We start from the raw sequence: 144179 nt of genomic DNA, 5'->3' as shown, positions 1-144179 counted from the left end.
AGGCGACTCCTTTCTTTTCTGTGTCACCCACAAGGATAACAGCATACAGCGGCATGTCGAGCTCCCATGACAGGAGCCACGACTGAGCAATTTGGCATCAAGAGCACCATAGACCCCACACATTTCCACTGTCTTTCGTGTCATGGCGAGTATCGCCGTTCCTTGCTCTATGACATCTCTTTCTATATGGTCGATCCTATACCGTTTGTCCTGCTGCCCACAACCCGCTCCTTTTGCTGTTATGAGCTCGTTTTGTCCAAAATTTAAAGCTAATTTGCATATATTTCCCAGCATTCCAGCACCCCTCATCCATTATGGCCTCCATGGCTTCAATACCCAAAACCCGGCCATCCAATAGTCTCCTTGCCTCCGTACATGTGACCCCGAACAACCAACCCCCAGTCTAAATTTGCCCCTAAATGCCTCCCTTTCCTCTGTCAATCATCTGCAGTGGGAGGAGAAGCCCCAAATCCGAGCTGGAAAAAGCCCAATCTGTCATAAGCACGCAGGGAGGCCAGCCCCAAATCCTCAGAGCCCGACAGACAGAGGTTTTAAAAAGACAAAAAACTGAGAAACCTCCAGGTTCCCCCCCCCCCGCTCAGAAAATTTCCCCCCTTTTCCTTGTGCAGCCCTCGGTGTCGCTGCATCCGCGGACCCCAGATGTCCTTTAAACACCAGCCCCCGGATATCATGGTGTATTGTGCCTACACACAACAGAGATGGGTCACTTACACAACTCCAGAGATAAATATGTCTAGACACATTGCAATAGGCTGGCGACAGAAGTCACTCTGTGACAATTCCGGAGACACTTGTATCCTCTGCTTTTGCGACTCGGTAACAGTTTGCAAACATGCAACCTGTGATAGTTAGTGCTATGCATTATGTCTATGTAATGTCTCCATTTCTGCTTTTTTGTACCCGTGCACAGAAAAAAAACCTCACACACGTGTGTGTATGCAGAGAATAGGATAAAATCCTTTTGTCAAAGACGGGGGCACGTCATACATGGGAGAGCAAAGAAAAAATTAGTACGCTCTAGGACTTTGGAGGACTAAAAGGGAAGGGCATTCTTTCAGCCAATCAGGAGACGGAGGAATGCGAGAACGGATTTGAGAACACATAAGAATATCGCACACACTTCTGTTGGAACGTTCTCATCACGTTTCAGCTCTCTGGGAACACATTCATATCTGTACCCTCCTGGAACACATTTGGAACACATTTAAGCGTTCTGAGAACCCGATTGGAACACATACGTGCGGTATACTCAAATGCGTTCCGTTCTCATCACGTGATGAGAACGTTCTCAGAACGCAGTGCGATAATCTCCCAGGTAATACTGCATTAAGACTAAATGAGTGTACTCAATCCTTCCTTCCAACAAGTCCCTTGCATTTCCTCTTGCACCAAGAGACAAAGGAGTCTCATTGCACTAAAGTAACAAGCCAGTTCTCTTTGCCTACCCGCTACTATGCTTCCAGCTAACTTCCCTGCCCATCTACCCTGGGATTGTACTGATTCAACCACTGCTTTTGAAAAGCCACCAACCAGTCCAGAATTCCATTGTCGATTCCTGGGAAAGCCATCAAGTCTTTATTAGATTGCAAGATAGTCCACCACCCAAGGCTGGATTTAAGGTATAAATATTGGTCCCAAAAACCTAGCCTCTGCATGCACAGCATGTATACAGTTGTCCCAGGCTGTGTTCTGTGTATGAGCTGTGTCTCCCTCAGACCTCAATCTGAGCAACTCCCACTTTCTGTGGTGTGTTCTTTGGACAGATAAATATCACCGCCTTTAAACTTTTCAAACTCCGCTATCCATTTTCCATATTGCCATCTCAGTTACCTCTTAATGCTGTGTCTGTGTGAATTGCTATCAAGTGTGTGAGATTGCCCCCTGCATTTTTCTAAATAAAACCTTAATTCACCTGCAGTTATTTCCTGTATAAACAGGTGTCAATGGTCCTAAAGGTTACCCATCCTCTGGCAAAGCTAATAGCCCCAACAGGTAAAATAACACTGGCATATTGGGTGGGGACCCCCCCCCCAGTCCCTCCACTTTTCTTTGGATAACAAGACCCCAAAGAAAGGACTGTTTTTACTAGGTGAGTTTGGAAAGAGAGAAAGAGCAGTAGAGGATAAGAGTTGCAGTTGGCACAGATAAAGATTGGTTGCTTTTCACTTTAGGCCCCACATTCTGCTAATTAACACTTGCAGAATGTAAGCCCTGACAGATTCTATCAAGCTGTTAAGCTTTCAGATATTGTCCTAATATTTGATTCCAGATCTGTTGCCCAAGCATCAGCCTAAGTATGGTGACTATCACCACCAGGATTACTGGCCAACCTCTGAGTTTTGGTTTTTTTTTAAGATGAACTCTGTCTGTCTGTCTGTCTGTCTGTCTATCTAGCTTCTGTCATCTATCTATTCATTTTATAGACCAAATTTGCAGCCTATAGTTACCTAGAGTCTCAGCTAGAATCTCTCCTGAGTGAAGTCGAAGGCTTTCATGGCTGGCATCCATATTTTTTTGTGGGTTTTTCAGGCTATGTGGCCATGTTCCAGAAAAGTTTATTCCTGATGTTTCGCCAGCATCTGTGGCTGGCATCTTCAGAGAATGTTTCCCTGGAAAGGACTTGGGTATATATAATGTGTATAAACAATATACATGCAAATCACTCCTGCCTTTCCTGGTCACACATTACATATACCCAAGTCCTTTCCAGGCAAACATTCTCTGAAGATACCAGCCACAGATGCTGGCAAAACGTCAGGAAGAAACTTTTCTGGAACATGGCCACATAGCCCGAAAAATCCACAAAAAACAATCTCTCCTGCCTTTGATTTTTTCTTTACTGAGCTCTGAAATGCTGCCCCTGTTTAACAGCATGTTTCCTCTGCCTAGTAATGATTTGTACATAGTGGCCATTTTGTTGAAATCACAGTCTTGACATGGTTTTCAATCAATACCTTGTTAAAAACAACAACAAACAAATCAAAACACTATCCAGCCTCCCCAGCTGTTTCTTTTACCACAGTGTGTGTGTGCGCGTGTGCGCGCACACTTCTACCTGTTGGCAAAATGCGCTGTCAGTTGGTATCAGCTTTCATCTTTTTCCGCTTGCCTGTTATCACTTCCCACCTTTCATTTTATTATTTGTCTCAGTGTGTGTGTGTTTTGCTCTTGCTGGGAGTCCAGTTTGAGGAGTTTGATGTTCAGTAAAAAAAAAAAAAAAGTCAACAGAGGTAAAAGTGGCAGTAGCTGCCTGGAGCTGTTAGAGACTACCTTGTTTATATTCAGAGAATCTATCCTATCAAATAACATCTCCAACATGTACCTTCCATGAGTACTCAACCCATCCATCTGTTCTCACTTAAATCAATGGACAGATTTCTGAGAATGGAAAGATGGGTTCCAGATAAATCTTATCAGACAACTGGATCTACACGGAGCTCAATCACTTCCTTTCTCTCTTGGCTTTGGCAAGAATAGGAAAAGCATCTACTTAAAACACACATAGAGGAAAAAGTTGGATATGGCTCCCAGTAAAATGTAGTATGTTGCCATCAAAGCAGATCCCCCATTTTGTTTTCAAAAGCAAGCAAGCCTTGCTGGGAATCCTTTATAGCAATGATGAACTTTTTCAGTCAAGGGCCGCATTTTTTCAGGTGACCAAAATGGTGGCTTCCGTATCAGCTGAATGGTGAATCCACTCTGGGTTTTACTATGAATATTAAAGGAGTGATTTAAGATGCTGAACATTATCACCAATTTTTTCAGCAACGTAATTACTTCTTTTAAAATTCAGATTAAAAGCTTGATTCATCAATCCAGTAATTTTGGAAGCCACCAGGTACCATTGTCTTGAGTAATCAGCAGAACTTGAAACACAACATTTTTGGGGGAACTGCAACTCCCAAAATTCCAACTGAAAGAATCCATGACCTGTAATTAAAAAAAGGTTTTCCAGACTCTGGTAATCTATTGGGAGGAGCACATAGCTGCCTTCTATATCTGGTTGGCCAGGGATATGCTGGCCCACAGACAGTGATAGAGTGATCCATTTTGAAGCACAGCCGTCATCATGATAGTCCCTACAGCAACACTCCCAAGGATAGTCCAAAGCTCCAAGAAGGTCTATCTGTCTGTCTGTCTGTCTGTCAATACTCCCATCTGTCCATCCATCCATCCATCCAAGCAAATTTGATCCCTCACAGGACAGATATTACGTAAAGCTAACAGGTTTTGCTCACCAAAGATCAAACCACCCTGAAATACTTTGAATTTCAAAATGGATAATTCATAACAAAACATTGTTGCAGGGTCCTCCCCTCTAGCTGCTTTGAGGACTGAAGCTAAACTCAGTAGGAACAGGGGAATCTTCATGTGAGTGCAGGTGTGTGTGACAGATGATATCACTGTTGTTGTAGTTGATGTATGCCTCCAAGTCATTTTGGACTTATGGCAACTTTCATGTGAATCTATCATAGGGTTTTCTTCACAAGTTTCTTCAGAGGGTTTGCCATTGCTATCCTCTGAGGCTGAGAGAGTGTGACTTGCACAAGGTCATTGAGTGGGTTTTTCTGCTCAAGCGGGGATCATAGTCCCTGTTAATCAAAAAGTCCCAGGGCTTTGACTCAGTGAATTCTAATGCACTTCAGCACTTGTCACAGAGGATATACATTTGACTCTTAGGCAATGTGCTGATTTTGGGGGTGAGTTACTGCATGGTACAAGTGCATTAACCCCAAATGAGGAAGACACTGTTATTGCAAGGTCTGGCTCTCTGCATCTCTCATCTCTTCTGGTGTGTGTGTGTGTGTGTGTGTGTGTGTGTGTGTGTGGTTTAGGCAAATAGCCAAGATGGGCACCTCCAGTGCAGGAAACTAGTCATGCCACATAAAAATTTCCATGACCATATAGGCGATCCTGATGGTTCAGCATGGGGGAAGCCAGGCATTTAGGAAGGATATATCAATTAAGATTGGAATTTACATAATCCCTTTCCTGACATGAGGAACGGTGGGTGATAGACTTGGTGTCTACACATGAACAGAAGTCCAAGATTACCTCCCTCTGGGAGCGAGACTCCTTTGTCCAGGAACATTCATGGTGATTGTCCAGCCATTTAAAGTCTTCCAGTTCTATTCTTCCCTCCTGGAAACTTCACCTTAATCCCAAAGCTGCCCTGGGATATGTTTTGCCATATCTGCTCAGGCACTACCAATTTGGATTTGTTTTGAGGTCAGACAGACACTCTGTCGGTATCTCTCCTGATTCCTCAGCAGCTGCTGGCCAACTCAGGTCTGCGGGCAGTGTGCTGAGCCACTTTCTTCTCACAGAAGCCCTGAACAGAACCTCTGCTTCTGGAATCAGGTACAGTGTCACCCTTTGCAATCCTGAAAAATCACCTCTGCTACTACCTTTTATATCACTAGTTCTTGTATGTGTATGTTAGTGTGTCTTTTTGTGTGAAAGCTGATGTCCCTTTGCTCATTTATATGCTATAAATAAAACTACATTTGGACCTTACATTCTTGAGTTCTGCTTCTCAGAGCCAGTATACATAGGCTTGATCCCCACTTTTAGTTGCCCCCAACACTCTCAGTAGCTCCCAGCAGCTAATAATCTCTCTCCCCCCCCCCCCCCCAATTACATATTGGTTGTGGATGCCCTCTGGGACCCTGGCATTTCGGGTAACAATCAACAACACATTGGCAAATCATACAGAAGTTTTGGATCTGCTCCTTCACCAGTGCGGAAAAAAGTGCTGCAGAGATGTCTGTCGGGGCACAATATGTTCTTGTACTCTGTGCACAATACCAGACATATGATCAATACCATTGGCTTTGCAGCACTGGATCTAACTTGCCTTTCCTGTGCTTACTCAACTACATCAAAATATTGATCTAGAAGATTTATATTACCCTGTTGTGTGTTTAATAAAGGCCACAAATTTGCCATTTGCAGTAAAATGGGCGGGGTGTGTGTTGATCACAAGGATAGAATGGTATAAGAAACCATGGAAGTAATTAGTTTAATAAAGTTAAAAACATATCAGAGGCACAATGGTAATTAAAGGAACAGCAGAAAATGGAACCATCTGTAATTTGCATCAATAGCAAATTACTTTTTATTTAAATCTAAGCTAATTTAGGAGTTTTCTATAAAGATGGTTGATCTTGTTTGTGTATTTTCTTTTCTTTTCAGTTTTTTATATGAAATATTTTGACAGAAATGTGAAAAGGAGGAAGGAGGGGGAGGAAAGAGAAGTATTAGTAAGAATATAAGAAAAGCTATGTTGGATCAGACTAACGGCCTATCTGATCTACTAGTCTGCTCACATATAGGCAAGCCAGTTGCCTATGGAAAGTCTGCAAACAGAATATGACTGCAACTGCATCTCATGGGTGTGTCCACGCTGCAGAATTAAAGCAGTTTGACTCCACTTTAACTGCCGTGACTGTCCTACAGAATCCTGGGATGGTGTAGTGCAGGGGTAGGCAACCTGCGGCCCGCGGGCCAGATGCGGCCTGGCAAGGCCTTGGGACCGGCCCCAGCCCGGTCCTGCCGCCGATTGCCGCTGGGGCCTTTGGCCTCTCGTGCGAGGGCACAGGGCCTTTGGCCTATCAGGAGGAGGCGGGCAAGGGGGAGCAAGCGGGGGCAAGCGGTGGGCAAGGGGGGGCAATTGTTTATAGAAGCCTCAGAAACATGCATTTATATTACATTTTTTAAAAAATCAGCAAATTTTTTCGCGTGTTCTCCATTTTTTTTAAAAAAGTGTCTTCCATTTGAAAATTTTGTCCTACATTTGTCCTGGTTTATTTATATATTTATTTTTTTTAAAAAAAAAATTATTTAATTATTTATTTTTTGGCTTCGGCCCCCCAGTTGTCTGAGGGACAGCAACTCAGCCCCCGGCTCAAAAAGGTTGCCTACCCCTGGTGTAGTGGTTTGAGTGTTGGTCTATGACTCTGGAGCCCAGTGTTTGATTGCCTGCTTGGGCAGAAAAACCCACTGGGTGACCTTGGGAAGACACACTGTCTTAACCTTAGAGGATGGTAATGGCAACCCCCTCTGAAGAAACTTGTCAAGAAAACCCCATGATGGGTTTGCCTTAGGGTCACCATAAGTCAAAAATGACTTGGAGGCACACAACAACAACAACAAGAGACACTAGAGCTCCCTGATAGACCAGGCTGAACACCTCTCCAAACTACAAATCCCAGGATTATGTAGGATAAGGTCATGGCAGTTAAAGTGGTTAGATCCTATATCTCATGCTTAGAGTTGCCACATCAGAACTATCCCAGGCTCTGAAATTTTTAGATCATACTCTGAGATGTCAGAACAGCCTTTTGGGATGGCACAATAGTGATACTACAAGAGGCAGCCCTCGAGATGCCATTAAGTACCAGCCCCAGAGATGACATTCACCATCCATCTCAGTTACTCAGACTATATCATTCAAATTAAAAAACAAACACCAAATCTCATTATTTATTTATTTTTATTCCACCTCTCTTCCATGTTGGGACACACATGCACACACAAATCTTTGAAGGCAGTGCTCTTGCCCTGAGATTTTTCCCCTCACCCTGGGGATCAGACAAGAGGATCCAGTCCCTGAGATCAGGGAATCCTTCTCACACTCCCCAGCAACTGATATAGAGACATTCTACCTCTGACACCAGAGCTGATATACAGCTACCATCTTGACTAGCTGTCATTCATGCTCCCATCTTCCATGAATTTATTCATCCAAGCTGGAAGCAGGGACTATATCTTGTGTCGATGAGTTCCATTGTGTACTGTATGAAACTGTATACTGTAAAATTAAATACTTCCTTTAGTCTGTTCTGAATTTCCCACCATTGAGCTTCAGTGGATGACCATGTCATCACTTCAGGAGTTGTGCCAGGGTGACCAGATGTCCTAACCACAAAGGAGGACAAGGCATCACAAAATGTAGGACATTCAAGAAAAATGCAGGACATTCCAAAATAAAATATAATAACATATAAATATAAATTCATGCTTCTTAGTCATGCTCCAAAGGGAGGACATTATCCTCCTGGACAGAAGGTTGAAAGGTAGGACACGTCTTGGAAAAGGAGGATGTCTTGTCATCCTCAGTTGTGCCCACCTGAGAAGGATGTCTTACTTATGATTTTTCTCTTGTGTCAGTATCCAATCCCCCTATGATTTTTCTCTTGCGTCAGTATCCAACTACATACATGCAATCTCCTTATGGATACGCAGCACACTTACCCCACAGGCACCAGCATGTAGAAAGCAGTACAAACTGACAGAACTGAGCACTTAACAGACGGTAAATGATTTTATAAATCACATCTCTCTTTCTCTCTCTCTTTTAAAAATGAAATAGCCTGAAGTGGCACATTATGCAACTCTATAATTTTATAAATTTTCTCAGTGATAATCTTTTCCAGAGTGAGAAACTGATGCTGTTCACCAACTAATGAAGAAAGGATAGTGCTATATACAAAGAATTAGAATAGAGGTGGGTAACTTGAGGGTCTCCAAGTATTGCTGGACTGCAGCATCTATTGGCCGAGAACCTACAATGCAGAGAACAGTAGTTCAGCAGGCAGAACTCTACTATGTCTCTTCAAGGTGACATCACTGCTCCCTAAACATCTGCCTTTGGGCAGAAACGGGCTGTGATGTTCACCTGTGTCCCTTTAAAATGCTGAAAAGGTGGTGTGAGTGGGGCAAGACTCAGTGGGAGGGGAAAGGAGAGGCCTCAGGTTTTTTTTTAAATTAAAAAAATAAATTAAATTAAAAAATATTTTAAAATTTTCTTTAAAAACATCACATCATACCAAATTTTCCACTTTAACCAAATGGAACTATGTACATGTAAATACATTCAGGCTGTGAGTATGATATTGTAATTTAAAGGTATTATTTTAATTTTGCTAGTTTGTTTGTTTATATGCTGCCTTGCTGCCTGGGAGAACCCAAGGCGGCTCACAGACACAACAATTTATGTTTATGTTTATGTCACAACTACTGTCATTGCATTCAATGACATACAGGAATTACAATTTACAAGTAACATTAGTAAGAAAAACTTTACTAAGGATTCTGTATGATGTGGTATGGGATGAGGGCAATGGGGGGAGGCAGGGTGACACTAAGGGTTACCACATGGGGTGATGCCAACACTAGTGATGCCATTGTAGTCCTCACTCATTATGTCCAGGACTGTGAATTGATCCGCCTGCGAGTGGTGAAGAGCAGGGAGGGGAGGGATCAGAGAAGTATCTGGCTGTGCTCCATAGCCAGATGCAGACACTGGCACCTGCAATGATCTTCTGTGTCTCAGAAGGTCTCAGTGGATGAGGTAATCATTTTACACCTGGCCACAGGGACACAGCCAGATGCTCCTCTGATGTCCCATGCTCTCCATCAGTCATAGAATGGCCATTGTGGGGGCACTGCAGCAAAACCATGAAACTTACCATATATACATGTTGACTTCATGTATAAGTCAAGGGAAGGTTTCAGGGTCAAAATCATGGATTTTGATATGACCAGTGGATAAGACAAGGGTAAAACCTAGGGGTTATAATGACGGATAGAAAGGTGAAAATACCACTTCCATCCCTCCTCCTCCTTCTCTGGACCTCTCCCGACCACCTAACACCGATTCCTAGGTGCTGCAGAAGAGGTTTTAGCATCGGATTGAGAAGGGAAGCAAGTGGCATTAAATATGGAGTTTCTTCTATGGGAAGAGGAGGCTTGCAAATCAGACTGGGGAGGGAAGCAAATAGTGTTAAATGGGGAGTTTCTTCCATGGGAAAGGCTGGCAAATCGGACTGGGAACCTCTTACACACACACACACACACACACACACACACACACACACATGCCTCTAGCCACCAAGAGTGGGGCATAAGGCTTGCTTGTTTTTGCTTTAGAGCCTTTCTAAGCAGTACTAGTTATTGACCCATATATAAGCTGAACCAGGATTTTAGGGTCAATTTTGGGGCACAAATTTCTCAAGTTATGAGTATATATGGTAGGTGTGTGTTGTGGCTGTTCACTGTGAAAGATGGCAGCAAATACCAACCTTTTCAATTATAAAAGAAGAAAAATATAGTGGGCGCTTGGTATCTACTGGAGTTTGGTTCTGGGACACCCCATGGAGACCAAAAACCATGGATGTTCAAGTCTCATTAAATACAATGGATAATAGAAGGGTGTCTCTTACATAAAATGGCAAATTGCTCTATATATATATATATATATATATATATATATATATATATATATTTTCAAGCTGCAAATGCTTAAATCCGTGGATAAAAAAAAATGCATGGATATGGAGGGCTGACTGTATGCAGGCATACAATGGACATATGCCTACATATATCAGTAACAAAATAGTAGCCATTGTCTGTCACAATAGGATGGTCTGGTTAGATGAGAGTTGCAGTTCAGGAAAACCTAAAAGATGATGTATTCACCATCCCTGAATTAGAACACTATATTTCAAGGATCAAATCCCTACATTCATGCTGTAGTTTCTGACCTGAAACAAACTGGTAAGCTGCTGTGAATGCCTCAAGTCTTCACATGCCTATTTATTATCAGAAGATAGTCCCAGTTCTTGCAATGAAATCTTGATGTAGCTCCCAAGCTGGGATGATTCATAACACTTTCACCCATCATGAGGTCTCCCATGGCAGAGCAGCAACCTTATTAAAATCAAGTTTTTGCTGCATTCGCCGCCACCACTGAGCCTGGCCTGCTGATGTAGCGAATATTAGAAATATTGTCCTGGACTGGCTCCATTATTCATCTTTATAAGACAAGTGTAAAACGGAGCACTGCTTGAACAGATCGGGCTCTCTTGCTTCCAGATATTTATAGCCTTTTCTAAATGATTACGGAAAATGATTATCATGTGGCATTAAGTAACTCTGGGAAGCTAGACTGTTAATGTAATTCACATCCAGGCATTGCTATTATGGATAACAACAGATTCAGGGTTTTGAAAGGGGCATTGGTGAGGTCTTTAAATTTGCAAAAGTTATTTTTATTTTTTGGACTGTAGCTAACAATATTTCCACCATCATGGTCACAGCCGGCTAGTTGGGGGTTCCAGGGAACTGTAGTTGAAAAAGTAACTTTTCTGAACTCTTTTTGAAAGTAGGCGCAGTATCAACCTACCAGAAAAAGTGCTTTTCAGTGGTAGCACCCCAGCTGTGGAAGTTCCTAAGAAGGATTTCCTGGCAAAGTCTTTCTATTTATTCACTGGGTATTTTCACTAGTTTTTTAAAAAGGTGTGGTAGTAAAGCTGGTGAATGAGGGAAGGACTGTTCTGATATTGGAGACTTCAGCTAGAATGTTGTTGGCAATGGAGTCAGTCTGTATGGGACACAGAACTTGGAAAATTGTGGTTTTGCATTACAACTGGGATGTTCATCTGTCAGGTGGCTGTTGGCCCAAACATTAAAGGAGCTATCCAAAGTGCTACATCTATTTTGGAGATAGAGTTTACCACCTTGGATAGCTCCTTTACTGTTTGGACTACGACTCAGATGGGGTTAACTCCTCCATTGACATGAAAGTCTCCACTGATGTCTGTAACGCAAGGAGTAAAGCTGAATTCATGCTGATGTAGTTAATTATCTGAATTATTTATAAGGTGCCCTTTAGCAAAAAAGGCTCCCAGAACAGCTTCCAAATAATCAGTTCAACAGTCAATAGGACAGAGCTACAGTACATGACTAAAAGTGGTATTGAACTGCACTATTTCTGCAGTGTAGATGCACCTTTAGAATCCTCACTTAGAGAGCTTTAGTGTCATTGGCTTCTTCTGAGGATGAGAGAATATGACCTGACCACAGCCACCCAGTGGGTTTTCATGGCCAAGTGGGGATTTGAACTCCAGTCTCATGGACTCCACTACCCCATACTGGCTCCCAAGAATTTTAAGTGTTCTTCCTTAAACTGTGAATCCAAATATTCCATAGGATGGAAGCATGAAAAAAATAGAATCATAGTGCTATAACTGGGCAGTGTGAACGGGCCACAGGTGTTGGGCCCAGGCACAAAGATAGCACTGAGTCTCATGTTCTCCTGGAGTTTGTAATACAGTGGAAAGGAGAAGCCAGGCAGAGTCAGACACACATCCTAGACTTTAGGAGAGCGGATTTCAGTAAACTTAGAGAAGTATTGAGGGCGATTCCATGGTCAGAAATACTAAAAGATAAAGGAGTTCAGGACGGATGGGACTTTCTCAAAAGGGAGATACTGAAGGCACAATTTCAAACAGTTCCAGTGAGAAAGAAAAATGGGAGGTGTCTCAAGAAACCAGGCTGGATGACTAAGGAACTTTCAACCGAGCTAAGTTTGAAACGGAACATGTATAAGAAATGGAAAAAGGGGGAAATCACGAAAAAGGAATTCAAAGAAATAGCAGGCATGTGTAGGGGTAAAGTCAGAAAAGCTAAAGCGCAGAATGAACTCAGGCTTGCTAGAGAGGTTAAGAACAATAAAAAGGGCTTTTTTGGATATGTCCGCAGCAAGAGGAAGAAGAAGGAAACGGTAGGGCCACTGCGTGGAGAAGATGGCAAAATGCTAACAGGAGATAGAGAAAAGGCAGAATTACTCAACACCTTCTTTGCCTCAGTCTTCTCAGAAAAGGCAAAGGGTGCTCAACCTGAGGATAATGGAGCAGAGGACAGAATAGGGGAATTTCAGCACAGAATAAGTAAAGAGATAGTAGAGGAACACCTTGTTAATCTAAATGAATTTAAGTCTCCGGGACCAGATGAACTCCATCCAAGGGTATTAAAAGAACTGGCAAAAGTAATATCGGAGCCATTGGCAATCATATTTGAAAACTCCTGGAGAACAGGAGAGATCCCAGCAGACTGGCGAAGGGCAAACGTTGTCCCCATCTTCAAAAAGGGGAAAAAAGAGGATCCCAACAATTATCGTCCAGTTAGTCTGACATCAGTTCTAGGAAAGATTCTGGAGCAGATCATTAAACAGAGAGTCTGTGAACATCTAGAAGGCAATGCCATAATCACAAAAAGTCAACATGGGTTTCAGAGAAACAAGTCATGCCAGACAAATCTAATCTCTTTCTTTGATAAAATTACCAGCTTGGTAGATGAAGGGAATGCTGTGGATATAGTATATCTGGATTTCAGTAAGGCCTTTGACAAGGTTTCCCATGACATTCTTGCAAACAAGCTTGTAAAATGTGGGCTAGACAAAGGAACTGTTAAATGGATCTGTAATTGGTTGACCGGCCGAACCCAAAGGGTGCTCAACAATGGCTCCTTTTCATCCTGGAGAGAAGTGACCAGTGGGGTCCCACAGGGCTCTGTCCTGGGCCCAGTGTTATTCAACATCTTTATCAATGACCTGGATGACAGAATTGGGAGCATACTTATCAAATTTGCAGATGACACCAAATTAGGGGGAATAGCTAATACCCCAGAGGACAGGATCAAGATTCAAAATGACCTGAATAGACTAGAAAGCTGGGCCAAAGCTAACAAAATGAAATTCAACACAGAGAAATGTAAGGTATTGCACTTAGGGCGGAAAAATAAAATGCACAGATATAGGATGGGTGACACCTGGCTGAATGAAACTACGTGTGAAAGGGATCTAGGATTCCAAGTAGACCACAAGTTGAACATGAGTGAACAGTGTGATGCGGCAGCTAAAAAGGCCAATGCTATTTTAGGCTGCATCAATAGAAGTATAGTGTCTAGATCAAGAGAAGTAATAGTGCCACTGTATTCTGCTTTGGTCAGGCCCCACCTAGAATATTGTGTCCAGTTCTGGGCACCACAATTCAGAAAGGACATTGAGAAACTGGAGCGTGTCCAAAGGAGGGCGACAAAAATGGTGAAGGGTCTGGAAACCATGCCCTATGAGGAACGACTTAGGGAGCTGGGGATGTTTAGCCTGGAGAAAAGAAGGTTAAGAGGTGATATGATAGCCCTGTTTAAATATTTGAAAAGATGTCATATTGAGGAGGGAGCAAGCTTGTTTTCTGCTGCTCCAGAGAACAGGACCCGGAACAATGGATGCAAGCTACAGGAAAAGAGATTCCACCTGAACATTAGGAGGAACTTCCTGACAGCAAGGGCTGTTCGACAGTGGAATGCACTTCCTCGGAAGGTGATAGAGTCTGCTTCCTTGGAGGTCTTTAAACAGAGGCTGGATGGCCATCTGTCAGGGATGCTTTGATTTGGATTTCCTGCATGGCAGGGGGTTGGACTGGATGGCCCTAGTGGTCTCTTCCAACTCTACGATTCTATGATTCTATGATTCTATGATTCTATGTTGCACAAAAAATAGGAAGCATGATTCCTCTTAGAGAGATATTTCTGTCATTTTTAAATAATTAGAATTGGGTGACACAGAAAGAAAGCAACTGAGGACCAGGTTGGGAAAAGATGTTCTAAAAGTACAGCATACTGCCCTACATTCCGTCTATTCTTAATGTTGAGGGTAGGGGACTTAAATGATGGATGGTGACTATTTTCTATTTGGCTGAATCCTTCTGTTCCCTTTTAACACAAGTTTCCAGAGTGACCTTGGTTTAACCTCTTTGTTTTAGCAACATAGCACATAGGACAGCGTGTGCTCCTGAGAAAACCTGTCCTTTGTCAGTAAAAGCTGAAGAGAATGAACTGACATCAGCACTGTGTTTATTTTCGAGAACATTTCTGAGTGTGTATGTGTGTACTCAGAGCAGCGGATGTATGTTTTGTCAATATCATTCTGCCAGTGTTGGACTCAGTCAGGAAAAAGCATGGTATAAATATTCTGGCTTCCATAACGACACATTAAGATAAACTGGGCTTTTACTAATATTGCTATTTTTTTTCCAACAGGCTTCTCTGAAATTGTGCTTTCCAGATGTCTTGGACCACAACTTCCACCATCCTTTTTTACCCACTGCCCACATTCCAGCTGATAGTCTGACTCAAATGCAAAATCATCATCATCATCATCATCATCATCATCATCATCATCATCATCTAAATCAGGGGTAGGCAACCTATGGCCCACGGGCCAGATGCGGCCTGGCAAGGTCTTGGGACCGGCCCCAGCCCGGTCCTGGCGCTGATTGCCGCCGGAGCCTTTGGCCTCTCGTGTGAGGGCACAGGGCCTTTGGCCTATCAGGAGGAGGCGGGCAAGGGGGGCAAGCGGTGGGCAAGGGGGGAATTGTCTATAAAGGCCTCAGAAACATGCATTTATATTAACATTTTTAAAAAAATCAGCAAATTTTTTCGCGTGTCCTTCATTTTTTTTAAAAAAGTGTCCTCCATTCGAAAAATTTGTCCTACATTTGTCCCGGTTTATTTATTTATTTAATTTTAAAAAGAAATTATTTACTTATTTATTTTTTGGCTTCGGCCCCCCAATTGTCTGAGGGACAGCAACCCGGCCCCTGGCTCAAAAAGGTTGCCTAACCCTGATCTAAATTCTGCCTTTTCCAAGGTCTCTAGAATCAAAATTCCTAATCAGAGCACTGGAACACAAGTAAAAAGGCTCTGAAGTGGGACATAAAATCAGAAAGTAAAGTAGCAGGCCATGTGAGGCCTATCTAGGATGTTACTTAAACTGGGATGGGTTAAAAACTATCCTTTCTTCCTAAATGAAAGATGGAAACTGAAATACCAAATTGTGTATATGTACTGTATGTGCCTTCAAGAGCCAGCAGGGTGTAGCAGTTTGAGTGCTGGACTACATCGCTAAGAGACCAGGATTTAAATCCCTGCTTGGTCATGAAAACCCAGTGGGTGACCTTGGGTAAGTCACACTCTCTCAGTCCTAGATGAGGACAAAGGCAGACCCCTTCCAAACAAACCTTGACAAGAAGAACCCACAATAAGTTTGCCTTAGTTGAAAATGAGTTGAAGGCTCACAACAACAAAACAACAAAAATGTGTGGTCAATTCATCTGTCGACTTCTGGCAACCCCATGAATTTCATTGGGTTTTCTTAGGCAAGGAATACTCAAAGGTAGCTTTGCCAATTCCTTCCTCTGAAATATAGTCCTAAATACCCTAAAGATACCAGATCCCATCTGAACTTGGAAGCTACGCAGGCTCAGTTCTCGTTAGTACTGGATGGGAGACCATCAATGAATACCGGGGGCTGTAGGTTATATTTCAGAGGAAGGGACTGACAGAATCACCTCTGAGTATCCCTTGCCTAAGAAAACCTTATGAAGTCATGGGGCCATCATAGATCAACAAGCGACTTGAAGACACATACCACCACAGCCCCCCATTACAAATCCCATAGTTGTCTGGAGAAAGCCATCACAGTTAAATTGATGGAACAGTGGGAGAGGACCTTCTCAGTTGTGAAATGCCTTCCCCTTGGAAGGCATCAATAGTGGTTTCATTTAGGCATCAAGTAGAAACATGGTTATTTGACATTTGTTGATTACCTTCAAGTACTGTGAACATGGTTTTAAATTGTTTTATTATTTTAAATCTATTTTAACATGTTAGTATGTTTAATACGTTTTAACCTATTTACATAATTTTCATTGTTTAAATTGTTGTAACCTGTTTGTGAGAGCCACTGTGGTGCAGGGTTCAAATCCCTGCTTAGCCATGGAAACCTGCTGGGTGACCTTGGGCAGTTACTCTCTCAGATTCAGAGGAAGGAAATGGCAAAACCTCTCTGAATAAATCTTGCCAGGAAAACCCCGTGGAAGGGTCACCTTAGCATCCCCATAAATTGGAATTGACTTGAAGACACAACAGTAACAACAACATCAAACTTGTTTGTACAGTATATTTTAATTGTGTGTCACCCTAAGTGCTTTTGCTATATGGAAGAATAGAAATATTTTAATTGCTTAATAAATAAAACAGCCTTGTCTTGTAGATACTAGATCCGGAGCAGACAACATATGGTCCATGGGAATTATGCCACAAACATTTTTGCAAGCCCTTAAACCTGTCAAAGTTTGCTTTCCCCATCCCAAATAAATAGTACATTTCAAATCAAACAGAGTTTCACTTGCAGTGATTGGAAATAGCTATCATGCTATTTCCTGAAGTGTATCTTCAAGAAGAAATAGAACTGTGGTTCTGGTAATGGGCTTTGGCCATCAACCAAATGGCTCAAACATTTCCAGAGGGAATTGGTATCCTGCAAGCTAAGAACAGGAGAGGTAGCAGGAAGAACAGAGAAATCCTTGGATTTTTGAATGCTTAATTTCTTGTGAGAATCCTCACCAGTGAGCCATATTTTGAAAGACTGCTTCTTCTGCTGTGCTATGGACCCATTGTTTTTCACTTTCCTTTATCTTCATGTCTGTGGAGAAATGCCATAGTTTATAGATATGTTAATAATTTTTTTTTCATGCTCTTGACAAGTATGGGACACCCAAAATGTGTTTGTTAGTTTTTTGTGGGTTTTTCGGGCTATGAGTCTGTGTTCTAGAAGAGTTTATTCCTGATGTTTTGGCAGCAGCTGTGGCTGGCATCTTCAGAGAATGCTGGCATGGAAGAGAGTGGGATATATATACTGTTGGTTGACAGGAAATGATTTGCATGTACATCAGTGTATTATTTTGTTGCTGAATGACAAAGCCTACAGGGTGTCCATTTACTTAATGATCATTTGTCTGCTGGGAATCCCCCTCACCCTGGGTGGTTTTCATTTGCATTTTGCTGGGTCTTGATTCTGGTGTTTTTCAGGACTGGTAGCCAAACTGTTCACTTTAAGGATTTCTTCTTTCTTGTTGAAGTTGTCTAGGTGTTTGTGGATTGCAATGGCTTCCCTGTGCATTCTGGCCTGAGAGTTGTTGGCATGGTCCAGAATTTCAATTTTTTCAAACAGCATTTTATGCCCAACGTGGTTTATAACATGTTCTGCTACTGCTGATGTTTCTGTCTGACACAGTCTGCAGTGTCTCTCGTGTTCCTTGATTCATGTTTGAACATTGTTTTGTTTGTTGTTGTTAACTGCTGTCAAGTCAACTATGGTTGAGCTATGGTGCCCCATGAATGGGAGACCTCCAAGTCACCCTATCATCAATAGCCCTGTTCAAGTCTTGTAGACTGCAGGCTGTGACTTCCTTGATTGATCAGTCCATCTGGAATATGGCCGTCCTCTTTTCCTTCTCTCTTTCCCCTTTGTTGTTAACTGTCCTCAAGTTGACCTCAACTCACAGCAACCCTGTGGACGAGACATCTCCAAGACTCCCTTTCTTCCACAGCTCTGCTTAAGTTTTGCAGACTCGTGTCTGTGACCTCCCTGAGTCTAGCCATCTAGCATGTGGTCTTCTTCGCTTTCTGCTACCCTCAAACTTTACCAGCATTATTGTTTTTCCTAATGATTTATATCTTCTCATAATGTGGTGAAAGTATGACAGCCTGAATTTGACCATCTTGACTTCTAGGAGTATTGCAGGTTTGATCTGTTCAAGGACTTTCTGCCATACCAAACATTATGCAGATTGTCTTTTCTAGTGAATTATGTTTTCTTATGACATGACAGTCTCAGTTTAGTCACCTTGGCTTCTAGGAAGAGAGCAGGCTTGATTTGCTCTGGGACCCATTTGTCTTTTTAGCAGTCCATGGTATCTGCAGAATAATTCTCCAGCACCACATTTGAGTTGGTTTCCCCCCATCAGCTTTCTTCACTGTACAATTTTCACAATTTCATAGAAACTGGAAATATTACAATGACATGGACATCAACTTTAGTTTTAATTTTTAAAACTAAAGTTGATGTTTGACACTTCCAGATTTTGTCTAGTGTCTTTATAGCAGATGTTTCAAATGCTAGTCTTCCCATTTCTTGACTGCAGTCTCCATTTTGATTAATGACTGAGCCAAGGTATGGAGAATATTTTCAACTACTTGAAAGTTCTGTAAATTATCTGTGGTCGTTATTTTTGTTGTCTTAATGTTCAACTGTAAACCACCTTTTACATTTTTCCCTTGATTTTTTTCAGCAATCATTCCAAGACTTTGCTATTGTCTACAAGTAGTATAGTATGATCTGCATTTCTTAAACTGTTTATGCTCCTTCCTCCAACTTTCACATCTCACAAGTCTAACCCTGCTTTACGTATAATATATTCAGTGCACAGTTGAACAGACAGCAGCCTTGCCTGACTCCCTTGCCAACAAGAAACCATTCTGTTTTCCTGTATTCTCTTCTCATGGTAGCCTCTTATCCTGAGTACAGATCACACAACATGATAACCAAATGTTGTGACACACCCATTTCTTTAAGAGTCACCCATAGTTTTTCATTATCTACACAATTAAAGACTTTGCTATAAATGATAAAGCATAGGCTGATTTTCTTCTGAAATTCTTTGATGTTATCTAAAATACGTTTGCAATATGATCCCTAATGCCTTTTCCTTTCCTGAATGTATTACACTGACTTTTTTGCTTTCAGTGGTCAGCAACTCTGTTTAGTACCTTGCTGGGGCATGGCTAGAAGGCATCTGGAGAATTGAATAGGTTATTAGTAAGGAGCCCTGGTGGTGCAGTGGTTAAATGCCTGTACTGCAGCCATTCACTCAAAACCACAAGGTTGCGAGTTCAAGACCAGCAAAAGGGCCCAAGCTCGACTCAGGCTTGCATCCTTCCGAGGTCCCTAAAATGAGTACCCAGACTGTTGGGGGCAAATTAGCTTACTTGCTAATTAGCTTACTTGCTGTTCACCGCTATGATCTTTGGAATAGCGGTATATAAATAAAACAAATTAAATTATTATTATTATTACTATGGAATGGCTACAAGGAAAAGAAGAGGACTTATTCTTTCAAAATACAGTGTAGTGTAATGGTTAGACCAGTGTAGGGGCCGAACATATCTCTTTTATATAAAGAGAAAGGAGACGATAGAGGTGTATTTTATGTTGAAATATGAAATATTTTATGTTGCCAGGGAAAGAAAACAGTACTACAAGCTTATGATTGTACAGAATGAAATTGCTCATGGACTGGATTGTTTCAGGAGTGAATTATCATTGTCGTTGTTCAGAAATGGGGGTATCCATGACCTTCCTGAATGAGCAGTAGTGGTGCTAGCAATGAACAGTGATAAGTGGACAGGTCTAGCCACCCAGTGCTCTTGTATGCTGCCACCAGAGGAAGAGAGAGCCATTTAGGTATGTGCCTTCTAGCATAGGTAAGCTCTGTGAAGAAGGGCCTGGTTCTCTAATGCTTGGCCCTGCCTTGTCGTGAGAACAAAGACACCAGGGGAAGGATAGCTTGGAAAATCTCCTATTCAAAATGCATGGATGATTTCCCAAGCTACCCTCCTATAGTGCCTTGGCTCCATGGCTTGAACAGAGTGAAGCATTAAAGACTCAAGTGGACCTTGATAGTGCTGGACAATCTGCTTTAGGTGGAACTAGGCAAAAAAATATTGCCTGCTTTTTAATTTTTAAAAATATTTTAAAATTTTAATTTTTTAAAAAAATTAAATTGCTTTAAAGCATTGCTTGCTTTAGGTGGAACTAGGGAAGAGAAAGTTAAGGGGTGACATGATAGCCATGTTTAAACATTTGAAAGGATGCCATATTGAGGGTGGAGCAAGTTTATTTTTGGCTGACTAGGACAATGGAGCAATGGATACAAGCTACAGCAAACCTCAAAAGAAGAGCTTCCACCTAAGCATTAGGAATAACTTCCTGACAGTAAGAGCTGCTGAACAGTGGAAGACACTCCCTTGGAGAGTGGTGGAATCTGCATCTTTGGAGGTTTTTAAACAGAGGCTGGATGGTCATCTGTTTTGATTCTGTTTTCCTGCATGGCAGAGGGTTAACTGGATAGCCCTTGTGGTCTCTTCCAACTCTACAATCCTTTGATTCTATGATGCTGCTTTATGGACTAGAACAGTATGAGTGTCTTTTTGCACTGTTGGGCTCAAGATACAGATAAACTAATGGACATCACAATATACTACTCACATTCCACAATCCAAAGGGAAATGAAATCTCTTGGCACTGCTCCCAGAATTTCTCACCATAACATACAGCTAGATAGTCTCATTTTGTGAAATTATTATGTTGCCATCCAGAGTGAGAGCTACCGGTTGTGAGACTATAAGAAAATGTGTCAGATCATTAATGGTACTTTATTAGACCAGGGACGTAGCCAGGATTTTAGGAAGGGTGTGTGTGTCCAGACTAAGTGCCACCATTATAATGGGGCTTGGGAGCGGCGGTGCAGCAGCACACACCATTCATTTTTCTAATGGAGAGGGGGGGGGGTCCGGACCCCAAGATCCCCCCCTCCTTGGCTATGTCCCTGATTAGACTGTACCAGTGAAAAAAGGGAACAAACTGCATTCTTTATTAACTTGGAAAGATAATACTAAAAAGGAACTGTTTCTTGAAATAAGAAACAGGTAGCAAAATAGAATAGATCAGTTTTCATTCATGGAGCTTTACTGCCTTCTGGTCAATGGAAACAAGCATTTCAATTAATGTGTTTATTCCTCAGGAGCCCTAACTTCATTCTGTTGTGTGGCTTGACAATCAGACCTCATTATACACAGGCAATACTTGTAAGAAAAGAAATGTGGTCAATTAAACTACCTAAAAATGGCTAGGTGTTAAAGGAGGAAATGCACATTGGGCATAATTGAAGATGTAATATATGAACTGGGTATTTCAGGTGTCATTGATCCAAGTGCTCTTCATTCTGTTCGATAGGAATCATTATGAGGATAAGATTAATGGTTTCTAGAGGAGTCTGCAGTATGAAATATCTATTCTCTATGTATGTATCCATATTGGGATCAGAGCTTCAAAGGTTATTTTAAAAATAACAATTTACCATTATAGTCCCAAGCATGTACCAGGCTTTTAGTAGTGACTCACAATAAGGTGCTATTTTAGTTACAATATGTTAAAAGTAACTATTCATTTCCTTTGTTAAAAATAGAATAACATAGTAGTTACACTTTAATCTACTTTTAAAGCCATCTGAATGCTACAAGCTGCTATCCCATAGTACAAAATACATTCTCCTTCCCATTTACCTTGACATTATGCATAACAACTGTTGTGTAAAACTGTTACTTTTTGGGTTGCAATTCCCAGATTTCCCCAGCCAGAGGAGGCTGGAGTTGTAGTCCCAAAGTAACATCCTAAGCTCTGAAACAGAACAGAAGTATCTGCATGAGCTAGCATTTGCACCAAATGATGTACGTCTTCCACTTGAACCCATGCTCCTATAACTATCCTCCCAAAAGGTTACCCTGCCAAAGTAACCAGCCAAAGTTGTTAAATTACAATAGAGAGCCTGTGTGGTGTAGTAATTTGAGCATCAGACACTGGAGACCAGCTGAGCCATTGAAACCCACTGGGTTACCATGGGCAAGTCACACTCTCTCAGCCACAGAGGATGGCAATGGCAAATCCCCTCTGATGAAGAAAACCTCATGATAGGTTTGTCTTAGGGTTGCCATAAGTTGGAAATGACTTGAAGGCACACAACAACAACAACAACAACAAGAAGTTACATTAGAATTGTAATCTAATTGTGTCTTAGTTAGTGCAAAATCAATTAATTACAAGTAACTAAAAAAGAACTATCTCCTCCTCTGAGTAGAGTGGCAAAAGGTGAAAACACATCCCAGGAGAACTGAAAAGAAGCACTGACCCCCACTCCTTACTCTGAGGCGTTTCTGACCATTTTGAATGCGCAGTGACTGAAGGAAGTCAAGGCACCCCAAAATGTAGGGCATTGTAGGAAAAGGTGGGGCATTACAAAAGAAAAGCTAAAAACACTAATGTAAACACAAGTAAACTCATCGTTCTTAATCATGCTCAAAATGGAGGACATTTGAGAATGCCTCCTGGACAGAAGGTTGAAAATGTAGGACATGTTCTGGAAAAAGAAGACAGCCAGTCACCCTGCCTTCAAAGCAGTGATGAGAGGAATTGGGTTCTGAAGGATATGAATACGACATTTCTATATGTTTGTCTGCTTTTCTGGGTTAAAAGCAACAAAGGTATTACATTAAAGGTAAAGGCTAACAGAGCTGCCATTTTCTTTGCTTTGCTTTGTCTTTTTATCCTTTTTGACATGTATGTGTTTTATTAAGCCCTCCTGTGTCTGGTCGCCTTGTGACACATTACACAACCACCATTTACTGTACTTCCTCTTCATCCATCTAGCCTTTAGGGTGAACAGAAACAGTTATGCCTGCTTCTTTAACAATGTTTTCCTTTCTGTCATCCTGTTCTCTATATCCTTTGTTACTTGCTGTTAAGTTTTATCCTTGACTTATCCATGGGTCATATCAAAATCCATAATTTTGGCCCCCAAACCTGCTCTTGACTTGAGGTTAAGTCAAGGGGTCAACTTACATTTGAGTATATATGGATAACTGATTGCAAACTACTTGTGCAGTTTGAACTCAGTGTGCACCAACTGAAGTACACAGCTAAAAAAAAAGTGGATACGCAAAGGGATCTTGTAGTACCTTTGAAACTAAGGAACTTGTCACACCCACATTTAACCTGACTGCATCTTAACGGAATGCAACTGGGATCATAGGATGCAGGCGGGAATTATTGTGCATACTTCACTGTTGACTCCATCAGCCGAGTACAGCCTGGCTGCATCCTGGCTCCCAGGCGTGCTTCAGCAGCTGCTTTTCCAAGTTCATGTGATCCCATGAATTTCATAGAGTTTTTGTAGCCAAGGATTACTCAGATAGTTTTGCCAGTTCCTTCCTCTAAAATATAGCCTACTGCACCTGGCATTCATTGACGGTCTCCCATACAAGTACAATCCAGTACATTACATAAAAATTAAGGCTGCATCCACACTGGAGAAATAATCTGGTTTGTCTCTGCTTTAACTGCCACAGCTCAAGGCTATGGAATTCTGGGAATGGTAGTCTGTTGTGGCACCAGAGCAGAGCCTATTGATAAATGTCTTAAGATGGCTATCATGTTACCTCTCAGTCTTCTCTTCTCCAAGCTAAACCTACTCAGCTCCCTAAAACATACCCCTGTTGTTAATGCAAAGCGTTTACTGAACCTGGTGATAGAATGAAGCTTAGTGACAATTGAAGGAAGGCAACCCCCTCCCCTTATAAAATGGCTTTTTGAGAAAACTAAGGGTGGTTCTGCTTTCCTTTTCTTCCTCATCGATATACTGGTGGAATGGCAACTGAACAGCAGTTTGAGAGAGACAAAGGTGGTTTTCTAGGGTTACTTTGTTCAGAGTATATGTGGATCAATAGTAGAATAAAATGAATATGAAATAGCTGTGGAGTCTCATGTATATTTCTTACAAAAGTGAAGTGGTGAGCAACACTCTTCTTGCACTGACAGGGCAATTGAAGTTATTTCAGGACTAAATCTGCTCCAGTTGTTTCCAATTAGCCACTAGAAGTACTGAACTCTAGGGAAAATTCTGGGTTTTTAAATATGTCACTCTTCAACTTCATGTCCTTCATTCTTACCTGCAACCTGCGAGCATGTGATAGGTTAAGATGCTGTGACAAGTGTAATTCAGCAGTATGAACAATCTCAAGATCTCATTCCCTAGTGCTATTTATGCTTCCCTTCAGAAAGAATAAAATGTCATAGCCTAAAAAAGCAAGCTTTTTGACGCTTTCCTTTCTGATGGATCGCTTGCAAATTACAGATGAGTTCCGTTAATTTGATGAGGGGCCTGCTCTTTTGTCAGTTCTTCTTGACTATGAATGTCGCTTGGGACTATTCATGCACTTGCCATCCCAGGCTTTGTCTATAGAAAAGGTGGACCTCTCCTTGAATTAATGAAGTTTGTCTCTGTAATTTGCAAGTGTTGAAAGTGCAGTCTTGTGTCAATTCTTCTTCCTACAGAGGCTCATTTTGGACTGTTTGTGCACACTGCTTGTGGCGCAGTGGCTAAATGCCTATCTTGCAGCCACTCACTCACAAACCATAAGGTTGCGAGTTCAATACCAGCGAAAGGGCTCAAGCTCAACTTAGGCTTGCATCCTTTCGAGATCACTAAAATGAGTACCCAGCTTGTTGGGGGCAATTAGCTTACACTTGTAAACAGCTTAGAGCAGGCCTGCACAACATATGGCCCAGGGGCCACATGCGATCTACCAAAGGATTTGGGGTGGCCTGCAAGGATGTGGAATGACGTCAATGCTCCTCCACTGTTCAGTATCCTTTTGAGGAAATGGCCATGAGGAGGAGGAGGAGGAAAGGCAAACGCTTGCCCTGCAAGGCTTCTCCACTGCTTGGCTTTCTCTCAAGGAGAAGGACAGGTGAGGGAGGAGGAGGAAGAAGGGCCAAAGCTCACCCCTCAAGGCTTCTCCATCTCTTGGCCTTCTCCTAAGGAGAAGTCTGGGCAGAGGAGGAGGACAGGCAAGGCTCCTCTGCTACTCGGCTTTTTCCTGAGGAGAGGGACAGACAGAGGAAGAGGAGGATTTAATTAATGTTAATTAGTTCTAATTAACATTCATTAATAATATTAATTAATTAATATTTAATTGAAACCTATCTGTGACCCAAAGAAGCTTAGCCTATTTTAATTTTGCCCCCTACCTACTGCCAAGTTATACTTGTCTGGCATAGCGACTGCTTAGGTGGTATGAAGCGGTATATAAATGAAACTGTTGTTGTTGTTGTTGTTAGGTGAGAGAGGGGGAAAGTGCCAGTTATGGAGGCTTGGTGCTTTTTAGCACCTCTCATCTCATTTTGCAAGCAGCATGCATATGCAAGCAGTCCAAAGCAAGTGCTGCTTGGCACTTTTTTCTCTTGTGAAATTGTGGGCCATACAGTACAGTTCAGCAGTGATTCCCAAAGTGGGTGGTATGTCCCCCCCCCCCCCCCGAGGGCAGTAAGGGGTAGAGGGAGCAGCAGGTGGGTGATGAGGGGAAAGGGTGGGAGCCTTCAGTTAAAATATTTGTGCCCAAGAAAGACAAGGGGAACCAATGGCCTTTAGGACCATCGTTGGGGTGAAGGTTCCATGTAACTTCTTTTCAGGGACCCTTAAAACCACCACAAAGCTTTACTTTGTGTGGTGATGTCTCCCACTCTTCACCTACCTGCACTATCTCACTCTCTTAGGTGTTTCTTTCACTGGTGGTAGCAGGAAACTCTTGCAAGGCTTGGGCACAGGGCATAATTTCTGTGGTTTGGAGTGGCACCATTTTGGAACAGACTGACTGACTGGACCAAGGAATTAGAGCATGTGACAAAAGTTGCTTTCAAGTGCTTAAGCAAATGAAACCCTGGGACTTGGCTTTCTCTCATCTGACAGGCTGAGAGAAGTGGTAGAAGAAGAAGTGATGCTTGTGTGGGGGGAAGACATGTCTCTAGGGGAGTCATAGCCGGGGTTGATTCTTGGAAACTGTCCTTTGCCTTGGAGCAGCTCCTTTAGTTAAAATATCTCTCTTTTCCTTTCCAAACTAGTTTTCAGTCCAGAACATGTGGCCTCTATAAACCCACTATACACATACTGGCTCTGCCCCTCTCCACCCTGATGAAGAAAGATTGAGAGTCCTTGCTTTCTGGGAAAAAGTTTCTCTTTTTTCACCTGGTTGCCTTGTGAGCAGCAACCAAACAACTGGTTGAGTAGTGACCAAGAAGCCTTTTGCTTGCACTTTCCTTTGCCACAAGGCTGGAATGTGTGAGAGGTTTCTTGGTCACTGCTCAGTCACTGCTCAGCCAAGGTGATCAGCTGCAAAGGGAGCAGCAACCAAGAATGGTTGTTTGAAATTTGCAGTCGAACAGTAGACCTAATACAGTGTGCCTGTGTCATACACGAACACTGCTTACACAGCTTCCAGCATACACTGGAAGCCGTGCTGGAAAAAACCCTGGTACACCCTGGAAGAATTAATGGGGCATGCCCCCATGGAGCAAACCTGGCACCACACTACAGGCACGAGCCCCATTACTTCTAATGAGGCTCAAGCATACGCGTTATTCCCCTATGTTGGGGGGTGTGAGGTGTGGAACGGATCCCCGCATAAGGGTAGGGCCCACTGTATAAACAAATTGGCATGGGGGGGGGGGGCTAGGATTATATAAAGATTTATTTTTATAATAATAATAATAAAGATTTATTTATAGCCCGCCCAATCACGAAGAATCCGGGCAGGTTACAACAATAAAATACATCAATTACAATAGTGTTAAAAATCAAACTCTAGACCTCCCCCTCCCCCCCCATACCCAGTACTAAAACAGAATTAAACAATAATAGTATAAAAAACATTAAAAGCATTAAAAGCCTTTTTAAAAAAGGCAGAAACATAGGCTGGGAAGATTAGACAAATGAGGGGACAATATCTCTATATCTGGAGAGGGTAACTAAGTTGGAAAGGCCTGCTGGAAGAGATCTGTCTTGAGTGCTTTCTTAAAAGCTGTCAGAGTGGAAATGTGACGGATCTCCTCCAGCAGGTCATTCCATAGTTTAGGAGCAGTAGTAGAGAAGGCCCTCTGGGAAACTGATGTTAACCTAAATTTTTTTGGCTGTAGTAGATTTCTTCCAGAGGACCTTAGTGTGCGGGGCAGACAATAGGGAAGAAGGCGTTCCCACAAGTACTCTGGGCCCAAGCCATGTAGGGCTTTAAAGGTGATCACCAACACCTTGTACTTTGCCCGGAAACTAATAGGCAGCCAGTGCAGGGACTTCAAGACCAGTGTTATATGTTCATTCCTAGAAGTTCCCGTGATCAATCTGGCTGCCATATTTTGTACCAACTGAAGTTTCCGAACTTGGTACAAGGATAGTCCCAAGTAGAGCGCATTACAGAAGTCCAATCGAGAGGTTACCAGTGCATGTACTACTGTTTCCAGGTCCCTCGGCTCCAGGAAGGGGCGCAGTTGGTGTATCAGACGAAGCTGATAGCAAGTGCTCTTGACTGTCACATCCACCTGAGCTGTCAGTTGGAGCAACGAGTCAAGGAGCACCCCCAAGCTGCGAACAGAATCCTTCAGGGGAAGTGTGGCCTCATCCAGAACTGGCTGACACAACTCCATTCCTGGATTTGGGGTTGTTATAGCGAGTACCTCCGTCTTACCTGGATTCAGCTTGATTATCACCCAAGAGGAAAGGGGGAGTGGTCCAAAAATGTTTGGGGACCACTGCCGTACAGTGTTTGTGCTTATAATACAGCATACTGTATAATATACAGTGTGTGTGTGTGTGTGTGTGTATATATTATATTACAGTCATCTTTCCATATCCACAGATTTTTCACCTATGAATTCAACCATCCAAGGCTTGAAATAAATAAGTAAAAATCTCAAAAGCAAACCTTGATTTGTCCATTTTATATAAGGGACACCATTTTGCTATGCTATCATATATAATAGGATTTTGAGCATCAATGGATTTTGGTATGCAGAGTGGGTCCTGGAAGTGAACCTCAGTGGATACCAAGGGCGCACTGTATACAGTAATATACAGAGAGAAGGACATTAAAGGTAAGCTATTGTTCATTTTACTTTACGTGTGTGTGTGTGTGTGTGTGTGCGCGTGTGTTAAGGGTTTGCATGCATTCAAATGTGATACGCAGAGTGGGGGGGGGGGGCTGCCATATTGGTAGGCTAGTGATCTGCACATTTGAGCCTCTATGGATTGACATGCTGACATGGACATGGTAATGGATGCATGACCATCCACATTTTTCTCCTCTGTCAGGGGAGGAGGCTGGAGCTGAACCCCCATTGATGGGAAGGGTCCACTATACATTTGCAAGCTAAAAAATCCTGGGCTCCACTTTTGAACTGATTCCACTTTCTGACAATGTTCCATCCCTAACTCATCAGAGAAGCAAGTGCTTCCTGTGAAAGCATTCAACATACTTGGAGAAAAGGCTTAGATTAAATATTTTGAGAAATGGTTTGCATTCAGGCAAGCTGACACACATCACCTTCTGGATGCTAGCTCAGAGTTATAAGTAGATCCGCAGTTTTGATTAGAAAGATGCCAGAGCAGTTTTTCACCCAGAATCTGAACTTTATATTTTGGAGACCTTGTTTGCATCCAATTTGACTCCATCTATTTGCGCAAGAGTTTGTCTTTTCATCTGACCTTGGAAGAGAGTGTTTAAAAAAACAAACCAGTGTGATACATGCTGAGAAAACATAGGGGCATACTGTTCTATGAGACACCTGCAGCATGATCTCAATTTTTTCACAAAACAAAACTAGCTTAATGTAAAAACTGGTTTCTTGAAGCCAACCTCCCTTACTTTTGCAACATCAGGAGGGGATGTTATGGAAAGCAAGAGGAAGAAATATTTGTTGTTATTTCTTTCTCAGCTGTAAAGGTTTTTTTTTTTAATATTTGAAAAATCTGTGAGGAAGAAAGCAACAGCAAGAATCTCACGCAGCTCTCTCTTTGTATTTGCTTGTGTTCTGGAGAAATATTGTGTGCAAAAATACCTTTTTCTGTGCCAAATCCCATTTCTGGGGGCAGAGAACCTAATTACTATAAAGAAAAATCTTGTGTGTTATGCAGATCTCTGTTTCCTGCACAGAAACCCCAAGATCACATCATCTATTTTTGTGCAGAAATTTGTCATTGTAACTGTGCAAGTGTTTAAGATATTATGGCCTAAACACATAAAGCCACTAGATCCTGTTAGATCTTGGAAGCTAATCAGCTCTGGTTAGTACTTGGATGGAAGACTGCCAATGAATGCCAGGTGCCATAGGCAATATTTCAGAAGAAGGAACTGGTAAACCGCCTTTGCCTAAGAAAGCCCTATGAAATTCATGTGGTGACCATAAGCTGACAGGCAGCTTGAAGACACATACAAACACAGCCTTTAAAATACTACAAAACTCTGTTTTTGTTTAAAAAGGCCTCCTCTAGATGGGGCAGGAGGTTGCAGTATTTGGAACATTTTACCATATGCAGATAAGAGAATACAGAGCAAAAAGCCTTCTTTTTTTATGCAGCAAGAGGGCAACTATATAAATTAACAAGGGTAGGAATAAAAAGTTGCAGTTGGTGCTGAGAATTGCCAGAAAATAGTCCAAAACAACAGAAATGTTGGAGTTTATCACATGGGAGGAATTGCTCTTAATTTCGAATGAAAAGAAAGTGGGGCCAGAACGCATTCACATGAATTCGCTAGTTCAGCAAATTTACATGAATTCAAATTGCGTTCGAACTGACTTCCTATTGCCCGAAAATATCTTGCCATTGCCGGAAATTGCATTGGTAGTCTATCACACAATAACGTTAAACCCCATGATTGCGTTTGGATTGACATTGGATTGTACTTCCAATTTCCCTTGTCTGATAAACTCTGTTGTTTGGATGTTTTCAGAAACCCTGAGTACCACAGCAACAAATACAGCCTCTCGACACATCTATACAATTGGAAGAGCTCTTAGTCTTTTGAATAAAAACAGCAAACACATTTTATTATGGCATAAAAGTTTTAATTTCATGAACTACATAAGATTTGATGGGCTTCCTTAGGCCAGGAATTGGTTTTATCTACTTAAGTGGAGCACTGCTCACAATCTTCCACACAAAAATCCACTCTTCCTGGTGTCACACATCCACCTCCAGCTTGCTTTATTTTGGCAGAATAATTTGCAGTACAGGAGTCATTTTATCACTCCATTGTTAGGAGTCAGAAATCTATTGCAGATTACTTGGAGATGTCTCGGTATGTCCTAGACTTATTTCTGTCTACCTCTAGTCAAGATTACCACCATTTTAAAAATTATTTCCTGCTTCTTTCTTTGCCAGAGTTTCACAGGTAGAAATGTCACAGGTAGAGCTTTTCCTGGTATGGAGGGAAAGAGAAAAGGAAAAACTCCCCCTGATTCATTTCTTAAACTGCTGTTGAAGACTCCTAACCAGTGGAGAGGGTGCAGAGTAGACAACTCTGATGATCATATGCCTTAGCAAGACACAACGTGTGAATGGTTCTCTGTATTCAGTTTGACTGGCTACATGTTGTGCAGGACATCGGTCTATGAAAGAGGAGCAGAGGGGAGGTTGCAATCCACCAGAGGAAAGGCTATTATGTGAATGGAAGAAAATGGCGCTGGCAATGCAGAAAGAAACCAAAGAGGGTAACACCCCCAGGCCAGCCCCTTGAGCGCTGCTCCTCTCATCCTGTGGAACCCGAATCAGACGCCGAAACGTTCCCATTTAAATACAGCGAATCCTATCTCAGATCAAGGGATAATACTAGAGTAGACCCTAGTATTTTTTTACGCCGGTTTATAGGCTTCTAATCCGGGTTAAATGTTACGATTCAAATCAGATTCGAATCGCAGTGGGAACGATTGCAGGTTAATCTAGAACTGTTCTCGAGTTAATTCGGGATTGAGTGGGAACGATACACCTTGGATTCGATTTGTAAACCGGTGTATAAGCGAGTGGGAACACCCCCACAGAGTCTCATAACTACAGAACTAAGCAGGTGTAGAAATAGCATTGCCTTCAATTATCACAATTTGGCAGAGATAGTACTGATTAGTCATGTGTCGTCCCAGGTTTTTTAGAATTCAAAGACATGGCTGTGTTAGCTTAAAAAATCAGTATGCAAAAGGATCTTGCAGTACCTTTGAGATTAACTGAAAGTTAGAAGTTGGTAGCATGGCCTTTCATTGTCTTGAGCCTACTTCCACATGCACCTGAGGAAGTAGGCTCAAATTCATGGAATCATCATAGGTCAACAGGCCACATACACTCATTGGTCAATAAGTTCACCAACATGCATGCATTTTTTCAAAACCCTGAAAGCACAATACATTGAATTAAAATACGGGGAGACTGTAACTGAATGCAACTGTCTTCTCTAACATTGTGATTTAAAAATGAAAAGCTGTGGAGATATCTTAGCATCTACAGGTGACACCAACCCTAGGGATGCCACTGCTATAGGACTGCAGATGAACTGACCCCCAAAGAAAATGCAAAATTATCTGACAAGGGTGGTCAACTACCTAGGGCTAGGGGCCATAGGCCAAATTTCAGTCCTGTGGGCCACACCACCATATCCTAGGGCATTGGAGGTTGCCATTTCTGGCTGATATCAAGCTGAAGATGGTTTGTGTGATAGGGCTGAATGGCTGTGGGAATAGGCAAAAAACAATAATGATAGTAAAGGTAAAAATTAGTATAAAGAAAGGAAAGCCACATGTCAGGTGGATGAACTCAATCAGGGAGGTCACGGGAATGAATCTACTGGACTTGAACAGAGCAGGGGAGGACAGGGGTGCTTGGAGATGTCTCATCCAAAGGGTCACCATGAGTCGGAGTTGGCTTGAGGGCAGTTAACAACAACAACGAGTTGCCAGAACTCAGGGCCTGGCTCTGAGTTTCTGTTTTTCATGATTCATCTCCAGGCAGGAGACAATGTAAAAATTCTTCAGTTTGCTTGGCTCATCTTGGCTTGGAAGGTCCAGCTCAGCAGAGAGAGAGGTGGAGCCTGCCTTTCCCCTTAAAAAGGCACTGACTCAGCCTTTTCCTCCCTTGTGAACACCAGCCAGCCTGCCTCCTGAGAGGAACCTCTACTGAATGCTGACCTTCCCTCCCTCTTCCCACTGTTCTGGGACTCCTTGGAAGCAGCAGCAGCATCTCCAGCTCAGCAGAGAGAGAGGCGGGGCAGTAACCCCTCAGACATCCAGAGGCTCCCATAGCTACCCTTCTCCTCCGTCAACTCCCTCATCACCCCATCCCTTCCAGCACTGTTGGACTGTATCTTTATTTTTCTGCTTTTCTCTTTTCTACATTTTCTCCTGCCAACTGTTGGTCACCCAAACCTCTCTTCTCAATGGCTCCTCGCACCAATCCTTCTCCTTATCTCATACCTATCCACCCCCTCCCTATCTCCCAACTCCCATTCTCTTGCGCTCTCTGGAACTGCCGCTCCGCTGCCCCAAAAGCAGCGGCAATCCATGATCTTTTTCTATCACAATCATTTAATTTTCTTGCCCTCACTGAAACCTGGCTTCCGGCCCACGATACCGCTACCTCTGCTGCCCTTTCTCTTGGCGGTCTCTCTTTTACCCACACTGGCCGCCCTGAGGGTCGCGGAGGAGGGGTCGGCATCTTATTATCAAAGTCCTGCCAATTTCAGGTTCTCTCTCCTCCCCCCAGCTATTCCTTCTCCTCATTTGAATTACACTCCATTAGACTCTTTTTTTCCTCTGCAACTTCGGGTTGCCATCATCTATCGTCCTCCTGGTTCAGCGTCTCAGTTTTTCACAGATTTCGAATCTTGGCTGACATTTTTTCTTTCAGATACTGTCTCCTCCCTGATCTTAGGTGACTTTAACATCCACCTCGACGATCCCAAGAATTCCTCAACCTCTCGCTTCAGCTCTCTCTTAGCTTCCTTCGGTCTCCAACCACATTCCAACTCTCCAACCCCTTCCCTTGGTCACTGTCTTGACTTAGTTCTCCCCTCCAAGTGTGTCGTGTCTGACTACTTGGCTTCTGATTTCCCACTATTTGACCATCACCTACTTTCCTTTACTCTTACCTACATCCCTCCTCCCCGTCATACCGTCCTCCGCCAGTTCCGCGATCTTCATTCTCTTAACCTTAACCATCTCACTCAGTCCTTGGATTCATCCCTAGCTTTTCTCAATCTTGGGGACTCTGCTGACTCAGCTATATCTTTACTGAATTCTACTCTCTCTTCAACTCTTGACAGCTTTGCCCCAGTATCTACGCGCGTGTCCTCCTCTTCCTCTACGACTAGGCCTCAGCCCCGGATCACTCCCACTGTTAGATTTCTCCGGTCCTGCTCCCGAGCAGCCGAACGTCTCTGGAGAAAGTCCAGGGAGTGGGCCGACTTTATCCATTTTGAGTTCATTCTTTTATCCTTTTCATGCACCCTGTCGATGGCCAAACAAGACTACTTTAAATCATTGATTTGCGCCAACGAGAGGCGCCCGCAGCGCTTGTTCTCCTGTTTCAACACACTGTTAAAACCCTCTCCTCCCTCCGTCTCTCCATTATTTTCTCCCTCCGACTTCGCCAATTACTTCATTACAAAGATCACTACCATTCGTTCTGAGTTAACTCCTGATGATTTGGCTCCCACCATTAATCTCCTCGCCCCTCCTACTAATAAACTCTCTGTGTTTCCTCCTGTTTCTTTGGAAGAACTCTCTTCGCTGCTGAACTCATCAAAACCCACCACCTGCTCTCTTGACCTACTTCCTTCTCATCTCCTAATCTCTATAGCCCCCTCCTTGTTACCCTCCCTCCTCTATATCTTTAATCTCTCTCTCTCTTTGGGTTCCTTCCCCTCAGTCTTCAAACATGCCTTAGTTTCCCCTATCCTGAAAAAACCCTCTCTCGACCCCTCTTCCTTGGCTAGCTATCGTCCAATCTCTCTTCTTCCTTTTCTCTCTAAGGTGTTGGAACGAGTTGTCTATTCACGCTGTCTTGAGTTTCTTGAAACCAACTCCATTCTGGATCCCTTCCAGTCTGGTTTTCGCCCACGGCACTCCACAGAGACGGCCCTTACTAAGATCTCGAATGATCTTTTGCGGGCCAAGGCAAATGGCCTTTATTCTATCCTTGTCCTACTCGATCTGTCTGTGGCCTTCGACACCGTGGACCACTGTCTCCTAATAGATGTACTCTCTGACCTTGGTTTCTCGGGCCTTGTTCTCGATTGGTTCACATCTTATTTGTCAGATCGATCTTTTTCAGTGGTCTCGGGTGGTCAGACCTCGTCTTCTGTCCCCTTATCTGTTGGAGTTCCTCAGGGCTCTGTTTTGGGTCCCCTTCTGTTCTCTTTATACACACTCTCCCTTGGCAAACTTATCAGTTCTTTTGGTTTCTCCTACCATCTTTACGCCGATGATATCCAGCTGTACCTTTCCACCCCATATCTTTCACCAGAGCTAGAGCAGCAAGTGTCATCCTGTTTAACAGCTGTCTCCCACTGGATGCACCATCGGCGTCTGAAGCTCAATATGTCCAAGACCGAGCTTCTTGTTTTCCCTCCTAAGCCCACCCTTCACTATTCCTTTTCTATTTCCGTCAATAACATCTCGATCCAGCCGGTCCAGGAAGCCCATAGTCTTGGTTTCATCTTTGACTCCTCTTTGTCATTTATCCCTCAGATCCAGACTACAGCCAAAGTCTGTAGATTTTTTCTCTATAATATCGCCAAAATCCGTCCATATCTCTCAGCTTCTACCGCAAAGACACTGGTCCATGCCCTAGTGGTCTCACGATTAGACTACTGTAACCTCCTCCTGGCAGGGCTTCCTCTCTCTCACCTCCACCCATTAATTTCTGTTCAGCATTCAGCTGCACGCATTATTTCACTCGCTCGCCGTTATGATCATGTCTCCCCTCTGTTGTCTTCCCTTCACTGGCTCCCTTTTCCTTTCCGCATCAGGTACAAACTTCTGCTACTCACCTTTAAAGCCCTGCATGGGCTGGCCCCTCTTTATTTAACTGATCTTCTCTCTCCCTACATCCCTACTCGCACTCTCCGCTCTGGTAGCCAAAGTCTCCTCTCTCAACCCAGGATCTTCTCTGCCCCATCCCGGATCCATCCCTTCTCTCTTGCTGCCCCTCATTCCTGGAACCTTCTTCCTCTGCATGCACGGCTCATCACTTCCCTAACCAGCTTTAAGGCTGAGCTGAAAACCATATTGTTTAGGGAAGCGTTCTCAGGGAATTTGTGATTGTCATCTGGCTGTCTGACAATATTTGATGTGATGTGATTTGTTTGATATTTGATGTTTTTAATTTGTTTTTTCTTTTCTATATGGTAATTTTATCTATTCCTCTTTTAATTGTTATTATCTTAGAATGTACGCCTTGGGCAGGCTTTTATTTACTCCTAATTTTACCGACTTTGTACAGCGCTGTGTATAATTACAGCGCTATAGAAATAAAGTTTAATAATAATAATAATCTCCAGGCAACAGGAAATGATTGTATACAAATCATTAATTCAGCTGGTAAAGCAACAGCTTACTACAGTTTCGAAGGACTAATTAATTTGTTGCTGCAACTTGCAAAGACTCTGCAGGAAGGTTGTATATTTACTTAGCTTGCTCCTTCCTCTTCTTTAGTTAGCTCCCTGTCATTGTGGTACCAAGGCTTGCCCTCTGCTCTGTTTTGCATCCAGAAAAGGTACGGAAGCAAGCTATACGAAAGGTATAGAAGCAAGTGTATATCAGTTCATGAAGGAGATGTGTTCCTGAGCATGACCTCTTCAACACAAAATTTGGTACCAGAGGAAGAAATAACATGGAAGGGATAGGGATGAGTTCCTTTGTTGCTGTGTGCCTTCAAGTCATTTCTGACTAACGGTGACCCTAAGGTGAACCTATCATGGGGTCTTCTTGGCAGTTTCTTCAGAGGGGGTTTGCCTTTGCCATCCTCTGAGGCTGAGGTTGTGTGGTTGGTACTTAATGCATAAAGCCTTCAAAATTACTGAGCAGTGAGCATTACATAGAAGGGTTATACATTATCTCCGATATCACTATCTGTTACTTGTATATCAGTTACGGGGGAAGATGAGATGGAGGATGCAGTTGTGTTCATGTCCTGGTTGCAAGGAGCTGAGATCCTTTCAAAAAATACACAGTTATAGTGCTAAGATTCCACTTGAATCCATCTCTGGGATTTGCAGTCTGGAGGGTGCATTTAGAATTCTCAGCCAGAGAGCTCTAGTGCCTCAGAAGAAGACAAACTCAAGGATTCCATAGGATGCAGCCAAGAGGCCATTCACATATTGTTGTGCAAATAATCTCACTCATGAATTCTGGGTTTGTCATTCACACTATTGAACTGCATCTCTGTGCATCTCTGCGAGTTCTGTTGCTCATACATGTCAGCACTCAAATAAAGATGGAGTCGATGATGTAAATGTATTTGAAGCATGTTCAAGGCATGCAGTTTTATCCTGGTTTATCCTGGGTCTATTTGCATCAGTTATTCACACAACCTAGAATGCAAATCTTTTAGAAATACTTAGAAAAACCTCTGACATCACTTATCTTGGGTTAAGTGGTTTTTTGGCAGCCCCACCAAAAAAACTTAATCAAATGCATTCAAAATGAATGTGAACAACAAAGATTCAACCCAGATTCTACCTGAATTATTTTCACTGTCAGAATAAACTGGGCAGTTAAAGTGGAATGATAGTGCCACAATGGGTCTCTGTCATAAACACTCTCTAGAAAGAGTGATTCTGCTATGATGAGAGATATGGTGAAGGACAGAACACCTCCAGTACTCTAAAATAAAGACTTGAAGTATTAAATAAGAGAAAAATGGATGATTCCAGAAGCCTAATTCCAGCCCTGAATAATGGCCATGGATGTGGAGAGGCAATAGGGAGCCCTGGAGTCCTGCACAAAGAATTCTTGAGGCAGGTGAAGAGAAAAAAAAAATCACCAAAAATGTGAAAACACTTCCAAAAGTATCAAGGAATGCCTAGCCTCTTTGGAGTTTATTGCATTGTCTTTGCTCCCACAATAGATGTGGAATGTAACTTTAAGAAGGTGCATCTTATTGCATTTTCCAGTCACTGTGGCAGTAAGCAGCCTGTATGCAACCCAGGCTTCTGCTGCAGCTTTTCAAGAATGGGAAAATCCCATCCTTGAAAAGTCACAGAATAAGCCCAGGTTGCATGCGGGCTGCATACATCCAGCCACAGAAGAATGCAGTAAGACCCATCTTTGACAGTTAAACACGCATATGTCCAATCAGGGAATACAAGATTAGGTGTGTGCAATAATCTCCTAAATCATGCTCAAAATGGAGGATGTTTTGGAATTTCTCCTAGATGTAAGTGCCGCTCGGCACCATGCGGACACTGTGCGGCACTTACATAACAATGGCAGCACCCATGTATACTGGGCGCCACCATTGTTACACCTTTATGTGCGAGGGTTGCGGGGTGTGTGGGCGCTCCGCCCTCAGCCAACCCCTAGCACGTGACGAGGGCACCTAAAAGGCCCATATATACCGGGCCATTAATTGCCTTGAAATTTCTGCTGCTCCAGAGACTAGGACACGAAACAATGGATTCAAACTACAGTGGGCCCTTGATATCTGCTGGGGCTCGTCCCCCGTGGATACCAAAATCCATGGATGCTCAAGTCCCATTAAATAAAATGGTATAGTAAAATGGTGTTGCTTATATAAAATAGCAAAATTGAGGTTTGTTTTTGGGAATGTATGCATTTTTTGAATATTTTCAAGCTGTGGATGCTTGAATCCATAGATAAAAAAATCTGTGGCTACAGAGGGCTGACTGTATAGGAAAAAAAGATTTCATCTCAACATTAGGAAGAACCTCCTGACAGTATGAGCTGCTTGACAGTGGAACACACTCCCTTAGAGTGTGGTGGAGTCTCCTTTTCTGGAGGTTTTTTTAAATTATATATATATATATATATATATATATATATATATATAATCACAAAACATAAAATACACACACATCTTTATATGTCCATTACATTAAATGTATATATTATCTAACACCTATTTTCCTAATACGTTTCCACTCCTTAATATATTTAACAGAGAAATTCCTTTCTGTCGACGCTTCCTACTATCTCTCTTCTATCCTTTTAAATCTATACCATCCATTTCCTTATCTTTCTTTCTCCCCCATCCTCTTACCTAATCTCTACCTCCTTTTCTTTTCTTCTCTGGAGGTTTTTAAACAGAGGTTGGGTGGTCAGGGGTACTTTGATCCTGCATGGCCCTTTATGGTCTCAGCCAACTCTGAGATTCTTTTCTCCAATGTGCATCACAAGATCTCAGGTTTTGTCCCTGAAATCTCAAGGCCTGGGATAGTCTGACCTGGCATGAAGCTCATATAGTGACCATCAACCAGGCACTGTCTCTCAACATAATGTACCTCACAGGGGGCAGTTGGGAAATATATATATTGCCCTGAAATCCTTCGAAGTAAAAGGCAGAACTAAAAATAATGATTTTGGACTTCAGAACAAGGAGACCTATGAAAGTACAGGTATTTTTCACCTATAGCATGGCATAATGATTTGAATGTTGGACCTTGACTCTGGAGACTAAGAAGTGACTTAAAGATATACAACAACAGCAACATGTATATTGTCCTGAAATCCTTGAAAGAAAAAGGCAGAATAAAAAATAATGATGATTTTTGACTTTGGAACAGAGAGACCTCTGAAAGCACAGATATTTTCCACCTATATTTTAGAAACCTCAATACCATAATCTTGCACCTGTCTCTTCCATCATTTCACCTGTCTGGGGTCCAAAGACAGCTTAACCTAGCATACCAAACTGGGCATCCTGGCTGGAGGATTCTGGGTACTGTAGTCCAAAGAAGTAACTTTACTAAGATCCGGACCACCTTCATCCACTTGCAACCTGCAATGAGAGACAGTTACTTTTCAGTCAAGGCTGCCCTTGCCTGTATCTCAGCAGACATCAATATTAATGCTGCATGAGGAGACTGTCCAACTACAATTGTCCTTGAAAGGTTTGCATTAACTTCCTTATCTCCTTTAAGAGCTCTCTCCTCTGTGTGCAGAGCTTATAACCACTTGAACCAAGGGTCGCCCCGATTTTGAAGATCAAAAAGAAATTCATGCCATCTTCTTGCTCTATAGAAAACAGGGCTTAATTGGTTTCTTTTTAAAAATTGTGTCCCCCCCAGCTGCCTTAATTAATGTCCTCTGGGAAATAGAGCATTTGTACAATTGTTTATATAGATGAGGAAGATCCTTCTGGGCACAATCCAGGCAGCATTTAATACTGTGATTGGTTTACAGTTGTTGTTATGTGCCTTCCAATTGACTCCAATTTAGGGTGACCCTTTCATAGGGTTTTCTAGGCAAGAGTTGTTCAGAGGAGATTTTCCCTTCCCTTCCACTAAAGTTGAGTGTGAGTCACCTACGGTCTTCCAAAGGATTTCCATGGCTGAATGAGGAAGTGTGTCTGTTGTATGCCTTCAAGTCGTTTCCAACTTATGGCGACCCTAAGGCAAACCTATCACAGGGTTTTCCTGGCAAGATTTGTTCGGAGAGAGTTTGCCATTGCCTTACTCTGAGGCTGAGATCATGCAACTTGCCTAAGGTCATCTTGTGTGTTTCTATGGCTGATTGGGGATTTGAAGGTTGGTCTCCAGAATCATAGTCCTATGCTCAGACTACTCAAACCAAGCTGGTTACCTAGATACCAAATACAGAAACACTACTATGTGGGTCAGTGTGACATTCCTCACCCTGTATTTCCCATCCAGCCTTGGGAAGGACAAGGTGTGTGTGAAGCTGGTTCTCCAGGGAGAAATGAAGTTGGAGGAAGAACATACTATGATGTCCTCCAACCTTGGAAAGGCAGGAGGGGCATCTTGCAGCTCCTCATCCAAATACAGTTCACCATGTTGTTGTTGTGTGCCTTCACGTCATTTCCAACTTATGGCAACCCTAAGGAAACCCCTGTCATTGGGTTTTCTGGAGCTGAGAATGTGTGACTTGCCTAAGAGCATGCAGTGTGTTTCCATGGCTGAGCAGGATTTTGAACCCTAATCTCAAGTCTATAGGACTTGAGAAAAAAATGTTTTGGACAATAACTACCTGAATCTCATAGCCAGGTGACTGGGGGATTTTGGAAGCTATAGTTCAAAAGAGTGACTTATCCAGACGCTAGTTTCACACCCTCAGTTGTAGAACCAAATGGATGCCACACACACATACACACACGTTGAAAGAGCAGGGATAATGTTTACTTTTATTTATACTGTTGGGAATCTGAAGTATCTCAGCTGAAATCAAGAGCATACGCTAAATACTTACATATAATTGGTCTTGAGAGCTTGTTAGGAGCTGAAGGAGACTTGGGAATTGTTGAAAGCCCTAACAATTATACTTGCTGTATGAAAAGGATGGTAGAAAGACACCAATTATAAGAATCTGCTATCTTGGGATCAATTACAGGTGCAGGAATTGCCATCATCCAGTTGTTCTTGGACAATTTTCAGTTTTAAAAAAGGGAAGATTTTCATCCTTTTTCATAGGAGGACGCAGGCTCATTCATGGAAGCTAAATGGCACAAGATTCAGGACAGATAAAAGGAAATACATCTTCGTTGTTTGTCATTGTTCTGTGCCTTCAAGTTGTTCAGATTTATGGTGACCTTAAGGTGAAGCTATCACGGGGTTTTCTTGGCAAGATTTGTTCAGAGGATGTTTGCCATTGCCTTCCCATGAGGCTGAGAGAGTATGACTCACCCAAGATGACCCAGTAGGTTTCACAGCCAAGTCAGGATTCATACCCTGATCTCCAGAGTTGTAGCTCAACCCTCAAACCACTACGCCACAGTGTGGAATTTAGTGCTGCAAGATGTAGTGACAGCTGTCAATCTGGATGACTCAGAAGTAAAAAATGTCAGTGGCTAGTAGTCAGGATGGCTATATATCACCCATAGAGACAGAATGTTGTTGTGAACCATCTTGGGTCCCAACTTGGGAGAAAAGTAGGATAAAAATAAAATAAAATAAAATAAATAGAATGCTAGGGAATGCAAGATGGAGTATTCAGTTGCACTTGTACTGTGCTCATATTTTCCCATAAGCAACTGGCATCACCAGTGTTGTTCCCAGTGTGGTTGGCCATTGTTAGAAGAGAATGGTGTGTTAGATAGGCCTTGGTGTGCTTGATCCTGCATGGCTCTTCTTTCATTCTTAAAGAAGATAGGAGAGAGGATATCTAGAACATAAATTGCTTCAGTAATAGCTGGTGCCACTTAGGCTTAGTGTTGGTATCAGATGTGGTCAACAGAGTTGGAGCCAAGGGGTCATCAAGAGAGAGGTTTGCTACCCAGTAAGCTACCTCTGTTGCAAGGTCTTAGTACTCCTTTCATCCCTGCTGATGGTTAGAAAAGGTATTGTGGTTAGGTGTGCGGTGCCTCATCTGCCCAAACAGTTGGACCATAAGTGAAGGCTGGAGAAACACAGACTTTCATTGTTGGATTGCAGCAACATATCTCTGGTATTCAACGCAATAAAACTTGAGCTGGGAAAGAATTGGATCCTAATCCAGCCAATCCTACTGTAGTCATGTGTGCCATCTTACAACAGGCAAGGTGCACAGGAGCTGCTTCCAGACTCCCTTCCTGAGTGTCTGTAAAGAGAAAAACAGAAAGAAAAAGTAAAACAGATAAGCCTGCCTCACCACCTACATCCACCATGTTAAAAAACCCAACAACTATAGATCTTTAAGTTTGGCCTTCAAAATGGAAATCATAAGAAAGGTGGAGGTTCATGTAATAATCAAAAAAAGCATCCCTGGATGCGTTTTGGAAAAATATTACAAGTGGTCTCTGGAAGATTCAAAATGTTATTGTTCACTTATGCAAGGCTTACCTGACGTAGCTATTTAATTTTATTTAATTAGTTTTGAATAAAAAGTTCATTGGAACATGTTGAATTGCTCTTTATTTTTTGTGGTGTTAACAGTGGCATCACTAGGGTTGGTGTCACCAGGTGGGGGAGTAGTGGTGATTTTGGGGTTACTCCTTGTCCTACTCCGGAGTGAGATACTTTTTCTTAATGTTACTCCTACTAGTGTAAAAACCTCTTATTCCTTTACTCCTATTCCTATTCCCAATCCCTGGGGGAAAGCCCCAGTTGCTTTGCAAGGCTGGTGTGTGTCTCTCTCTGTGTGTAAGTGTCTCTCTTTGCCTCCCAGTCCCTTCCCCAGTGCAATATAATAAAATTGTTTTTTGGTGTTTCCATGTACCATATAATAACAAGAATAAGGAGTAACAATTATATTTTGTTACTCCTTATTTCTACTCCTATTCCTGTAAAAACCTCTTACTCCTTTACTCCTTACTCCTTACTCCTACTCCCCAGCCTTGAGTGTAACACAGTGTGATAACTCATGGTGTCCCCCCCATTGATGTCCTCCCACTTGATACCATACAGAATCCTTAGTAATGCTTTTGTGCACTAATGTTACCCGTAAATGATAATTCCTGTATACCACTGAATGTAATGCTAATAGTTGTGACATAAATAACTAGCAAAATTAAAATTATACCTTCAAATTACAATACCATATGCACAACCTAAATGTATTTACACATACATAGTAAAGATCTGATTAAAATGTGATATTTTAAAAAAACTTTAATTTTTTTTTATTAAAAACTCATTTAATTTTTTTAAAATTTAAAATTTTAATTTTAAAAAATTCTGAGGCTTCTTTTTTCTCCTTCCACTGAGTTTCAGCTCACTCCCACCATCTCTTAAAGCCTTTTAAAGGGAAGCAGATTAATGCCACAGCCCATTTCTGCCAAAAGGTAGGTGTTTGAGGAGCAGTAGTGGCATCCTCTCTTAGGGTGACACCTGGTGTGGTCCGCACCCCCTTACTGATGCCACAGAGTGTTAATCAACAACAAGCAACAAAGGTGCCTATCACTATCCTTTCCATGTTATTTTTGCCTCTGGTACCAAATTTTCTGATGAAGAAGCAATGTCCAGGAACTCATCTACTTTGTTAACTGTGGTATACCTCTATTTAAATATTGGGTTGGTTTTGAAAATTAGAGATGTTTTCTGAATGTTTGACTTTGGCATATACAAAATATAGCTGTTCCTTTGATGTTGCATGTATAATGTATGTCCGGATGCACTTTTCTGAGGCAATAGTCTCTATTACTGGGAAATAATATTTTCCTAGCACTTGAATGAGAATTTTAAATTTGTTACAACCTTAAAAGTGCAGTTGATGAATTTCTGCTTGGCTTGCAAAGCATATATTTATTTACATTGTTTGTGAACTCTCATAGTTTTGAATTACCTACTATGTTTTTGGGTCCCAGCATGCTGGAGACCAGAGTTTGATTCCTGTCTAGCCATGGAAACCCACTGGATGACCTTGCACAAGCCACACACTCTCAGAGTGCATCTGTTGTTGTTGTTATTGTTTGTCTTCAAGCTACTTCTGACTTATGGAAACCCAAAGGTGACCCTATGATAGGGTTTTCTTGTTAAAATATGTTCAGAGGAGGTTTGCTATTGCCTTCCTCTGTGGCTGAGAGAGTGTGACTTGCCCAAAATCACCCAGTGGCTTTCATGGCTGAGCTGGGAATCGAACTCCAGTCTCCGGAGTCGTAGTCCAACCCTCAAACCACTATGCACACTGGCTGTCAGGGTACATCTACATTGGGATTTGTAGTTTTGTGAGGCAGCAGCACTGGCATAGAAGACAAAGGAACTTATAAAACTATGAATCCCAGGATTCCATAGGACAGAGCTACAGCACTTAAAGTGGTGTCAAACTACATTTTTTCTACAGTGTGGAGGCACCCTTAGTCCCAGAAAACCCCATGATAGGCTCACCTCAGGGCTGTCATAAGTCAAAAGGACTTGAAGACACACAACAACAACAACAATAACAACAATAATGATTGATCCAATATTTTCTCCCCAGCTGAAAAGCTGAAACAGAAACTGATATATGAGAGAGAGAGAGAGAGAGAGAGAGAGAGAGCGCTTAGATAGACAGGATGGAGGGGGTTAGTCTCTGTGATATTCCCAATAATTTACATCACTGTCTGTATGAATCATAAAAACCCTACGCAAGTCTTCCCTCTTGCTCCCATGTTTTTAAAAGGCAGCATGGTAAAAAGAAAAAAGAAAAGAAAAAACCCCAAACACCTCATCACACTAAAACAATGAGTCAGCAACTGCTTTGCTTTCTCTCAGATGTCCTATTTCAACAGTGCTTAGGAGAGGACTTGAAAAATCAAAGAGAACAAAACTAAGCTGTGTATGTCACCTGAATGTAGCTGAGAAAGGAAACGGATGTGAAATCAGACAGTGCAGGATGTTTTAAGGTCCCATGGCCCATGGAGACAATTGATATAACCAACTTTGACATCATTACTTTAAAAAAAAACTGAGCAGCTTGTGGCTCTGATGTCAGCAGAGCAGTGGCTCTACTCTGGGTTTTAGCCCACAATTTAAAGGAGCTATCCAATGTGCTGAACCTATTATAGTAGTGGGTATCGCCACCTTGGATTTGTGGTTGTGTGCCTTCAAGTCTAAGGCAACCCCGCCATGGAGATTTCTTGGCATAATTTGTTCAGAGGAGGTTTGCAATTGCCTTCCTCTGAGGCTGTAGGGAATGTGACTTGTCCAGCGTCTTGGAGTGACTTGGATTTCTGTGGTTGAGTGGGGATTTGAACCATGGTTTCCAGACTCCAGCCCTCAAGCCACTACACCTGCTGGCTTCTATCAGCACCTTGGACAGTTCCTTTAAAATTCAGTGTAAAATCCAGAGTGGCTATGATGCCTCATTGATATTAGATCCCAACTTCCTCTTGCATTCTGGATACCAGATATATTCCTTTAAAGAAGACTACAGTCTAAATGCAGAGCTAACTGTCATTTAGCTCATTTCTGACTTATGTCAGACCTAAGGCAAACCTGTCAAGTTTCTTCAGAGGGGGTTTGCCATTGCCATCCTCTGAGGCTGAGAGAGTGTGACTTGCCCAAGGTCACCCAGTGGGTTTCTATGACCAAGCTGGGATTCGAACTGTGGTCTCCCAATGTCCTAGTCCAACACTCAAACCATTCCACCACACTCATTAATTCAATAACCCAGTTTCAATAAATTCAGTGATACTTGGTTCTAGCTAGACATTTATAGGACTGTGCTGCAAATTTCCTGATGCGGCAAAAGTATTCTGGGAGATGTAGTCCAAAGACTCGCCTAATAGAAGTATTATGCAAGTTGATGCAGATTTTTACACATTCACCTTGATAGTTAGCCCAGTGTTCTCAGTCCCCACTATTTTACTGTCCAGTGCAAATTTTACATTTCACTGTTTCATGCAAATTTGCACTATTCATATCTATTCACCTTCCCTTTGATTAAAATGCTCAGCCATCAAATTAATGCCAAGCAGGCAGATGGCCACATGTGTGATAATTTCTGTAGATTTCTGCAGATACTCCAGTAAAAACACGAAGGCTTTTTCTGCTGCGTTTAAGTGGTTCTTCTCACACACACACACACACACACACACACAGACAGAGCACAAAATGCACAAACTCCTGCAAATTGTCTATGCTTTAATTGCATTCTCATTTGACTGGATTGAGAATTTTGTGGATAGCCCCCCAAAACAACATTTTCAAGGTCTTGAACTGTTCTGGCTGATTCCCTCCTTCGCTTCAATAGGAAAGAGGGAATCTGTCAGTTTTGCTTTCTCATAGTCAGTTTTTAAAAAAGACAACTCAGGTTCCTTCTGAGCCAGATATATAATTTTCAAATGTTGGTAGATCCTTGAAAAACAAACTGAAGCAAAGGTCTCCCCCATCTTCACTGGCTCACTGCAAAGCTATTCTGAATGTAGAGCACACTGCTGTTTTTCCTGCCATATAGGTACTGAAGGTGAAGAACCTCCCAGAACAGGAGTGGTGGCAACCCTAATTTAAGTCTAACATGGCTGGATATGCAGGGACTGGCAAATGTAATCTCAGAGCCATTAGCAATAATCTTTAAGAACTCCTGGAGGACAGGAGAAGTCCCTGCAGACTGGAGGAGGGCAAACGTTGTCCCCATCTTCAAAAAGGGAAAAGCAAGGATCCCAACAATTATCGTCCAGTTAGTCTGACATCAATACCAGGAAAGATTCTAGAGCATATCATTAAACAGAGAGTTTGTGAACATTTAGAAGGGAATTTTATCATCACAAAAAGTCAACATGGGTTTCAGAGAAACAAGTCATGCCAGACAAATCTGATCTCTTTCTTGGTAGATGAAGGGAATGCTGTAGACATAGCATATATTGATTTCAGTAACGCCTTTGACAAGGTTTCCCAAGACATTAATGCAAACAAACTAGTAAAATGTGGGTTAGACAATGCAACTGTTAGCTGGATTAGTAATTGGTTGACCGGCTGGACTCAAAATATGCTCAGCAATTTTTTTTGGCATACTTTGGGATTCACAAAAATCCTGTGAGGTCAGCTAGAGAGGAGCTTGCCAAAGGTCATGCAAACATCTTTGTGTCTATACTGAGACTTGACTCTGGCTTTTCCAGGGTCAAAGCAGTTACAGACACCATCTAAGCCATATACTGCTCTTTGTTTATGAAAGCTATGGTGGAATAAAAAGTATTCAAAGTAGGAGACAGAATCACAGCAAATCTAAGTTCATATGCTCAGGCACTTGAAGCTGAGACTTTTATATTTGTAATGATCAGCAAAGGATGACTGTGATGGGTTTGCAGTAATAACAATACATGAATCAGTGGTGGTATCACCTAATAATTAGGTTGTTGTTGCATTTGCTGGGATCCACCTCCTCTTCCAGGCCACCTGATCTGTGTCATCCTTGGTCATAGGAACTGTTGATTAGAAAGAGTTGTCTTATGCCAAACCATGATAGACCATCTGGCACTGTACTGTCAACTTATCTCAAACTAGTCTAGTTTCTCAAAGCAAGTTCCTTCACAGGCCTGTTTTCCAAGCTCCCTAATTAGGAAGTACTAGAACTGAATCCAAACCCTTCTGCACCAAGCTTTCTTCCGTCATCCCTCTGGCTTCTTGATTTTTGCTTCATAGAGCTGAAACCTCAGACTTAATCAGATAGATGCCAGAAGAGGGGAGCAGAAAATCTGGCAAAACTGTGACCACCAAGATGCCTAGATATCTGAGCCTCTTGAAGATTATCAATCAGAAGTGTACTAAATGATCAAATACTAAGAAATATTAGGATAGCAATTGAGCTCTTCTAGGAATAATAAAAGCTGCCTGAAACCTATCCTATGTGCACTTACGTGGGAGTAGGCTACACTTGAATGTGTAACTTACACATATACATTAAGCTTCTAGAGTCTTCATACTGGAGGATGTTTCAGTTATAATGGAAGGGAAACATAATCTGCTGTACCCCTGGAAATACCTGCAAGTAGACAAAATTAATAACAATCTGCATGCTCACTTTAAAAACAGTTCTGGGATCCCTGCTTGAGCATATTACTGGGATTTCAGGGCCACTAATTTCATACTCTCAAATCACATAATCATCATGTGCATATCTAGGTAAAGCAGGGTTAAGGAAGGAGGTGACTTCCAAATATTATTGGACTTCAGCTGCTATTATCCCTCACTCCAGCCTATGATGGTTAGGAGTGATGGGAATTTCAGTCCAGCAGCATAAGGGCAGGACTTGTTTCTCAATGTGTCTCTTCCATCCCTGTCTAGGTGAACATTATTGAGCAATGCAGACTATATTATGTGGTTCTTCATACATGATAAGTAGACTGAGTGAAATAGCTTCTTTTCTTCAAAGCAGCAGCAAGGAAGTTAAATCTGGAAGTCACCTTCCTGGGTTGCATTGTCTTACCCTCCAATGCTGCCTTGAATCCCTATATTGAGAGAAAGGTGGGATATAAGTAAATAAAACAGCAACTTTTCACAGATGGAAACTGGGGCAAGTGTGGCCAAGCAACACTGGAGAGTAGTCCAAATGACAAAGGTTATTAATAGGAAAAAACACAAGGTAGGGGAAGAGCAAGATTCTGCCCTTCCTCTCTTCGCCCCTCTGCTGAGTCAATTAAATGTAAATTACTTTTGTATTTTGAACTCATTTTGCAACAATTGAAGTAAGCTGAGGACAAAGGGGGAAGTAGCAAGAGAAGAAAGTGGGACATTTGAAAACAGGTGTGAAAGTAGGATAACAGACATTATTGGTATTCTCCCTGTGAAATCAGGGCAGTTGGATGGTATGCATTTTTATGGGGGTCACATACCTTTCTTTGATTGCAAAGGCACTGGACAGTATCCCTTCTGACTTCTGTGTTAGCACATGGATGCCTTAATAACACATGCAACTCTCATTATCTCTTACAACAATCAAGCAACATCTGGAGGGCCACATTTTCCTTATCTTTTCCTTATCCTTCCCAGCCTTTCCTTAAGAGTGAGGCAGTAACTCTTAAAGGAGAAAGAGCCACAACACGGGTGGCCATTGGATCCTCTGCAGCAGGAGTGGCTAATGCACTACTGATTCTACCACAGTTTTCCTGCAGGTGCTCTGCGCTGTGAGGCATTAGTACTCTTTGGCAGAGAAAGCTAAAGACCTTGAAAAACTACAAACCTCTGGATTCCATAGGCGGGAACTGCAACACTTAAAGTGGTATAATACAAACTATTTCAGAGATATAGATACATGTTAGTCTGTAGTATAAGTATGTAGAGAGAGATCTTGTAACACATTTGAGACTAACTGAAAGAAACTTGTTAGCAGCATGAGGTTTCATAGACCTAAGTCTACATCCTCAGATGCATTTGCAGTTTTGCATCTGAGGAAATAGCTTTAAGTCTACAAAAGCTCATGCTGCCAACTTCTTTCTTTAAGCTAGTCTCCAAGGTGCTATGAGATCTCTCCACACACTATATTATTTCTACAATGTAGACCCTAGGATGTCCAAGAAGGAATAAATGATGGGTAGAGATGACTCTTCTTTCTTATGCATTATGGAACAAGGAGAGAGACAACTTGTGAGGTCTCTCTATATGTAGCATGATGTTAATTTGTGCTGGAAGTGACTCTGAAATAGAGGAGAAAGCGGACTTTGCTCTCTGCAGGAAATCCTTTGGTGCTGCTGGTTCCTCTAGAAATCTGACATGGAATACGAATCTGTGTTCATGCTGTGAGCCTCCATTTTAAGCCTGTATATATGTGTAAATAAATATTCCATCACAAGAGTGCTGTAAGTCTCCAGTGACCTCCTAAGAAGGAAACAGAACCATGGGTAACTGCTGGCCCCCTGAAACTTCTCATCATTTAGCAGGAGGGTGCCTGTAATATTGCTGGAAATTAAGGCTTGCAATCCTGTTCATGCATTATTCTAGTAGTGGCACTTGTTCTGGGGTTGCATAGTAGCAGTGACGGAAGGCAGACAAAATCTGCCAGCTCTTAACAGCCTATTTTACCAATGACTTACTTCCTTCATAGCTGCTGCTGTGCCTGTGGCATCTTCTCTCCTGCCACCACTGCCTGTGCCATATGCAAAGGGATATTGTAGCACCATTGAGGCTCAGCGCAAGAAAGAAGTTGGTAGCATATGCTTTTGTAGACTTCAGTGTACAGTACTTTCTCAGAGGCATGGAATGAAGTGTCCAGGAACAGACCTGTCTAAGCAGGCTAGATAGGTGAATAGCAGTAGGAATATAAAACTAGTGGTGAAAGAGTGACAAGTTCAGTTCTAACAATTGGGGAAAACAGACTGCCTCTTTACATTACCTTCTGGGCAGGTTGAGATCATGACGTTTACACTCTGCATGCTCCCAGTCATTTACACGAAGGTGGTTTCATGATGCTCTGGTGGTGCAGCGTTTACATGCCACATGCTGCAGGTGTGTCATGAAGTTGGCTTCTGGCTGTGGCATAGGTGGAAAAACTGGCTTTTTGCCACCTGAAAAAGGAGTGGCTATTTTGCGTGGCTTAAAGGTAGATTGGGGCTGCGTCATGTGGTTGCCATGGCCCCAATCCAGCTTCAGAAGGGATGGCTTCAAGCCGCCCCATCTGCTGGTCTATTTTGCCCCAGTGGTTGTTGGGGAACAAAGGCAAGAGGAAGGATGTTGCCTAAATCCAAGGTTAGTAGATAACAATAGGTAGGCTGGTGAGTGTTGTTGGAATGTAGCATGATGCTGACTGGGAACCAGAAAAGAGATGTGATGAACTGACCAAGAGAGCCTTCATGAGGCTAGGGGAGTAAACTAGCATTATGATATGTACATTGTACCAGGAAACCATTGACTCGGTTCAACCCATTGCTGATGGACTGGACTTTGTCACCATACCCACTAGTTTTGCATTTCTATTGCTATTCACATAGGTGGGTTACATACCGCCGAGAAGCAGCGCTGTCCCGCCGCCGCCGCTTGCGGCGTCCGGGAGCCGCAGCTGCTACACCGCAGGGCTCCCGGACATTCAGAGGAAGGAGCGTGGAAATCGCGCTCCTTCTCGGGCCCTGGAAGAGGCGCCACAAGTGCCAAAGGGCGCACTCGCGGTGTCACTTCCGGTACGCCACGTGCAGACTCAGAGCATCCGTTACGCCAATATGGCGGAAGCTGTGTGGAACAGCCGCCACCATATTGTATGTATTGAATACGTATTAGGGTTAGGGGGTGCAGAAGCACCGCCCCTTCCTAACCCTAATACGTATTCAATATGTATTTTTTGGTGGTCTATAACCCGCCATAGCCTGCTTATATAAGTCTATTCTTGGTCATTTCACTCAATGCATCTGAGGAAATAGACTGAAGTCTACAAAGGTTTATGCTACCAACGTCTTTCTTTTTCTCACTCTCAAAAGTGCTTCTGCCCCCACACCCATCCTGGAGCCATCCCTTGTACCTTTTCCTTTGCAGGGACATCAGGCAGATTGTCAACACTACCTTACTGGGTCTGCCCCTGCCCTTGCCACCATCTTCAAATCTTGTCCAGGCCAGTTCCCAGACCAATGATTTCTCTTCTCATCCCTAAGCAGTTTCAGGTCTGCTGATGTGCCCATTTCTCTGAGACAAATGAGGCACCTAGAATGTGATAAAGCTCAAATCTGATCTTAACAGGCAGCAATGAGCTGACAGTGGCACTGCTGCCAAGGGAGGATGAGGGGGGAAAAAAGTTTGAAGGTGACAGCAGTGGCAGTGGTGACAGTGATGGTGCCAGTGGCAATGGGGGCAGCTGTGGTAGGTGCACAGACCCTCTGATACGGTATAATATTCTGAATCTGGAGTAGATAGGGCCATGTGCCATATCCTTATTTCCCAGATCTGCGGGGATGGAGGTTTTTAAGCAGTGTAGACAAGCTTGGAGTCTCTATAAACGGCAACCTGAGCTGACTTGCACAAATAGAAGCCAGCTTTAGGGGTTTCTATAACCATGTTTAGGGACTCTGCACTAACTCTGAGGAGTTCATCCCACGGAGGGTGAATTGGTAAAATCCCGTTCAGAAATAGGATTTTAAAATCCAGGTGTAGTTTGTCAAATGCATTGGCGTGAAAGAGAAATAACACAAAAATAATCCGAACGGAAAGTTCCTTTGTACTTTTAAAATTAAGCGAAAGTAAAAAGGAGCTGGTTATGATGATTTTGCTTCAGGTTACTTTCACATTATTTCTCTTTCACTCAAATGTCGTCTGAAAAGCAGCCCACAAATGCATTTTTCCCCCCAACTTTCTGTTTGGGTTAACCTTGAACGTTGTCTGAAAAACAATTCACAAATGCAAGTTGCTTTTTTAAATTTAGTTTCTGCATGGGATTTGTCCTGTGTGATAAACTCCAAAGTAAGTTTTTTTTTAACCTTAGCATACGTCCCCAGAGCAGATACTTTTATTTAATAGCCATAAACTCATGGTATTAACCTTCTGTACTCTGTTTGCATAAATATCAAAGGTTCTTGCAAAAGCGCATCATCTTAAATATGTAGTCTTGGATCTTGTGAAGAGTGATGGAAGGAGGCAGTTGGAAGCTCTACTAATGACAGGTAGCTCTGCCTGATTTCTTGTTATCCTTCTTTCTGCCTATCCTCTGCCCCTATACACTCATCCTATTCCATCACGGAGGGTCTCTCAGTCTTCCAGCTGTGGGGACAAGGTTTCTGAAAATGTGGGTGGAAGACGATTGAAGGAAAATTACCTGCAAATCTGGTTTCACTAGTACTTTTCAGGATGTGAGTCATTATACATTCTCTGAAATACAGTTTTCCAGAATTGATGGTTACATGATAAGTGTATTGTTGTCAGTAATAATGTCTCTGTTTATTATACTTCATAGTCTATTCTTCCTCTGAGAACTCAGAACAATGCACACAATTTTGTTTTATCCTTGGAAGAACTTGTGAGATGAGTTAGACCAAAGTATAGCAACATGCTCAAGAGATCCTACTGAGCATGATAACGGAACAGAGATTTGAATTAATGCTAGCAGAACATCCTGTATTTTTTTAAAGTCTTCAAATAGTTTCTCACTTATGGCAACCCAATGGAGACCCTATCACAGCATTTTCTCAGCAAGATTTGTTCAGAAGGTGGTTGCCTTTTCTTTCTTTGAAGTTAAGAGAGGATGACTTGTGCAAGGTCACCCAATGGGTTTCCCTGGTCTCTCAAACCAGGACATTCAGACTGCTATACCACACTGGCTTTCCCAACAACTTATTTATTGTACATATGGACTGTAATTATGGTCATATGCAATTATGTTTATATGCCTTCAAGTCATCTGTCAATTTATGGCAACCTTATGATTTCTATAGGATTTTCTTGGGCAAGAAAGATGGTTTACTATTGCTTTCCTCTGAAATATAGACCATACTACCTAGTATTCCTTGGTGGAGTCAACATGGTGTAGTGGTTTGAGTGCTGGACTAGGACTCTGGAGACTATGGCTCAGCCATGGAGACCCATTGGGTCATCTTGGGCAAGTCACACTCTTTCGGCCACAGAAAATGGCAATGGCAAATCCCCTATAAAAAAAAACTTGCCAAGAAAACCCCATGATAGGGTTGCTATAAATCGGAAATGATTTGAAGGCATACCACAGCAACAAAGATCCTTGGTGGTCCCCTATCCAAGTACTAGTTGTCCTGACCAGTGTCCCCCCCCCCCCCCCACACACACACACTGACTTCCTTCCACATCACACCATACAGAATTTTTAGGAATATTCTTTGCACTAATGTTACTCACAACTCATAATTCTGGTATATCACTGAATGTAATGCACTCGTTGTGACATAAAAAAATTATATTAAAATTAAGTTACAATACCACACACACCGCCTAAATCCATTTACATGTACATAGTTTCATGTGGTTAAAATGAAATTTTGGTAAGATATGATGAAAATATAATTCAAATGTAATTCAAATTTAAAGAAAATGTAAAAATAATAAAATATTTTTTATGTTTTACAAAACTGTGGCCTCTCCTTTCTCCTCCACTGAGCTTTGCTCCACTCACACTATCTCTTCAGCATTTGAAAAGGCAAATGTTACAGACCATTTCTGCCAAAAGGCAGATTTTGGGGAGCAGTGGTGTCAACCCTCCCCCCCCCAATTAGGGTGTCACCTGGTGTAGGCTGAATCCCTTAATGATGGCCCTGGCCTTGATCTTGCTTAGCTTCCTAGAGGCCCTTTGAGTCTAATTACCATTGTGTTTTGGAGTGTGGAAAGCCAAAACAATGGAGGAAGAAGGGATTACAGAAAATGAACTTGCAAACCAAAACTTGCTGCATTCTGTGTGTGTGTGTGTGTGTGTGTGTGTGTCCTTCAGTTTCATCCTGGCTCCTACTTGGCTTTGCAAAATGTTTCGTGTATATAACATCCAGGTAATTAAGCATGGATTTGTTAGTATGTCTTGCTCCACTTCCATGCTTTAGGTGGGTTGTTCAGTTTTTAATCTTTTCTTTTGACAGGCCCATATGTACATTTATTCCATTTCAACTACTCCCCCCCTTAAAAAAGTGAAACTGATTTCTAACATGTCAAAAACCTGCTTTGTGGAGGAGGTAGGTTAATGATATCGCCAGTTTTCATCCAATCAGCAATGTGTATAACTGAATCCTGTAATAAATAGAACTGGTTTCTCCTGAGTAAAAATGCAAGAAGGAAGAAGGCACATATAAATTAAAAAAGCAACAAGTGCCCTTTGCAGAGATGGACTTTTTGCAACACTCACATTATGTCTATCTTCTTGCCATTAGATCTTATGTTCCATGGTGCAAGCCAAAAAGTAAAGGTGACATAACAGCCCTTGAGCAACTTATGCTGACAGATCCTTCAGCTTTGGTAAAAAGAATACAGAATGTTGCGATGGTGCACTTGATTAGAAGGGAACATAACAAGGTGCTCTATATTGAGTCAGATCATTGGCCTGTCATGCTCAGCAATACTTGTGCAACCTGTCTATGTTGAGAGGCTGAAAACCTGTCCTCTTGTCTGAGCGCAGCATGGTGGGCGGAGGGAGCCAATTTGATTAAGGAAAGTACAGCGTTCAAATAAAGGCTTTGGTTTACACTTGTGGAGTTGAACAGAACACGCAGCTTATGTCTGACAGGCTGAAAGTCTCTAACAGTAACAGCATAATTGTCTCTTAGGATCTCCTTTCAACCATGAGCATTTAGTAATAACATGCCCACAAGCTAATGATCTCAGCTCTACTCCCACTGGTAGGAACCAGCAGTGAGTGGGCACAGAATCTGTCTATTAGCTTTTATATAATATTTCAAGCTGCTTGAATACATTATAGGGCAGTGACCCTGATAGGAGCAGCATACATTTGCTAAAACAGGCTGGAGCAGAGCTTTGGACTACAGATTCTAGTATCCCCCAGCTGGCTAGCAACTGTGCTGGCTGGAGGATTCAGGAAATTGTAATTCAAAAAAGGAAGTTTTCCAAGCTTGGGCATATGCTCTAGGGGTACTTCAACTTAGACTTTCCAGATATAGCAAGGCCATACCAGTAACTGCTGGCTTAAAGGACATGTTGTCAAAACTGAACCTTGATAAGTCAATCAGAGTGACAACTTAATTTTTTAAGTCAGTCAAACTATGCTGGGGAATCATAAATATATTTGCTAAAAATCCACCAGAAAACAGTAGTCCCACCAGACCTGAGATAAACTATATGGACTTGTCAGATCTGTTTATAGGCTCATGTTTTTTGGCAGGATTGAAACATTTTGGCGGTGCTCCAGGCAAAGCTAAAAAACCCAAACGTCTAAATAATCTTGTTGATTTCAGTCTGAGATTGTTAACGATGTAATTTTCTCTTAATGTGGTTTTGGGTGTAAGCCTTTGTTTACCTACCGGGTTGTGCAGTGGGAACAATCCACTTTTGTGAGATGTACAATGTTTTATGCTGTGTTTAAAATGGTGTGATCTCTTGTGAGGATTCATTGGGTTGTGTGCTAGGCCACTTTTGTTCCTGTAGAAAGGATTTCTGGTTGATCAGAGGGCAAGAAAAGGAAAGTGGAATTAAAATGAGGGGAAAGGGAATAGATTGAATGGTTGATGTGAATATTGTGTCATTAAATGTTAATGGATTACATACCCAAGTGAAAAGAAACAGGTTAAATAAGATGCTTAAGGAACAAAATTCCAGATAGCTATGTTTCAGGAAACACATCAGTCAAGAAGAAATAGAGCTAAACTTTTTAATTACGGTGGATGGGATTTGCAGTTTGAATCAAGAGGAACAAACAAAGCAAGAGGAGTGGCAATATTAATGAAAGATGGAATTAATTTCCAAGTATATAAGATTAAAAAAGACAATGAAGGGAGATATATTTTTGTTAAAGGAAATATAAAGAAGAAAAAAGTTATGTTTGCTTGCATTATGCACCAAATAAAAAACAAATCGAATTTATAAATAAGGTGTTAATATTATTGGAGGACTTTTATGAAGGGGATCTATTTCTGGGAGAGGACATTAATCTTGACATATTAAGATACAATATAAAGGGGAATATAAGGGGAAGAAGAGGAAAGAAAAAGGATAAAAATGAAAATCTTAAAATTAATTTGGAGAAATGGAATATTATTGATGGTTATGAAAGCACGGGTAATAATAATTATGAAAATACATATTACTCAGCTAGACACAAACATTTTAGTCATATAGACTATTTTTTAGTTAAAAAAGATAATAGTTTGAAAATAAAAGAAATTAATGCAGGAGGCATCTGGCTTGCTGACCATGCGCCATTATATATAAAGATTGAAGGAACAAATATTAAGACATGTAAAAAATAGATTTTTGACCCTGTGGTTATTTTGAAGGAGGAAAATAAACAACAAATTAGTGAGGAAATTAAAATTATTTTGATTTAAATGATAGGGGAAGTATTCCAAAACATATATTATGGGATATGTTTAAAGCAGTGGTAACCATGGAAATAGGAATTTAAAAAAAAGAAAAAATATATAGAAAGAAATTTATAGAAGAAGTGGAAATGTTACAAAAATAATATAATAAATATAAGAATATATCTACAAAAGAACAGTGGGATAAGAAAAAGAAAGAAATTAAAGAACTGGATAAAATAACTATATCAAGAAGCCAAATGTATATGAGGAATGAATTTAAGGCATGGGATATTAGAAGCATGAAGAGTTGGGCCAAATTTCTTTAAAAAATAGAGGGGAAAAGGTGATTAGTAAAATAAAAGGGGACAAAGGTAAAATAATAACTGATGATGAGAGAATAAGAGAAGTTTTAGTTAAATTTTATGAAAGATTATATGAAGAGAAGAAAGTGGAGGATCAGAAAACAAATATAAAAATCAAATCAACTGAAATACAGAGAAATTATTTAAATGCCTCAATAACTAAACAAGAGGTAAAAAGAGTAATACAGGATTTAAAAGGAATTAATTCTCTTGGCCCAGATGGATTCACATCTATATTTTATAAAACTTTAAAAAATGAATTGAGTGAGCATATGACTACAATTTACAATGAAATATTGGATAATAAAGTAATCCCAGAAACATGGAAATTATCTGAAATTGTATTAATACTTAAACCCAATAAAGATCCAGCCAACCCTGAATCTTATCGTCCAATCACATTAAGCAATCAAGATTATAAAATTTTAATGAAAATTTTAGCTAATAGAGTAGAAGAATACTTACCCACTTTAATTAAAGAAGAACAATATGGATTTGTGGAAGGCAGATATATTTATGAACTGATAAGGAATATATTTAATATATTACATTATCATAGATTCATAGAATCATAGAATCATAGAGTTGGAAGAGACCGCATGGGCCATCCAGTCCAACCCCCTGCCATGCAGGAAATCCAAATCAAAGCATCCCCAGCAGATGGCCATCTAGTCTCTGCTTAAAGACCTCCAAGGAAGGAGACTCCACCACACTCCAAGGGAGTGTGTTCCACCGTCGAACAGCCCTTACTGTCAGGAAGTTCGTCCTAATGTTGTGGTGGAATCTCTTTTCCTGTAGCTTGCATCCATTGTTCCGGGTCCTGTTCTCTGGAGCAGCAGAAAACAAGCTTGCTCCCTCTTCAATATGACATCCTTTCAAATATTTAAACAGGGCTATCATATCACCTCTTAACCTTCTCTTCTCCAGGATAAACATCCCCAGCTCCCTGAGCCGTTCTTCATAGGGCAAGGTTTCCAGACCTTTCACCATTTTAGTCGCCCTCCTCTGGACACACTCCAGTTTCTCAACATCCTTTTTAAATTGTGGTGCACAGAACTGGACACACTATTCCAGGTGGGGCCTGACCAAAGCAGAATACAATGGCACTATTACTTCCCTTGATCTAGACACCATACTTCTATTGATGCCTAAAATTGCATTAGCCTTGTTATCTGCCGCATCGCATTGTTGACTCATATTCAACTTATGGTCTACTTGGACTCCTAGATCCCTTTCACATGTAGTTTCATTCAGCCAGGTGTCCCCCATCCTGTATCTGTGCATTTCATTTTTCTGCCTTAAGTGCAACACCTTACATTTCTCCGTGTTGAATTTCATTTTGTTAGCTTTGGCCCAGCTTTCTAGTCTATTCAGATCATTTTGAATGTTGATCCTGTCCTCTGGAGTATTAGCTATTCCTCCTAATTTGGTGTCATCTGCTCCCAATTCTGTCATCCGGGTCATTGATAAAGATGTTGAATAACACTGGGCCCAGGACAGAGCCCTGTGGGACCCCACTGGTCACTTCTCTCCAGGCTGAAAAAGAGCCATTGTTGAGCACCCTTTGGGTTCAGCCGGTCAACCAATTACAGATCCATTTAACAGTTACTTTGTCTAGCCCACATTTTACAAGCTTTTTTGCAAGAATGTCATGGGAAACCCTGTCAAAGGCCTTACTGAAATCAAGATATACTATATCCACAGCATTCCCTTCATCTACCACCTGGTAATTTTATCAAAGAAAGAGATTAGGTTTGTCTGGCATGACTTGTTTCTCTGAAACCCATGTTGACTTTTTGTGATTATGGCATTGCCTTCTAGATGTTCACAGACTCTCTGTTTAATGAATCGCTCCAGAATCTTTCCTGGTATTGATGTCAGACTAACATTATGCTAAACAACACAAAAATAAATTAGCTTTGATAAAACTAGATGTTTACAAAGCATTTTATTCAATAAATCATGAATATCTTTATAAAATTTGTAGGGATTTTGGATTAGGGGAAAGGTTTAGTGAAACCATCATGGAAATATATAACGATACAAAAGCACAAATTATGGGAAATGGAGAGAAATCAAGAAAATTTAGAATAAAAAGTGGAGCAAGGCAGGGTTGCCCACTTTCCCTTTTATTATTTGTACTAGCAATGGAACTGTTTGCAAATATGATCAGGGAAGCAGAAGAGATAAAGGGATATAAAATAAGTAAAGAAGAGATAAAGATGAATTTCTTTGCAGACGATGCTCTGATAATGACACAGAAACCATATCAAGCTGTGATCAAATTATTTGAAAATATTTCTGGGTTTAAATTTAACATGGATAAATCCGAGATAATATTATATATGAGCACTGATTGGCGGGAACAAAAAGAAAGTAATACTGTATCAGGATTGAAATTGGGGAGAAAAAATATGAGATATTTAGGAGTAAATTTATCAATTAAGATAGATAATATTGTACAGGGTAATTACAATCAATTATGGAAACAATTAATAACCAAATCTCCAAATGGACTAGTAAAAATTGGAAAATGCTAACAAAAATTAGGATGTTTAAAATGATGGTATTACCAAAGTTTTTATATTTATTTCAAACTATCCCAGAAATAATTCCTAGTAAAGTTTTGAAGAAATTTGATAGATCAATATTAAAATGGATATCAGGGAATAAAAAAAATCAGATTATCTAAGGCATTATTATATGAGCATCAATGGTGTGATAGTCACATAATTTGTTAGAGCTTGTTCTTTGCCAAGTATCATGATAACCCAGAGCTTAGAAAAGTTATATAGCTATTTGGCATGCTGGCTGGAGGGTCTGGGAATTGTAGTTCCAAAACCTTATTCTTCTAAACTCTGCTATAAACCATAGCATAGCTTCAAGTGTAATGGGTCTCATATATGTCTTCATTTATCTGTTTGTTGCACAAAGGAAAATGAAAGTAATAGGAAACTATCTGCTTCTTCTTCTTGCTATTTGCTATCAAGTCACCTTTGACTCAATAAATGGGAGATCTCCAAGTCTCCCTACCATCAGGCACCCTACTCAGGTTTTGCAAACTCGGGGCCATGGCCTCCTTGATTTTGTCTCTCCATCTGTAATGTCATCTTCCTTTTTTCCTACTGCCTTCCCTTTACCAAACATTATCATCTATTCTCATGTGTCACATCATCCCATTGAATCATAGTCGGAAGAGGCCTCAAGGACCATCCAGTCTAACCCCCTGCCAAACAGGAACACAGAATCAAAATGCTCCTAACAGATGGAAATCCAGCATCTGTTTAAAAATTTGTCTCATGATATGTCCTAAGGTATGATAGCCTCGGTTTAGTCATTTTAGTTTCTAGGGAGAATTCAGGTTTGATTTGCTCTTTCTGTGTGTCGCCTGTTGGCTTATGGCAATCCCATGAATTTCATAGCATTTTCTCAGGCAAGGAATACTCAAAAGTGATTCTGTCAGTTCCTTCATCTGAATATATCTCCCAGCACCTGGAATTAGGTGACAGGCTCCCATCCAAATACGAACCAGGACTGGCTCTGCTTACTATAGTTTCCAAAACCAGACAGGTTTGTGCCTTTAGGTGATTTAGACCCTGGATTTGCTGTAGGACCCATTTATTTGTCCTTTTATCAGTCCATGGTATCTGTAGAACTTTCTATAGTATCAGATTACAGTGAGCTAATTTCCTTCCTGTCAACTTTCTTTACTATTCAGATTTCACAACCATATGTAGGAACTGGAAATAGGGATGATCCTGACTCTAACATTTAATGTCGGTTCCTTCATAGATGCTCTTCTGTCTACTTCTGATTTCTTGACTGCACTCTCCATTTTTATTTATGCCTGAGCCAAGGTACAGAAAAGCCTTTTAATTTATGACTCTTTCTACAACTGCTAGCTAGTAGTATTGTTTTGTAATGCCTTTCTCTCCACCTGCAACCACAGGCACTGATGCTTTACATGGCTCATTTCATTTCTCCCTGGATTCTGCTCCCATCTTTGCAAGGCTTGATGTCTGAAAATATTTTCCTGTCTGAAACAGAGCTACAAATTTATCAAACCCCCCCCCCCCCCCCCCATGTCAAGCCACAGAGCACTAAAAGCCAGTCAAGTTACTTTGGAACAGGAAACAGGAAACCCCATGAGCATCTTTCTCTGGTCTTGGCAGTAAAAATATAACAGCTAATTAAAGTACTAACAATTGCTGCCCCTTTTTGGATATGACACCCCATGCTAGCCGTCTGTAGCACTTACTTCAGTTTGCCTAATGGGAGGTTTGGCTCTGGGATGTGTTCAACTCTGGAATAAAGGCATCATCACATTAAGCTCTTCTCACTTGCTCAACTCAGTTGAGAGAGCAGTCAGGCTGCTAGGTGTATGAGAGCAGAATGGTGAAGTATGTTTGTTCTGCTTTTTAATACAAACCGATTATTCTACCCTTCCCACATTAATAAAAGAACCGAATGTGATTTTCCTTTGGTTTTCACACTTCTCCAAATTTTGCAATATAAATTCTCCAGAAAAGAAATAGATTAAATATGAACACATCAAAGGAAATTGCATTGCAGGTAGGGTTGCCATAACCCGGCTGCAACCGGGATTATCCCAGTTTTGGCGGTCCCGGGCCCCTCCCGTCCCTGGTGCCGCCAAAAACTGGGACAACCTCGGTTGCAGCCGGGTTGCGGCACTTGACTGCGCTGCACGGAGGAGGAAGAGGAGGGCCGCGCAGCCTGGGGCGGAGGAGGTGAAGGGAGAAGCCCCGCGCTGCCCTCCCCGCCTCCCTGTGCTGCCCCGTGCCACCCACCTCCTTCTCCTCTGCGTCCTCTGCCCCGCCCACAGGCCACACAGTGCATGGAGGAGAGGGGAGGAGAAGAATGAAGAGGAGGAGGAGGAAGAGGAGGAGGAGGAGGGGGGAGCAGAAGGAGCAGAAGGAGGAGGAGGAGGAGGAAGGGGAGGAGGGGGAGCAGAAGGAGCAGAAGGAGGAGGAGGAGGAAGAAGAGGAGGGGGAGCAGGAGGAGGAGGAGGAGGAGGAGGAGGGGGGAGCAGAAGGAGGAGGAGGAGGAGGAGGAAGAGGAAGAGGAAGAGGAGGAGGGGGAGCAGAAGAAGGAGGAGGATGAGGATGAAGAGATGGAGGGGGAGCAGAAGGAGGAGGTGGTGAGTGGCCAGAGGCCTCAAGGTTTTTTTAAATTTTATTTTGCATGCTTTAATTGCTAACAAGCCTCCCTTGCTTTGACAATGATCGTGTGATGATGATGATGATGATGCAGCTGAGGAGAATTTGGGCAAGTTAGACTCAGAGGAAGGCAATAGCATGCCCTTTCTGAACAAATCTTGTGATAGGTTTGTCTTAGGGCCTCCATAAATTGGAAAAAAACTTCATGGCATATAGCAATAAAACTGAACATTATGGGAAATTAAATGGATGAAATCATCCATCTCTACAAGTGACAGGGCCTTCTGTGCAATGGCTTTATATCAGTGGAATGTAGTACCAACTGAAATCTACCAACCAATCACTACAGGTATTTGGGAATGCCACTAAAGGTAATTTCTTTTCCCTTTGCTTCTCCTGAGTCATGTGTGTAAATTGCATGCCTATGGAAGTATTGGTGGTTTGACTGGAAGCATCTTAAAATCATTGTTGTGTGTTGCATGCCTTTCATTATTGGAATTGCCTTTCATTCATTTTGGCCTTTAAGTTTTAAAATATATATATTGTAAGTTTTCTTGAATGGATTTTGTACCTTAAATCTCCTTCAGGCAGGTGGGACATTTAAAGCCACCCAGAGTTACATATTGCTGCAGAATTCACACAAAATTGGGCCCAGTGGGTAGGCACTGTGTGACATTGTGTCCCAGAGTTTCAGCTGCCTGCTAGATATTTGGGTTTTTTTCCCCAAACAAACAAAACAACTGAGTCACAAATTGGCCCAAGGAATCTATAAGCAAAGAGGACTAAATAGCAGCTCAGAACAGATGCTTCTCCTCATGTGAACATGTTTTACTGCCTTAGCATTGTGGCATAACCTTAATGCTGAACCTCCCAAATACTCTTGTGAACATGAAGCATTTTTACACTCAGAGAAGAATCTGGAAATACATCTCAAGGCATTCAAAAGATGTTGATTTTATTAATAAAATAGCCTGATGCATTTTGGTCTGAATATACTGTACTCTTAAGACCTGCAATGCATTGGAATTCTCCCTGGGATTGGAAAATTTCTCCAAATAAAAGGTTCTTAATGGAAGTTGTGGCTTTTGTGGGATGGGGGTGGGGTGGGGGTGGGAGATCTGCTTGTATGAAGTTTAAAAGATGACCTACAATATTTTAAATAAAATAAATAATAGGATATTATTTGGAGTTTTCGCCCTGTTATCAGCTGATAGAGAGAGCAAGCAAAAGGGAAAAAAATCATGATCCTAATTATGAGGTAGATATAAAAATCACATAAATTATTGGTTTTGGACACATAGCTCTGATCTTTCCAATCTTATCATATAAATGTGGAGAAAGACTGGGCGAAGCAGCAGTGGCAGAAGTCCATGAATGGGATCTGATTTAATGTAATTTATTTATTTTACTAAAGTCTGCCTTTCAGTATTCCTATAGTGCGTGGGGAAAAGTTCCACTGAACTCCATCAGCCGTTTATGTCCAAGGAAATGTGCTGAAGATTGAGACATAAGCCAAAGTCTGAGCATCTCTGACTTTGGTAATCTTAGCTCCAGTGTTGTCAACAAGCCTTGAAGATATTCCCCAGAATGTTTTACCAAAATCCAAAATCCCCAGAATCGCCCAATATTTATTATTATTATTCAGTAAAAATCCCGGGAAAGAAATTAATTAAATTCCCCGGAAATTGCCAACACTGCTTAGATCTGTGGTGGAACACACAAATTACATGTAGAAGGTCCCAGGTTCAATTGCAGATACCTCCAGTGTAATCAATTAGAACAGTGATTCTCAAACTTTGGTCCTTCAGATGTGTTAGACTTCCAAGGACCAGAAGCCCAGTCAGCTTAGCTAATAGTCAGGAATTCTGGGAGGTAAAGTCCAAACATCTACAGGGTGAAAGTTTGGGAACCACTGAATTAGAATAATAGAATAAAAGAATCTTAGGACTTTATCACATGAGTCTGCTAAAGTGGGATTACAGTAGAATAGTAGCATCTGTGGCCTTACCTTATCACATGACAATGTGCGTGTCCTATAGCTGCTTCATTTTTCATCCATTCCTGGAGCGCTCTTTTTCACTGATGGGCAAAACCCATCAATGCCTTCCAAAAGTGCTGCTTTTGCACTATTGATTCAGGTGTGATAAATTCTTCCTGCTGTAGTTCCAATATGCAGGCAGTCACTTGGTGTGAGTCAGAGTGATTCTGCTCCGTCCGCCCTCTCCCTTGCTATTCCCAAGCAGGCTGGTCCCCCCCCCCCCATTTATTTTATTTTATGTTTTACTTAGTCACTTACTGTGACTACGCAATTGAAAATTAAAAACAAAAATATCACAGACTCAAAGGCATCCTGGGAAAGGTCTAGGGCAGGAAGGTGGGATTATGAAGGCCAGCATGCAGAAAACAGAGCCTGGAACTATGGCAGCATTGTGGCACTTTTGAAAAGCTGTGCAAAAATGACTGTTCCAAACTAGTATATTTGTGGTTCCTACACCAACGTGATTGTGGCATTTGAGTAGCCTGGTGTGATAAAGTCCTTAGAGTTGGAAGGGTCATTTATTGCAACCTCCTGTCATACAGGACACCACAACTAAAGCACATGTGAATTCAGATTACAAGGGATGTGTAGGGTTAGTCTAAGATGTTTTGTTGTTGTGTGCCTTCAAGTCATTTCTGATTTATGGTGACCCTAAGGCAAACCTATCATGGGGTTTTCTTGGCAAGATTTGTTCAGAGGTTTGCCTTTGTCTCCCTCTGAGACTGAAAGGATGTGGTCGTGCCCAAGATTGCCCAGTGATTTCCATGGCTGAGCAGGGATTTGGACTTTGGTCTCCAGAGTGGTAGTCCAATGCTCAAACCACTACACCACACTGACTCTGTAAGACATTTTGCTGCCTGTGTAAAGGGCAAATGGTGGCACCTTTCTCAACTACACATGTTGAAGGAGACTGGATGAGCAGATGCATCTTAAGAAGCGCAATGTGGTAGTGTCTTCCACAACACTTGAAGGAAGCAGGTTTGCTTTACGGCCATGCAAATATATGTGGCACACAGAGCTCACTTCTCCAAGACAAGAAGATGACTGGAATTTGCTGCCGCCACCCAGCATTTGCTGCCTGCAAAGTCACTGTCAGTCAGGGAACTCAGTAATAAGCTATACCAGATGGCTGTCTGGCTGCATATAAGGCAGCTCCATACATAAGGAAAACTGAAAAGCCGGTTGCCCTGTACAATTATTCAGTGACTACTTGTGTCAAAATTGTCTCGCATTTAGCATGTTAATACCAACTGTTGTATAATAAGGCTGGTTTAACCTGTGTCTGTGAAAGAGGCCAGATCCTGTCTGATCTCACAAGCTACACAGGGTTAGCCCCAGTTAGTACTTGGAGACCACCAACAAATTCCAGGTACTGTAGGCTATATTTCAGAGAAAAGAGCTGACACTATGAAATTAATAGGATCACCATAAGTTGGGAGGTGACTGGAAGGCATACACACACACACGCACGCACGCACGCACGCACAGAGAGAGAGGGGGGGGCACAAAGTAATATATTGTAATTCCAGCCAGAGCTTAGAAAAATCACTTTTTGGATGACGTCTCTTAAAATCTCCTAGCCAGCATGGTTAGTAATCATGGCTGCAGTTCTGGAGATTGTTGTGCCAAAACTAACTTGTCCAAGGTTTGCTTCTGGTGTCATGGCCTTTAAACTGATGCTGTCAGTTTCACCCAAGTGGAGTCCAAATTAGCCTTTGCAAATAGTAAAAATGCAGCACTGTGTCCTCACACTCAGCAAAAACAAACAAACAAACAAACAAAAAGCACAACCCTGAATGAACAATATGGAAATAACCAAGACCCCATAAAGCAGGCACACCAGCTAGTCTGAAAGTCATTTGCTATTTTTGGATTATACGGGAAGAAAATATCGATTGGTAAAATTAATTTTTGCTTTCTGCTTCTATAACTTCCAACTTGTACTTTTTTTGTTTTGTGTGCAGAGTTCAATTTTCCAGAGACCTCTGTCAAAGGAAGAAACAATCACAGCCATTGTCGACAGTAAGGACACTTAATAAAGCCAATGGGGGATGTATTGGGATTGGATCTGTCACTTTAGTCAGCAGTTCATCAGTCGCAGTACTTTGCTGCAACATAATGAGACAGGGTAGGTTCTTGCTAGCTGAACTGCATAATATGTCTAGAAAGGCTTTTTGTTTTATGCAAAGGCAAAACAAGAAAGGGGAGGGATGAACACAGAAGCCATTTTCTTCTCCGTTGTCTATTTTGTCAACTAGGTTGGAAGAATGACAGGCTAGGCACAATTTTGGATCCATTTGGGGTGGCAAAAGGATCAAACCAAATTTCTATAACCTGAGGACCTTTCACACTATACAGTTATAGCACAATGATTCCATTTTAACTGTCATGATTCCTTCCTGTGGAACCCTGGGGCTTGCAATTTACTGAGACCTCTCCTGGGCTTAGACTGCCTGGAGTGAGAGAGGCAAACAAACAGAGATCCCAGGATTCCATAGCATTAAGCCATGGCAATTAAAGCAGTGTCAATTTGCATTATTTCTGCAGCTCAGATGCAGCCTTGGTCTTCCTCCATCCATCTGAGGAAGTAGACCAGGTCTAAGAAAGTTTATGCTACAACTTCCTTTGCACAGTAAGTCTCAAAGGTGCTACAAGATACCTTTGCACTAATGCAGGTGATGCTATTAGACACAGTTTCATGATGTCATTGACTAAATCACAAAAGTTGCCACAGCAACGTGGCGATGACAAATTAAATCAAGAAAAGTTAAATCAGAGCAGATGAAGAAAAATGGTGCTCAGAAGAAGCACTGAACAACATTAAGGCAGTATTACCGGTAATATGTTTGTAATTAGTGCTGAAAATGATAAATGCTCTTTGGGCCATAGTGAAATCAAGAGAAAACTAGGGCAGTCACTTTGGGTATTAAACTATCAGAAAGAGACATGTGGTGCAGTGGTTTCAATGTTGAACTATGACTCTGGAGACCAGAGTTCGATTCCCAGCTCAGCCATGAAACCCACTGGGTGACTTTGGGCAAGTCACATGCTCTCAGCCTCAGGGGAAGGAAATGGCAAATGTCCTCTGAACAAATCTTGCCAAGAAAACCCCATGATAGGATCACCTTAGGTTTGCTGTAAGTTGGAAATGACTTGAAGGCACACAACACAACACACGCAACGCATGAGAGAGCATAAGGTCTATTGTGTTTAGAGTTGAACTTGAATCCAGCATACCTGAGCTTTTCTTTTACCATGCAATTATTCTTTGGCCTTGAGCAATCTGCTATTTTTCAGCAATGCTTCCCTGTTTATAGAGCAGAAATAAGCATCAGCTGCCTCATGCAGTTATTGTACAATCTTCAGTCTTTAAAATTAGGACAAAATTAGAAAAATGAAAGTACTATGTCACTGATCAATAGCAGCAGCATTATCATTCTGAGATTTCATTTTCATGGTCTTCACATTGGTCATGAAGGCTTGCCATGAGAGGCAGCTTTATCAATGTTTCAGTGCATATTCCTGTTTCTTTGGATGCACGTATTTAGTAGCTATGAGGAAAGCTGATGGTTCATTAGCTCTTCACAGATGCAAAACTGATCTATAATGTTTTGAACTGTGGGTGCTGTGTTTTGAGTTCCCAACCTCCCTTAATTAAGCTCTCTGCAGATCTTAATGTTATGCTATCTTTTTGCCTGTATTCAACAATGAATCCCGTTGTATGAAATCTATGTTAGACCTAGTCAGCAGAAAAAGTTAGCTAGCAGGCTCCTGGATGCAGCTGTGGGGTAATAAAATAGGGACACATTTTTCCATCTCCCACTTAATGATAGCACTTAGGAGGTTGTGGTGGAAGCGAGCGAACAGGCGGAAGGCCTAAGGAAGATACTTAGCTTATTCAGCAACCATTTCTTATGTACATAGTGATGGCTCAGGCATCCCTGCGTTCACTGCTATGCAAGTGATTGCTAATTGGTTAGCCATCCTATTTGGGTGCCAGCTGTCAATACCCATGCAGAGGGAGGATGTCCAGTCAGCAATCAAATGTGTGTATAATAATGATATTTGAGGCATTCCCTGCCTCTGTTTTCAGCCTCAAACTAATACTATTGAGTGGTCAGAATCTCCTCTCTGAGTCCCAGCAGTTGCTCCTCAGTGGTGGTCAATGGTTCCTATCTGTGAATTAATGACACATTGCTATTCCTGATGCTACCTGTGAAGGAATCAGAATTTAAAGGGGATAAATATGCTTGCATTATTCTAAGATGAATGCATCGTTTTGAATAATTAACATTTAAAAAGAAAACATAACATTTGCCAGTAACGTGCCCTTGAGATCAACTTAATGATTTTTTGAAATATTGTTTTATTAAATAAAGAATAAGAAAATGTCTTGGCTCTATAGAAGATAATTTCAAAATTTCTACCTAGAATCGCTTGTCTCTGCCAGTCTATTGTTCATGATAGCTAGAGCGCCTACTCCTCCAGAAAAGCCATTTTGTCTAGTGTTTATGCAGACGCTCCGGGGGTAGCCGTTGGCTGTCTCGGATAATTGCTTTTGCAGAAGTGCCAGGGAGACTTTGTTGGAGGCTGTAAGATCTCTCATGGAGATCATTTCACCTGAAAGCCTTCTCCCGTCTGTGTCACTGTCATACTGTCCGTCTGTCTCTGCAGGGAAGTTGTGCCTCCGGAAGCGGGATCCCGGAGTGATTGCGTTGCGCCTCCCTAGGCGAGTGGTTGGCTTATTGCAATCCGGGCAACACCTGCAACGAAACTTTCTTAACATCCAGTTTAAAACCTGCTTGATTACAATTGAGATGACGTTAAAAAGAGAGTATATGCAGCATACTCCCATTAATATAAACATGAAGTTCCCAAATCTGTATAATCCCTGATTGCGATAGACTGCATTTTGACTGCTCACTAGATCTCCAAATCCAATGGTACTGAAGGTGACAAAACAGTAGTATAAGGAGTCAATGTAATTCCATCCTTCCACAGCTGTGTACATGGCTGAGGCACAGCAAGAAATAGTAATGGCAAGAATTCCCAAAATCAGCATCACGTGATAGACTGATGGCTTCCAACCAATCAAGCTGTCCGCATCAGACAGGCCTGAGCCCCGGCGACATGTTGGAGGTAGAAGACCACTCCTCCGCAGCTGCCTCTCATGGCAAGCCTTCATGACCAAAGCCAGAAGCGAGATGATGCGCTCCAGGAAGAGGTTGAAGAAGAGGATGGTCCCAGCACATCCAAATAGACCGTAAACAATAAGAAAGGCTTTGCCAGCTACCGTTGCTGGTGTGGACATCCCGAAACCTGGAGAGAGAAAGAGAGAATAAAGCTGTCATGAGCAGCAATGCTTCACAATATTGTGGTGCGTGAGATGGGAAATCCCTTTGTCTTTCAAATACAATGTGCTTTCTTTCAATGGTAGCTTCTCCCTATCCTACCCCCAAATTTTCATCTAATGTACTGCCCAAGGACTGAGGTCTGCTGGGAGGGCCTTCCATTGTGTTCCACCAGTGAGATCAATACCTTTTGTGAGGGTGTGGGAGAAGGCTTTCTCAGCCATTTGGCACCCCAAACGTGGAACGCCCTTCCCTTGGAGGCCCAACTGGCATCAACACTGACTTTGTACTTACCAAGCAAACACATGACTGTTTATTAAAGCCTTTGGGTCTCACTGATTTTCTTCAAAGTGTCATGGTTTTAAACCTTTTAAACCTGTTTTAACTTTAAAAAACTTTTTATTAATAAGAGAAGTAAATGTGTATATGTGTGTGTGAGTATATATATTATAAACTGTTGTTCATCAAATAATATACAATTATACATAAAAAAGGGAGGAAAGTTGCTCTCTTCCCCCAAATCAGTTCAAACATAGACATAATAATTTATTTCTTCATCTTCACATTTAATTTGTTCCATCTACCTCTTTTATCTATTTTCTTATTTCATAAAACTTGATTATGGTGATTTTACAGAACAGTATAACTTTAATTTAAAAAATAAAATAATTTTTTTGTATAATTCTGAAGCTTGCTTCCCCCCCTTTTAAAAACCCTCTATGATAATAGTAAATAAAAAAAGACTATTATGCATCTGTACTGTTGCCATCTAAACTTCCAAGCTAAGTACTGATGATAACCCCCAAGTTTTTTCCTAATATAATATCAAATCTTTCCAGTCTTCTCGTGGTGGTCGTGTGTGCCTTCAAGTTGTTTCTAACTTATGGCAACCCTTTCGTGGGGTTTTCTTGTCAAGATTTGTTAGAGGAGCTTTACTATTGCCTTCCCCTGAGGCTGAGAGCATGTGACTTGCCCAAAGTCATCCAATGAGTTTTATGGCTGAGTGGGAAATTGAACCTTCAGCTCCAGAGTTATAGTCCAATGCTCAAACCACTATACCACACTTAGAGGCAAACAAATCCATTAGACTGAGGACCCTACTTCCTATACTTGCCATGTCATTAGTAGTCATTACCAGTCAGGGACCAGTAGCATTTAGCAATAGCATTTACATTTCTATACCACTCTCTACATGGTTTACAATCTGTAAGCTAATTGTTCCCAACAAGGTGGGTACTCATTTTACTGGCCTACGAAAGGATGGAAGGCTGAGTCAACCTTGGAGCCCTGGGATCAAACTCACAGCCTTGTAGCTGCAGTACCTGCATTTAACCACTGCATCACCAGGGCTCCTGACAAAAAACCAATTTCTCAGTCTTTCTGAAACAGGTGTTCATATTCTAATTCTGATGTAAAATGGCCCCCCTATTTCTGCACAGAACCAAATGATACTCCAGTATCTACTTCTTTGTTGGGTGGTCCACCCAGTGCGCTCAAGAAACAGAACTGACCAAAAGTTATAACTTATGAGGTGCCACTTCTAAGCTAAGTCACAGAACCTCAGAGTTTTAAGCACGAGAGTGGAAAGATACTCAGAGACTTTGGGTTACAATACAGACTTCATTAGGCTATCAGCTGTCCTCCACTTTAAGGGAGGTCATCTACTGTGAAAGAATTCTGTGTCACTATTTAGAACTCCATGGAACAAATAGCCAGCTCAACAGCATCTCTGTTATAATTGAAATCTGTATCTGGCAACTTTGCATGTACTTCACTCAGTAACAGCCCAAGAGTTTAATTCAAGGGTTTGTTTGCTAGCGTGCCTGGCTGCTGTGGGGAGGGGGTGGAACGTCTTTAATAGCACACTGGTGATGGATGAATCAAAACTTACAGCAGTCCCCTTCCTTCATACTGAGCAGGCTCAAGTATGATAATACACTACTAGGGAGTCAGGCAGCTGTAGAGATTTAGAGCTCTCACACCAGGAAAAATTACACCCTTGTTTGACCACACCAATCAAGTTCTTTTCTGTGGTGTCTAAAACAACTCAAGGACATTTTTTCAAAAAATAGGACACAGCCAATTATACGCTCAGATCCTTCACCAGTAAATCACAGGGCGCATTTTCAAAAACAGCCTTATAGCCAAAGCTGGCACTCAAGAAATGGAAACAGACAACCACAAGTTACCCAGAAGGAGCTTAAAAGCTTAGTGCATGGCAGCTGCAAATGCAAGGAGAGACAGTGGTGCATTAGCCTCTGACCCCATAACAAGACAACTCTCCGTTGCTTGTAGATCTGGGGATGTGAAGAGAGCAGTAACTTGGGTTTACCACACAGTCAGAGATGAAAGTTACAGCAGGCCATACACAATTATAGGTACTGCCCAGTCAACTGTTAGTGGGGATTCTGTGTCTCTAGATTAGTACATTACTCTAGTGCAGTTGTTCCCAATCTCGAATCTCCAAATATTGGCCAACTACAACTTCAAGACTCCCCAGCAATGTCAATGATTAAGGATTCTGAGGTTGTAGTCCAATAATATCTGGGGATTCAAGTTTGGAAACCACTTCCCTGGTTGCAAAGGATCCACTCCTGTGTTCCCAAGATGGATGGTCATATGAAGGATGAAAGCAGGGGATCATATGGGATAGGGGTGATTATATTGTTCCATTTCATGATTGCCTTGTCCCAGGGATTCTAGAATGCTGTCACAGGATATTACCTGGTTGCATAGTAATCGCATTTCCAGATTGAAACTTGGTGGGTGCTGTATTTCAGTTACTGGAGGAGAGGCAGAGCACTTAATGGCAGAGCATATGCTTTGCATGGTGAAGCTTCCAGGACCAGCCCTCTGCATATCCAGTTATGGTTAGGAAAGATATTTGTCTGAAATTCAGAGGTGCCATTGCTAACCAGTGAAGTGAATACTGAGCTAGATGGATCAATGTTTTGATAGAATATAAGACAGATATATTGATGTGGCAGCCAAAAATTGATAGATGACTTGAAGGCACGCATGCATGCATGCACGCACGCACGCACACACACACACAGCTTTGATTGGGGTTAGGATCTCTAGGAAAGAATTTTTAGCTTCTTCGTCAAATCACAGTTCAGACTATACAGCTCACACCATAGCACTTCACAAAGAATAGTATGGAAGAATATTCTTATGATGGAAATAAGTAACCTCAGATAATTCAAGCAAGTGGGCCAAGTGATTCCTTTGGAGGGAACTGATAGTACACTCTGGGAATATACTCAAGCTTGGTTGTTTTTTGTGATAGCAGCCAAGCAGTTATTTTTATGAACATAGGAAATTCTTCTACAAGTGCTCTTGAAGGTGCAGTTGCAAAGCTTTTCAGCATTTTTTATTTAGGCGGGGGGGGGGGGGGGTGTCAGGCAAATCAATCTAACTCCTCATAGTATTAGTCACAACTCATTGGTTCCTTTTAGGAACAGCAAACATTTGGTGACAAGATGAGCATTTTAGTAACATGTTCAAAACAAACCTGTTGGCAGGCTTGTGGTTAGAACAACAGCACAGTAGATTAACATTAATTGGTACTTAGCCTCCAGGAATTGAAGAAATAATGAGGGAATTTGGAAGTTTAATGTGAACAATGGGACCCAGAAGATGGGCACGGCTTCCATGTCAGTATAATTTACTGCAATCATTTGGAATACACTTTTGGGACCCTATGCAGGGAGAAAGAAGCAGTTTGGAGAGGGATTTTGACTGGTGGTTGTGGAAAGGGTTAAGCATTCTAGGTTTTGCTTGCCATGTTCCAACTTTAAATTTCATTTTCTAAAGCAGATCTTCTATGTGTGTGCATGTTTGTTTGTAACTAACATTTTAATTCAAAGAAATTGCCATATCAGTGTGGAAAATAGTATGCAGAGGGATCTGGTAGCACCTTTCATACTAAATGAAAGGCAGAAGTTGGTAGCCTGCTCTTTTGTAGACTTACTTTCTCAGATGCATGAGGAGAAGGTATGCACCTGAGGAAGTAGACACAAAAGCTCCTACTACCGACTTCTTTCTAGGTGCTACAAGATCATTTTGCACACTATTATTTTAATGCACTCATTTCTTTAAAAGACTGAATAAAGAAATGAGTTAACGCTACAAGGTGAGGAAAAATTCTGCACTAGGGAAGGATGGATAGAAGAAGAAAGCTAGAAAAGGAGGATTGGGGAGAAAAAGAGGGGAAGAAAGAAGAGAAGGAGATCAGCAACAGCAACAGAAGAGGGAAGGAGGGACCCAGAAACCATAATGACATGATGATGAGTCAGGATTAGCTGTGCCAAATTTCTGTGTGTGTGTGTCCTTAAATGCCTCATTTTATAGCATCTTTGAAAGCAATTGTTTTGAACTATTTCTTCATGTTTAGTCCAGATGGAAACATTGCTGTTACTGTTCGTTCTACAATTGTACAACTTTAAAAACAAAAACAAATAATCAACCAGTACATACATTTGCTCAACATAACAGTTGAGTTTTGATTATGGATGCAGCCTTTTATAGCAGCATCTCTGTTTACATGGAAATACACTGGAAAATAGGGGTTATTTGAGAATTACATTAAAAACAAATTCTGTCTCGTATTTTAAGGTTCCACTGTGTGGATAATGTTTTCCTTAGCAGATGAATCTGCCATTTTTGTCATATTTATTAACTATTCAGGCTGACACAAAGAGAAGGGGAAGAGCTTTTTGACCCCTTTTTCCTCTTCTTGCAATTCATGAAGGGTTAGTCTACATGCAAGTGTATTATGCACATTGATGCATATTTTCACACATTTGCATCGACAGTTAATTGTCTTCATTTCCCTGTGTAAATTCACATCTATTCACAGCTATTCATTCTTCCTCTGCTGGAAATGCACAGCCATCCAAATCCATGCAAAGCAGACAGATGGCCAAATATGCGATAATGCACATTTCTGCAGAGTTCTCTGGATACTCCAGTAAAAACCACAAATCCTTTTTGTGTAGAGTTTAAGGACCCCCCCCCCCCCCCCGAAAAACCTGAACTCCTGTGAATTGTGTGTGGCCAGATTGTATTCCATTCAACTGGAATGAGGAGTATTATAATTGGGCAGACAAGCCTGGAAACTCCTCCTCCCAGTATTTCAAGCAGTGTTCCTACAGGGAGTGAGATACTTAAACTATACTTCTGAAATTGTATATAGCATCATGGACTCACAGAGCTGGCAGGGATTGCAGGGGCATCTAATCCAACTCTCTGACATGTAGGAATAAACAACATGAATCGAACATGTGCCAATAGGGGTGATGATGGAGCAAAGAAGTCAAATGCTATTTTACACTGCATAAATAGAAACATAGTTTCCAAGTCAAGGGAAATAATACTCTCACTATATTCTACAGTAGTCAGGTCTCATCTGGAGTACTATGTTAAGTTCTGCGCACTTCATTAAAGAACAATATAAATAAGTTGGAACAGGCTCAAAGAAGGGCAACAAGAATTTATCATCCAAGAGGTATGGAGAACACAGCACATGAAGAAAGGTTGAAGGAGCTGAGCATGGTCAGCTTGGTGAAGAGAAGACTAGGGGGTGACACGATTGTACTCTTCAAGTAAAAACCAAAAGCTGTCACAAAGAGGAGGGGGACATGCCTGTTCTCTGCCGCCCCACAAGGTAGGAACAAATCTAATGGCTTTAAGTTACGGGACAGTAGATTTTGATTGAACAGTAGAAGGAATGTTGAAGGCTTTTATGGCCAGTATCCATAGATTGGGGGGGGCGGGGTTGGGCTATGTGGCCATGTTCTAGAAGAGCTTCTTCCTGACGTTTCACCAGCATCTGTGGCTGGCATCTTGAGAGAGTAGAAGGAATGTCTTGACAAAGAGCAGTTCAGCAATGGAGCCAATTGCCTAGAGCAGCGGTGGGGTCTCCTATTCTGAACATCTTCAGAAAGATGCTGGTCAACTACCTGAATGGGATGCTTTAGTTGGAGAGCCTGCATTGAGCAAGCGGCTTCTTTTTGCGGTGCCATTATGACGCCGCAAAGCGCCATTGGCGCACTTGCCGCCATTTTGTACGTGCTCGGCACGTACTAGGGTTAGGGGTCCGGAAAGGACACCCCTTCCTAAGCCTGGTACTTGCCGAGCACGTACTTTCTGGTGGTGTGGAACCCGCCAAAGATTCTAAAGCACTTCTGAGAGGTGGCCATCTAACTTCTGTGTAAAAACCTTCAAAGGAGAGTCCACTACTCTCCAAGGAAATCTATTCCATTGCTGAACAACTCTTACAGTAAAGTGATTGTATAGGTAGAATCTCTTGAATCCATTGGTTTGTGGTCTAGTTTCTGGAGGAAAGAAAGAAAGAAAGAAAGAAAGAAAGAAAGAAAGCAAGCAAGCATCATTTCCTATTTTATCTTTCTTCAGATATTTAAAGATGGCTATCATCTCTTCTTGGTCTTGTCTTCTCCAAACTAAACTACTGCACAAATCTGTAAGCAGGCCACTAATTCATTGGTACAAAAAGTTCAGGGCTCACAGAGTTAAAGCCAATAGCCAAGACAACGACCATGTCATCAGACATAGCAATGACAAAAAAGTCCCATTGTTGTATGATACCACTTTCTTCTGATACTATTTCCTCAAAAGTCTACCTCTTAAGCCAGGAAGTGCCCTGGTCAAAGGGTTTACAATGTGCTGCAGATCTGGATGAGAGACCGGCAAGGTATAATGGTTTGAGTGTTGGACTACAACTCTGTGGAGTCCAAGGTTTGATTCCCACCTTGGCCATGAAACCTCCTGGGTGACCTTGGGCAAGTCATTCTCTCTCATTCTCAGGGGATGGCAATGGCAAACCTCCTCTGAACAAATCTTGCCAAGAAATCCCCACGATAGGGTCACCATAAGTTGGAAATGACTTGAAGGCACACAACAACGACAGCAGCAGCAACAACAACAACAGTTTGGGAACTGGATGCATTCAGACAGGTAGCTGGAGAGAACCCTTGGGGTCCTGGAGCAACTACTTCTCTCAATCTGTCCCATGATCAAGAGAGTGCTGCAATCATCATTTCCCAGTGCTTCAAATCTACAGTGGCTCAGAAACCCTTTGGTTGGGATGTTGCCTGGCTTAAGAGCTAGGTTTTTGGGGTTGTATTTGGCCATTAATAATTTCAAACATGAAGTCCCAATGTTACTAAGTCAATAATCCATTTTATGGTCATGCAGCTACTGAATGGGAAGCCAACAGTAGTATTTCTTTGATTAGTATGGATAGTGATGTCATCTGCTCCCCTTCCTTTGAGCTTAGTTGCAATTTTCATGGTGGGTGGGTGGGTGGGGAGGAGAAGTTTCCTAGCAACATTTGTACCTTTGTGAGCAATTCCTGTTATAATGAGAAGCATCTGAGGATTCTTGATGTTGAATAAGTGATTAAGAAACTCCCCTTTCACAGAAGACATGCCCCGATGGAGAGGAAAATTGCTAGAACTACTTTGCTGATGCAGATCAATACAGCTGCTTGCCTTTTTGGACTCTCTTTATGGGTGTAGCCATGGCGACTCTCGTGTTGAACCTTCAAAATTGTCACTCCCCCTCAACTCACCTCTACTACATCTTCAAAGTGTTTTAGTCACTTTTTTGCCCTTTTGATACAGCCAGTCTCTCTGGGTCAAAGAAATCCTCCAAGGTGATTTTTGCTGTACTAGCTGCAATGTCAACATCTACTGTGTGAATTGTTTGATGGCTGGTAAAATTCATTCCCAATTAGGCTGGAATATTGGCATGTCTGGTTTATTTTCTCACTGTGTACTACATTTGTCTGTGTTCAATTTAATCTGTGACAGGGTATCCACATGCTGAAGGAGCTTAATTGAAGCTGAGAGAGAGGGAGGGAGAGAGTCAGGTGCCCTTAAGGCATCAGGCTCAAATGAGAAGGCAAGGGAATAAATAATCAGGCTGTCAAAGAAGTGTATTGTTGCTGCAGTTTTGTGACTCATAAGGATTTAAAATTAGGTTCTGCTATTGATACCACAAAAATTTTATCCCATCTATTAACAAATTGGTGTCTTAAGTACCCTAAAGGCACCAGATTCTATCTGATCTTGGGAGCTAAACAGGATCAGCTTTGGTTAGTACTTGGATGGGAGACTGCCAATGAATACCAAGGGCTGTAGGCTACAGAGGAAGGAACTGGAAGAAACACCTCTGAGTATTCCTTACCTAAGAAAACCCTATGAAATTCCTGGGGTTGCCATAAATCAACAGTAGTATTATTACTTCCCTCAGTCCTATTCATGCAGCCTAGGATCGCATTGGCTTTTTTAGCTGCTGTATTACAGCAAAAGCCCATCAAATCATGCAAGCAGTCCCTAACCCCCTTCAGTTTAACCACCCACTGGCAAAGGTTATGGATTGGGTTATTTAAACCTATTCAGGTCTAAGAGAAAGAGGGCAACTAAGAATCCAAATATTTGTAACAAGATTCATAGCTTTGTATGGTACTTGTGGGTGATATATTCCTATGAACAAGCAGCTGAAAATCACAGCATGCTACCGGGTAAGATTTTTTAGAAAGAAATATTGCCCTGAAGTTGTGTAAACTCCTCCAGTTATTAAATTGCAACTGCCCCCAGTTAACAGATGGATTTTAACAGTAAATATGCTGTTTGCCTTTGAGTCCCATCTGCAGAACTTCACCCAACATTTAGTTCCTGATTTTACAAAGCAACACTGTTCTCTTCCATGCTCTTTCTACAATAAGAGCAAAGTAAACATAATATCTCCATAACAACCAAATGCACGAATATTACCTCTTTGGAAATCAGACTTTGTGTTGTTAAAATGATCTTTATTTTTTATATCCCCTGGAAAAAAAATAGCGATTTCCTTATAATTTCTTTTTATCCTGACTTTTTTCCCCCTCAGTGATTATGCAGCCTCTCATGAGATGCAAGATAAGGTTTGCAGAACTTGCTAGATCAGACCAGAGGGGAATTATATTCAGAAGACAGGAATGGTAACTGATGACAGAAATAGCACATGAAAACCCAAGAGGAGTGAAAAAAGGGAGAAAGAGAGACAAACAAGGACCAGGTTAGAGCAAACAGATAAAGCAGTGCAGCAAACCCAAATGACTTGGAATTCACTATAAGGAGTTGTAAATATTTCATGGAGAATATTGATCAATGGCTATAAGCATGAAGGCAGAATCAAATGTACATTCAGAGGTAATTTATCTCTGAATAGGGATGTGGACCACTTTTGGTCTTTATTTTATTGTGTTTCTCCATATCTTTCCTGTACTCTCTTCCCACCCAATGCTTTTACCAGGCTTTTAGCCATATAGGCTGGTGGCCCCAATGTCCATGGGTAATTAATCTACTTTAGCTATTTGTCGAAAATTCAAAGGAATTGTCTAAGGTGTTTAACCCTGTCTCCAAAATACAGTCCAATTCCCGTAGCTACAAGGGATCTGTTCCCAGGTTATCACGGATAAGCAGAAACAGCAAATGCTATTTTCCACTGGAAGCTGATCATAGAGTCACACTGGAGAATTTCCAGATGTGGCTGGAAAGATCCCCCCCAGATGCGGGCAAGTGAAACCACAATTACCAGTCCTGTGGACTGTAAGTTCAGCATTCTGGATAGCTCCTATAAAGCTTGGACTAAGCTCCAAAGAGGAGTCTTTGCCCCACCGACATCCGAATGACCACCCTCCACTGGTTCTGAAACTTCCTGCATAGAGTGATTGGACACCTTTTTTCTATGCATTTTTCCTAATATACCTCTCTTTTGCCTGCATTTTCCCTCATGCACCCATTTCTTTTTGCATTTTACCACTGACTAAACCATTTTTAAAATGTTTGTTCACATTTTTAGAACATAGGCTAGAATCCCTGTGATATCTTAAACATGGGTAAATTCCCCTATGGAAGCAACAGGACATGTGGAATATCGACATTCTGTCAGGATTTGAGTACCTCAGAATTTCTGCCATGCTTGCTAGTTAATTTTGCTGTACCTGCTTTGTTTTGTATTACTGAATGATGGATTATGTCATGCCTTTAGTGTTACTGGTTGGAAGGGATGTTTATCTTTTCTGGAGTTGGATAACAAATGTGAAGGGGACAGAAGATGCATCAGGAGCTATCAAGATCAGTCCAGTGGGAATGCCTGGTATGGAGAGAGACTGTGGGGTAGTTCTTAGAAAAGGGATGTTTTGGAGTGGGATGAATGAATGAAATCTGAGTGTGCTCTGAATTGCTTTTAATGTACCATTTAACTTAAATTGTTTTACTCCTAATAACATTTCTATGAACATGTTTAGTTTTCTGAATAAAGCTTTCTTTTCACACAGGCTTGATTCTGAACTAAGCTCAGCCAGTACATGACACATTCAGTTCAACATTTCAGAAGCAAAGTTGTACATGTAACACAGTTGTGCATGTGAGTTACTACATCCATGTACATGCACATTCAGTTGTGCATTTGGCTGCACAATTGGCTATGCATTCAGTTGTGTAACACTGCTGTTCAATGCAAGGCCTGAGTAGCACAATCAACGGGTAACTCTACTTGCAGACATTCACACAGAGATTCAATTTTTGTCCGTATTTTACTTCTCAGTAACTCATGACAAGCCTCAGAAGTGGGCATATTTAAAAGCAGCATGTTGTTTCCTTTTAAATGGCCTGGAGCATTATGAAGAAGATTACTACATGCAGCTTTCAAACTGTGATTAGACCCTGAAAAAAGCAGATTTGGCAACACGTACCATATGTTGCCACCTCCAACCTGTAGCTGTTGCATCTCCTAAGCATGGTTAGGGTGTCTCTTTTCATTGAAGAGGAAAACCCATCAATGAGCTCACAATCATACTAATCCCCAGGTGCAAAACTTCACTGCCAGGGCATTCACTATATTGGCAGTCATGTGGTGTCAATGTCCTATCTTCTTCCTAACCTTGACTGCCAAAAGCGCCATGTTCCTCCCCAGCCTCACACAGTCCTGTTTAGATGATATAGGCCATTAGCCCAGGGCCAAGACCAGGCTGGGATCCAGCAGATCAGACAAGGAACTGGTGGATACAGTCCAATCCTTCATCAAAGGGACTTTAGCAGGTCAAAATGATATCATAGAATAATAGAGTTGGAAGAGACCGCAAGGGCCATCCAGTCCAACCCCCTGCCATGCAGGAAATCCAAATCAAAGCATCCCCGACAGATGGCCATCCAGCCTCTGTTTATAGACCTCAAAGAGGGAGATTCCACTACACTCCGAGGGAGTGTGTTCCACTGTCAGACAGCCCTTACTGTCAGGAAGTTCTTCCATATGCCATTTGTCATGGAGTTTCCCCGAAACTCTGTGACAAACCCCAGCAGATCAGATGGCTCTGCATGCTCCTTACTTCCCTCCACCATTGTCACTAGTGAGAAGACCCCCGATTCCAGGTCTCATATAGAAATTGGATGCCTGGCCATGTGGGTGCAGCCAGGTGCCCCGTTTCCATGTTGGAGATGATGACGATGGTCTTTTCACTAGCAGCAATGGCGGAGGGAGGTAAAGGGCATGCCATGGTAGCAGGTCCATGGCATGGGATGTGAACACCCACCCATCTCCACACCTGTCTAGGGACCAATCAAGGTTGAGACCTAGGGCAGGATAGCTTGAGCTTGGTTTGTACTATTCTAGCCCATCTTTTCAGGGCTTGTTATGAACAGATGTCAGAGCCCTTATCTAATTGTCCCTGGTATAAAACAGTGAAGGATAGCTTATACTTCCAAAAACAGGTATGTAAATAGGAATGGTAAAAATGAGTTTAACCTAACAAAATAAAATTCAACAGAGAGAAATGCAAAAAGTCTGCACCTAATAAAATCGACCAGTCAACCAATACAATGGTATTTGATGTGGAATACCCGTTTGTGTTACTGCTTCTAGCATCTCAGGATAGTATTCTACCACAGTTTGAATAGCCATTAGAAATATGCCGCTGCTGTAGAAGGAGCTTACACAATTTTATGCTGCATTTAACAGAATCTTAGACCAATATCCTCTGTTAGAGAAACTGCATACTATAAATCTATTGAATGCAGAGTTTTGCCTTAATTGTGCAATGCAAACCTGGTGCTAAACAGCAGCATTGCTCAGCTGAACTAGGATACTAAATGCGCAGGCAAACAACCAATGCAGCTGCTCATCCATGTACAATGCACATGAGCAGTGTCCACTGATTTCTGTTGCCCACCCATGGACAATGTGTGCATCTTCATGTACAGTGGCATTGTATATGCAGCTCCGCTTCTTCAACCTTGAACAGAATGTGGACATTATACACTGAACAAAAAAATCCAAAATACTTCCATAGGTAAACTAGCACATACATAAGGCACTAACAGGAGTCTGGATATAGTTTCCAGCCACATAGCCCGAAAAACCCACAAAAAACTAAACATTCTTCTTCCTAAAATGTGTGCTTTTAGATATGGACTGAAGAGCCAGAGAGCTAGTGTGGATTAATGATTTTGTGTTGGACTGGGACTGGTTCAAATCCCTGCTCAGTGATGGAAATCCACTGGGTGATCTTAGGGAAGTCACATTTTCTCCACTTTCGAGTCAGACAATGGTAAACATCTTTGAATAAATCTTGTAAAGAAAAACCTATAAGCGCAGCTTAATTTGGAGTCAATGTGAAGGCACAGAACAACAATATCCAAGGGGCCAAACTGTTGATCACATGATGTCTTGGTAACAGAGTAAATTGGAGACCCAATTTACAATGAAAAAGACAACACCCACAGGACACACCTGATCATTAGTCAGAATAAGGGCAGCTGCCTGAGGCAGCTGATTTTGTTTTCTCATGAAAGTGCAGCACAGTGTTACTTAGCTCTTTTTATTGTATTTTTACTCCCAGACAGATAGGTACAGATGGGATTTTCTGCCTCGGGCACCAAAATAAATTATCTGGTGTTGGGTGATTTGAGCAGGGTGGGTGTTTATGTGAGCACATATGCTGGTCTGCCTCAGGCAGTAAAATGTCTTGGGACAGCTCTGAAAGTGTGCTTAACATAGGCCTGGTGAACACATGGCCTTCCAGTTGGTGAACGTTATGTCTAATTCTCCCTGACCAGTGTCTATGATGACTAGGACTGATGGGAGTTGTAGTGTAGCCACTCCTGGAAGGCTCCATGTGAAAAAATATAATACTTTTCCTGCCGTTCCCTATGATATGTCTTTTCACTTCTGGCATTTGCCTCCACCAGTACTTAACTTCCATGTTCATTTCAGTGACACACATCTGAAACCTCCATGGGCCCCATATAGTTTCATTAATTTGCCACTAATGCTTCGGTATCAGATTATTCAAGAAATCAGAAGGTTGCCACCACACTGCAGAATTAATGCAGTTTGACACCACTTTAACTGCCATGGATCCATCCTATGGAATCCTGGGATTTGTAGTTTGTTATGGCACCAGAGTTCTCTGACAGAGAAGGCTAAATATCTCACAAAACTGCAAATCCGAGAATTCCATAGCATTGAGTCATGGAAGCTAAATTGACATCAACCTGCATTAATTCTGAAGTGTATATGCAGCCTTTGACTTGGAAGGGTAGCTATGAAGGAACTAGATGGGGTCCTCAAAGTATCATAGAATCATAGAATTTTAGAGTTGGAAGAGGGCCATCCAGTCCAACCCCCATGCCATGCAGGAACTCTCAATCAAAGCATCCAAAGCTATATCATTGAACACCAAAATCAGAACCAACCATGCCATAGTATTTCCAGTCTCTGTGTGGCTGTTAAATCTGGACAGTGTAGAAAGCTGACAGAAAGAAAAAACAGCTCAATTGTAATGTGTTGAAGAGTGCTATGGATACCACGGACAGCTAAATCCTAGAACAAATCAAGCCTGAGGTCTCACTAAAAGCCAAGAGAAGAGACCATTACTGAGACTTTTCTACATATTATGAGATGATATGACTGACTGAAAAAGCTGATAATGCTTGGTAAAGTCAAAGGCAGTAGGAAAAGAGGAATATCACACTACAGCTGGATAAACTAACTCAAGGAAGCCACAACCCTGACTTTGTAAAACCTGAGCAGGAGAGTCTCTTGGAGGTCTCTTATTCATAGACACACTGTAAGTCACAGCTCACTTGTTGGCAAATAAAACAAAACAAATTATTTCACTTGCTGTAGATGTCTAATATTTACTTAGGGGACACCACCAACCAATACCAGGTGCTGGAGGCTATATTTCAGAGGAAGGAACTGGCAAAACTACCTCTGAGTATTCCTCCCCTAAGTAAACTCTATGAAATTCATGGAGTCACCATACGTCAACAGGTGAGTTGAAGGCACATATACACACAAACACAAGGCCAAGCTTTTTGTATTGCAGCTCTATATTGAAGGCAAAAGACTGACATGAGTTTGTTGTTGTTGTTGTTGTTGTTGTTGTTGTTGTGTGCCTTCAAGTCATTTTTGACTTATGGTGACCCTAAGGTAAACTTATCATGAGTTTTCTTGGCAAGATTTGTTAAGACGAGGTTTGCCATTGGTGCTCTGGTGGCACAGTTAAATGCCTGTACTGCAGCCACTCACTCACAAATCACAAGGTTGTGAGTTCAATACCAGCCAGGGGTTCACGATTGACTCAGCCTGTCATCCTTCCAAGGTCACTCAAATGAGTACTCAGCTTGTTGGTTTGTAAACTGCTTAGGGAGTGCTTAAGTGCACTGATAAGCGTTATAGAAATGTACTTGCTATTGCTATTGCCATTGCTTTCTCCTGAGGCTGAGAGCAGTTGACTTCCCCAAGGTCATCCAGTGGGTTTCATGTCTGAAGCAGAACTGAACCCTGGTCTCTAGAGTTATAGTCCAACACTCAAGCCACTATGCCACACTGGCTCTCCTGACCTAGGTTTACAAGGGGGAGATTTGTCTGGATGCCATAAAAGGACTGCCTAGCTTTTAATGTTGAGATTTGACAAAGATCCACCAATAAAATGAGTTGCCTACAATGCAACTAACTCCAAAAAGTGAATGGTGCCTTGCAGCTAACCAGCTAACACTGCAGTAGAGAGCTATATTGTGTGGGGAAAGCAAAGACACGCCACAAGATTTATGAAGGCCTTTGAGAGGTAGTGAAGAAAGTGGAGGAAAGATTTATAGGAGTATTTGTAGCAGACACAAGCAGAAAAAGAAGATTTATGAGTGGTTTCCCCCACAAAAGGAATGTAAAAAGCAACTTGATGTGTGCAACACTTCAGCTTTGGGCTGTTCCCACATAAAAGGAATGGAAAAAGTGGGTTTTAGCCATTGCCTGGCCCAGATATTTATACTAATATTCAGCTAGATATTTTCTGTGCTCTGTAGCAGAAAATTGTGCATCTGGGCCACATACAGGATTTAATGTGGAGCTCTGTTGTCCTTTAAAATGAGAGGAAGAAAAAAAAGAGGAAAAGAATTTTAAAAAAAATGTAAGTGAAGGTGAACAGTTTCTTTTCAGTCTTCATACCTTTACATTAATATTTTCAAAGCTCCCTTAGTACACCATTCCTTGAGTGACACCTCATTTCCTTACATCTCTCTCTTTTCTTTTTCTGTCCTTCCTATTCATTCTCATTTCCACCTTCCTGTTCCTTTCTTTTAGCTTGAAAAACATCTGGGTTAAGGATAGAATGCTCATGGGCATGTGTGTCATGCCAATGGTTTATTGAGTAAAGATAGAATTAGGTCTGCTTCAAAGCACTGTGTCATTTAGCTGAGATTTGTGCATACATAGGCATTGAAATGTGTGCCATCTTTAGATATCACAGGTCTCAGCATAAACACCTGACTATGCTTATCACATGGGGGGGGCAGAGATTGTTACCCAAGTAGTGAAAGACAACCTTCTGTCATAGCATGTGCTTTTCCTCACCTATGTATCTTATATTCTTCATTTTGTAATTGGTCATTGGATGATAAACACACAGAGATAATTTGTGAATCAGATTGCTGAAGCATGTGCCTCTGAAGAAATATTGTTATGGGAAATAAAATGTTCCTTTTAATGTCTAGCTTGACTCTGAGGGGAATCAGGAGTTTCCTGTTTCTGCTTCATTTTTGTCTGAGAGAGACATAATAGAGTTCTTGTGCATATTCTTCACTTGTATACACCTTCCAGGGCAGTATATAAGAAGAGCCCTGTTAGATCAGACTGCAAACTTTTATCTAAGTCGCACTAAATTATGTATTTTGTTCCTACAGTGTCCAATCAAATACCTATTTAGAACTCCACAAATAGGCCATGGTCCACAACTCCATAAACAGGTTACAAACCATGCTGGGCATAAAATGCTATTTGAAAACACTGAAATTCTGGACCATGCCAACAGCTATCAGGTCAGCATGCACAGGGAAGCCATTGAAATCCACAAACACCAAGACAACTTCAACAGGAAACAAAAAAGCCTTAAAGTTAGCAAAGTTTGGCTACTAGTCCTGAAAAACATTAAAATCAAGACCCAGCAAAATGCAAATGGAAAACCACCCAGGGTCAGGGGTTTTCCCAGCAGACAATGGCGGGGTACAAACCGCCGCTTTGCGGCAGTCTGCCGCCGGTAGGTCCATGGGGGAGCCGGAGCCTTCAGACGGCGCGGCTCCCGCGCGGACCGAAAAAGAAGCTCCAAAATGGAGCTTCTTTTTCAGTCACGTTTGTGATGTAGCGAGGCGCCAGGGGCGCACTCACTACGTCATAAAGGCTGAGACACGTCCGGACGCTCAGTGTCCGATACGTAAAGATGGCGGCACCCATGTGGAAGGGGCGCCGCCATCTTGTACGTATAGGATACGTACTAGGGTTAGGGGGGTGCGGAAGCACCGCCCCTTCCTAACCCTAGTACGTATCCTATACGTACTATATGGCGGTTTATATCCTGCCACCGATCACTAATTAAACTAACACTAATCCTCTTTGCATATCCTCCCACTCTGAGGCCTTGCCATTCAACAACTGAACAATACACAGATTAACATGGAAATCACTCCTCCCTACCCAGGGTCACACAGTTTATATATACCCCACTCTCTTCCATGCCAGCATTCTCTGAAGATGTCAGCCACAAATGCTGGCGAAATGTCAGGAATAAACCCTTCTAGAACATGGTCACATAGACTGAAAACCCACAAAAAACTAAGACCATGGTCTAGTGGCAGCTGGTGGCCTGTGGGGAATGAATCCATTCCAGCTTTTGGCTAGCTTTAAATGAACTGTCCCAGGTGCTGCACTAGTTTATAAAGCTAGCACAGCACTTTGGACAGCTTTTAAAAAACCTAGATTAAAATCTAGAGTGAATTCACTATCCCACAAAGATGAGAACCACCAGCCACCAATGACATTCGGGTAATAGCCCCTTCCCACTCATGTTCCTCAGCAACTGGAACATACTCTCTGATACTGGATGCAATATATAGTCAAGTCATCATAACTAGTACTATGGATAGCCGCACACTTGATGAGTTTGTCTTATGTCATTTTGAACAGCATCACAAAACAAGACTGGTTCTACAAATTAATTGAAACAAAAAAAAAAACCAAAAAAAAAAAAAAAAAAACCAAAACAAAAAAGAAAATGAAGAAGCTGCATGTAATACAATTATAGAAACATGTATTAAATGGGGATTATTAATCACAGCCATATAACAGTATTGGCTGGAACCCAGTTGGTGTCTTACGCATACATACATTCCTCTACAGCAGTGGCTGGTTGTTTTTCTCAGATGCAGAAGAGATTCATTTCAAGGTTGCAAAAATGGAGTTGTGCATTCAGTGCCATTGTGCATGGCTAAGCACTGTAGATGGTTGCACATACACTTTGTGCATGGGTGTGCATTTGCATTACACATGGTTGTGTATGGTTTCACATTGTGCATGAGATGTACATACATATTTTGTTGTACAATTCACTAATCAGATGGCATTGTGCTGCCACATGCTCTGTGATCATAAAATCATGCTCCATCTATTCAATGTGAGATCTTAGCCATTGTGCCATTAAAAATATTATTATTGTTGTTGTTATTATTATGCTTTATTTATATAGTGCTGTAGATTTGAACAGCGCTGTACATACAAACAATGAAATAGATAAGAGTAAACCTGCCCATGGTGTACAATCTAAGAAATAATAGCATAATGCATATAAATAATACATAACAATACAGGAAAGGGTTCAATAAAACAGGCAACAAATTAAAAATGTCATATAGCAAATAATAGTCATGCAATGCCAGAATCCTATATGACCTTTACTCAGTGTACAATTGCATGCACTCAGCTATGTAGTAGTGGTGCTCTGAATTGCAGAGATCACAGAATCCTAGAATCATAGAAGAGGCCTCATGAGCCATCAAATCAAACTCCTTTTCAATGCAGGCTCTTCAGTTAAAGCATGCCCACCATAATGTAACAGGACACCCGTGTAATGGGATACTGGCAAGAGTGCCTGGTATGCATTATGGTCCAAAGTGCATTGAAGGCTGAAGTGCATTGGTTCTGATTCACTTTGGTTCTATTCAGCATCAGTCCCTTTGCTGTCTCTGCTGCATATTTAAATAACAGAAGCTCTGTACTGGATACAGATGTTGCACATCTTCACAATTCTATTTCCCACAGATGCAAGCTCACTTACAAAAACACAACACCCCAGCAGGATTACAGTTCATACTTCCAATAATGACATCCCATGGATTCCCAGTAAAATCCCACTCTTCCACAGTGTTCTTAATATCTATTGTATTAGAAAAGGGGAGGGCAGCTTTCAGAGGCTAGGGAGCCACACTAGTCCTCCCAGGAGATCTTGGAAGGTCGTACATCCACTACACCACCTGACAATTTTTATTCTTTTAAAAATAAATTGGACCCAAAACATGCCTAAAGACCCACTTGGAGGTTTGGGTGGTATTTTGCCACAATTCGTTTGGCTCCCCTTTACCATTTTAGGGCCAGGAGACACTTTTATTTACAAAATCACTTCCTGTTCACTTTCTGTTTTTAAAGCCAGGGGTCTACAAGGTCTAAACTGTTTTTTTGACCCTGAGTGTCTTGGAATAGACAACCCTTTGTCCACCCCTTTATTATATTCTGTCCTATATCATCCCACAATTTCTATATTTCTCTTTTTGTCTGAAAAATGCCCTTGAAAAAGAGTATTATCACTCATGGAACATTAATGAAAACTTGTTGGTTGTTTATCTTTATAAATATGTATTTTGCAATGACATGTTATTATTACAACTTTACATTGCTATGGTTATGTGCACTTGTAAAAAGATCTATGTTTTATGCATACAATTGGCCTTCTGTATCCATGAATTCTTTATCCGAGGATTCAATCATCCACGGCTTGAAAATATTCAGAAAATATAAATTCCTGAAAGCAAACCTTGATCTTGCCATTTTATATAAGGGAGATCATTTTACTATGCCTTTGTCTATAATGGGACTTAAGCATCCATGTATTTTGGTATCCATAGGGAGTTCTGGAACCAAACCCTAGCGGATACCAAGGGCCCACTGTACTTCTGTTACTGTTTTGCTTTATGCAGCTCTTCCTCCTAATTATTTCTTCCCCTCCAGTTGCTGAGTTACATCTTTTTAAAAGCCATTTAAATGGTGGTAGTAAATTTCACAGTTTAATTATGCACTGTGTGAAGAAGTACTTTCTTTTATCCATCCTGACTCCTTCACTATTCAGTTTCACTGGATAACCCTGGCTTCTAGTTTCATGCTACCCATTTTCTCTACAACAGGCTTATTTCCCCATTGCTTCTTTTTAAAGTCTGAATGTTGTTGCAAACATTATTGCTTTTCCGCTTAGGAGAGTTGCTCCAGCGATTACTTTGATCTTTTCTCTACCTTTAAATTTAATTATTTAATTTGTATTTAGCCTGTAATGCTGCTTATTGATAAACTGGTCATATTGCAGTTAACAGTGGCCATAAACCTGTGGCAGAGTTGCTTTTTCCTAAATGGACTGGGTCTGTGGGAATTAGAATTGTGCAGTTGTGTATTGGGAACAATGCACACTGGTCCCCTTGTGCGTTAGGACACCAAGTAGGGAGTGCCAATGCACACCACAACACACTTGCTATACATCCACACAATTCACTAGCAGGGCTTCTTAAATCCTCTGATATGTGACTGGGTATATGCAGAGTTATGTAACATACTCTGTGATAAAGGATTCTAGCCAGTTTGCTTAAGAACAGTATTAAAATGTTCCAAAGAATATGTCCTTGCACACCTTTGTACAGTACTTATTATAGGTTAACTGCAACCAAACACTTTCAGAAATGTTTTCTAGCTTGGCTAGACATCCAACTGACCAGAAAAATTATCCTTACTTGTTCTTGACAAGTGGTGGATGAAATCATTGGTTTGTGTATGGCTACAGGAACACACCATACACTTCTCCAGTCACCTGTCACTCTCTAAGTGAGAGGCTGCAGTATCTAAACAGTGAGTTGAGGGCTTTGAGAGGAGAAATTTAGCATAGTTCCACTTGAGGAACTCTTATTTCACACAAGGTCTTGGCCACAGAAAAGAAATAAAAACAGAAGCATAGTGTTATCTACTTCAGTTTTTGTATCCTTATTATCTCTATTTTGCAATATAATCACATATACACTATAAACTATATATGTATACACTATGAATTATATACACATTATATATATGTGTGTGTGTATAGTATAGAATGTGTGTATTACTGTATGGGAGCTAGTCTGGTGTAGCGGTTTGAGTGCTGGACTATGACTCTGGAGATAGGGTTCAGTTCTCCACTTGGTCAAAAAACCCAGTGATTGACCTTGGGCAAGTCACATGCTCTCATCCTCAAGGGGAAGGCAATGGCAAACAAATACTGCCAAGAAAAGTCCATGATAGTTTCACTTCGGGTTTGCCATAAATTGGAAACAACATGGGGGCACACAACAGCAGTGTATACTACACTCAATATAGTGTAGAGGTTTTTAGAAATGACTGCCAGGCTCAGCCCCTAAAAACAAGTCATGCAAAGGAACAACCTGAAGGATTGTTATGAATACAAAGCTATACATCAAGCTTAAATAGTTTAAAATGTGCAGATTAGCTGATGAATTTTCTCTTGATTCTTCCTTACTGCAGAAACAAAGCAGGCTACATTACATGAAACCCTACTGCCAACATCCTTCAGTAAGAACAGTATTTTTTTCCTTTGCCAATCTGTCTATCAAAACTGCCCCCTATTCCTCTCCCTTGCCCAGAAGCTTAATCTTCAGAAATAGGCAGTAGCTCTGAAAAGAATCCCATGCATATTTTATGGACATGTAATTTCCCTTATGCTTGCAGTCGTACTTTTTTTTGGCCATAGTATAATGGCCATATTCTTTGCACAGCTGTGTGTAAGTGGTGTCCTCACCAGGTGAACCTGTGAGGTGGAGGGACTGAGAGAAAGCCTTCCCTGGGTGATAATAAAAAAAATAATAAATTTTTATTTCTATACCGCTATTCCTCAATGATCACAGCGGTCTTAGGGCTCTAGCAGGTTTGTATGGGGAGATACCTCCAAACCTGTAACAGAGCTCTTTACAGGTAATAGTGCTACTTCCAAGTGCTGAATGTGGCCAATCTGTATTCAGGCATCTAATACCCATGGGTACTGAATGTTTGAAGGGGGTGAGGAGAACATGTGGTGCTTCTTGAGGCAATAAACCTAAAGAGGGTTTTTTTTTTAACTTAAGAAAAGCATTCTCAGAAATTATTCCTACTTTAGTCACACATTCACTTTGCATTAGCTCTGCAGCATTCTGTTTAATTAATTGTTGTTATTTGCCATCATTGACTTCTACTTATGGTGACTATGAATGAAAGACTTCCAAGAGCCCCAGTCATCCCTTGCCCTGCCCAGGTATTGCAAACCCAGGGCAAGGACGTAGCTAAGGGGGGGGGGGGGGTTCTGGGGTCCGGACCCCCCCTTCAAGAGGAAGAGAGAAAAGGTGTTTGTTGGAGAGTGCGTGCGCACGCGCGTGCACAGCCCCAATCAAACACCAGGGAGAGCGCCACTTGCTCTCCTCTAGGCTTCAGGAGGAGCAGAAGTGGCGCCCTGGCCCTTGGTGTTTGTTTGGGGCTGCGCTCGTGCACACGCGCACTCCAGCAAGCACCTTTCCTCTCCTCCCGGCCCTGGCAAAGCCAGGAGGAGCGCAAGTGCCGCCCCTAAACTTTTTGCGGGGCCTGAGGGGGAGGAGCCAAAAAGCCCTGGAGGAGAGGGAGGGAGGGACAGAAGGCTGCATCGGGCTGCATCCATACTCAAGAAATAACCAGGTTTGGCAGCGATTTAACTCTTTTGTGGCTCTTGGCTATGGAATTCTGGGAGTTAGAGTATGCTCTGGGGTCCAGATATTGACGCTTGGCTCCATTCTGGCTCATGGCTATGGAATTCTGGGAGTTAGAGTATGTTCTGGGGTCCAGATATCAAGGCTTGGCCCTTTTCTGGCTCCTTCCAGCCTTGTTTTTTCTCATTTTTAAAATAAAAATAAAATAAAATACACTTAGCTGGCCCCTTTTCAGCATATCAATTTGATTGAGAGTCCCTGCATGGCAGAATGGGGTTGGACTGGATGGCCATTCTTGGGGTCTCTTCCAACTCTAGGATTCTAGGATTAATTAATTAACCTAAGGAATCAATCTAAAGGTCTGGGCCTCTCTGCCCTCCTGCCTTGGAAGCAAAGTCCATTGGCAGACCTCTGAGTTTAACTTTGCAAGGAGTTTTTATTTTTCTTATTTTTGCCTTTTTAAAGGAGTTTCCCCCAAATTCTGCCAGAGGATGAATTGGGGCTGTGGAGTCCTATGGCTCTGCTCCAGGCAATGCTAGACTGCAGGCCCCATCATCCAGCAGCACCACAGACTGCTGGGAACTGCAGTCTAATAAGGCTGCACACTGCAGAAATAATCCAGTTCAGCACCACTTTAATGCTATGGAAAATCCTGGGATTTGTAGTATGTGGTGGCACCAGAGCTCTCTGACAAAGAAGGCTAAATATCTCACAAAACTACAATACCCAGATATTGTTGTTGTTGTTGTTATTATTTTCTTATATCCCGCCTTTCTCCCAATATACGGACTCAAGGTGGTGATTTTCCATAGCATTAATCTATAGTATATCTTACTACAGTGTAGATGGACACCCGCATTACATAATTTGTTTGGGGATGCTTTGATTGAAATTTCCTGCATGGCAGAATGGGGTTGGACTGGATGGCCCTTGGGGTCTCTTCCAGCTCTATGATTCCATGATTCTATAGCACTCTGAGCCTACTGTAATTTTAATTGTTTTTAAATGTATAACGTTTTAAAGTTATAAAGTCTTATAATGCAAGCCATGCACTGATGAACTATTGCACAATAATTTTGTATTTATTGATTTTATATCCTGCCTTTCTCCCAAAATACGATTCTCTTAAAGGGGTTTGTTTTTTTATAAAAAGAAAGGAAGGTATAATGTCTTGGAATTTAAAATTATGACAGATAGATAGATGATAGATAGATAGATAGATAGATAGATAGATAGATAGATAGATAGATAGACAGACTGTTAGATGAGTCTTGGAATTAAAAATTGTGTGCATGTGTGTATGTAGTGTGTGTGTGTGTGTGTGTGTGTGTGTGTGTGTGTTGGAATTAAAAATCCCTCTTGGAAGTGGGCATGAAATGTTGTGTGGCTGCAGCCTGGGTTCTTAGCTCAGCTCAGAAGTTGGAATGCAGTGTCTCAAAGCATGAACAGAGTGCTTCTGAGCATGAACAGAGTGGCTGCCGCTCATTGCTTGAACAGCTGCGCTTTGCTTTATTGAGCTGAATTTATCTGATGTAAACGCCTTCAGAGGAAGGACTCAGTTTGCATCTGCACTGAAAAAAATAATCCAGTTTGATGCCACTTTAGCTGCCCTTGGCTCCATATTGTGGAATGCTGGGACTTGGAGTTTGTTGCGGCACCTGACAGAGATGGCCAAACAGCTCCTCAAAACTACAAATCTCAAGATTCCATAGCAGCACGGAGCCATAACGGAAGTTCAAGTGGTGCCATTCTAATGTAAACGCTCGACCCCCTTTTTGTGTCTTGGGGGGGCTTTAGCCTCTCAAAATGGTGGCACTTAGTCTGGACCCCCCCCTTCCCAAAATCCTGGCTACGTCCCTGCCCAGGGGCCTGGCTTTCTTGATCTGAGTAAATCCACCTGTAGCGTGATCTTCCTGTATTCCTCTTACTTTTTTCTTTAGCAAACATTTTCTAATGACTCTCATGGTATGGCCAAAGTACAACACCTTCAGTTTAGGTTTCTAAGGTGAGTTCAGGTTTAGTTTGCTCTAAGACCCATTCATTTGTTTGTTTGTTTTTAGCAATCCATGAGATTCATAGAACTCTTCTCCTGCACCATTTTTCTCAACCAGTTCTCTGCTTAATAGAGAAATCAGATATTCCTACAAAGATGGAACCCGGAAATGTACAGAAAGGATGCAATTTTCACTCTCCTATTTCTTTTGAGAGGCAAAATAATGAGAAGACTCCAGGAAGGATGTCCCCAAGAAAAGATATCATTTTCCATCTCTGATGATTTATAAAACCCATGTGTTCCTCAATTCTAAATACTAACCTATCTTCTGCTGCATTAAAGATGGTGATTTATTTTTAATGTAGAGGGGATTTTTAAAACCAGCATGCATGTATTACCAGGGAAACTACAGACTGGAAAAAGGAGTTTATATGTTTTCTTGCAGTGCACTTCTTTTCCCTGGCTTCATTGTTTGGAGAAGGGCCAGCGTGCTACAGGAAATGACAGTCCCAAACAAGATGAGAACTCATTCATTTTGAAAAAGATTAGAACTATTCAGTGGAAGGAAAATGTTGATGTGATATTTAAAAAGTACTCTTGACATTTGAAGGGCTCAGTTTTAATAGGTGTGGGCTCCCCACACCCCTTATGAAATTGCATGTTTTGCTTTGTGTGAGAAAGGAGATTGAAGCGGTGAAATGTTCTAGTGATGGTAAATCTTAATTGTACTGTTTCAGTCCCCTGGGGATTAGAGAGGTACTTACACATTGCCTTCACCCCAAAAGAGGAAATGCATCATAAAAAAGATGACAGAAGAGGACACAGGTTGGCACAACATTTTCATATGTATGTTCATCTGTACAGATGTAGATTTAGAAATAGCGACTGCAATCCTACATTCCATGCTGGTGAATGGAAAAACATCCTTGATCTAGGACTTGATCCTGGATGGGCATGCTGACCTGGCTTGTATTATGGAGACTTTGCTGGTTGAAGCTAGGTGGTGAGTGGTTTAATTTCTTCCAGCTTTGTTCACTGGTTCTCTGTACAGCAGCAGGCAAGGCCTAAGGGGCAGGAAGGTGGTCTATCAGGATTCCATCTCCCTCACCAGGTACCCCATCTCACAGTCTGCTGGGCTTGAGTGTGTGTTTTTGAAGGTAGGTGTCTGGGACAGAATAGAGTTTCATGGATTCATGGATTCCACATTTATTTATTTATTTATTTATTTATTTATTTATTTATTTATTTATTTGTATCCTGCTTTTTTCCCAGGACTGGGACTCAGATCAGCTTCACAGTATTTAAAAAAAATACAATAAAATAAAAAGTACATTGAAAATAATTTTTAAACTGGTCCGACATCGAACATCCCAGGCTGTCCTTATAGTAAATCCCTAAATGCCTGTGTGAACAGGTAGGTTTTCACCTGCCGGTGGAAGGCCATCAAGGTGGTTTTCTATAGCCAAGCGGGTAATTGAACCTGGTCTCTAGAGCTGTAGTCCCAGTGCTCAAATCTCTATACCACACTGGCTCTCAGGCTCACCATAGGTTGGAAATGATTTGAAGGCATACAAGACGAGCAGCAGCAGCAACAACAGCAACAACAACAAACTCTTAAATTATTTTATAATGTTTTATGTGATTATTTCAATTGTTTTTTAAAATTTATTGTTCAGGTTTTTTAATCTACTCTTTCTGGGAGTCACCTTGGGACCCACTCTGGGAGAAATTTATTTATCTATTTATTTATTTATTTGATTTTGGTGCCATCTTTCTCCCAGAAAGGGACCCAAGGAAGCTCACAAATAAACCAAGGTGGCTCACAAAGAAAGGAACCATACAAATGAAATAAATGAAATCCACTGGGTGACCCTGGGCAAGTCACACTCTCAGCCTCACAGGATGGCAATGGCAAACCCCCTCTGAAGAATCTTGCCAAGAGAACCCCATGATAGGTTTGCTTTAGGATTGCCATAAGTCGGAAAGGATGAAGATACACAACAACAAACTTAATATAATAGTCTCCTATCCAACCATATTCCAAAAAGCAAGTTTTTCTCAGCTGCTGTTCCCCAACTCTGCCCATTTCCTGGTTGGGGGAAACAGGGGCAACAGCAGACAAGTGCCAGTCATAGGCATATCTGTAGGGACCTCTGGAGGTCTCAGCAGATGATGTGATTGCTCTCTGTGTAGTTATGTAGGAATGCATAGTATGTGTAGGAAAATAAATGGATGCTTCCTTGCTGCTGTCTCTGGTTTCCAAAGACCAGGGAGTGAACTAGTTCAGGGAGCTGTAGTTGGGAAAAGATAGTTTGGGATGGAGATTCTGGTTACTGCACAAATTGGTAGATAATTCTGACCTCTGCAGCAACCAAAAAGGGAGTTGCAGTAGCATAGGTCTGACTTTCACCATTACGATTCACCAACAGAATGCCAGCCAATGGCTATACTGTAATTTAATTAGAAATACATTCCCCACAGATATCATGTTCTGCTGAAAAGACAAATGAATGGACCTTAAAGCAAATCAAGCTGGAACTCTTACTAGAAGCAAAAATGATTAAACTGAGGCTGTAGTTCTTTAGATATATCAGAAGTCAGTATGAGTCATTGAAAAAGCAATAATGCTGGGTAAAGTGGAAGGAAGGCAGAAGGAAAAGAGGGAGATCACATTACAAGTGGAGAGATTCAATCAAGGAAGTCCCATCCATAAGTTTGCAAGACCTCAGCAGGGCAATTGATAACTGGGGTCCTGAGAAAGTTATTACATTTTAACAGTTATTTTGTTCGCTTACTCCTTTTTTCCCTTGTATTTATGTGTGTATTATTAGCATTGGGATTAATAATAAACTGACACAAGCCCCCTAAAAATGTCCAAAAATGCTCTTGAAAGGTAAATAAAATGTACCTAGAAAATGTAAATCAATGGGTGTTCAGATGTGTGCAATGTTGCAGTGGCCTGTAACATTTGCAGCAGATCTCAATTTTTAATATTTTAAAAAATTTTAAATACACAAACACAGATACCATTGGTTCCATCACTTGATGATGGAAATCGTGTGTTCCTCTAGAGACTGCTGGACTGTAGTCCCCAGCATTCCTCATCATTGGCTATTCTGGCTAAGACTGCTGAGACTTGTGGTTCCAGAATATTCAAAAGGTCACATGAGAATCAAATGCAACTGGCAGTCCAAACTAGAGTAGACCTTTTGAATCAATTGTTGAATGGCAAGTCTTTACTTAGGCAAATCCCCTTGATTCATTATATCTACTCTAGTGGAGCCTTGCAGCTGATATTTAGGCCATTATGTTAGTTTTTACTTTCAAACCAGTAACACAGCTCATTACATGTAATAGTGCTACTTCCAAGTGCAGAATGCGGTCAATCAGCAGTCATACCTATGGACACTGAAAGCATGCTGAACATGGGAAGAAGATGTGGGCATGGACCACCTTCTGGTGCAGCTATTTGTTCAGGTAGCACATCCCTGGCACCACATATTTGGCATCAGTTTGAAGGAGCTAGCTGCTGAGAAGATCTCTCCTATCACTAAAGCAGGTAAGCATTCTACTCTGTCCTGACTGGCATAAATGAGGTTATAAAGAAAAGTTTGACATTCACAAACTTTTGTTCCTCAGCATGTTCATTTCAGAGCCAGTGTGGTGTAGTTGTTTTAATGTTGGACTTTGGACACTGGGAAATCAACGTCCAAATCCCCACTTAGACTTGGAAACTCACTGGGTGACCTTGTGCAAGTCATACTGTCTCAATCTCAAAAAAAGTTAAGGACAAACCCCCTCTAATCAAACCTTGCCAAGAAAACCCCTGATAGGTTCACCTTAGGGTTGTTATAAGTCAGAAATGACTTGAAGTCACACAGCAACAACAAATATCTACACGCCAAAGTTATATCAGTTTAATACCATTTTAACTATAAAGGCTTCATCTTATGGGCTCCTGGGATGTGTACTTTGGTGAGGGACTTAAAAATTCTCAATAGACAGAGACTAGAGCACTCCATTCAGATGTCTAAATATCCCAGCAGACTACAGATCCCAGGATTCTATAGGAAGAAACTATGACAGTTAAAGCGCTATCAGACCAAAATGTGGTAACTGTATAGTGAAAGTGTGTCCTTAATATTGAGATGAATGCCTTGTTCAGTGCAATTTTTCATTTGTTCCAAAATGAATGTACATCATTACTGTATGTACTTGGTCTTTTCCCAGTAAGAATGGAAAATTTTCCATTTGTATAGCCCAATAAAATGGACAACATTTCTGGAGAGATGAAGGCTACCATCTGTATATTAGAATCCTATTTAAAAAGCCAAATGGAACTGCCTGATTGGGTAGAGGGGTGGGTCAATTCCTTGGCAGAATGAAGATATGAGTCCCTTTTGTTCTATTGAGCTTGAGGACTTTTTCATATGGAGGAGGCAAGCATCATTAAATTGTGATTAAATTGTGCTAATAGCGCAATTGGAGGGAAGATTATCACACACACCCGGGAAACTCCCATTATTACCCAATGGCACATCCATTACTGTTTACACATGGGACACGAATGGGAGTAACATGTGGGGGTATGATAATCTTCTCCCTGATCACGCTGTTAGCACGATGTAATCATGATTTAATGACACTTGCCTCCCATGTGAAAAAGTCATCAGCTGCCTTCAGTACCATCAACCATCATAAGCATTTGGGCCACATTGCCAGGTTGGGAATTGGAGACTCTGTTTTATGGTGTCTCCATTTCAGGATGGATGAACCCAGTAGATGGTGCTGGGGGGGCATGTCTCTACTTAACATATACATGAAACTAATAGGAGAGGATGTTGAGAATTTGTGGGTTCAGTACCATCAATATGCAGATGACACCCAACTCTGTTACTCATTTCCACTAATGGACTGGATGAGGACAAAAAAAAAAAAAAGGAAACTTAATCCAGATAAGACAGATGTACTCCTGGCTAATTAAAAAGTAGATCAGGGAACAGGGTTTCATAGCCTGCACAGTAGTCCAGGATCTGCACCGCTCCACTAGGATCATGGGGTAAAGCTGGTGGTAGTATTCTATTCTGTTTTCTGCTGGTGTGATTGCTGAGGTCCAGAGAAAATTATGACAGCAAAGATGCCTTGTAAGCAAGCATAAGGTTATATTTCAGAATCTAGAAATTAAACTGAAGGAAAGTGAGTAGTGGGAGGTCCAAAGGGAGAATGAAATTGGTCACAGAGGCGGGTTACAGACCGCCGAAAAGCGGTGGCCTGCACCCACCCCTTTCCACGCTGTATTGGGGCCTCAGCTGCCAGACCGGCAGCCTCCAAGGCCCCGATCCGCCGCTTTGCAGGCTGCGGGGAAGTGGCAAAAGGCCGCTTCCCCGCAGCCTGGAAAGGGGTGTCCTTGGGGCTTCAAGCCCCAAGGACACCCCAACGGCAGCGGGGACTCCTAGAAAGGGGCCGCTCGGCCCCTTTCTGATTTGCATCGCTGGTGCAGCCTTCACACGGCTGCACCAGCGACGTAAACCAGGAAGGAGCTCCATTTCGGAGCTCCTTCCTGCTCCGCCGAAAGGGTGCATTAAGCGCCCTCGCGTGTAACGATGGCATCACGTCTGTGCCGCCTCATTTGAAGGTGGCACGTTCGTGACGCCATCATGGTGGTGGCCATGTGGAACGGCTGCCGCCATTTTGTGCGCGCGGAGCGCGTACTAGGGTTAGGGAGGTGCGGAAGCACTGCCCCTTCCTAACCCTAGTATGCGCTCTGCACATACTTTAATGGCGGTCTGTAACCCGCCAGGGTCTCCTTTCCAGTGTTGCTCTGAATCCTTTTAGTATGAACTTCAGTGGGTCTACAGTGAAGCAATGGCGGGATACAGACGGGCAGGGGAAGACGTCTTGGAGGTGTATTCTGCTGAATACGGAGCCTCCAGACCGCCCGCCCTGGGGGCGTGGCTCAGGTGATGGGGCTTCCACACGGGGGGCAGTGAAGACGCCTCACCTGGGGCCGTTTCTGACCCGCAGTTTCCAAACCGCCGCCTCGGAGGACGCTGCAAAGAGAGAGGCAGCTTCCTCATGGGCGGCCAAAAACGGGGCTTTTTTTTCTTTTGCCGGCTGGCGGATGCGCAGCTGCGCAGCTGCGGCGCTCAGCAGCGGCGGCAGAAAGCTTATGTGCACATTTAAAGCGCCCAAGCCCCTTTAAAACTTTTTCCCTCGCCCTGCCCAAGAACAATAGTGGTCTCCTGCCAGCTGGTGATCAGCTGGTGTTGGCATCCTTGTCCGCTTGCACGTTGCCAATGTCACCAGCATCATGGATGCCTCCTCTCCTTTGGTCCCCGCGCTCTTGCTGAATCTGCAATGCACAGCCACAGCTGTCGCCGCTGCCACCGCTGTCCCCCTGCCATCCTCCATCACCTCCCTTGTACATATGTAAATATTTAAAGTTTTAGGGGTTTTTATTGTCAGGTGAAAATGGCACAGGAATATGTGTAGGGGTTCACTTTAAATTCCAATCTTTCCCCGATTCTAGCAGTGCATGCGTACATGTTGCTCTAGGGTTAGGGTTAGGGTTAGGGTTACGAGTCTTAAAATGCGCTGCAGCTGTGCTGCAGCTGACGCTGCAATTAAAGCCTGACTGCAAACTGCGCATGTTGCAGGACCCCAACTCATTATGTGATGCAGCAGACATGGAGCTTTTAAATGGGCAACTTAAATTAGCAGCGTAGCAATTCTGGTGTACCGGTGCAGCAGCTTACAGACGGAGCTGCGCAGCTGCGCATCATACAGAAAAGAAGTGGGGAAAAGCAGCATGGAATCAAGAAACAGAACTTTTGAGGCTGAAGAGCAAGGTATAAATACAGTAAACAAACAAACAAACAGACAGGATCACCTACCCTCCAACATTTCACACATAACTGTTCAGTTTAAAAGAATACTGATAATGACCCCAGAGTGGTTGAGTTGAGAGTGACCATGCTAGTTGTTGGATTCTGGAAGGTGTTGTCCAAAACAATAATATTTCCAAGCTCTGAAACTCTCATTCCCTTGTCTCTCTAGCCATTGATCAATATGAGATTATGCCTGAGTTTATTTGTAAAGTTCTTCCAAAGAATTCCATACTTCTCCCATCATCTGCATAAGGCAAATGTGGAGACACCTCTGCTAACCATCCTGAATCAATAAGCTGTAAATTCTTTTAAGAACAAAACTAGATTCTTAATGTTTTATAGAAGCACTGCTCTCAGTCACATTCTCACTCCCCCTTCATTTCCCCCAGATCACGTTAGTTAATTTTTAATTCTTCATGATATGTTAATATACATTCTGAGCCAGATATAATAGCTTAAAATTATGGAAATGTATTTACAGCATGCAAAAGTGATTAATGCATTATCCACAAGCAGATAAAATGATCTGAGTAACTGGATCGAAGGCAGAATGTTTCCAACATGCCATAATTCCAAATACCTTGGCTTAGTAGGTGATAAAGAAAAAGTTAGGGTTTTTTTAAAATTAAAAAGGGCATTTTCTTTCTCTTCAGAATTGCAAAGAGTAAAGCCAATTGGAAATAATGCTATCCAAAAAGTACTGCCTGTGACACTCCTAGGCAAGAATTAAAAGATGAGCATATCTCAAGATTTGATGTTTGTTGTGTGCCTTCAAGTCATTTCTGACTTACGGCAACCCTAAGGTGACCCTATCACAGGGTTTTCTTGGCAAGATATGTTCAGAAGAGGTTTGCCTTTGCCTTCCTCTGAGGGTGAGAGAACATGACTTGCCCAAGGTCACTCAGTGGGTTTCCATGGCTGTGTGGGGATTCAAACCCTGGTTTCCAGAGTCATAGTCCAATTTTCTGTCTTTGTGATCAGCCTACTTCAGTTGTTGTAAACAGAGTTCAAAATGCATAAATTGTTTGTACTCAGTTAACTCAGCAATGGGGAGAGGAGAAGAGAGACTGAAATCTTGCCCTTCCTAGTAGACTCAGCAAAAGCGAACTGATGCAGCCTCTCTTAATGTTCTTCCTAATTAATAACATTTGCCATCTTGACAATGCCCTGATGTTGCTTCGCTACATATGTTCCAGTTTTCTTCTATGAAATATCAGAGGGCATGTTCACATATTTGATGATCTTTTGTTCATGAAAGCCTATTTCATACTAAAAGTTAATCTTTAATGTGCCAGAAGACTCCTTGTTCTCTTCCCCCCCCCCCCAGTAAACGCGTACCTCTGTTTTCACCCTATTTTGCTGTCTGCGGATGTTTAAAAAAGTTGCTGGTGTGGCTCCAACCATCAGAGCACACCGATTTCATTTCCACCTCCTCCATGGGTACCTATCCAGAAAATAATTGCTGGATGTTTTGAAGCTGCAGCTGCTCTGTAATGAACACAGCCAAATTTGTTATAAAATTAAGGATTTTTAGAGTGTTTTTTTTTAAATAAAAAGGATGATGATGTTTATGATTGGTTTATTTATTAGCATACTTGGCTCAGAAGCCACTGTTAAAGTATTTCAGAACATTTTCTTAGATATTATGCTCTTCCCCAAGTAGTGAAAAGTTATAAGCCATGTATTACTCTGTCTGGAGTCTTACAGTGTGTTTAATATCTGATTTATTTGCAAATTACATAGAGAACATAAGTAAAGACAAGCAGCCTATAACACTGCAGATGTGCTACCCCATACCAGATCCTATAAAGGAGATGTTCTGCTCCCACAGATGGCAAAATCTGATGATTTCACAAGCTTTTGGGGGAAATCAATTCTTTTTATCCCAACTATGCAGTTCACAAATTTTGGGCTAATTTCTGGAGAACAAAGTAAACCCTTCTCTCCTTTTAGCACCATTCAAATTCAACAGGTAAAGCAGGAACATTGGAGTATATCACACGGAGCTTTTTGGAGATTTTCCAGCTCAGTTCCGACGTGACTGCATTTCCAACGATGCACATTCACCTTGTAACGTGAATATGTTATCAGACGCTATTCCTTTCTATGGGAGTTCCTTGCGAGGTGCTTCCACAGTGATTCCAAAGTGACCCCTCATTTTGGTAAAACCGGAAAAAAGTGACTTCACAAAATTCGCTTCCAGGCTCACTTTGATTGCACTGCGAATTGGTCTGGTGTGGAAAACCACTCCGATGTCACCCCCCCTTGGCCCCCTGCTCCGTCACCCCCTCCTCCTCCTTCATGCCATCTCGCCCCCTCTGCCACCCTGCAACCCATCCCATCATTCCCATCATCCCCTGCCTTCTCCTGCATCCCGATCCTGGCCCCAGCGAACCCCAGCGAGCTATCCCATCATGCCCTGCCTTCTCCTGCATCCTGATCCTGGTCCCAGCATCCCCCAGAGACCTATCCCATCACCCCCTGACTGCTTCTTCACCCCATGAAGGATGACAGCTAAGGAGGGGGCAGGGAAGGAAGACAGTGTCCAGAGCCCCGCTGAGCATGTTTAAGGGTGCCAATTCGAATCATTGAACCCTCCAGTGTGGTAATACAATGTGCACTCACTCCACTTTGCTTGAATCTGCATCACGTGACTTGCTTGGAATAGAACTGACTTCGCTTCCCCCTCAATTCAGAAGGACAACAGAAAGGCAACCAGATGTGGAAAAACATGACGTTTTAACCTTAATTCGCATTGCTAGACAGGAGTGACTGTGGATCTGAGCTGCAAACCCCCCCACGTGTGATAAGGTCCCATGTTGCCTGCTGTGCATGTGTTAATCAAGAGCCTCTCAGGGGGAAAAAAGTGGCAGCAATCCTAATTCAGTATTAAATTGGGTGAAAATAGCTAGCTAGCTAGCTAGACAGACAGACAGACAGATTCAAACCCACCTTTTAAGATCCAAGCACTTCATAAAACTTATGGATCTAGAAGAGGTCACAAGGGCCATATAATCCTACCCTCTTTTATGTAGGAATACACACTCCTAATATCCACTTTAGCCATTCACACACCTTGGGTGACTATGATTCTCAGAGCTGGTAAATTTGCTTATCCCTGCACCATCTAAAGTTATCTCCATCCTTATTAATATATAAATCTTTACTGCTCAGCCAAAGGCCGTCATTGCTTTGTTCATACACAAACTGCCTTGTTTCTTTCTCTGCCTCTGTCTTCCTTCACCAAGGAAACTGTGTGTTTGCCTAATGATAAAGACAGTTCTTCTGTAGGACAGGATATTTGTTTTGTTGGATCTGATATCTGATATTTTCAAATATAAGAGTTTGACCATTGTGTGTGTCCTCCTTTTTTCTTCTCAACAGCCATTTGGAGTGTTCCAGGTTCAGCCTGAAACCATCTCAGTACATGGTAGAGATTCCTTTTAATTCCTGGTCCTACAGATACAGGGATTGTGTCTATTGCAAGTAGTCAACAAAGCAAAGGAAATTCTTGTGACCAGTTTTGATACTGATACTATACCTTCTACCTGTCTCGATTTCGCCCAATTACTCTTCTGTCACCCCACTTTTTCAGTTGCTTTTGAAATGTTCCAGTTTCTTTCCCCATGTCCCACTTTTCCCCTTTGTTCTCAGCTTACTTAAATTGCTGCAAACTAGTTCAAAGTGGAAAAGTGGTTTGCATTCACTTAACTCAGCAGAGGGGAGCAGCGAGGGGTATGTGGATTCTTGATCTTCCCAGTATGTTCAGGCAAAAGCAAATTTCTGAAGCTTTTCCTAGCAATAACAACTCTTGCCATCTTGATGCCACTCTGTTCTTGCTTGGCCACATGTGTCACAGTTTTCATTGGTTCAATGTACAAGGGCATGTGGTACCAGACACAACATTTTTGCCTGAGAAGAATATTTCAGAGCCGGAATCTGCACTGCAGAAATAATGCAGTTTGACACTGCTTTAATTGCCATAGCTCACTGCTATGAAACCCAGAGATTTGTAATTTTGTGAGATATTTATCCTTCCCTGTCAGAGAGCTCTAGTGTCACAACAAACTACAAATCTCAGGTTTCCATAACATGGAGCCATGGCAGTTAAAGTGGTGTCAAAATGCATTATTTCTCCAGTGCAGTTGCAGCCTATGTGTAATTTCCACCCTCTCTGTCTGCTGGGGTTTATTCTATATCTCAGACTGAAAGATGTCAGGGAAAAACAAAAACAACTTCCTTTGAAATGATGAGGTTATAATTTCATTTCAGGATTCTGATGACAATGCGGACCTTTCCTCATAACTCTTCATGATAGATTTATAGCCCTGCAGTTCATAATGTCCCATCACTTTTTCTGTGTGAGCCATTTCCTACATAAACTCTTGATGGGTGGAAGGAAACTATGGCTGAATCCATGCAGTTGTTATTTGTTTAAGCAAGGCTGCAGCAAAACTTGAGAGCCTCCAGTTTTATATACACTTTATTTGCACAGACTGGTTATATAGATGATGATGATGATGATGATAAAAATAAATCAGTGCATATATAGCCATCTAAAAGCTTTCTCTGAGGGCTGGAGATCCTTCCACACTACAAATTACAGTGTTGTGTTTCCACTTTGGCAGCATCCTATGGTACATTGGGGTTTGCAGTTTAGGGAGGGGTATTTATATTTTTCACCCAGAGAGATCTAGTGCCTCCCCAGACTGATAGCAGGGAGAAAATGGTTGTGACCCAGTTTGTTTCCTGTTAGTTTTTAATCTGTAATATATATATATATATATATATATATATATATATATATGGAACTTCCAGTATGTGGTTTTCCACCTGGAGTTCTATTCTATTTCCTTAGAATACGGCCTTTTATTTCTCATTCTGAAAACTCTGAAATTCCCTCCGAGTGTATCCACAATGCATACATTTAGCAGTTTGGTCCCACTTTAACTGGCATAGTTCCATCTTATGACACCTTGGGACTTCTAGTTTGGGGAGGTATGTAGAATTCTCTGATGCACTCCTAATGTATTACAGTTCTCTAGAGGAGAATACCAAGCACTTCATAAAGCTACAGATCCCAAGATGCCATTGAGTTAAAGTGGGATCCAACTGTTATCATTGTGTAATGTGGATTCAGCCTTAGAGCTGCAACAGACAGGATGGACAGGGAGAGCCATCCATGGTGGGACTGTGGACAGCCAGACCTACCACTCAAGTCTTTAAGCTGATGGGGTGACCTTGGATCTGTCACCCTCTGTCTACCTAACCTACCTTACAGGGTTGTTGTGATGATAAATATGGGGATGAGGAGCAGTGAAGGAAATGCAGAAATGTAACAAAGAAATAAATGCCCTAAAGCACGCCTCAGCCCCAATCCAATTTTTCTCCAGCACAAAAAAAGCAGCAAAATGTCACTCCTTTTTGGGCTGGAAAAAGGGTGCCTTTTCTGCCACAGTGGTGGCTTTTCAGCACTCCTGCAGTGTGCAGCATGTAACTGCCATACTGCTGGAGTGCTGCAATGCTGCCTGCCATGTGGTCAGGTGGGTGGTGTGACGCTGATTTAAGGGTGGCATTGGGGCGTGTGCGTCATATGAAGGCTATGCCCCCATGTCATCCTGAAGCTGCAAGTCTGTTTCACCCCTAATTATGCAAAAAAAATTCTAGCATAAGGTTTCGTAGATTTGATCTACTTCCTCAGATGCCTGCCTCTGAGGCAGTACACATAGACCACTACATAGAGAAAGGATCTGTAGATACAGAGGACCAACTGTATATTTACTGTTTTTATTTTCTACACCTCTTTCTGTATGCTTTAATTTAATAATAAACAAGAATCCAAAACACACTGCAGAAATAATCTAGTTTGAGATGGCTTTAACTGCCCTGAAAACTGTAGTTTGGTGAGACATTTAGCTTTCTCTGTCAGAGAGTTCTGGTGCCACAATAAACTACAGTTCCCAGGATTCCCTAGCACTGAGCCAGGGCAGTTAAAGCAATTTCAAACTGGATTATTTCTGCAGTATGTTCGGACCAAGGTCTGCATCTTGAAGGCAAAGTTAATGCCGTTTGACACCACTTTAACTGTCATGGCTCAATGCTATGGAATTTTGGGATTTGCAGTTTTGTGAGCTATTTAGCCCTCTCTGTTAGACAGCTCTGGTTCCCCAACAAACTACAAACCCCAGGATTCCATAGAGTGGAGCCATGATGGTTAAAGTGGTATCAAACTGCATTAATTCTGCAGTGTGGCAGCAGGCAAGGACTGGTCAAGTTTTACCACGCTGAACCCACTGAACAACACAGCCACTTATCTGGGATAGTGGTCACCTTCGGGCCCGAGTACAGAATCTAAAGAGGGATCCTAAAGGCAAAGTAGGAACTCAAGGGTTGGAACTATAGGGCCAGTCTGGAGAAAGATTTATCCCAAAGGTGTGGGTACTCCTTCCCTCAGGCTTATCAGTTGATGAATGAAATGTGGGAAATTAAAACCAACAAGGAGAATTTGAAAGGAAGAGTTGGAAGATTGGGTGGGTGCTTGGGATTATGCACCTGATCCCATCCAACATTTCTCCCCTGCTGACCCCAGAAGCAAAAAAGACAGGATTGGAAATGCGTATTTTCACTCTAGATGTCACCAGCAATACCAGTAGGACACTGGTCACTGGCTTAGAATGGGGAATCACTCAATATGTGACGTCTTCACTGAATTAATGGGTAATATGCTTTATATCTTTCATAATATGCTGAGGCAAACTTGCTCAGATTTGTCTTGAATTAAGGCATGTTTGCAGTCATTTCACTGGGAGTTCCTTTTTACTTAAAGGCTTACAGGAAGAAGGCTTTCAGGATTTATAAGTGAGGCAAAGCTTCTCTGATGTTTAATGGAGATGGTGCTCATTATCCCAAGAGCTGGATTAGGCATGCTGCAATAGCCTCATTAATTTTATTCCCATGTTCCTCCTGCTCACATCTAATACTCTTCTCCAACCAGACACCTTCCAGATGCGTCAGACTGCAGCTCCCACCATCCACACTCAGTGTTGGGGCTGGGATGGTGGGAGATTTAATCCAACACAAGGCACTGGTATAGGTTCTCATATAGAATCATGGAACCAAGTGGGAAGTTCTGTTTTTGGCAAAACAGTGAGGGGGAACCCAAGGCTATCTGCCTTCCACTTACCTTTGTGTGCTAAATCCACGGCTTCAACCTCCCTCATTTTTCAGTTACAGTCAGCCCTTCATATCCACAGATTCTTTATCCATATATTCAACCATCCATGAAAATGTATTTTTTAAAAATTTCCAAAAAGGAAACCTTGATTTTGCCATTTTAAATAAGAGGCACCATTTTACTATGTCACTTTACTAGGACTTAAGAATCCACACATTTTGATATCCACCAGGGATCTTGGAACCAAATCTCAGCGGATACCAAAGGCCTACTGTAATGAGTTATCCTATAACCTAATGCTTTTTGTGCTGTATATAAAAGCAAATACTACAAAACGATGGCCTGGATCCTAACAAGAGTAGACCCATTAACTCAAGTGGTGATCAACACATACATAAATCCATCTGATTCCATAGGTTTACTCTAGTTGGGGCTCAAAAGTAGATTCTGGCCTATGAGGATATCTAACTACACTGTCTAGTTACAGTAGGTTGATTTCTGTTGGGTCTTGTCTACAGATTTCTGGGATTTGTAGTTTGGGGAGGTACTTTGAATTCTTTTACTAAAGAAGTCTACCACACTTCTCTGTACTACAGCTGTCTAGCAAAAAATTCTAAGGGTGCATCTGCACTGCAGAAATAATGCAATTTGACTTCATTTTAACTACCTTAGCTCCATTCCACAAAATCCTGGGATTTGTAGTTTTATGAGGCAGAGAAGGCTAAAGACCTTGTAAAACTACAAATCCAAGGATCCCTAGGAAGGAACTCCAGCACTTAAGGTGATATGAAACTGCATTATTTCACAGTATAGATGCATCCTAGGTATCTCACCAAACTATAAACCGCAGGATTCTATAGTATAGAGCTGTGAGAGTAGTAGATCAAACTGTTACACTTATGTAGCATAGAAACACTCAGTAATAAAATAAATAAAAACTAATCTGGAAAAAAATGTGTGATGCAACCTGTAAAGTCACGTATGTGTGCCAGGGAGAGTTTAGCTCCTTTCAGTCACACATGCTCCCTTGTATCAAGTGAAGATTACCAAATATTGATACAAGAAGAGCCAAGCTGGATCAGACCAAAGGCCTGTCTTGTCCAATATTTTGTTCACATGGGATTGTCCTCAGGAAACCAACCAGTAGGACATGAGTGCAACCTTTGATGTGAATAGGGCAGACATGACAAAATAGCCCAGGCTACCCTAGAGCGTTTTGTTTGACCCAAAGGCCAGAGAGAATTGGAAATTTGTTTTCTGGGTCTATGAATAAAGAGCCATGGCCATGAACATTTAAACTTGAGTAACTGCTGTTGTACGTATGTGACCATGAAACCACCCTGTGGCTTTCATGTTCCATTTGTTATTTTGTACTGCAATTTTTTTAGCTTCTCTGAAATAGAGCTGCCAACAGTATCCTAGGTTGGTTAGCAGAGTATTCTAGAAATAGATTGCATTGCTTTGTTATTCACGCTTAGGGCTTGTCTACACCAAACAGAATACTCCAGGCTGCTCCTGGAGTATTTTGGCCCTGGAACGGCACCTTATTATCTCTGCACTCAAGAGCAACGATGGCAGCTGAAGTCTAGGAAATTTCATGTTACCAACTTTCTTTTTAAATTAGTCTCAAGGATGCTACAAGACCCCTTTGCATACTGATTTTCCAGACTAACATAGCTATGACTTTGATCTATATGAATTAAAACACAATTGTTGCATCCTCATCATCCTCTTTATCACAATGATCATCATTCAGTGTGAGGTCAAAGGCTTTCATGGCTGGCATCCATAGTTTTTTGTGGGTTTTTCGGGCTATATGTGTGTGTCTGTGTGTATGTATTAAAAAAATTCTGATGCCAGATAAGGCTTCTGTGCATCCAGCCTATCTGGATACAATAGAGAGTTGGGGAGTAAAACAACAACAACAACAACAACCTTCTTACACCCTTCTCTCCAAGACTCAAGGTGGGGTACAACATAGATTAAAACACATAAAACCATTTTGACACATTAAGTGAAAAAACACAAACCTAAGGCACAATAAAATCATCCAACATAAAATTAAAATAAACCATCTTAAAATTCATAGTTTAAAATCAACTAGTTAGGTCTACAGAAGAGATAGGTCTTTAATACTGTTTTAAATTCAGACAGCATGTTTAGCTGTTGAATCTCTCCTGACAGGTCATTCCACAGTTTAGAGGTGGCTGACAAAAAGGTTCTAGTGACAGGTGACAGTCTAATCCTGACTGGTTGAAGTAAATGTCCCCCAAAGGACCTGAGTCAATGGGGTGGAATAGTTCTCAGAATCCTTAAGCTTGTTGGCCAGTGGCCATTGACATGTTTTCTGATGAATTCTGGGAGATGAACCCCCCAAAGTAACATTTCCAAGCTCTGATCCAATAGCTATGTTCATTCATTGCCTGGATGCAGTTTTTGGTGAGCCACGCATAACCTCCCATGACTATTAGTTGCTCACAGCTACAGCTGAAATGTGCTCATACTCTCTGAAACTGTCATCAGATTAAACCTCTGCCTGAAAATTAGTGTGACTAATAATATTCATCAGATTGGCTTTTAATCAAAGGACACCAAGCTTAGTTGCCAACATCTGATCAAGAGGCTAGAACTGATGATTAGCAAATCCATTTAAGTTTGGTTTGGCAATTGCTCTTTGGATTGTATCTACACACAGGAACACCCTCTGAACATGTCAAGCAAGAACAGACAACTGGCATATCCTTGAAATTCATTGGTGTTCTTGCCTATACAGCAAGAAAGCTTATCAAATTAGATTATTCCCTTTTAATTACTAATTAGGAATGTTTTCCAGTTATGATTCTGTAGCAGTGCTTGATAATCAATGCAGGCTACTGATTATGGAGAGTTAGAGAGCAGGAGGGATACACAGATGCTCAATGTTACTTCTTTTGCAAGTTATAGCAATAGCATTTACATTTCTATACTGTTTCATAGTGAACTCATCACTCTCTAAGCAGTTTACAGTCTGTAGGCCAATTGCCCCAACAAGCTGGGTACTCATTTTACGGACCTACGAAAGGATGGAAGTCAACCTGAAAGCCGTCTGGGATTGAAATCAGAGTTTTGTGGCATTTAACCACTGTGCCACCAGGGCTCCCATTATAATATATCATACACATTCTAATGCTTGCTGTTTTCAGTCATGCATTGTGCAAGTATAGGGAAACAATAAAAAGCATAGCATGGATGCAGTGCTGGAGAGTTCAGTGGCCATTGCTGTCAGAACTACAAATTAGTAATCAAAAGGAGCGTGTGTGTATGTGTGTGTGTGGATTAAAGGCCTTTCATTACACATTAACAGTCCACCTCCCATTATGTTTTGAACTAGAAAGGTCTGATGCAGAACATTCAGCCCAGCTGTACAACAGCCTCCTGGAAATATCAAACCATTCAATTTTGTTGTCTTAGCTGGAAGCCTGAACAACTGTGAACCTGCATAAGCAATAAACTGAGATAATACAATATTGCAACTGAATATAAAAATCAGCAGAATAGTCCAAATGTTGACTTTAACTGTTTCTTCCTGTTTTGCATCATTTACAAGTAAGGCGACTTGCTTAATGATTCTCTTTTCCCCGCCCAGTAAAAGTTTTTGAGAAGTATAAATAGATCCATAAAAATTCTAACAGCAGACAATTTTTTTCCATACCAGTATTATACAGGATGGGGAAAAAGAACAGATAATGGAATAAATTCTTCATCATGCCATCTATCTACAATTCCAGCCACGATGCAATATCTTCATTTGTCAGCCCTCTAACAGCATCATTTTCATCATCTGAAATCTTAGCTTTTGAAAAGGCTTTCTTTAATGTACCAAATTCAAGGGCACTTTGCTAATCTTCTAGGATATCACTATATTAATAGATACAACAACAAAAAAGGAAGAAAGTGTACTGAACTGTGGTGTTTAAAATGGAGAGTTCACCAATCTGGTGTCATCCCATCTACCATGACTATTTCACACTGGCTGAGAATGATGGAAGCTGCAGTCCATCACTTCTAGAGGAAATGGGGCCACGGAAGACTGATTTATTGCTCAATCCAATATATATCTACACTGAAATAAGTTGCATTGTTTTTAACAGAGCTTAATTAAAAGTGCATATCTACTCAGAAATAAGTCTCATTGTTTTTAATGGAGTTTACATCCTGGAAAATGTGCACAGGATTAAAGTTTTAGAGTGTCCTTGTAGGACTGGAGAGGCTCAGGCTCAAACCTTTGCTCATCCTTGATGCTCACTAGGGCTGTTTCCATACTGCAGAAATAATCCAGGTTAACACCATTTTAATAGGCATGGCTCCATGCTTGGGAATCCAGAGGTTTGTAGTTGGTTGTGGCACCAGAGCTCTTTGACAGAGAAGGCTAAATATCTCACAAAGTTACAAATCCCAGAATCCCATAGCATTGAGCCATGAGAGTTAAAGTGCATTAATTCTGCCATGTAGATGCAACTTCAGTCTTGACAGGCTTGTTTTGTGAGGACAAGGTAGGTGGGGACAGGAGCAGAATGATGCATGGAAAAGCAGGATATAAATCTAAGTGAAGAAATTAACTCAGTTAACATTGTTGTTTATACAAGGAAAACAAACCTCTTGGGAGAAAGACAGGATATAAACTGAGCAAATAAAATTAAAATTAAAAATAGGCAGTTATCCTCTACTTGGGATTGTCCAGAGGTGTTAGCATACTGTATACCACCCACCCTGTTTCATATTTTCATATTTTGATATCTAGAGCCAGGCATATTTTAAGTGGTCACAATGACCTTTGGGACACTAGGAACTTTCACATGGGAAAGGCATATTGGGCCGAAGACATGTGGAGGATCTAGATAATACCATAATATATGCAGAATGCATTGCTGATTACCCCAAGCTTTCCGCATATCCTCTTGCACTAGAGACAAAGGCGGTCCTATTGTACTAAGGCGAGCAAGACCATATATCCTACCCAAACCCATCATGTTCCCAGTCAACATTCCTATAAATCTATTTTGGGATTGTTCCATATCCAATCACTGTTTCTTTTAAAACTGGAGTTAAAACATCAATGAATCTGCCCCCCCTTTGTTACATCTGTGAGAAAGCAATCAAAGTCTTTGTTACTTTGCATGGGAATGTTAAGTACCCCTCTGAAGGTACCAAACTGGGGGTAAATATCCAGCCCACAAATAGTCACTCTGTGGATACAGCTGCCACCTACCAGAGCTCTTTCCAACCATCCACAGCATCCTCTTTCTGTATCGTCCTTGGGTACTGTCTGAACCACACCCCACTTTCTGTGGATTCCTCTGCAGGACTGGGAAATATCACCCCCATTACAAATCTAAGCATTTGTTATCCCAATATTCCATACCCCTATTTCTGTTAGCCTTGTATTGTGTTTCCTAACTGAAGTGTTATTTGATTACACTCTTGCATATTTCTAAATTCTTTATTCTACAAATTTGCAGTCCCCCAGCAGTTAGTACTTGTATGCATAGGTGAAACATTTCCCCCAGGTACCCACCTCTCGCAGGCCTCCTTTGAGCTAAGCATTTCCCCTAACATTTAAGGAGACACTCAAAGTGTGGGACCCTAAGTTCCCCCCACTTTTTTGGGTAACAGAGGCACCTGGCTATTGGGAAAAGATGTTGAATTAGATGGCTCTTTGGTCTGCTCCAGAATGTGGTTTGTAAATGAATTCAGTATATTAATACAAAGTTTTGCACAGTTAAAAATGCTCTCAGTCTCAAGCTCCTATAGGCTGGGCAGGAAGATATTTTGTTATGTACCAAGACTTCTATTTCCCTTCAGGCTGGGTGCCTGTATCCAGCACAGTCTGAAAAAAATGCCTTGGGCTACCAGGACTGATGCTGACTGCCAACTTTCCCTTTTCTTTCTTCTCTTGCATTTTTTTAGCTAAGGCTGTAGGCATGCTGCAAGCAAAGTACCAACTAAGGCACTGGCCATGCCCTATCTTCATTTTCCCAGCATGCCTCCAGGCAGTCCTATGGGGGGCTCTGAGGGGTTTTGTGGAAAAGAAGGTGGTGCCTGCTGCCTCAGTCAGCCAGCCCTTCACAGTGTGCCCACTACACTACTAGAAAGAAAGAACGGGTGGACAGGATCAAAATTCAAAATGACCTTGATAGATTAGAAAGCTGGGTTAAAACTAACAAAATGAATTTCAACAGGGAGAAATGTAAGGTACTACGCTTAGGCAGAAAAAAATGAAATGCACAGATATAGGATGGTGGACACCTGGCTTGACAAAAGTACATGTGAAGGGGATCTTGTGGTCCTAGGGGCCATTCAGACTACAGAAAAAACGGGTTTGAAAGCGATTCTTGCACGTGAAGTTCATATTGGATCCGAATCCGTCACAATCCATGTCGGGGCTTGCACAAGGAAATGCCCCTTACCCCGGGGTATCCAGATTTGGGCTAAAATCCATCTTTTCTCAAAAGACTCGGGTTGTGCCAAATTTGAACTTGCCCTCGATCATGATCGGGGCAAATTAGGGAGGGATTAGGGTCAGGGGGCGGGCAGAGGTCAGAGCATTCCCACATCTGAGGGGAGGGGGGAGGAGGAGGAAAGAACTGAAAAAAGGGGAATCTGGATGCAAAGGGTGACAGGAGGAAAGGGGGAAATCAGGGGTGACTTTTGAGCTGCAGAGGGCTGTCAGAGAGAGGTGGGGGGCGGAGAAAGTTATGAAGGAGGAGGAGGAGGAGGAGGAAGAAGAGGAGGAGGAGGAGGAGGAGGAGGAGAAAGGGGCTGTGGGAGGAAGGGAGCCATGGAGGGGATCCTAAAACGGAGCAGGAGGAGGAGGAGGATGAAGGAGCTGGGGGAAAGGGTCAATGGGCATCCCCGAGGAAGGAGAGGGTCTGAAGGAAGGAGGAGGAGGAGGAGGAGGAGGAGGAGGATTTCCAGGGGGAATTGGGTTGCGGGGCTACGCTGGGGCATGTAGGGAAATCAGGCTGCTTGTTCTACTTTCATTCCCTCTTGCTCCTGGATTATTGTCAGAGGGAGGTGGGGGTTGGTGGAGAAAGCTGAAAGGGAGGAGAGGGTCAGAAGGAAGGAGGATTGCCCAGGGAAGTAGGGCTGTGGGTCCAAGCTGGGGCATGTAGGGAAATCAGCCTCTTTTGACAATTTATGCTCATTATTTTTTGGGTGCTTGCTTGTTCTACTTTCCTCTTGCTCCTGGATGATGATGATGATGATGATGATGATGATGATGATTATTATTATTATTTGTGTTATATGAGGATGCTACAGGAATGCCTGCGCTGCATTTCCATTTTATTCCCAATTGATTCCATGGGTCTACTTTAGTTGGAACTGACAGGTCACACTCTCTCAGCCTCAGTGGAAGGCAATGGCAAAGCTCTTCTAGCAGGAGGAAAAGGGTCAGGTCAGGTCAGGTCAAAGGCAGAGCACGAACGGAGCTCACATCAGGTACCCCCCCCCCCCATTTCATATTTTTTTAAAATTATTTTTGACCAAATATGCACATGATTTTTTTCTTGAGGCAGATAGAGCAGGGCTAGAAGCTTGTGCACTTTCCCTTTTCTCTGCTCACTTCCAGCAAAGGGGAAATGTTGCGAATGCAAATGTTATAATCCGACAATGTGAATGTTACGTTTTTTGCTCTTGTCAATTAGACAAAATGATACATGCTTTTGCTACTGAATTCAGAGGCAGCCCTTAATTGCTTTTAAAAGCAAAAAAAAAAAAAAAAAAAAAAAAAGGAATGCATGGTAATTGCATCCTTTACTGGCATTTCTATGATGAGGAATTTATTATTATTATTATTATTATTATTATTATTATTATTATTATCATTATTATTATTTCATGTGTAAGAGGCATTCTGGGGGGGCAAGGAGTGGGGGATGCATTAGCTTGCATGAGATTTAAAAAGGGGACAGGGGCAGATCTGACCCAAATGTCCACATATACACACAACACACAAAAAAGAGGTTTTTAAAAATTGACACCAGGGCATTTTGTGCATGGCTGTTTAAAAAAAGGAGGGGGAGGACACCTCCCATGCCCCTGCAAAAATGTCACCATGACGATCGCTTGATTGACAGCAGGCATCTTCACAGCAGGCACAGAATGCATTCGATTTAAAATGCCCCTCTTTTTGTAGTGGGCACTTGCTAACGGAGAGATTCAGGGGAGGGGCATCCGAATCAGCCCAGTTCCTTCCAGCTTTTTGATGCCAGTCTGAATGGGGCCCTAGTAGACCACAAGTTGAACATGAGTCAACAATGTGATGCAGCAGCTAAAAAAGCCAATGTAATTCTAGGCTGCATCAATAGAAATATAGTGTCTAGATCAAGGGAAGTAATAGTGCCACTCTATTCTGCTTTGGTCAGGCCTCACCTGGAATATTGGGTCCAGTTCTGGGCACCACAATTCAAAAAGGATGTTGACAAGTTGGAATGTGTCCAGAGGAGGGCCACTCAAATGGTGAAGGGTCTGGAACCATGCCTTATGAGGAAAGACTTAGGAAGCTGGATATGTTTAGCTTGTAGAAGAGGTGATATGATAGCCCTGTTTAAGTATTTGAAGGGATGTCATACTGAAGATGGAACAAGTTTATTTTTGGCTGCTCCAGAAAATAGGACCCGGAACAATGGATACAAGCTCCAGGAAAAGAGATTCCACCTCAACATTAAGAGGAACTTCCTGACAGTAAGGACTGTTTGACAGTGGAATATGCTGCCTTGGAGTGTTGTGGAGTCTCCTTCTTTGGAAGTTTTAAAACATAGGCTGGATGGTCATCTGGATGCTTTGATTGTCTATTTCTTCATGGCAGTGGGTTGGACTGGATGGTCCCTGTGGTTTCTTCCAACTCCAAGAGGGTTTCTAAATATCCCTCTTGAACTGAGATGCGCAGAACTGGACACACAATATTCCAAGTGAGGTCTGACCAAAGCAGAATAGTGTGGTACTATTACTTCCCTTGAACTAGACACTTTATCCCTATTGATACAGCCTAGAATGGCCTTGGTTTTCTTAGCTGCCGCATCACATTGCTGGCTCATGTTCAGCTTGTGGTCCACTAAGACACCTAGATCCCTTTCTCATGTACTGCCATCAAGCCAGGTGTTCCCTATCCTATATCTGTGCATTTCATTTTCCCCCCACCCAAGTGTATATTTCTCCCTGTTGAAATTCATTTTGTTAGTTTTGGCCCATCATTCTAATCTGTTAGAGTCATTTTGAATTCTGATTCTGTCCTCTGTGGTATTAGCTTTCTTGTTGTTGTGTGCCTCCAAGTTGTTTCCGACATATAGCAACCCTAAGGTGAACCTATCATAGGGTTTTCTTGGCAAATTTTTTCACAGGGGGATTTCCATTGCCATCCTCTGGGTATTAGCTACCCCTCCTATTTGGTGTCATCTGCAAATCTGAAAAACATATTATTTATTTATTTCCTTTATATGTCACCTTTCTCCCAGAAAGGGACCCAAGGAGGCCCACAGATTTAAAAAAACCTAAATTATAAAATTTATTAAACATATTTTTAAATTATAAAGTACAATGCAAATTAAAATTATTTTTTTAAAAAAATCTCGTTCTTTGTACCATATCTGTGAAGTAAATTTTGTGCAAAAATATTGAAAACCAAAAAACGAAGTTCTTACCCCCTTTCCTACTCTCAAGATGCCCTTTGGTATGTCAACAAATTAGCTATTGATTCTGCTTGTGACTTCCTTGTAAACATGCCTCAGTTTTCAGAAAACTAGTAAATTAGAAACATTCATGCTGACAACTTTTGGACTGAACTTGGAAAGAATATAAACTTGTTTTGGTTGCCAGGGCCAATTACAGTCAGCGTCTCTATTGCCAGTCTGTGGAAGTGCGGACATAGTCAACCTGTTTGTCATGTGCAATCACTGTCAGTGGAAGAGTTTACATGAAAAGAACCAAAAAAGAACTACAGTAAAGGCATGGGCAGAGAAGTAGGCATGGCTAAAGCAGATGATAGATAAGAAGGCAAATCTTCAGTTGGCATCTACTTCAATCAGATGTTATATGCCCCACAATCTGCATGTTGATTCAGAATTCAACCAGACTTTTGTCTTCCAGGTAGTTACCAATGGAATTACATTTTATAGCAGGAATGAAAACCATATATCCTTCCAGACATTGTAGTGTAACCCCCAGCATTCCTCACCACTGTCTATGCAGTCCAACAACATCTGGAGGATCACATAATTCCCACTCTTTGTTAAGAGCAGTGCATTGGATTTTACTGAGGAAAAGCTCTTCCAGGCACTAATCTTCTGTAGGATCTTACAGGATGAAGGTTTTAAATCAGATACTTAACCAAAGTGACTCCAAGGGTGAATTCATACTGCAGATATAAGGCAGTTTGTCACAACATTAACTGCCACAACATTAACCCTTTCTTACAGAAATCTGGGATTTGTTGTTTGGTGAGGCAGCAGACCTCTATAACAGACCAAATATCTCACCAAACTACAAATCTCAGGATTTACAGGATGGAGCCATGGCAGTTAAAATGGTGTCAAACTGCTTTATTTCAGCATTGTGGAAGAACCTAAGTAAAAATGAGGGAGAAGGATAAGCTGATTTTGCAGCAAAAACAATTATTTCTTTATTTAAAAAGACAGAAAAAGATAGCAGCAGAAACCAGCTGAATAGACTATACTCAATGCGAGCTGTTTCTCAAAGTAAAAGAGGGGAAATAGCATGGAAGCTAAAACTATTCCTGACCAATCTAATAGGGGGATAGTTAAACGTAAGGTACTATAGGCTAAAACACACATGGATTTTCTCACTGTCAGGCATGAAGTAGAATACTGGAGACCAGAGAACAGAGGCAGGCATCACGGGGATGGGTAGGTCAAAGAGAAAGAGAGAGATTCTCTCTGTTCTGTCTCTGTACTTTAAAGGTCTTTCTAACTTGGAGGCTGGTCTCCTAAGGATGAAAGGAATACCTCTGGATTGGGCAAAACATGACCTAAAAATGTGCTTGCAAAAGAGCAGAGCAGAAATGAATGTTCCCTTCAGATTCTGATAATGACTCTTAAATGGTCTGAGCAGGGTTGAACAATGGGGTTGCATACACAGGACAAACCTAGTCAAAATGGGAGTGATGGTGGTGTACCAGTCTGAGCCAGTTTGGTAAATCTCCATTTCATGGAGGTAAACAGAACAGTTTTGCTGTTTTGAAACAGTTTTCAAAACACTAATTGCTCTCAGTCAATGTAACTATTTCCTTTTCAGCTGTGTGTGTATGTGTGTGCTGGGAGTTTGAAGTAAGGCTTGGTTTTTCCCAAGATGACAAAAAGTCATCCTACTTTGTCCAATATGAATTCTTAACAATTTGTCCATTCTATGACAAGAGACAGTTTTCCTGTCATACGCATCAAAGTGTAATACTCATATTTATGGACCATAATATGGCCTCCAGATTTAGGCTGCAATCCTTCCTATACAGCAGAGGTGGGCAATTTGTGGCCCTCCAGATGCTGGATTACAACTCCCATCAGTCCTTACTGGTAAGAGGGGGAAAAGCCTGTCAGTTTTGCTTTCTCTTGCATTCAATCTTTTTAAAACCTCAAGTTCTTTATATTCTGAAAAGGAAAACATTTGTGAAATATGAGAAATTCTTTGAAAACAAGGTTCAAATAAAAAATTTCCCATTTGAACTGGCCAAACTAGATAGGTTACAGCTATTCCCCAAAGCTACAGTTATAGACTTGGAAGGACAAATGTAAAGGAACTAGATAACAGCTCCAAGTTTAATAGATGTTGGATATAATTAAATGGCAAAGGCAGAATCATCCATGCCATTATTTTTCCAGTTTCTATGCATGGATGAGAAAGTTGGACGGGGAAGAAAGCTGACACAGAGAAAAATCAGCTCACTTGAAACATGGTGCTGGAGGAGAATTCTATAGAAAAATGACTGCTAAAATGACCAATAAATGGGTCTTACAAGAAGTCAAGCCCGAACAGTAAACAGATAAATGAATGAATAAATAATAATATGAAAGTACGAAGGGGAAAAATGAAGGCTTGAATCCTCTATTACAGTATATGTTACATAACTTTATCTATACTTTACTGGATATGGCTATTACAGAATCCTGTAAGATGTAAATCTCCAACAAGATTCCAGCCACTGTCATTATGATCCAGTGCTGCAGATTGTATTCTGTGTATACTGGATACCACAATGCCATTTTAGTAAAGGTTTGATTAAGTCAGCCAGTTGCTGACCTTTTATTTCACCAGACACCAAAACAGAGAATCTGGTTATGCTTTCTTTTTGAGGGGATGTTAGTACTTGCATTCATTTTATATTGGAGTAATATTTATGGTTGCTTTTAAACTATCTGCTTGTCACCAAGGAAGAGATGGACGATGCCTTTTTTGTATCTAAAAGACTTCTGTTGAAACATTGGAAAGTTAAATGACCATCTCGTTATTCAGTGGATTGAGAACCTTATAATGCTTTCAGCATTTGAGCTCCCAGTTTATCTCCATGATTTTATGGCCCGATCTAGAGGGGCCTTTGCGACGCCCCCGTCACATGCTAGGGATTGACTGAGGGTGCACTGCCCATACGTGCCTCACCCCTAGCATGTGACAAGGACGTCAAAATGGCGGTGCCCTATACACATGAACACCGCAATTTTGATGCGACGGACGCTTATCACACCCCCACAAGGACATCATGAGTGCACCATTGGCCCACTGCAATGTCCATATGGTGCCGCAAAAAGAACCCGTTCTTTGCGGGTTCTTTTTGCTGCGTGAGGGAGCCGCGCGGTTTGTCTGCTGCGACTCCCTTGCACAGCAAAACAAGGCGCTGGCAGACCGCCCTTTTTGGGCGGTCTGTATCCCGCCTATGAGTACCTTTTTGAACTCTTAAGTGCCTTTTATTGAAGTCTAAATGTAGACTTTCTCTCCTTCCATTATTGTTCTGCTGCTTCTGTTATGTTTTTCTTTTTGGCTTTTCTCCCCTATATATGTTGGTGTGTTTTGTTTTGTTTTTGCACAATAGCTAGGAAAGTAGGTGAGATCAAGAGCAAATTTGTCTTTGTTAATGCATGCATAAAAGCTATTACATGACACACCTCCCCCCCAGTTCTTTGAGGACACAGGTGGGTGGGTGTGGGAACTGATACAAAACTAGCCATGACCCCTGCTGTTGCACAGTCCTAGCAGTGCCACATAGGCCATGCCACAATCTTGGCATGTTGCACCCTAGCATGATGACCTTTTGCTCTAGCTCTGACAAGACTGCCAGAATGACAATCTGGGCCAAAAATGTGCTTGCTTTGAAAGCACAAATAAATTATTCAGTGTTTTTTTTAAAAGTATGGCAATATTAATCAACTCAGATACATTCATCGTTTTCTTTTGCACCCCTGTCATTAACTGCTTGATTGATTAATAACACTTTCAGAAGCTCACACAGTAAATAGTAGAAAGAAACTGTGTTCTGTCTTTCCCCCATTTCACATAATTGTCAAAACATGATCTTGTTACTGCGCGTCATGATCCAAATTTGGTAATGATATTGTTAGTTGCAGGGGAGAAAATCTGGCAAGATTCCTTAAAGACGGTTTAATTATATCATTACAAGCTTTCTCTTTCTATGTACAAAATTATCTTTTCACAAGGATTTGTTGAGCTTGATTGCTGAAAGAGCCTGGTTAGTGGTCCTCGACGGCTAGTGGCTACTTGATATGCTGTATTTTGTGGGACTGCACTGCACTGTGGTGCAGTGGAGCCAGTGCTTGCAAGATTAGAGTGCAAGGTCTTTTAAAAATTATGGCAAGCACCTTACTGTGATAGAATGCAAAGATATAGCCATGTTAGTCTGTAGAATCAGTATGTAGATCTTGTAGAACCTTTGAGACTAACAGAAAGAAAGAAATTGGCAGCATGAGATTTCATAGAGTTCAGTCTACTTCCTCAGATGAATTTATTGGAGTGGAAACTGGAGACAGACATATATATATACCATTGATATGTGAGAATGTTAATTCAAATTCAAAATCCTTTGTATATGGAAATGAAGTGGCAAGTCCAGTTTTAACTACGGTCGTTTGTGAGCAAAGACATTGGGAACTAGCCTTTTGTGTGTGGAAACCAAGTGACAACTCCAGTTTGGCATTGGAAACTAGCCTGTAGGTGAAGAGAATAGTTGAGTGTAGGATGCCCCCCTAAGGATGGGGTTAGATAGCATTGAAATGTGTGTAGTGAGCCAGGAATGAACAGGGATAATGGCTTCCTGGCTCACTACACACATTTCAACACATGCTCAGAGGGGTGTCCTACACTAATGTATTCTCACCACCTATAGGCTAGTTTCCAAAGCCAAACTGGTCTTGCTTCTTTATTTCCATACACATTGGCCAGTTCCCAATGTCTTTGTTCACTAACGACCATTGTTGGAAATGACTTGCTACTTTATTTCCTTAAACAAAGGATTTTGAATTTGAATTGACATTCTCACATACCAATGGCATATATATGTCTGCCCTGGTTTCCACTCCACTAAACGCACCAGAGGAAATAGACTAAAGTCTATGAAAATGCATACTGCCAACTGCTTTCTTTCTGTTAGTCCCAAAGGTGCTACAAGATCTCTTTACATACCTTACTGTGACAACATCATCTTTCTTAGGCTTTCTGTTTTTCTGACCTTAGCTACTATCATCACATTAGTGTCAGTGAACTGTAACTTTTACCAGCAATAATATACTGTCAGCTATTCCTGTTACTATGCAAAATATTTTAATCTTGAATTGGCAGTTAAGACACAGTGGCTTTATAAAAGACCTTCTCTTGCTGGAGATTAAAAATCTCTAAAACTTGCTAATTGGTATGGATGAAGAGAGGTGTCTATATGTAAAGAATCTCATTAGACATGTGTCTGTAGGGACCACCATGATGAGCACCAGCATTTCAAAATTTACCTTTACTCCAATTATTAATTTAACATCCTGCTTTTCTCCCAAATAGGATTCCATGGGCTACACCTGTCCTATCTGTTGAAGAGCGTGGAATGAAGAGGAAAAGTCATAAAGTGACCATAAGGCCTAAGTATATAATAGCTAGCATGGCATTGTGGTTTGAGTGTTGGACTGTGACTATGGAGACCAGGGTTCAATTCTCTGTTCAGCCATGAACCCCATTGGATGACCTTGTGCAAGTTACATACTCTAACCCTCAGGGGAAGGCAATGGCAAACTTCCTCTGAACAAATCTTGCCAAGAAAATCCCATTATAGGTTCGCCTTAGGTTGCCAGAAGTTGGAAAGGCATACAACAGCAACAATATGGGAGAGACATGCTGAAGAAAATATCTTCTTTGACACAGAACATGTAAACTTTAGATGTGGGATCCTACATTGTTATTGTAACTATGATGACAGAGCTCTGTCACAGTAACTGTGATTGATGATGCCCACCTCAAAAACCTGCAGCTTGACAGTGTCCCAACCAAAGAGTTTCCAAAGCACTGGAGATCAGAGCATTGGGAAATGACATCTACAGTGCCCTCCCAGTTGTGGGGTACCTTGAGAACAGGCAGCTGAAGAGACTCCTTGGGGGTCCTGCCATAACTTCTTGTCCCAAGGCATCGTATAAGTGTTGACATAGAGCCCCAGCTAGAGTAGACCTACTAAGTCAGTTGTTGAATAGTGAGTCAACATATACAAAAATCCAACTGATCCAATGATTCTCCTCTAGTCAGGACTACCCATAGGATTTAGGCAATTGTTTGAAATTGGGTTTAAGCCTTATTAGTGGGTTCTTATGATTGCAGTGGCCTTGATTGCTCAATTTGTGCCACTGCATAATTTTGTAAAATTGTATAGAAAGCTGGATATAACTGCCTGGTAGCCCATAGATTCTGACCGTGCATGCTAGACTCTGCTCAGTGCTGCATCTATCTAAATAACCTGCTGTGTTCAGTCTATTGTAAGACTCTATTTATGAAATTTAAAGCATTCTCTCTCTCTCTCTCTCTCTCTCTGTGTGTGTGTGTGTGTGTGTGTGTATAGCCAAATAAAAAGAAGTCTAGGATATCTGGATTGATTTGAGGGACTGATAGTGTTTTGGGAGTTAACAATGACTGCAGATATTCCTGTTCCTCAGCCATTCACAAAAAGCACCACGTATCTCCTGTGATACTATCTACTTATGGGGAAACTAGGCCTGCAAGACGACAACCCCTGGTACTTTTGGAAAAGCCTGAAGTGCTCTAGTCGTACAGACGTACAAAACTATCACAACAATGAAAAGTGAATCAAGCAAAGGTGGGGACTCTTGTATCCCTCAAAGGTGGTCAGGCTTTTCTCTAAGAGTCTCGTTCACTCAAGCCAACAAGGCTAATTGTCAAGGATAATGCAAGGTGGAGTCTAACATCTCGAAAACCATCGCCTCCCATCTCTGGACAAAAGAACCTTGCACTTTTCAATTTAGGAGAAAATGCAGTTTGAAAAGAGAGCAAGGCATGCTAAGAGAATAAAGAAATTATAAATAGGAAGGGAGAAAGTATTTTCCCTCCCATTGTCTCTTGAGCAACAGAAAACAAACTTGCTCCATCTTCCACTGCATGACATCTCTCTTAATATTTAAGTATGGCTATCATGTCACTTCTCAAACATAACTCTTCCATACTCAACTCCTTGAGACATTTTACAAAGGGCTTGGTTTCCAGACCTTTTACTATCTTGGTTGCCCCCTCTTGGGGTACCCATATTACTTAACGGTAGTGTTTTGCCACTTTATACAATCATACAATCATAGAGTTCTATGTAATTCCACAAGAGCCATCCAGTCCAACCCCCCCTGCCATACAGGAACTCTTAATCAAATCGCGACAGATAGCCATCCAGCCTCTATTTAAAAACCTCCAAAGAAGGAGACTCCACAACTCTCCAAGGAAGTGTGTTCCACTGTTAAACAGTTCTTACTGTCAAGAAGTTCCTCCTAATGTTTAGATAGAATCTCTTTTCCTGTAGTTTGAATCCATTGCTCCTTAGAAGCTATATCACACAACACTACACTACACTACACTACTGTTATAGTACTATTATTCCACTTTAACTGCTATGGCTGCCTCCTGTGGAATCCTGGGATATGCAGTTTAGGAAGTGACATTTCAGGAAATCTCAACCAGCTCACTAAACTACAAAGCCCCAGAATTTTACAGGAGGCTGCCATAGTAGTTAAAGTAGAAGAACAGCATTATAACAGTGTTGCTCCATCTTCAATATGACATTCAGGTACCAAGGGTTCATTTGAAGAAATCCTAGAATCTGTAGCTTGTAATCTGTAGCGCAATCCCCTCAGCTATGGCATTAGAGATCTTTGGCATAAAATACTAAATTTCTCATCAAACTACTATGTGACAAATGTTGCTGTCCTCGAGCAAGCAGAGATCACCAGCATTGAGGCCATGCTATTGAGGATGCAGCTGCGCTGGGCAGGACACGTTTCTAGGATGAAGGACCATCGCCTCCCCAAAATAGTATTCTACGGTGAACTCGCCATGGGTCAGCGTAAGAGGGGCGCCCCAAAGAAGAGATACAAGGACTCCCTGAAACAACATCTCAGGGTTGGCCAGATAGATCACCAACAATGGTCCTCCCTGGCCTCGCATCGGGAGGCATGGAGACGCACTATCCATGACGCTGCAGCCTTCTTCGAAAGCTCACGCCGAACGAGCCTCGAAGAGAAATGACAACGCAGAAAGAACCGCAACCTGGAAACATCACCCAAGGAGACTTTCTGCTGTGCTTTCTGCAACCGGACCTGTTTATCCCGAATTGGCCTTTTTAGTCACCAACGCGCTTGTACAAAGCTCAGGATGAGTCCTTCCTGAATCTTTGTTCGCGAAGCAAAGCCAGAGAGAGAGAGAGAGAGAGACAAGTCCCAGAATCCCATAGGATGGGTAGCTAGCTGGGAGAACCTGGCTATGATGGAATATGTATTCTAACCCATTATGCTTCTGTTGAGAAACAATGGTATAGTGATTGCCAGAAATAGAATGTTGGATTTTTGATACAAGCCAGTAAAGGCTGCTTTTAATATTCTGATTCCTAGGTTTTCAGGGGAAGTGAGAAGAAGGAAACAACAGAAAACAGGAAAGTAATTGCAGTGCAGTAGGGGGTGATTCATCTTCTTTGAAACCTCTGCCTTTCTTTGCACATTAAATTGAAATTTTGTAACACACCATCCCCTACACTTGCCATCATCTTTGAATTCCCATTAGAAATACTGAATATCAGTGAATTTACGGTCAGTGTTGCATTGAGTGAGCATCTCATTCTGGAGTTTCAAACATGCCTTTTAGCATTACCAGCGCACATTTTGGGCAGTAAGTTCCTTTTGAAAACCACAAAAGGAAATTGTGGGGTGGTGGCTTAATTAAGTTCATCTAGTTTCTTTTTGCTTTTCAGAACATGTCCACTGATTATTTTTAACCCTTTTTACAACTATATGTTTCAATCGGGTGCTTATTTGGCCATATTATTTTGCCTTCCATTTGCTATTATTGGACTATTTACTTTATGGAAGAATTATGTGATGCTTTGTTGTTGTTCTGTGCCTTCAAGTCATTTCCGACTTATAGCAACCCTAAGGCAAACCTATCATGGGGTTTTCTTGGCAACTTTCTTCAGAGGAGGTTGCTGTTGCCATCTGAGTCTGAGAGACTGTGACTTGCATAAGGTCACCTAATGGGTTTACATGGTTGAGCTGGGATTTGAACCCTGGTCCCCAGAGTCCCTGTCCAACGCTCAGACTACTATACCATGCTGGCTCTCACGTATGTGTATGTGATGCTATGATTTCCTTTTGAATCAGGAAGTGTTTTTCGCATTTGATCCAGGAGGCTAATTGTCAGTCCTTTGACTGAAGGGAATGATTGCAGAGTCTAAAGGTGGATGCATACAGCATACAAATGGGATATGCAACTGGAATATAGAGGAACAAACAAGAGAGCCCTTCACACACACATTTTTGTATGAGAAAGTTTACAGTAGGCACTGCGGAACTATTGAAAGTTGTTATGACCTATGAAGTCCTATACGGCTTAGGTCCAGGCTATTGGACAAATTGTTATTTCCCCCATGAACCTGCCCAGTCCCTGAGATCTATGGACCCTGTCCAGACCCTGAGATACATAGGAGAGGCCCTTTTCTCAGTTCTACCACTTTCACAGGTACAGCTAGTGGAACTCCCTTCCTTGCGAGGCTAGAATTGCCCACTTCTAGTTGTCTTTCTGTCATAAGATGGAGACTTTATAAAACCAGACAGGCTTTTTTAAACTGAAGGCTCTGAATATAGGACTGTAAGTGCTATATTACCCTATTTAATTACTGTATTAAATAAAGGGAGCCCTGGTGATGCAGTGGTTAAATGCCAGTAGAATAGACACAATGTTGTGAGTTCAGTCCCAGAGGACTCCAGGTTGACTCAGCCTTCCATCCTTTCATGGGTTGGTAAAATTAGTACTCAGCTTGTTGGGGGCAATTAATTTACTTATTGTAAATGGCTTAGGGAGTGCTAAATTCACTGGTAAGCAGTATAGAAATGTACATGCTATTGCTATTGCTATTAAATTGCATTATTTAACTTTCAGAATGTGTGTTTTTAATATGGGCTGTGTCCGCACTCCAGAAATAATCTGGTTTGATACCACTTTAACTATCCTGGCTCAATGCTATGGAATTCTGCAAGTTGTAGTTGGTTGTGGCCCCAGAGCTCTCAGGCTAAATATACCAAACTAAAACCCCCAGAATTCCATAGCATTGAGCCATGGCAGTTAAAGCAGTGTCAAATAGCATTAATTCTTCAGTGTAGATGCAGCTGCAGAAAATGGAAAGTGATGAGAGGGGTGACAAATGCCTGCATCTCTAAGCAGGGATGTAAAAACACCCACCTGAACTACTGAAGAGTTAGCTAAATGTACCACCAATGGTCTGACTGTGATACACAGAACAGGGCCTCACTCTTTACAAAAGGGGCAGCAGAATCACACAGACGCACACTACAAATAGTCTTCCTGAATATTCTGGACACCATCAAAAGTGCTGATATTTTTTATATTTCATCACTGTGAGCAAAATGCTTCCCCCTACTATCAGTGGAAACCCACTGGGTGATCATGTGCAAGTTACATGGGCCCTTATCACATGTGGGGGGTTTGCAGCTCAGATCCGCAGTCACCCCTGTTCTAGCAACGTGAAAAGTGATGTTTTTTCACACCAGATCCAGAGTCACTCCTGTCTAGCAATGCGCATTCATGTTAAAACGTGATGTTTTACCACAGCTGGTTGCCTTTCTGTTGCCCTTCCAAAGTGGAGTCAGTTCGATTCCAAGCAAGTCACGTGATGCTGATTCAAGCAAAGCAGAGTGAGTGCACATTGTATTACCACACCAGGACATACCATGCGGATTCAACTTGATTCGAATTGGGACCTTTGCGCATGCTCAGTGGGGGTCTGAACGCATTTGGAACCTTTGCACTTTCGGGGTGAAGAAGGGAGCCTGGTTCCACTTTCACGTGAGTGACAGCCTCATGTGAATGACTCCTTTCTATTTTCCCATCCCTGGCAGCCAAATTCAAATGGGTCCTCCAACCCCCATCCATTTCAGCCACATTTACATCTATCCTCCTGTCATTCTCCGCATCGTTGGACCCGCAGTCACCCCGGATCTGAGCTGAAAAATCTCCAAAAAGCTCCGTGCGATATACTCCATGCTTTCAGCATCAGGCAAAGGCAAACCTCCTCTGAACAAGTCTTGCCAAGAAAACCCCATGACAGGTTTGCCTCATGGTTGCCATAAGTCAGAAACGACCAGAAGGCACACAACAACAAAACTATCAGTTCACACTCAACATACTATGACTACAACAATCCTCTTCTGCCCAAACCTACCTTTTCTCAGCAGAGTGTGGTCAAGATTGAAAACCTGGCCATTTTTTTGGGAAGTGAGTGAGGAGCAGCAGACAAGTATCCCATTGTGAGAGAAAGGCAGGATATAAATCTTTGGAATAAATAAAAATAAATAAATAATTATCCCACACTTTTCTTGTAGTTGGATGCAAAATAATTACATCTCCTGCGGGGACTTCTGGAAGACTTCTGATAGCCCCAGCAGATGCGTGCTGCTTTGCATCTAGTTGGAGGAAAAGAGACATACACTTATTTGCTGCTCATCTTCTCTTCAGTCACCCAACATGAAGTGGGTTTGGATGAGAGAAAAGATGGGTTTGGATGGAAGAACATTGAATTACATCTTGCATACTCTCCAACATTTCACAGCAGAAAACTGGGACACATGTGGCCAGGCAACACCAGAATGTGGTTATGATCGCAACAGTTATCAGTGACAAAGAATTCCTAAGCTAGAAGAGGTTGCAGCAGTTTCCTTTTGCCTGAGTCTTTTGGAAAGGACAAGTTTCCATCCTCACCCTTCTGTTGAGTTAATTGAGTGCAAAACTACTTTTGAATGTAGTTTGCAGCAACTGAAGTAAGCTGAGGACCAAGAGGTAAAAGGGGGGGGGGGGGAGAAGAGAAAAACTGGGGCATTTTTAAAGTATCTGAAAAAGTGGGAAGATAGTTAACTGGAACTGTATTTGCCAGACTGGTACAGCTGGACGGCATATATTTTATAGCTACATTTCCTGATGCAGAAACACAGCTACAATGCAATACATCAAACATTTATGACAAAAGCAATAACCCATTGTAATACTGTAGTATAAAAACATACAAATGTATACACAGATGCTTTCATCTTCAGATCATGTGATGAGTTATGTGTGTATTATGGCACTCTTTTGAGGGCTGCATCCCAGTGATTGTAGGCCATCACTTACTGGTTATCTGCATGAGCTGTTTAAATGTCTTCTGAAATTTTGCTAGCATTCATAGATTATACTGATGCATATTTGAGTTACCATGTGCTCTGACAGATTAGTTAGCAGTTCTCTATACATTTCCAGAATCAATGTTATGAGTAGTTGGTAATCTTCTATAAGACTGAAATTGTGATTGTATTCACTGTTTGTGTCTACGTTTTCACGAAGCTGATACTATCACAGTGGGCTATTATGTTTTCATACAGGTTTAACATGGAACATTATGTTTCACTTATTTGTTCTAGATCTTTTCATTTGTCCTTGGAGTATTATAAATAGAGAGTGGAGGAACACCTCCCTGGCATACTTTAGCCTTAGATTCCTGGCAGGGGGTGAGATATCCTTTGGGGACACTTCCAGTTCTTTTATTCTAACCTGCTCCATTGTCAAACAGCTGGTACTGTTAGCAAGTGCTTCCTAATGTTTAAGCAATATCTCTTTGTATTTTGAATCTACTGGTTCAGAGCCTATCAGAGCAAAGCAGAAAACAAGCTCAGTTCATCTTCTACATGACAGCCCTAAAGATACTTTAAAATGTCTTAAAGTTTGATGAATGTTAGTTTCCAAATTTTAGGCACTCAGACAAGATCTCCTTATTTCTCCAAGTCTTTAAGGTTCAATAAAGATGTTAGTACTACTTTGGGTTCTATATATTTTTTAATCAATCTGTTGTTGTTTTACTGAAGTTGTTTTATTAGGCTGCCTTTTGTTAATGACTCAGCTGATTTAACATATTGTTATTAATGGCTTACTCTTAAAGCGTGTTCATTCAGGGGTAGCTGTGTTGGCCATTTAACAGATGCAAACAAAAAACCATCAGTGATACCTTCTTTGGCCGACTGAAATGCACAATATACTTGTTTGCAAGCTTTCAAAGCTCCATGGGCTTCTTCATCAGACAAGACATTATAAACCAAACAGGAGGGGGCAAATCTGGAGATGTTAGTCAGTTGCCTGCATGTTGTTTCAGTCCTTAGTAAAGATGGTATACTGGGGAGGATATATTTTGTGCAGGCCCCTCCTCCTTCTGGCCATGCAGCAATAGGGAGATTTTCAAAGTCCAGGAAATTTAAAATCCATTTGCACGGACTGAAACAACATGCAGGCATCTGACTAATATCTCCAGTTTTCTCTCTATTCTGTTTGTAACCAGTTGCCTGATGAAGAAGCCCATGGAACTTTGAAAGCTTGCAACAAGTATATGGTGCATTTCAGTTGGCCAATAAAGGTATCACTGATGGATTTTTTGTTTCCATTTGTTAAATTGCCAACACAGCCACCCCTGAATGTTTTCTGTATTGTGAGATACTGCATTGTAGCTGCAACTGGGGAACCATGAAGAGTGGCCTGTGGACTGGGACCTCCAACCAAGGTAAAACAATTTTTTCTTCTTAAATTTGGACTGAATTCACATGTTAAAGGTTGTTGTTAGCTGCTTTGTCAGGTTTCTGTCAAACAGGATAAAAATATATTCAATATTTTTAAGGTCCAGAAATCTGGTGGAGCAGTACATTGGTATACACCAGTGGTGTTCGGGAGGAAAAACTGCAGACATGGCAATTGTGCAGAAAAAAGCCACTGGGGAAATAGATTGTTTGGATCTGCTTTCTCACATCACCTCTACAGAAACTCACAAGAGCTACTAGCATAGCATACCAACAGGATCCTGATCAAAGAATTACAGTTTATAATACAGCTGGCCCTCCATAACCATGGATTCTGTATCCATCGATTCAATCATCCAGGGCTTGAAAGTATTCCTAAATAAATGAATAATTTTTTTAAAAAAAATCCAGAAACAAACCTTGATTTTGCCATTTTACATAAGGGACACAATTTTCCTCCACCATTGTATATAATGGGACTTGAGCATCCATGGATTTTGGTAACCACAATAAGTCCTGGAACCATATCTGAGTGGATACCAAGAGCCCACTATATTATACACATATTGAGCTCAAATGTTAAAGCTGTCATTTTAAGCATACTTACTTAACTCCCTCTGAATCTACTGTTTGAGTAAATGAATTGGGCTGAATTCTCCTTAAGAAGAGTTTGGTTCCAGTATGATCAGTGAAACATATTTATTATTTACCTTCTTGAGAACAGTAATCTTTTAAAATAATTTTCAGATTATGAAATATTTTCTCTTTTTGTCAGTTAACTGAACAATGCATTAGATTACCCTGAAATAATCTTATGTATGCCCAAGATTTCAAAGTAGGGTGCCTTTTTGAAAGACTCGAAGAAACGTGATAGAGCTTGCCACGACAAAAATGAAAGTTACTAATAATTGTGCAGTGAGGGTGGGGAAAGGTTGCCTTTAATTTTCTCCCTGTCATTCCCTATTACTGGAATCAAAGGAGCCACAGTAACACACATTGTGCTTGTTTTTATCCACCCCATATTTGAACATGTGCATTAAATGTTTTTCCATCCTAATTTTAAAAAAAGCAAAGTTGGCAGCAGCCTTATTTTATTAGTTGCCATTATTTGAGATGTTTTGTAACCTGTCCTTTATTCAGATTGTCCAGAGGGATAAAAGGCATTGCTCTCCAACTAGTGGGTTGAATCAGTGGCACTGCCCCACACCTGCTTTTAAGGAAAAGAATGTGTGTCTACACAATACAACTATATGGACTCTGCATCTGCATTATTTTAATTCCACTCAGTGAAGTAGATGGGACATTAACTTTTTTGTGCTTGGTCATGATTTGAATAGAAATTACTGGGGGAATAACAATAAGGGATCCTGGTTCATATGTGATATTTCTTATGGCACTCAGTCGGCTACTGTTGGTAGACATAATGCTTAGCTGGAGGTTTAATAAGCCTGAACCCTACAGGTCAAATTTTATGATATCATGTTTTGTTTGTTGTGGTGGTGGTGTGCCTTCAAGTAATTTATGACTCGTGATAGCCCTAAAGTGTCCCTATCATTGGGTTTTCTTGGCAAAATTTGTTCAGAGGGGGATTGCCTTCACCTTCCATCTAGGTTGAGAGAATGTGACTTGCTCAAGGTCACCCAATGAGTTCCCATGGTCGAGCTGCAATTGACAACCTAGGGGTCCTTCCCACTGGGAAAAACCTCAAATCCTGATTCTATGTATGTGCCCCTAGTTCCCACTGGAAATCGATTCCAATCCTCATTGGATCAATTCCGGTGGGAAAAACACGGGGCAAACACCAAAAGCCCAGGGTATTTTGGTAGCTGGTTTTTGGTGGTTCTTTTTGCATAGTGGAGCAGAGCCAGATCAAGATTCGGATCTTTCAGTAAGTGGGAATGACCCTCAAGTTTGTGTTCTCATATGTCTTTCACATCCACATTGCAAAAATAACATGGTTTGACACTGCTTTAACTGCCCTGGCTCAATGCTATGGAATTCTGGGAACTGGAGTTTGTTGTGGTCTCTGGGGGCACAACAAACTCCAATTCCCAGATTTCCATAGCACTGAGCCAGAGCAGTTAAAAGAGGTGTCAAACTACGTTATTTCTGCAGTGTGGATGGAGCCTATGAATACTCAAACCACTACACTATGCTGGCATCATGTTGTCTTCACCTCCAGATAATTAAAAACTTGCTACTGAATAAAAGCTGCAGTTAAATAATTGGAGGCAAGGAAGTGCGTCCATAATGTTGACAGAAAACAAAGCCCAATAGATCAAAACCAGTATTCCTCACTGCAGTTAGATGTTTTAGGGGGACAGCATGACATATAGTCTGTTTGTTTATGTGGAAAGAATATACTGGTGCCTCTCTCTCTCTCTCTCTCTCTCTCTCTCTCACACACACACACACACACACACACACACACACACACACCTCTGCAAATTACACATGGGAGAGAAAACAGTATATGCCCATTTGAGGGACTGGTACCTCTTGAAAGTATTGTCAGTATCCCTAAAAGAAAAAAGAAAAATATTAAAAAAAAATACAAAAAATACAAAAAATACAAAAAATACTCTGTTGGAGAACTGAAGCCACTTAGACATATCTGATTCTTTAGCAACATTGCAGTTTCAGTCTCCAGGTGAGATGTAGAATCTAAAAGCCATCAAACTCTGTACATTAAGCATCCTTGCCATTAATGAACCCTCAGTACCTATGAACACAATATCTTAAGCCATTTTCTCTGCAGAAGCTTAGATGTGGAACATTAGTCATGTTATATCAGCATATGCCTGAATGAATGCTGAACAAACGTGATCTATGCACACCTTGGTTTAATTATTCCAACCTAGCAGAGTTATGAATAAAGCCATTTAGATTTTTGCAAAACCAAAAATAGCAAAATAATTTACAAGTTTTGCATGCTGTTGGTCTTCTTGAGTTAGCGATAATCTCGGCAAAAAAGACCCCCCAGGAGGATGAATGCAGCGAGCGAAAGCTAAACTTGGAAGTTAATTATGATCAAAAAGATGGGGACTCAATCCCATTTTTAGAAGAGGAGTTAAATATTTATTTATTGCTTTGAGAGATGAATATTTAATTCTGTTTCAGGTTGAGGAAATGTAAGGCAAAACATCATGCTGTTCTGCGTCGGGGGAGGCAGGAGAATATCAAATGGCTCATGGGGGTGGAGGGAGGAACCTGAATCCCAATTTGGCAACATTTTATAGGCATTGAATAGAATGTCACTTTGCAGGGATTTCTATGATCCGGACTTGCAGACTCATTCAGTCTGATTTTAAATGAGGCATGGGGAGATAGTGAAAGACATTTCACTTTATAAGGCATAAAATTTATAAAATTTACAAGGCATTAAAATAAAAGGATATGAAGGATATGAATTTATCAGGCGGTTAAAAAAAAGGATAAGAAGCAGGAATTTGGCCCATTTTTATCTCACACTCCATTTTCACTCCAGATCTAAAATACAATTAACTGCTCGCAGTGGGGAGACACCGGCTCTTTTTATGAAGGCATCCTCACTTTCAAGCCACTTTCCAAACTCCTGCAGTTGCTATAGCAACTTAAGAAAGCTTTCTCAGAAAAGAAACACACATCCCTTCTGAACTTCACCCAATCTACTTCATTAAAGCGTAGCAGCTGTTTATGTTTGTTTGGAGCCTTGAAAGGGGCAGACATGTGTGTGTTACTCAATCCATGTCTTTCCTCTTTCTTTCTTTCTTTTTTTTTTGGGGGGGGGGAGGGAGAATGAAGCTATTTTTTATGCATTTTCAAAACTCTGCACATGCCCCTTCCCTTGTGTTCTCATTTTCTCTGTGTACCAACTTCACAGCTTTCCTTAATACCATTTTCACGCACAACACAAAAGAGTACAATGTGAGTCTGTGATACAATGACCTGGAGTAGACCAATTGTAGCAAAAGGGTTTGTGGAAGCTTTGACTTTCTGAAATTGTTACAATAGTTCTACTCCAGTTGAAACTAGCAATTGGGCTTAGGCCACTATATGTGCCTAAATGTTGTTAATGCCCAAATAGGTACAGAAAAGGATGTATATGAGTAAAGATTTTATCTTTTTCATAAGGACTCTTTTACATACAGGATGATTTAAGCCTCTCTCACCTAAACACATGCTTCTTAAAATCATGATTATATATTTATTTCTAGAACCTTTGATCTGAATACAAAATCTATGCCTAACAGAACATAGTTTACATGTTTTTAAAGTAACACTGGCCTTATGGCTTTATGTGATCTTATACAGAATGCATGCAAATACTGTTATTGTAGATTCCCCCAAATTTCACCAAGGAATTAAAAGTTAACATAGAAGGTAGGGAGAAATGAGCAGGCGAAAGTAGTGTGGGTAAAGGCGAGCTGTTGGCTGGGATGAGGAAAGCAGAAAATGAGGAAACAGAAAAGAAAAGATCTAGGCTGCATCCACACTGCAGAAATCATCCAATTTCACACCACCTTAACTGCCACAGCTCAAAGCTATGAAATTCTGGGATTTGTGGTTTGTTGTGGCACCGGTGCTCCCTGACAGAAGGCCACCTTGCAAAACTACAAATCCCAGATTCCCATAATATGGAGCCATGTCAGTTAAAGCGGTGTCAAACTGGATGATTTCTGCAGTGTGGATGCATCCCTACAAGGAGAGAAGGGAGGAAGAACAAGAGAGAGAGAGAGTAACTGGAAGTAAGTCAAGAGAAAAAGAATGAAAGAGGGAAACGAGGAGGAGGCAGGGGAGGGGTTTGAAGATAAATGGGAGAAAAGCAAGAAGAGAAGGGATGTGGAGAGATACAGATGGAGAAATAAACATTTTAAAGTAACTTTTATGGCAATGTTTGTACTGAAGGACACCAGCCTCAAAAACAATCAACCCACTATTTTCCCCCTCTCTTTCCAAACACTGCTGCTTCATGTAAGTTTCCATATTTCAGAAGGGAGAATCTCAGATTTCTCAGAGAGACATGGTGATGGGCATTGTTGATCTGGCATAGACTGTAGGTGTGCAAAAGAGAGAGAGAGAAGAAGGAAGTAAGCCATCTTACCTATAGTTGACACCACTGTGCCCACAAAATAAAAAGCGCCTGTGAAGTCCCATCTTGGTCGGAGGGCATCTGCTCGGATTCCTGCAGCCATGGCTGCCTCGTAACTTCTTAAGAAGGCCCTTAACTCAGGGAGGCTGATGTTGAAGATCTGGCTGAAGTTCTGAAGGGTCCAGTTCCAATGATGTTGAGCTTCTGCTTCAGAGGGACTCTCGATGGCAGAGAAGATGGTTGCTCCAGCAGTCAGGTACGCCACAATGAGCACTGCTAAGAGGACAAATCTGCCATTGTCCTCATTGAAATGTGATACGCAGCAGCAGCCCTGAGGTCTCCTGATAGGCATCATCCAAATTTCAGCACCAGGGAGGTGATGGGCAGTGACCAACACCTCATTGGAAACACCGGCATGGAGCTACCATCCAGTTATAGAGTCCAAGAGGAAAACATGGACCCTTCTCTAGAAGGGTTTCTTTTCTGAGTCATGGATCTTGGCTTGTCATGCTTGATATCAATGCGGAATTCCAACAAATTGTATCCCATGGGATTCTCTCACACCAGTCAAGACACATCAGTTTTCATAGAACCACAAAGTGAGTTCTGTCACCCTTGAAGCCCACCACAGAGGTCTTCAGTACACTAACCATTGACTGAAAAGGAATGGCTTCATGCTTCCTCTCCCTTCCCAGATAGCTCAATTTGGCCATATTCTTTGTATTCCAGTCTTCATCCACATGAAAAGCAGACAGGTCTCGTGGGGAGAAATATGGATTCAGTCAATTTCAATAATGCTGAGGTACAGAAGGAAAATCCAACAGAATTTGGGGGTCTCTTCTTCCTACAGGATTGCCAAGGAAATCAGTCTCCTCTTTGCAAGGGCCATTCTTCCTTCCACCCCCTCCTTGCCAACTGAACTGGGGATCAAATTCAATGGCACACGGAGAACATGGGGCTTTCTCCTCTGTTGGGACTCTTTACATAAGTTGCCTTCTTGTATACTAGAGGTGCCCAGAAAACTACACAAGGCAAGGGTATGACAACAGAGACCAGCTGTATATGACATAATCTTTTGAGGCTGAGGAAGTGCAAACACAGACAGCATGTATTCAGGCGCCCCCAATCTATGTTAAGGCTGCTTTGGTCCATTCAATCAGCCTCTCCCTTTCTCAGTGGCTCCAATTTTGCAGTCATCTTCAGCAGTTAGAAAGATCTAGATAAGGAAAACATTAGGAGAACTTCATTTAGGTCTCAGCTCAATAAATCTTCTCTTCCACACACACACACACACACACCTCAATACTGCTCTCTACACTGAGAATGGAATCTTTGTTCAACAAAAGATTTGGCATGCACAACAGGGTCTGTCCATACTGTAGATTGACATTTCTTTTTAGCACACTGGTGTGAATCCAGGCTGAACATGACTTGATCCATAGGAAAAAGAGAAAGCCACCCCCTTCCCAAAGCACACAACAGTTGAGCATGCATTTAATCATGAACTTAAAAAAAGTAACTGAGCCCTGTCTCTCCCATTAGCAGGACTCTCCTTTTCTCACAGGATTCCTCCAGACAAAAACTCATGCTGTTCTGATTATGGCTTATCCAAAACCAATGTGAGAATACAAAACACACTTATCCAAAACAGACTTCTTGAGTGCTTGTGTGTCTCTTTCTCTTTTCCTTTCTTGTTTATTTAGAGTTACCACCAGCTCCAACCCTGTGGGGCTCTTCACTTCCACTTTAACAGCTTTACATTCATTGTCAACCACACAGAGACATACAGTGCCCCTCAGTATCAATCTCACACCAAACACTTCACAGCCAATGCCAGTAACATGCACCCCAGGTTTCTGCTCCACAGAACGTCTTTGCTCTCCCCATGCTTGCATCATCCATTTCAGTTTTAAGTCTCAAGTGTGAACTAAGTGACATCCCTATAAACCTGGGCATCAGTGGTGGTGATGATGGCAGTGAACCAGTGGTGTTGTCATTGATGATGATGATGATGATGATGATGATGATCACAAAATCATAAGAGTTGGAAGAGACCTCAAGGGTCATCCAGTCAAACCCCTTGCCATGCAGGAATACACAATCAAAGCACTCCCAACAGATGGCCACCCAGCCTCTGCCCAAAAGCTCCCAAAGAAGGGGATGCCACCACTCTCTGTGGCAGCCTGTTCCACTGTGGAACAGCTCTTACTTTCAGGAAGTTCTTCCTAAGGTTGAGGTGAAATCTCTTTTCCTGTAATAATGTTGATGGTGATAATGATGATTACAGAATCATAGAATCCTAGAGTTGGAAGAGTCTTCAAGGGTCATCCAGTCCAATCCCTGCCATGCAGGAACTTACAATCAAAGCTCCCTTGATAGAAACTTCCAAAGAAGGAAACTCCAACTCTATCAGGAGGTTCTTCCTAAGAAAGAGGTGGAATCGCTTTTCCTATAATGTTGAGGTTGATGGTGATGATGATGATCACAGAATCATAAAGTTGGTGGTGATGGTGATGAACTGGTGGTGTTGTCACTGATTATGATGATGGTGATCATAGAATCATAGAGTTGGAAGAGACCCCAAAGGCCATCCAAATAATAGAATCATAAACCTGGTTAGTGGTGATGGCGATGAACTGGTGGAGATGCTGCTGATAGTGCTGATCATAGACTCCTGAAGTTGGAAGAGACTCCAAGGGCCATCCTGGTCATCGGTGATGATGCTGATGAACTGATGGGGTTGTCACTGGTGAGAATGATAACCATAGAATCGCAGAGTTGGAAGAGACCCCAAGGGCCATCCAAATCATAGAATCACAAACCTGGCCGTTGGTGACAGCGATGATGGTGATGAACTGGTGGGGTTCTTGATAATGGGGTTGATCATAGAGTCGTAGAGTCAGACGAGACCCCAAAGGCCATCCAGTCCAACCCCATTCTGGCATGCAGGGAGGCAGAATCAAAGCACCCCTAAGAGATGGCCATCCAACCTGTGCCCAAGAGCCTCCAAAGAAGGAGATTCCACCACTCTTCCAGGCAATCTGTTCCACTGTGGAAGAGCTCTTAATGTCAGGAAGTTCTGGCTAAGGCTGAGGCGGGATCTGTGGTTCTGTCATGGTGAGGATGACGTTGGTGATGTCAATCGAGTGGGGAGAGGACCAGGAGAAGAAAGCAGGGAAGCCGGGATGCAGGGAGTGCGGCTCTTTCAGGACCCTGGATAGCGCAGTGCAGCTCCGAGCTCCTCCTGCTCTGCTGCCTGCTCCGCCTGCGCTTTGGCTCCGGAGGCTGGCCAGCAGGAACGGGGGCTGCTCTCGGTCAGCCTTTCCAGCAGCCAAGGGACCACCCAGCCTCCTTTCTCCCTGCTCCCTTCCTTGGAAGAGCTTCTCCTCTTTGCTCAGAAGTCCTCACTGCCAAGGAAAACAGCAAGGTGCTGCAAAATGTAGGCTGCTCAAGGGGGGGGGGGGTATGCGGGACCTTACCAAAGAAAAACTCCAACCACTCCTAGTCCTGCTTCTTCTTGGCCCTGTTCCACGTGGAGGGCCTTTTGGACTCCCTCCTGGACAGGAGGACAGGATGGAGGACAGGTCCTGGAAAAGGAGGACTGCCTGCCCCCCTTGGCTTTGCAAAACACCCACCGATCTGAGCCAAAGACTACTAGAAGGCTGGGAAGGAGGAGAATGGTGATGTTGTGTGTGTGTGTGTGTGTGCTTTCCCCTGCGGGTTTTCCTCCTTCAGTTGCTGTTGCTGCTGCTTGTCTCAGCCAGAAAAAAACAAGTTATCGTTGGTGCTGTCGTTTCTTTTCTCTCTCCCCCTCATCCTCAGCCTCCCTCCAACATTTGCTCTTCCCCCCTTTGTGTCAGGGAGAGTGTTGATCCAGGATTGTTTTCATTAGCAATGAAATGCCCAGAGACATTGACATTGAGGTGGAAGGCGTGGGACAGACCACAGCTGAAAATATTTGGTTTCGACAAGGCAAAACTTGGGAAAGTTACTTTGGGGGATTGCACCTCCCAGAATCCCCTCCCTCCCCAAACAGGCAGGATGGAAATATTCTAGGATTTGTAAAACAAAATATTCCCAAGCACCTCTGATAGTGGGCCGGAGCTGCTCTATAAAATGAGCACAGAATGCATCACCTTTTTTGTTATTTTGGGGGAGTGAGCCTTGAAGAGTTTTTAAAAAAACTTTATTAACATTTTAACATGTATAAAACACTAATCAACTACATACAAATACATACAAACACATTAAAACAAATGTAGGTATAAAAGCCATACGTATTCCATTTATGCCACAGCATATTTACGTTGTCCATCAGTATTGATAGTCCCTCAAATTTCACTACCACCAATTAGTTACATTTTAAATCCAATTATTGTTGCACTTCCAGTCCAACTCTTTCCAATTACCTCACATTCTCCCAAACTCTCTTCTTTATCATTTAACTCAGTGATCCCGAACTTTGGTCCTCCAGCAGTTTTAGACTTCAACTCCCAGAAGCCCCAGACAGCTTGGCCAACAGTCAAGAATTCTGGGAGCTGAAGTGAAAAAGACAAAAGTTTGGGAATCACTGACTAACCTTGACCTTCCCTTTTCTTCTGCAACTCCAATCTTTTCCCTTTCTTATCCTCTGCCTTCCCCATTCTACAACTACTCCTAGCCTACTTCTCCTTCTCCTTCTCTTCATTCTCTTCTCCTTCAACTATCCCTATTGCACTTACTCTCACCTTCTTCTCTACTTACTTCTGACCTTCTTACACATACACACTACTAACCTTCCTTTCCATCAAATACCAATTTGATTTCAACTAGGTTAAAAAAAAAAACCTTCTATAGCACTACCATTTATCAAAACCTAATCTAGCCTGGGAGAATTTTATCCAAACCTGTCTCCATGACTTGGCATCTGTGGTGCATCTGATCCATAGAGTCATAGGAGGCCAGCTCAAAATCTTCTGCTGCTTGAACAAATGATGCCTCTTTTACTCAAGTCAAGGTACATATGGTACTCCAGATCTGCCAAATTATTTTGGCTCATGAGGCTGAGAATCCTACCAGCCTCTCCCCGCATCCCTGGCAGTAAAATCATGAATTAACAAATGAATAAGTTTGTTACTCTTGCACAACACTCAAAATCCGTGGTAGTGTCTGCTTCTTTCTACCTAATGGTAGAGCCAGCCCTGACGATATATCCTGTATATATATGGCTGGAGTCCACTTAGTTAGTCCCATCTAGTGCAGAACCTTTCAATCAATTGTTACATAATGAAGTACATAGGTAAATCCATCTGATTTAATGGGCCTATTTTAGTTGGATTTAGGCCCACATGTTGGTGAATATGAATGGAGAAACAAACCAATTTAGCTGAATTAACATGAACCGAATATGTATATTGTGTGTGCATATCTCTGTGCTTATGGCTCACTAGCTACACAGGTATCTTGTTAAAAAAATTAAAAACTGACCTGGTTATTCCCCTGGTCCAACAGCCCATCCATCTGTCCACAAGTATTTATGGTTAGAAAAATATTAATGAGTACTGAAAAAGACTCATTCCACAGTGTTTTTGCAAGGTTTTTTTTTTTAAAATACAAAACTTCTTAATCTGATAACAATTATGGGGGGAAATTGTTATTGTTAAGAAGTGTAGCTTACCCCAAAGAAAATGTGCACAAGCTAGATTGCATGCAGCCTTTGGTATTTATAGGAAGGTTCAACTACAACAGCTGGCTTAATATTTGCATCTCTGTTTGATCATTTAGCACACTTCGCATTGGAAATTCCTGAGAAGGTTCAATTATGTAAGTCTTTGTGGCCCAGTTTGCCTGTTTGTGGAAGCCCAATCCCACTAGCTGCCCTCTACCCCTACCTTCATTCAAGGATCCATTGTGCAGCACAGAGCTATTTTGAGGAAAGTAATAGATAAATCAATGTCCCTGGGCAGAATCTTGCTGGCATGATATGTATACAGAAGTTCCTCTAGCAAAGTGATTGATCATTATTGTCTGATTGTGGAGCATTCACAATGAGTTCAAAGTTAGGGAAGTGCAGTTGTGCATGTGGTACCACTGCATATGCAAATGTGCACGATGCACACTACTGCACATGGGCTACACAGGCACATCTAGGGAGGTGTTCAGTTGTGCAATGTTGCCATTCAACCTACAGGTTGCTTTGCACAATCAATGCATAACTCTGTATGCTATGCAGACCTCATACAAATCTAAGGACACACCACTCCATTATCATACTAGTTCACTTTTACAACTGACCATTATCCAGTATTGTTGCCAAATCTTGGAGGTGCGGAGCTACAGTAACAATGACAAAACCTGTTTACCTGTTTTTTAATTAAGCATTGAAAATTTCTGTGTGTAGATTGGATTGCTGCATGGAATTAGATATTTTGCTGAAATATTGACAAATTGCACTTCTTTGATATGTAGAACGCACACTTCTATATTTGTCAATCATTCTGAACAGATCAACAGCTCTATACTAGTCAGATAGAAAGATGTGCAGCCAATGATCACATCGGCTGGGAGGGAAAAAGAAAAGATCTTTCAAAGACAGAACACAATATAAGACACACACACACACACACAGAGAGAGAGAGAGAGAGAGAGAGATTGTTGCCTTGGGTGGTTGCAGAATTCAAACATGTAGCTACATAGAATCACAGAATCATAAATCTGAGTGGACCTTGACTAAAGCCAAGGCTGTTAAAGTGGTCTCAAATTGGGTTATTTCTGCAGTGTGTTTGGGACATTAGTTAGCACTTTACATATTTTCCCGCTGCTTGATGTATTAATTTTCTTTTCTATTTTCTCAGTTTTCTAATATCTAATTTATAATTTTGCCATTGCTTTCATGGTGGTCAGATTGTTTCCTGCTTCACTTGATTCTTATTAATTTAATGCAATACAGTCTGTATTTTCACCGTATTGTGAAAAATGTACCTGGAAGCAGGCAAAAGTATGACCTGCCTGCCAATGATGAGCCTATCCATTTTAGAACCAGCTCCAAAATCCCTGGGCTGTGTACATAGTTCTCCCTTTTCCTGTTTTATCCCCGAAACCCTGTGAAGTAGGTTAGACTGGAAGACAGTGACTACCCCATGGTCAGCCAGTGAGATTCTTGGTCTAATGGAGATCTGAACCTGGCTAATCCCAGTCCTGGTTTGGCACTCTAATTTGGGCTTTCAGAAACTGAGGGCCTTCTAGGTATGTTGTACCAATCTGGAACCTTCAAGATCCCACCATCCTTCAGTTCATCCTCTGATTTAGATCTAGTCTATGTATGTAAGAAATTGCATGGTACACTTGGGCTCAGGGTTAGGATGAACTGTACCACTTCATACAGTAGATGGTGTCATTTTAAAATATGCACACTGTTCTTAGTATTTTTTTTTAAAAGCTTATCACAGCAGCGGGAAAGATTCTATTTTTGTCTTCTCCCTATTGTGCTTGGGAGATTTTCCCTGTATAGTGGAAGATTCAAAAACGTGAGCCTTCTCCTACAGTCTGCAATGATATAATCCATTCTCTCACTTCATTACCACCTTGCTCTGCCACATGCATAAGATTCATTA

At 41.7% G+C, this 144179-nt stretch overlaps 1 protein-coding gene across 2 annotated transcripts; it reads right to left on the bottom strand.

The window, feature by feature from the left end:
• Nucleotides 1-68818: 68818 nt before the first annotated feature.
• KCNK12 (potassium two pore domain channel subfamily K member 12) lies at nucleotides 68819-139792 on the bottom strand. 2 transcript variants are annotated; one of them, XM_089528289.1, is made up of 3 exons: nucleotides 138797-139792; nucleotides 136600-137803; nucleotides 68819-69730 (listed from the first exon to the last, which is right to left on the bottom strand). In XM_089528289.1, exons 2-3 carry the CDS (start codon nucleotides 136940-136942, stop codon nucleotides 68835-68837), a joined length of 1239 nt encoding a protein of 412 aa, XP_089384415.1. In that variant the 5' UTR covers nucleotides 136943-137803; nucleotides 138797-139792; the 3' UTR covers nucleotides 68819-68834. The 2 variants fall into 2 exon arrangements, with proteins under 2 accessions (XP_089384415.1, XP_089384416.1); XM_089528290.1 differs by having other exon boundaries at nucleotides 139200-139792.
• Nucleotides 139793-144179: the final 4387 nt, after the last annotated feature.

The sequence above is a fragment of the Sceloporus occidentalis genome, unplaced genomic scaffold (assembly GCF_023333645.1).
Source record: "Sceloporus occidentalis isolate IW3139 unplaced genomic scaffold, rSceOcc1.0.p SCAF_6, whole genome shotgun sequence".
Classification (NCBI taxonomy): domain Eukaryota; kingdom Metazoa; phylum Chordata; class Lepidosauria; order Squamata; family Phrynosomatidae; genus Sceloporus; species Sceloporus occidentalis.
This window is presented reverse-complemented; position numbering and strand designations above follow the sequence as displayed.

What these genes read in the sequence shown, in the direction of transcription:
- KCNK12 (XM_089528289.1), bottom strand. Translation starts at nt 136,942, where the DNA reads ATGATGCCTATCAGGAGACCTCAGGGCTGCTGCTGCGTATCACATTTC. An exon ending in CACAGTGGTGTCAACTATAG is followed by an intron (nt 69,731 to 136,599) that starts GTAAGATGGCTT and finishes TTCTCTCTCCAG; the next exon opens with GTTTCGGGATGTCCACACCA.